Source organism: Trachypithecus francoisi, unplaced genomic scaffold (assembly GCF_009764315.1).
Source record: "Trachypithecus francoisi isolate TF-2019V2 unplaced genomic scaffold, Tfra_2.0 Lachesis_group4, whole genome shotgun sequence".
NCBI lineage: Eukaryota > Metazoa > Chordata > Mammalia > Primates > Cercopithecidae > Trachypithecus > Trachypithecus francoisi.
Genome location: NW_022681469.1, coordinates 35,928,806 through 36,072,984, shown reverse-complemented (window position 1 = coordinate 36,072,984; position 144,179 = coordinate 35,928,806). Strand labels below are relative to the sequence as shown.

At 36.3% G+C, this 144,179-nt stretch overlaps 1 protein-coding gene and 1 long non-coding RNA gene across 3 annotated transcripts; one reads left to right on the top strand and one right to left on the bottom strand.

Annotated features, from left to right (window-relative positions):
* Positions 1-42,381: 42,381 nt before the first annotated feature.
* On the top strand, positions 42,382-110,612 carry LOC117072831. The gene is made up of 3 exons (XR_004432962.1): positions 42,382-42,553; positions 52,127-52,184; positions 110,569-110,612. It is a non-coding gene; the product is annotated as an uncharacterized LOC117072831 (long non-coding RNA).
* Positions 43,940-134,004, bottom strand: SLC13A1 (solute carrier family 13 member 1). Of its 2 annotated transcripts, none has more exons than XM_033193257.1 (15): positions 133,859-134,003; positions 116,080-116,208; positions 106,519-106,655; positions 103,849-104,036; positions 103,206-103,263; positions 103,076-103,124; positions 82,131-82,282; positions 64,062-64,181; positions 59,069-59,167; positions 58,536-58,637; positions 54,990-55,096; positions 52,544-52,653; positions 48,448-48,609; positions 46,839-46,976; positions 43,940-45,056 (listed from the first exon to the last, which is right to left on the bottom strand). In XM_033193257.1, exons 1-15 carry the CDS (start codon positions 133,955-133,957, stop codon positions 44,919-44,921), a joined length of 1,788 nt encoding a protein of 595 aa, XP_033049148.1. In that variant the 5' UTR covers positions 133,958-134,003; the 3' UTR covers positions 43,940-44,918. The 2 variants fall into 2 exon arrangements, with proteins under 2 accessions (XP_033049148.1, XP_033049147.1); XM_033193256.1 differs by having other exon boundaries at positions 44,304-44,561; positions 133,859-134,004.
* Positions 134,005-144,179: the final 10,175 nt, after the last annotated feature.

Below are 144,179 nucleotides of genomic sequence, written 5' to 3'. Positions count from 1 at the left end.
AGAGATTGCACCCAGAAAGTAAGACAAATTTGGTACTCTTCTCGTTAAAAAAACTTTCAGATTTTGAAGAGGGGTTTACAAAATGATCCGCCCATCATTTGCCTGTGCAAATGACCAAGATGCAGTGCCTGTTGCTGCTAAGTTTGAGCTTTGAAGGTTGTTGTTGTTGTTCTTGTTTCTTGAGAATAAAATCTTCCATGTAAGTGGGAAGGCTAGCTCAGGAACTAGAGAAATATTGTGATATATCTGTGTTTCATCATTTCTAGAATGGCAGGAAGTAGAATAAAAGAACTGTTAGGCACTACATAATGTCAATTTATATCATCTAATGACATGTTTATGGATCTAAAACTATATAATCATCACTTTTTGATTGATATATGTCTTGGAAGATTAGCATAAAATAAACTTTGTGCTGTTATTTAAGGACATTCTCTAAGAAGCTCACTCACCATGTTCTAAAACAATTCCATTCTCTAACCATTTTTAAATATTTTTTGGAGACATAGTCTCACTCTGTTGCCCAAGCTGGAGTGCAGTGGTGCAATCTTAGCCAACTGCAACCTTTACCTCCCAGGTTCAAGCGATTCTCCCACCTCAACCTTCCAAGTAGCTGGGATTACAGGTGCTTGCCACCACGCCTGGCTAATCTTTGTATTTTTAGTAGAGATGGGTTTACCATGTAGGCCAGGCTGGTCTCAAACTCCTTACCTCAGGTGATCCACCCGCCTCAGACTCCCAAAGTGCTGGGATCACAGGTGTGAGCCACTGCACCTGGCCCCTTTTCCTATCTTTTATAACTTTATTGTCATTTAAAAAAAAATTAGTGGCACAGGAAATTTAAATGATTTGGACAATGTCTATACACATGAACAGGCTTAGATTTAAATTCAGCCATAGCATCAGGCAATAGTGGTAGTGCTAATATTAGAACTTACATTAATTCTGTATCTACTTGTTATTAGTCTTTTAGAGAAGACAATCGTGCTTCATAAATGTATAGTTGCAACCAGCTTTTATTGTAGTATTTATGTACCAAAGAACTCTTGCCATATACATGTCAGGATAAAGGAGGTTATGCTGTAGTAACACATTATTCATGAATTTCAGTGGTTTAATACAATAAAACTTTATTACATGGTCAAAGAAGCATAGAAGAAGCCCTGCTTCACAGTTGTCAAGGGTCCTGGTTAAGGGAGGAACTGACATCTCAACATGAGATTCAGGGTTTGCTGCAGTATCAGAAAAAGGAGACTGGAGAATTGCAGAGGGTTTTTTGTTTTTGTTTCTGTTTTTCCTAACCTCACTCTGGAAGTGACATGTTATTTTTACTCACGCTTTTGTGATACATGTATCACTTTTTTTTTTTTTTTTTTTTTTTTGAGACGGAGTCTCGCTCTGTCGCCCAAGCTGGAGTGCAGTGGCCGGATCTCAGCTCACTGCAAGCTCCGCCTCCCGGGTTCACGCCATTCTCGTGCCTCAGCCTCCCGAGTAGCTGGGACTACAGGCCCCCGCCACCTCACCCGGCTAGTTTTTTGTACTTTTTAGTAGAGACGGGGTTTCACTGTGTTAGCCAGGATGGTCTGGATCTCCTGACCTTGTGATCCGCCCGCCTCGGCCTCCCAAAGTGCTGGGATTACAGGCTTCAGCCACCGCGCCCGGCCTACATGTATCACTTGTATGGGATCTGAGAGTACAGAAGATGGAAAAGTGTATAAGCCAATTATCTGGATAAAAGAGAATGGAACTGACTACTCAATTCTCTATATAATCCCACTTAGATAAAGATTTGTGCTTATCAATTCATCTTTCTTTACCTTGTTGATACATAATTGAGAAATCATTTTATTACATACTTAAATATAATAATTCCACTAGCTCTGAGAACAAGGAAGACAGACTTGCCCTTGTAACTGATGCCCCCAGCATGAAATATTCTTTAACAGCCACATCTAATTTATGATTCATTAAAAGTCAATGATTTTAGTAATAATCTTTTCAGAATGACTCTAAAATGATTTGCTTTCAATTATTAAGTCTGAGACCTAATGGTGGTGTTTTGTCCTGATTGGTCAATTTCTTCAGTTAGTTTTTGTGGGGATTCTAAATCCCTAAACTATTTTAGTCTTTTATAAAACTTTTCCTTAGATTTTACTTCAAGTTGAAAAATAGTTATACCTACCCAAATAAAGTTTTTTCTTTTTTTCTTTTTTCTTTTTTTTTTTTTTTTGAGATGGAGTCTCGCTCTGTCGCCCAGGCTGGAGTGCAGTGACCAGATCTCAACTTACTGCAAGCTCTGCCTCCCGGGTTTACGCCATTCTCCTGCCTCAGCCTCCCGAGTAACTGGAACTACAGGCGCCCGCCACCTCAACTGGCTAGTTTTTTGTATTTTTTAGTAGAGACTGGGTTTCACTGTGTTAGCCAGGATGGTCTCGATCTCCTGACCTCGTGATCCACCCATCTCGGCCTCCCAAAGTGCTGGGATTACAGGCTTGAGCCACCGCCGGAAGACAGTGTGACGATTCCTCAAGGCTCTAGAACCAGAAATACCATTTGACCCAGCAATCCCGTTACTGGGTATATACCCAAAGGATTATAAATCATTCTACTACAAAGATACATGCACACATATGTTTATTGCACCACTATAGTTCACAATAGCAATGACTTGGAACCAACCAAAATGCCCATCAATGATAGACTGGATAAACAAAATGTAGCACATACACACCATGGAATACTATGGAGCCATAAAAAAGGATGAGTTCATGTTCTTTGCATGGACATGAATGAAGCTGGAAAACCATCATTCTCAGCAAACTAACACAGGAACAGAAAACCAACACAGTATGTTCTCACTTATAAGTGGGAGTTGAATAATGAGATCACCTGGACAGAAGGGGGAACATCACACAGTGGGGTGTGTTGGGGGGTCAGGGGTCTAGGAGAGGTATAGCATTAGGAGAAATACCTAAAGTAGGTGATGGATTGATGGGTGCAGCAAACCACCATGGCCCATGTATACCTATGTAACAAACCTGCATGTTCTGTACATGTATCCCAGAACTTAAAGTATAATTAGAAAAATAAAAAATAAAAAGAAACAAACTGTTGATACACACACAAGGTTTAAATGTGTGTGTATGTTGCTTCTTTTGCTCAACATTATGTATATGTAATTCATATTGCTATAACTGTAATTCATTCACTTATTGCTGTTCTATTATATAAATATACCAGAATTTAATTATCTGTTCTACTTTTGATGGGCTGTTGGGTATTTTCCAGTTTGGGACAAAAAAAAAAAAATAGATTCCTTTCTGTGCTAAGAATTAAGTACTCAGAATTCATTAGCATCTTGAAAAGTAGAAAATGTATTGTTAACTGAAAAAAGTCACCCACCTTTTATAAGCAGAAGAAAGGAAGAAACTATCAATTATCACATAATGGTTGATACAAAGACAATGAAATGTGTTTTTTCAATAGTTTTTCTCTCACAAAGAATATAATCCATCTGTGTCTCAGAATTAATAAAACAAGGGTAATCATGTTGTCCTCTATTCTAGAGCATTGGACCCAGATTAGCAAGGTAATATTGGTAAGCTGCTTTGAGAATCTCAGATGAAGGGCATCAAGTTAGCTAAATAGTGATTACAATATACTCACACACATGCAATGTATACACACATATACTTATGTGTGCATATGTTTATAATGAGTTTTACATGTCCCTGTGTTATCTGGAAATGGGTTTCTCAACATCAACACTATTGACATTTTGGTCTAGACAATTCTTTGTTGTGGTTATTGTCCTGTGAACTGAAGGATGTTTAGCAGCATCCTTGGTCTCTACCCACTAGATGCTAGTGGCGACCCTTCCTCCAGCTGTGACAATAAAAATATCTTTAGACATTGCCAAATATCCCCTAGAGAGAAAAGTTATCCCTATCTAGAACCACTGATTTAGAGGCAAAGACAGCAAGCACCAATTTGAGGAAGTAAAAATATAAGAAAGAAAATTCATTGATTAGGCTAAAAGAAAGCCTTTAAACTGAAAAGAGAAAAAATGATAATTTTTAAAAGTGATAGTTTATTCTCATTAACTGTGTGACCCTGGACAAATGATTTTCACCTCCCAGAGCCTTAATTTCTCATGGGCAAGGTGAAGACAATTAGTTTTAGTACATGTGTTTCATGCAAAGGTGAAATGAGATAATATATACAAAGCACTTTGCAAGTCATTCAGTCCATAATAAGTACCCAATAAAATGGTAGCTCTAAAAGAAAATGAGAAAAGAGACACATCTCCTTGTGTTCTTTCCATTTGTCTGCAACTTGGAGAATATTTGTATGAAGCCCCCAAGTCACCTTCAGACTCAGGAGATAGCACCATGCATGTATTAATGTGTATAGAAATGAAATATAGGAATCACATCTAAGTCCATATGAATGCATTCCTTCCAAACCAATAATTTAGTGAACTTCTCATTTGCTTATAATGCCTATAGTACTAAAAGACCATATTTTAAAACTATAGATATGGGGTTTTCTTTTTCCTTTTTTGAGACCTGTACTCAAGCTATGGTAACCAAGGATTTGAAAACAACACTGACAATAGTTGATGTGGTTTCATTGTGTCCCTACCCAAATCTTACATTGAATTGTAATCCCCATAATCCCCACATGTCTAGGGAGATACCTGATGTGAGGTGATTGGATCATGAGGGTGGTTTTCCCCATGCTGTTCTTGTGATAGTGAGTGAGTTCTCATGAGATCTAATGGTTTATTAGGGGCTCTCCCCGCTTTTCTCTTCACTCCTCTCTCTCCTGCCTCCATGTGAAGAAGGTCCTTGCTTCCCCTTCACCTTTTGCTATGATTGTAAGTTTCCTGAGGCCTCCCCAGCCATGTGGTACTGTGAGTCAATTAAAGCTCTCTCTTTTATAAAATGAAAAAAAAATGATAGTTTAAGAGAGACACTTCTTTTAGACCTTGATAGGCTGACTCAAAAATTTATAATAGAGTATAAAAAAACAAGAATTACAGATAATTTTGAACAAAATCAGAAATTTTTCTTTTGATTAGTTGTTATATTAACACTATAATATTGGTATACAAATAGACAAATAAAACAATGAAATATGATAGAGAACCTAGAGACCCAAATACAAGAAACCCCTAAAATTTGTGAAATCTGGGGCAAATGTGCAAAAGTATGTGGTGGTGCAGGAAAAGCAGGTCTCTGACTACCACTCCTGAGACTTCACCCACCCTTGTTATCTTCTTATTCCCAAGTGTTTCATGCACACATATGTGTGGACACCAGAGCTCTAGCCTATATAGCTAAGCTCTTCACACACACACACACACACACACACTCACTCCAAAACAACCTCCACTTGACCAACCCTCATGCTTAGGAGTATGCCTGTTAGTGGCATTGTCTTCCCTCTTTGGGGGAAACAGATTGTGCAGGTACTGTAAGTAAGCTCAGAGTTATTTGGGTAGGAAATTCTAACATCTGGGGTATCATCAGGTAAGTTTAAAATTGAGGCATGGATTCTGAATGGAAATGTCCCTAGTCTTGCAGTCTCTTTTCACCATACGAAGGGATATGGCAGGAGGAAGGGCTGATTAGACCCTTTGAAGTATGCATCCTAAGCCAGAGGTTCCTCTTCTGGAACCTATGAGTGGAATTGTACAAAATATATGAAAACCCTTTTCTATGACCGAGTCTTTCAAATCAGTGGGGGAAAACCAGAGCATTCAACAAACAGTATTGGTATAATTGATTGTCCGTAAAGAAAAAATAAAATTGTACCTTTTTCTGACAGCTGCACAAAATACATTCAAGCTATATTGAATATTAAAATATTAAAAGCAAAGGTGAAAAGCTTTTTTGAAAAAAATATATATAAGACAATAACTGATCTCAGGAAGCATAATGTGTTAGACTATAGGAAAAAATCAGATACGTCACAAAGACTATCAACACAGATTCATAATTGACATCCTGTGGAGAAATTTATAAGAAGAATCTGTTATTTTGCATGCACTAGGTTATAGTTTAGAACTTAATTCAAAGAGTTTTAAATTTGTTTCGATGAACAATGTGTTCTGTAAGGGGCCATGTCTGCCAAATGACCCCCAAATACCAAGGAGCTGAGAAACCAAAGAACAAGGCAGACAAACCCAGCTTGTTGGCAAAGGGTATTTTACTGGGGGAGAACTTGCAGACAGAGGCGTGGTCTTGGGTGACAGCAAGACAGGTAGACTTTGGCATTGTTACTCCCCAGACTCAGGGCTTACATACCATAGAGAAAGGATATATGTGGTATAAAGACAATTAAAGGCAACCTTCCAGGACAGGCAAGAACACTATGTGGAATGTAGTCTATAACTTGTGCAATAATATCAAAGTTGACATGTTCTTACACTAGGTACAGCAAATAAAGTAAGAACCAGGAGACATTCATGGGACTGGCGCTAATCAAAAATTTACATGGCAGAGAGCATCCAAAATGGAGTCACTGTTGTCACCACAAATGCAACTGTTGTAGCTACGTGATATTGTTTGGATATTTGTTCCCTCCACATCTTACGCTGAAATTTGATTTCCGTGTTCATGATGGGGTCTGGTAAGAGGTGTGTGGGTCATAGGAACAAATCCCTCATGAATGGCTTAGTGTCATCCTAGCATCAGTGAATTTCTCACTCTCAGTTGCCATGAGATCTGGCTGCTGGAAAAAAGCCTGGTGCCTCCTCTTCTCTGTTTCATTATCTCCTGCCATGTGATGCCAGCTCCTCTCTGCCTTCTGCCATGATTAAAAGTTTCCTGAGGCCCTCACCAGAAGGAGATGCTGGTGCCATGCTTCCTGTACAAACTGCAGAAATGCAAGCCAAATGAACCTCTTTTCTTGGTAAATTACCTAGTCTCAGGTATCCCTTTATAGCAATGCAAATGGATGAAGACATTACCCTACTGAGGCAGGATTGACTGCCCCCACCTCTCAAAATTTGGTTCAGATGTCAGTCTCATGCACCAAAAATGTATGTAAAGTTTTATTACTCACTTATTAAAGCTTTCTGAAGAGATCATGTCAGGAACATAAGTGGGTTCGAAAGCCTAAAACCTCAGTCTAATCACAAGAAAAACATCAGCCAAAAACCAATGGAGCGACATTCTACAAAATATCGGATAAACACTCCTGAAAATGGTTAAAGTCATCAGAAACCAGAAAAGTCTGAGAAGCTGTCAACCTAGAGGAGCCTAAGAAGATAGGACAACTAAATGTAATGTGGTCTTCTGGATGAGATCCTGGGACAGACAGAAGACATTAGGTGAAAACTAAGAAAATATGACTGAAGAATGGACTGGAGTTAATAATGTACTAATTTATTTCATAAACTGTAACAAATGACCATACTAATATATTAATGATAGAGAAAATTATGTGGAAAATGTTTGGGAACTCTGGGCTGGGCATGGTGGCTCACACCTGTAATTCCAGGGTTTGGGAGGCCAAGATGGGCAGAACATTTGAGATCAGGAGTTCAAGACCAGCCTGACCACCATGGTAAAACCCTGTCTCTACTAAAAATACAACAACAACAACAACAACAACAACAACAAATAGCCGGATGTGGTGATGCATGCCTGTAGTCCCAGCTACTCGGGAGACTGAGGCAGGAGAATGGCTTGAACCTGGGAGGTGGAGGTTGCAGTGAGCTGAGATTGTGACACTGCATTCTAGCCTGGGTGACAGAGTAAGACTCTGTCTCAAAAAGAAAAAAAGAAGAAGGAAAGAAATATGTGGGAACTCTGTACTATCTTTGCAATTTACATTTTTGCAAAATCTAAAACTATTCTAAAAAATAAAGTTTATTTTAAAAACTTTAACTTTATTAAAACTTTATTTTAGAAAACTAGGACCAATGGGTCCAAGAAAGAGGATGCAATTCACTCACAAGGATTATTCTTATAAGGAAATATGGCATGTGAGAAATATAGTTTTACAAACCAATGGGAAAATACTAAATTTCTCAAATAATATTACTGAGGGAATAGATTTATTCATACTAAAAAAGTAAAAATATATTCCTATTGTCAGTATCTACAAAAATATATTTTAAATTGGTTAAAAACAAATGTGAAAAGCAAAAATTAAACATTTTAAAAGAGATCACAGAGAAAAATTACAATAGTGGAATAGGGAAAGCTTTTCTTAAATAAGAAACACATAGAATAAAACTTAAGGAAATGGGTTAATTTGATGAAATTAATAAGAATTTAAAGTTATTTTAATGAAGGTATGAAGCTAAAACCTTCAATTTGATAAAAAACAAATAAACAAATGCAAAAGACAGTAATTCACCAGAAAGAAATATATGCAACTCAGACAAGTGACAAAGGACTACAAATAAGAATACATAAAGAAATTCTTCAGAGTAGTAAGTAGAAGCCAAACAACTCAATAGAAAAATAAATGGGAAAAATATATGAACAGGCCATTTATGGAAAAAGAAATAAAAAACATTCATTCTTATTAATCATCAGGAAAATGCAAACTTAAACCATGAAGTGATAATTATCCATCCATCAAGTTGCCCCAGATTATAAGAAAAGAATATCAACTGTTGCAAAGAATGAAGGTATATAGAAGTTATCAGGAATTTTTGTGGGAATGGAAATTGCCATAACTACTTTAGAGGGCTACTTGGCCATGTATAGTAAAGTTGTACACATAACACTAGATATCTGCTGTACAGAAATTCTCACACAGGTGCACAAGAAATCACAAATAAGACTTTTCATGGTAGTATCATTTGCAATAAGGAACCACTGGAAATGATTTCAATGTCTATTAGTCAGTTCTAAGGTTTTGAAAGCATCCCCCAAAAAGCATGTGTTGGGAATTTAATCCCCTAAGCAATGGTGTCAGGTGGTGGGGTCTAATTAGAAGTGATTGGGCCACGACAGCTCTGCCCTCGTAAATGGCTTACTGCTATTTTTGTGGGAGTGAGTTTCTTATAAAAAGGTGAATGTGTCTCCCCTTTTGTTCTCTCTCTCACCCTCTTGTCTTCTGCTATGAGATGATTCAGGAAGAAGACCCTTCCTAGATGCCAGGCCCTCAATCTTGGGCTTCCCAGACTTCTGAACCATGAGCTAATAAGTTTCTGTTATAAGTTACCAATCTTAGGTATTCTGTTATAGCAGCACAAAATTAAGTAATAAATTACCCAATTTCAAGTACTCTGTTATAGCAGCACAGAACGGACTAAAACAGTGGGGTAAATGCAAATACCGCATAGCATACTCTTACAAAGACATTTTCTATATTTTTTATATATGAATGAAATACATGTATTTTTCATGATGTATCTTGAATATATAATGTTAAGAGAAATATATGAGTTGGAACAAGTGTATGAACATAAACAAATGACAAGTCAATTTCAAATTATTTTTATCTAGTCATGACAATAGATACTTAAAATTTTTAATTGGCAAAGTTCTTATTAATGTTGTTTGACTAAATATGGAAAAAGCAAAAAAGGTTTATTAGATGATTTTGGATAATATATAACAATCTTTCGCTAACTAAAATTAGTAAAATTTTACTTTTTATGGAAACCTACAAAAGTATGCAATAGATTAGTTTGACAAAAACGGATAAAATGTAGAATTAAACTTTTATTTAATGTCTACCTCATGCTATTTCTTAAATTTATGAAGGTTATATCTTCTGAAAAATTATTTGTCATACAGCATTTTACCTGAAGGCAATGATGCTGTTTTTCCATTTCTGTATCTCCTGTTCTTTGCTCAGTTTCTAAGGCAGAGTAATAATTTCAAAATTACTGAATGAAAGAATAAGTAGTGCATCTCAGTCACTATCATACAAAAGGCCTAACAGCTAGCTGCTCTGCCCTGGTAGCTATCACGTAATGTTCTTGAACATAGTAACATTATTCCAATATTCTGAATTATTTAACTTTTTTGCCAATCAGATAAGTTTTAAAAAATATTCTACAGTTAAACCTTAAGCAACATGAGGGTTAAATGTGCCAATCCTCTGGGTAATCAAACTACATATAACTTTTGATTCCTCTGAAACTTAACCACAAATAGCTGACTGTTGACCAGAAACCTTACCAATAACATAAAGAGTTAATTAACACATATTTTGTATATGTATTACATACTATAGTCTACAATAAAAGTAATGTAGAAAAAAGAAAATGTTATTAAGAAAATAGTAAGAAAGAAAAAATGTATTTTGCATTCATTAAGAGGATGTGTTAATAGATCAGGATAAAGGTCTTCATCCTTCTTGTCTTCATGTTTCATAGCCTGAGGGAGAGGAGGAAGAGAGGGGATTGGTCTTGCTGTCTCAGGGGTAGCAGAGGCAGAAGAACATTCAAGTGTAAGTGGACCTTTGCAGTTCAAACCTCTGTTGTTCTAAGGTAAACTGTACTTGCTTTTAAATACAAACTTCTAAAACATTTTGTTAGAATAACTACCTTTGCTTTCTGTAATTATTTCTACATATTAGATTAATATCTATGATTATAATTAAATATGTGCAATTAAATATAACATAAAACAGTAGTCCTCAATTGCAGGTACTTTTGCCTCTAATGGGACATTTGGCAAGGTCCATAGCGATGTTTGGTTGTCACGACTGAAGGGAGGCTGCTATTGGCATCTAGTGGGTAGAGGTCAGTGCTGCTGCTGCTAAATATCCTGCAATGCCTAGGATAGATTCCTCACACACACAAAAAGACTTATCTGGACTAAAACGTCAATAATGCTAAAATGCCAAATAACCCTGATTTATATTGAAGGGAGAGGAAAAATGAAACATGAACATTCAAAGACTAACTAGCAAGCTAGTTCTTCAAAGTGAGCAAATATATAACATAAATTAGAATTTCCTGAAATAAACTATTTCAGTGCATATTAAAAGCTTGTATGTTTTGTTTATTTGATTTACTTATCTCCCTCAGTAAGAGTTGGTAGCAGTATCCCTGTTCTATTCACTAAACTTCAAAGGAATAGAAGTGGGGTAGAATCCTGCCCGAGGGCAAACACTTATCTATCTAGTGATTAGAAAGATGGAGGTTTTGCCTAAAATAGGTGAAGATTAAAGGCAAGCCCAAGGAGTCTGAGTCAAAAGAGAGTTAAAAGCTGAATTTCTTGTTTCTGTGACCTGTAGATACATTATGGAGCTAAAACATGAAGTGCAAGTGAATAGTTACTGACATTTGGAAATAATTGCCTATAGGAGATGTAAGTTTTTATGAAAACATAATAAGGCCAGATCCTGTCTCCATAGAGTATATGAGAACTGTATACGTAATTTCCCCTCATTTGTCTAAGCAATAGTGAAAAGTAAGCATGCAAAGGCAGTGGATATAGCTTTCATAAATAGCATCGAACAGAGAAGGGAGATTTTTAAAAATGGAAGAATCATTTATAATCTCTTATAGTCAGTGACAAGAGTTTAAGTATATTAAAGGCCAAATAATAAATTACATTTGGCTGACTTTGCATATTTTTCCATAGCCTATGCAAATAATAACTGAAATTATGCTATTCTAATGTGTTGTGGCAATCTTAACTTAATCACAATAATGAGGGCAAGAAGAAAACGCTGAAAACTTGTTTATCACTAACTCTCCTAACACTTAATCTGAACTAAAGCAATTTTTCCACCTTAAACAAATTAGTGAGACAAACAGCAAGCTTGTTTCACTGTAGGAAGAAGTGTAAAATGCTATTTATGATTACTTTGAAATAAAATATCTACATCCAAACTATATCTATATAAATTCCCTAGAACCATACCTGCTACACAATAAGCACTCAATAAGTATGAGCTACTATTTTTATTAAGGCTATGTTCCAATATTGCTTTAAATCTAATAAGTATCTTGTGACTAACCAAGTGAAGAAAGTATAAGTACATTCTTCTCAGTCCGGAAGACTTTATATTGCTGATTGGGAACATCAGGGAAAAAAACTCATTCAATTATGAGAGGAATATATTTTTCTAAAATACCAATACCAGTTACAGCAATTCACAATTTTTATTCTATGTGTCTAGTAAATGTTCTTCAAGCAACCCCTTTTCAGAGTCAAAGAAAGAATAAGTAATCGGAATAGGAACAGAAATATGAATAATAAAAATAAGTGACACATGCTCCTCACCACAAGAACAGATGGGATGACAGGGCTTAGTCATGTTAAGACAAGTGAAAGGAGGCATGTACTAAGTATAGCAAATTTGTTGAACTCTGTATGGAATCCCACAGAAAGCGTAATTCACACAGTTCAAAAGTATTTATTTTTCCAATGATAACATTAGTAACATAAAATAAACATGATAACTATAAAAATAAAACTTCAACATCTTAAAGGACATAAAATGAGACCTGAACAAATGTAGTACAAAAGAAAAATACATATTGAATACAACCACAAATAGTTGGTAGCAATAAATGCTTTGATCACGGTTGATTTTAATGAATAATATACACAACATTTGTAACATACACAAAAACTATAATATACAAGTCACATTGTGTTAAAACTTATTAGATTTTTTTTTCAGTCTCAGAGTATATGGGGGCTGTTTTGAATGATCTTTTTGCCATTAAGCACTAATTTCTTCACATTGTGGTCAGAAGACATTGTCTAAAATCAATTTGTAAGAGAGACAAGGTGGCTGACTAGATACAGTCAGGAAGAGCCTCTCCCAGTGAGAGAGACCAAAATACCGAGTAAACTGACATATTTCCAACAGATCTGTTGAGAGAAAACACTGAAAGTAAATGGAGAGATGATGCAGACACTAGGACTGAAGAGGGAGGTAGCTGGGAACACTGCACGGGGTTACTGAGCACCAGAACTTATCCCTGGCCCTAATCGACTTCTGAGGAAGAGTTGAATAAAATAACCATGGAGGAGCCCACTCTCACTATAAACCACCAGTGTCCTAGCTCCAGGAAACCCCATCACCCTCATGTACATTTGAGCTGACAGGGGGAACGGCCCAGAGAGTTGGCTGAGATTGGAGCCCAAGTAACTTTGTGCAGGGACAGCTACAACAAAACATGGCCATACGTGCCCATGCCTCATTGTTCTTCATCTTCCTCTAACACAGGGGTCCTCAACCACCGGGCTGCAGACTGGTATAGGTCCGTGGCCTGTTAGGAACCAGGCTGCATAGCAGGAGTGGCAGGCAAGCAGCATTACCACCTGAGCTCCACCTCCTGTCAGATAAGTGGTGGCCATGAAACCTATACTTAACTATGCATGTAAGGGTCCTAGGTTGCATGCTTCTTTTTTTTTTTTTTTTTTATTTAAGTTCTAGGGTACATGTGCATAACGTGCAGGTTTGTTACATATGTATACTTGTGCCATGTTGGTGTGCTGCACCCATCAACTCGTCAGCACCCATCAAGTCATCATTTATATCATGTATAACTCCCCAATGCAATCCCTCCCCCCTCCCCCCTCCCCATGATAGGCCCCAGTGTGTGATGTTCCCTTTCCCGAGTCCAAGTTTCCTCATTGTTCAGTTCCCACCTATGAGTGAGAACATGCGGTGTTTGGTTTTCTCTTCTTGTGATAGTTTGCTAAGAATGATGGTTTCCAGCTGCATCCATGTCCCTTGCATGCTTCTTATGAGAATTTAATACTTGTTGATCCGAGGTGGAACAGTTTCATCCCTCCTATCCCCCATCAGTGGAAAAATTGTCTTCCACCAAACTGGTCCCTGGTGCTAGAAACCGGCTGGAGACCATTGCTCTGAAAGGCTCTAACTTTTGTTGACTGCTGGCCCTGGAGAGAGAAGGGCTGTCTTTCCCACAGGACTAGGGTGTGTCTGATCTGTGCTACCCTGCTCACCCCCCACCTCACCCAGGATCCCTGCCTGGTTGCTCCCATATAAGCAGGTACACAGCACATGCAAACTCCATTGCCTTGCTAGCAGGCTTTTGCTGGCAGCCTGGGCGTACCTTGACTACCCCAGCACAGCTGGGGCCTGACCTAGAGGGGCCAGAGAACACAGCCATGGGCCCAGTCCCAGCCCCCAAGGAGTAGAACACACAGTCCAGCAGTACTGAGCTGGATCTGTTGTCAGAATATTGGAGGAAGAGCCCTCACTCTTGCAGCACTGGGAAGAATGAGGCTGAGGTTTGTGGGCTGGCATGGCAGTTGGGCATTCCTCTGTCTGCAAGATCAGTCTGGGAGAGATGTCACCTGCCTGCCAGCTATATCCCCTCTCAGAGGGAGCCCCACAGTCTGGAACACCTAACACCCCAGCAATCTGGGTGAAGAAGGCTTGGGACAAAACTAGCTGATGGGACTAAATTCTGGGAAAATCACTGAAAGAAGACCCAGTTGAGGGACTGCAAGGTGGGTGGCTCCCACAGCTGTCTGCTGGGCAAAAAACCCCAGGCCATGTATGGCAAGGAAGCTGAACAAGAAACAGGAGGAAGTTGAAACCAAATCCAAGAAAAACAAAAACAGTAAAACAATCCAAGAGTTGAAACATGACATAGCCATTTAAAGACAAAAACTAACTGAACTTTAGGAATTGAAAAATTTTATATGGGAATTTCATAATATAATTGGAAGCATTAACAACAGAATAGACCAAGCTGAGGAAAGAATCTAAGAGCTTGAAGACTGCTCCTTTGAATCAACTCAGGTTGACAAAAATAAAGAAAAAGGAATATGAAAAAATTAATGAAACTCTGAGAAATATGGGATTGAGAAAAGAGACCAAACTTGCAATTCACTGGCATTCCTGAGAGAGAAGGAGAAAGAGTAAGCAACTTGGAAACATATTTGAGGATGTAGTCCATAATAATTTTCCCAATCTTGCTAGAGATGTTGACATGGATATTCAAGAAATTTAGAAAACTCCTGCAAGATACTATAAAAGATTACTATTCCCCATGATACAGAGTCATCAGTTTTTCCAAGGTCAATGCAAAATAAAAAATTCTTAAAGGCAGCTAGAGAGAAGTAACAGATCACTTATAAAGGGAACCTCATCAGGCTAATAGCAGACCTATCGGCAGAAACCTTACAAGTAGAAGAGATTTGGGGCTTATTTTCATCATCCTTAAAGAAAAGCCAAGAATTTTGTATCCCACTAGAAGCTTCATAAGCAAAGGAGTAATAAAATCCTTTTCAGATAAGCAAACACTAAGGGAATTCATTATGACTAGACCTGCCTAACTCGAGATTCTTAAGGGAGTGCTAAACATGGAAATGAAAGAATAATAATTGTCAGTACAAAAATACACTTACGTACATAGCCCACAGACACCATAAAGCAACTCACAATTAAGTCCAAATAACAACCAGTTAACAACAGAATGACAGGATAAAAACCTCACATATCAACATTGATTTTGAATGTAAATGAACTAAGCATTCATCTTTTTCTTAATTTTATTTTTATTTTTTATTATACTTTAAGTTCTAGGGTACATGTGAACCATGTGCAGGTTTGTTACATAGGTATACATGTGTCATGTTGGTTTGCTGCACCCATCAACTCGTCATTTGCATTAGGTATTCCTCCTAATCCATAGAGTGGTAGGTTGGATAAGGAAACAAGATCCAATCATCTGCTGTCTTCGAGAAATTCATCTCACATGTAATAACACCTATACGTTCAAAGGGATGGAGAATAATTTATCCTGCAAATGGAAAACAAAAAGGAACAAAAAAATATGATATTCTCATATCAGATAAAACAAGCTTTAGAAAATAAAAATAACTTTAAACCCTTCACATAATGATAAAGGGTTAAATTCAGCAAGAAAACTATGCTAAAAAAATAAATGCACCCAACATTGGAACACCGTAAAACAAGTTCATGTAGACCTATGAAGAGACATAGACAGCCACACAATACTAGAGATATAAACACCCACTGGCAGATCATTGAGGCAAAAAACTAACAAAGATACTCTGGACTTAAACTCAACACTTGATCCATTGGACCTAATAGACATCTACAGAATAGTCCACCCAATAAACACAAAATATACATTCTTCTCATGTGCACATGGAACATACTCTGAGATCAACCACATGCTTGGCCACAAGGCAAATCTTAATAAATTTTTAAAAAAATCAAAATCATACTAACCATACTCTCAGACCAGAGTACAATAAGCATAGAAATCTCAAGATTAATCTCAAATAAGCATAAATCTCTCAAGATTGTTTTGGCTATTCAATGTCTTTTGTGGAATGAATTTTAGGATTGTACTTTTTAAAGTTTCTTTATTTATTTTTTGAGATGGAGTCTTGCTCTGTCACCAGGCTGGAGTACAGTGGCACAGTCTCAGCTCACTGCAACCTCTGCCTCCTGGCTTCAAGCTTTTCTCCTGCCTCAGCCTCCTGAGTAGCTGGGACTATAGGTCTGCACCACCACAGTCAGGAAATTTTTGTATTTTTAGTAGAGACAGGGTTTCACCATGTTGGTCAGGATGGTCTCGATCTCTTGACATTGTGATCCGCCCACTTTGGCTTCTCAAAGTGCTGGGATTATAGGCGTAAGCCACCGTGCCCGGCCTGTATTTTTTATTTCTGTGAAAAATGTCTTTGAAGTTTTGTTAGGAACTGCATTTAATCTGTGGATTTCTTTGGGTACTAGGAACATTTTAAAAATATAAATTCTTCCAATCCATGTACTTGGAATATCTTTCCATTTAATGTATTCATATCTTTAATTTCTTTCATCTGTATCTTATACTTTTTATTGTACAAATCCTTCACCTTCTTAAATTTATTTCTAAATATTTTAATCATGATGCTATTATAAATGAGATCATTTTCTTACTTTCTTTTTCAGATAGTTTGTTAGTATATAAAGCTACAACAATTTGTACATTGATTTTGTATCCTGTAACCTTACTAAATTTGATTATTAGTTCTAACATTTTTTGGTGAAATCTTTAGGGTTTTCTATCTATGAAATTACGTTGTCTGTAAATAGGGATAATTGAACTTATTTTTCTATTTGGATGGATGCCTTCTATTTCTTTCTCTTGCCTGATTGCTCTGGCTAGGACTTCCAGCACCACGTTAAACATAACTGGCAAGAGTGGACATCCTTGTCTTGTTCTTAACCTTAGAGGAAAAACTTTTAGCTTTTCACCATTGAGTATGAAGTTATCTGTGGACTTGTAATTAATGACCTTTATTATGTTGAGATATATTTCTTCTATGTCTATTTTGTTGAGAGTTTTTATTATGAAAAGATATTGAATTTTTTTCAAATGCTTTTTCTGAATCTATTAGGATGATCATATTATTTTTATCCTTCAGTCTATTAATGTGATGTATTCATATATCTGATAAGGGGTAATATTCAAAATATATAAAGAGCTCACTCAATCACAAAAAACAAATAAAAAACAAATAACCCAATTAAAATGGACAAAAAAACCTGCATATTCACTTTTTTCAAAGAAGTCATACAATGACCAACAGATATATAAAAAGGTGCTCAGCATCACTAATCATCATAGGAAGGCAAAGCAAACTACAATGAGATATATTACCTCACACCTGTTAAGATGGCTATTACCAAAAAAAAAAAAAAAAAGAACAAATGTTGAGGATAGAGAAAAGGGAACTCACATACACTGTTGATTGGAATGTAAATTGGTATAGCCATTATGGAAAACAGTATGGAGGTGCCTCAAAAATTAAAACTAGAACCACCTCCTAATTCAGCAATCCTACTAAGTTTATATCCAAAGGAAATGAAATTAGTGTCTCAGAGACACTTGTATCCCCATGTTTGTTACAGCATTATTTACAATATCCAAAGTAGGAAACAACCTAAACTCTACTAATGGATGAATACTATTCAGCCATAAAACTAATGGCAGTTATATCATTTGCAACATATGAATGAACCTGGAATATATTATGCTAAGTAAAATAAGCCGGACACAGAAAGCTAACAACTGGAAGATCTCACTTATATGTGGAATCTAAAAATATATTGAATTCATAACTACTGTGAGTAGAACAATGGTTACCAGAAGCTGGGGGGTGGGGGTGAGGGAAATAGGGAGATGTTTGTCAACTGTCACAAACTTTCAGATGCAAAATGATCAAGTTCTGGTGATCTAGTGTACAGCATGGGCAGTGATGGATGTGTTAATTTGATGGTGGTAATACTCAATGCATACGTATTTAAAACTGTAACATTGTACATCTTGAATATGTATAATCTTTATTTGTCAATTAAACATTAAAAATAAAAAATTAAAGACAGAAATTATCAACAGGATTTTAAAAAGGAGTTGAATCCTCAATCCTTCTCTAACATAAAATCAGTGATCCATGTAGGCAAAAACACATCTTACAAACAATAACAAGATAGTACTATTTTAAAGTGAGTCCTAAAACTAAACACATGTATTATATCTTGTAATTCTAATGAGGTAGGCACTATTATTATGACATCTTAAAGACAGTGCAACTGGGGCTTTAAGAATTAAATTAAATATTGGGCTGAAATTATGCAACCAGAAAATGGCAATATTCAAGCCCTAGTATTTTTAACTCCAGAGCAAGGCTCTTGGCATTTACTTTTGAATTTCCTAATCTTATACTAGACAATACTACTCTAGCAAATAACTTAAATGTAGTATAAGGGCAGATAATATTATATAAAAATCTTTCTACTGTACCCTTTTAAGAAATCTCTCTTCATCTTTCCTTTCCATCCCCAGCCCAAGCTTTCACAATTCCACTCAAACCTTCAAAACAACTTGTTCACAACTTTGTTAGAATCAACTGATCAATAAGCTTTTCATAATCAATTATCTTTATTTCACTCATAAAGTGAAACTGTAGAATAAATCGTCTTCTTTAGAAGACCGCTGTCAATTTTGATTTTCTTTTTCCTTAGAGTGGCTGGAATATTTATTACAATGGTGCATTTTCATGAAGAACTAGAACCCATCAGAACCTTGCTTTTAAGTAATGCTTTGCACGGTTGTTTCAATCAGCCCATGACTAATTCTAACTTTTGAATGAGGGGAAATAGCTGATTTTCCAACTCTCCTGATAATTGCTATACATATTCACAGAAATTTGGAGTAATAATTGGGAGCAAGCACATTAAATCATTTGTTATATATTTTTTTCTAATAGAATAAAAAGAGATTAGAAAATGTCAACAAGTGATTTGTGTAAAGTCTCCTAATTCATAAGCTGACATTTCTTCATGGAAATGAGTTAGAAGTAATGCTGGCAAAGACTACTTTGTTAATTCAGATAATGTCGCTTTGTCTCTTTGGAGGTACTTTATCAGGCTTGACTAAAAATGAACAATGTGAAAATTCCTAGAGAAAATGCGATTATGGTACGATGCATCTTTCAGTTCACATGCTGACATTCCCAGTGTTTTAAAAAGGTACTCCATCAGCCATTTAGATAATAGGAATTAAAAACAGATGGATTGTGAAGAATAAAAATAGGGACAGGAAAATGAGGTTCAATGTCACTCTCACCTGCAGAAAGTGTTGCATTTCTCTTCTTTGCTCATTAAAGTTCAGGTGTAGCTGGGATGTTGTACTGTACCTCTAAGAGTCCATTTATCAGCAGCGCTACCCCTTTGACATTTTCTGTCCCAAACTTTATCTGCATGTTTTTAAACTATAATTTACAGTATGTAATGTGAGACCTTAGAATAATACAAGGAATGAATATTTACAGCTACTCCCACAAAACTCTTGCCATTTCAATAATACAAAACATCTCTGACTCTGAAGAGGTGCTCAAGACATGCCTGACCAATGTGTGTATCCAGAAACACTTTAAGAATCCCACTGGAGAGATTTGTTATAAGATGAAAAATTACAGCTAGATAGGAGGGATAAGTTCTAATGATCTACAGAATTTTAGGATGACTATAATTATAATATATAGTTTTGATTAGCCAACAGGAGAATTTTGAATGTTTCCAACACAAATAAATGATAAATGTTCAAGATGATGGCTATGCTAATTATACCGATATGATCACTACACATTATCACTACACATAATATGTATTGAAACATCACTAAGTACCCAATAAATATATATAATTATTATATATTAATTTAAAAAGAAAATATATTAACTTGTTAAGTGGCCTTAACCCAAAGTATAAATTATGTAGCACATGAAATCCCTCATACAGTTCTGCAAACAATTGCAATAGTAGGAGAATATCAAGTCCTAGCTTTGATGATCAATTTTGTTCCTACTTGAAGTCTAAAGAGAACCCATGAGTCGATTCAGCCTGAAAGGAGGCAGACATCCCTGAATAACCTACCAGATTCCCTAGGGGGGGACTGATTACTCCCCGTGGGTCCCAAATCTGACCACAAGCAATTATGTCCCCATCTGAGATAGAGAACAGAAAAACAAAACCAAAACAAAGGGACACAAGGACACTCTGAGAGCTGTGTTCTTATGTCCCTTTGTTTTGTTTTTGTTTTTCTGTGAATAGAGGTGTCTATTCATCTAGATGAATATGTTTACTATCTAGATCATGATGATGGTAACACATTGCATATGTATGTCCAAACCAAATTGTATACATTTAGTATATGTAGCTTTTTGTATAGCAATTATACCTCAAAACTCTGGAAAAAAAACTAATAAAATAATTTAGGATATAACTATTAGCTAGTTATAATAGTATTGCAGTTGAAGAGAAAATAGGGTATTCTTAAGCATTTTGGAATATTCTCGATTTACTTCATCCTGTATAAGCAGTATATTTTAAACTAGAAATGTAGGTCTGACCATTGTCTTCAGCTTCATATTTGAATTATTCAAATGCCATTCATTATTTCCTTTAGATTTTTTGCGTAGGTGATGAATAAATTTCAAACTCTACAAATTTTAAACTGTACCCATGAAGTAACTCTCTGCACATCCCAATACCATCATAGCGGCTCCTCATCAAGTATTCTCTCATTTAAGAGTTTCATTACACATCAGCAGTTAAAATTGGAGATTTCATAACCATCCTATTAATTCAATTTGTACCGAGGAAAAGAAAAAGAATCACAATTAAATTAAACTCTTTTAGAGACTTTCACTTTTGGCAAGATGAGCATTAGGATTTACTCTTCTGCCTGAAACAACTTAAAATAAGACAATGTGAAAGTGTGGTTTTCAGACATTGAATATCAGGTAATGCTGGACAGTGATTTCTGAAAGAGAGGAAATAAATGAGTTCTGTGATGGCTGCAGCTTATAGCATGGAGAGAGCTTCCAGGTAGCAGCTCATAAGGGGGAACCTTTTATGAAGTTCGGTCTGAAGGAGGATGAGAGCATCCTTGAGCAACTTACCAGTTTCCCCAAAGGCAGGACTGATCACTCCCATTGGGCCCCAACTCTGACCAGAAGCAACTTCTTCCCCATCCTGGTGATCCTGGTGATCATCTTGAGTTGAACTGATGGAGATGGGAGATGGAGGAGGACAAAGTGACTGAAGTTTGCAGGGCAGAGAACCAGAGAGGAAAAAAATACACAGAGAGAGCCCAGAAATCTGCAGAGTCCCCTGCTCCCCTCCTGTCCTCTATTTTGCCGAATACTGATCAACACATGCTAGGGAACTATCTAACAGCAGAAAAACAACCACTTAGAATTTGCAGATGAGACAATTCTAAGGGCTCAGACAAGGCTGGGAATAATTCGTGTTCCCATCAGCCACAGTGAAAAATCTCAAAATTTATGGAAATCAGGCACAATACTCAGAAAGGTATTGCCTCGAGTATTGCCTCATTTTCCTGACTACTGAGTCAGGAAAACATAGCCCGGACTGAAGGTTGTTGTTACGTGTGTGTGTGTGGTGTGTGTGTGTGTGTGTGTTTTAATTTCAGTAGCTTTAGGGGTATAAGTGCTTTTGGTTACAGAATTAAATTGTATAGTGGTGAAGACTGTGATTTAAGTGCAACTTTCACCTGAGTAGTGTACGTTGTACCCAATATGTAGTTTTTTGTCCCTCATCCTCCTCCCACCCTTCCCACTTTTGAGGCTCCAATGTCTTTTATACTACTCTATATGCCTTTGCATACCCATATCTTAGCTCCCACTTATAAGTGAGAATATATGGCATTTGACTTCCCATTCCTGAGTTACTTCATTTAGAATAATGGCCTCCAGCTCTATCCAAGTTACTGAAAAAGACATTATTTCATTATTTTTTATGGCTGAGTAGTATTCCATGGTGTATATATACCACATTTTCTTTATCTCCTCTTTGGTCGATGGGCACTTAGGTTGATTCTATATCTTTGCAATTGTAAATTGTGCTGTGATAAACATGTGTGCAGATGTGCTTTTGAAGTAATGACTTCATTTCCTTTGGATAGATATCCAGTAGTCAGATTGCTAGATCAAATGGTAGACCTACTTTTAGTTCTTTGTGAAATGTCCTATTTTCCATAGAATTTGTACTAATTTACCTTTCTACCAGCAGTGTATAAACCTTCTCTTTTTACCACATTCACACCAAAATCTATTGTTTTTAGACCTTTTAATAATGACCATTCTGGCTGGGATAACATGGTATCTCATTGTGGCTTTAATTTGCATTTACCTGATGATCAGTGATGTTGAGTATTTTTCATATATTTTTTGGCCATTTGTATACCTTCAGGAACTGTCTATTCATGTCATTTGCCTACTTTTCGATGAGATTATTTTTCTTGCTGAATTGTTTGAATTCCTTATAGATCCTGCGTTAGTTGTTTGTTGGATACATAGTTTGCAAATATTTCCTCCCATTCTGTGAGTTGTCTATTTATTCTGTTTATTATTATTATTTGCTAGGTAGAAACTTTTTAGTTTAATTAAGTCCCATTTATTTATATTTGTTTTTGTTGCATTTGCTTTGGGATTTTAATCATAAATTCTTTGTCTAGGCCAATGCCCAGAAGAGCTTTTCCTAGGTTTTCTTCTAGATTTTTTAATGGTTTCAGGTCTTAGATTTAAATCTAATCCATCTTTTTTAAAAATTTAATTTAATTTTTTTTTTTTTTGAGACAGAGTCTCGCTCTGTTGTCCAGGCTAGAGTGTGGTGGCACAATCTCGGATCACTGAAACCTCCACCCCCTGGGTTCAAGCAACTCTCCTGCCTCAGCCTCTCTAGTATCTGGGATTACAGGTGTGTGCTACCACACCCAGCTAATTTTTGTATTTTTAGTAGAGATGGGGTTTTGCCATGGTGACCAGGCTGGTCTCGAATTCCTAACCTCAAGTGATCCACCCACCTCAGCCTCCCAAAGTGATCGGATTACAGGTGTGAGCCACTGCGCGTGGCCTCTTTAATTCATCTTGAGTTTATCTTTGTATATGATGACAGGTAGGAATCTGGTTTCACTTGTTTACATTTGGCTATCTAGTTTTCCCAGCACCATGTATTGGATAGGGTGTCCTTTCCTCAACTTACTTTTTTGCATGCTTTGTCAAGATCAATTAATTAGAAGTATTTAGCTTTATTTCTGGGTTCTCTATTCTGTTCCATTGATCTGTGTATCTATTTTTATATCAGTTCCATGCTGTTTTGGCTGCTATAGCCTTTTAGTACAATTTGAAGTTGGATAGTGTGATGCCTCTGGCTTTGCTCCTTTTGCTTAAGATTGCTTTGGCTATTCGAAGTTGTTTTTACTTTCATATAAAGTTTAGGATTTTTTTCTAATTCTGTAAAAAGTGATCTTGCAATTTTGATAGGAATTGCACTGAATCTGTAGATTGCTTTGGATAGTATGGTCATTTTTTCACAATATTGATTATTCCAATCTTTGAGCATGGGATGTATTTTCATTTGTTGGTGTCATCTATGATTTCTTCCAGCAGTTTTCTGTAGTTCTGCTTGTAGAGATCTTTAACTTGCTCAATTAGCTATATTCCTAGATATTTCATTTTCTTTGTAGCTATTGTAAAAGGGATAAAGTTCTTGAGTTGAATCTCAGCTTGGTCATTTTTGGTGTTTAGCAGTGCTACTAATTTGTGTACATTAATTTTATAACCTGAGACTTTACTGAATTCATTTATCAAATCTGTGAGTCTTTTGGAGGAGTCCTTAGGGTTTTCTAGGTATGCAATCATATTATTGGCAAACAGAGGTAGTTTAACTTCCTCCGTTCCAAGCTGTATGTTCTTTATTTCTTTCTCTTGCCTGCTTGCTTTAGCTAGGACTACTGTACTATGTTGAATAGAAGTGGTAAAAATTGGAATACTTGTTTTGTTCCAGTTCTTAGGAGGAATGCTGTCAACTTTTGCCCATTTAGTGTAATGTTGCCTGTGAGTCAGGGTCTGTCACACATGGCTTTTAGTATTTGGAGGTATGTTCCCTTTATGCCTAATTTGCTGACAGTTTTGGACCTACCAAACTAATCTTTTATTTCTTCTTTAAATAAAAGAAAGAGGTTTAATTGGCTCATAGTTCTGCAGTCTATACAAGCATGACATTGGCATTTGCTTGGCTTCTCAGGAGGCCTCAGGGAGCTTTTACTCATGGCAGGAGGTGAAGGGAGAGCAGGCACATTACATAGCCAAAGCAGGAGCAAGAGAGGGCAAGGGGAGGTACCACACTTAAACGACCAGATCACTGTCTCAAGGACAGAACCAAACCATGAGTGGTCCACACTCATAGCCTAAACACCTTCCATCATGCCATACCTCCAACACTGGGGATTACAACTCAACATGAGATTTGGAGGGGACATTCAAATTATATTACCACCCCAAACTTTCTACCCCTTGGCAAACCTCCTAGGTGGTGTTCAATCATGCAATTCTCTCTCTGATCATGAGATGACATCTGATTTTCCTTTCTTAAAAAAAATTACTATTTTATTCAGGCTTTACGTAATTTTTTTAACTTTTATTTTAGGTTCAGAGTTATACGTGCAGGTTTGTTATATAGTAAATTTGTGTCAGTCATGGGAGTTTGTTGTACAGATTATTTTGTCACCATTAGTGCCCATTAGTTATTTTTTTGAATCCTCTCCCTCCTTCCACCCTCTACTGTCAAGTAGCCCCCAGTATCTATTGTTCTCCTTTTTGTGTCCATGTGTTCTCATCATTTAGCTCTCACTTACAGGACATGTTGTATTTGGTTTTCTGTTCTCATGTTAGTTTGCTGAGGATAATGGCCTCCAGCTGTATTCATGTTCTTGGAAAGGATGTGATCTTGTGCTCTTTTGGGGGGCTGCATAGTATTCCGTGCTGTGTATGTATTGTATTTTCTTTATCTTGTCTCTCATTGCTGGGTATTTAGGTTGATTCCATGTCTTTGCTATTGTGAATAGTGCTGCAATGAACATATGCATGCATGTGTCTTTATGATAAAATGATATATAGTCCTTTGGGTATATACCTAGTAATGACATTGCTGGGTTAAATGATAGTTCTGTTTTTAGCTCTTAGAGTAGAGTTACTGCTTTAAACAATGGTTGAACTAGTTTACACTCTGTCAGTGGTGGATAAGCATCCCCTTTACTCCACAATCTTGCCAGAATCTGTTATTTTTTGACTTTTTATTAATAGCCATTCTGATGGGTGTGAAATGGTATCTCATTTTGGTTTTGTTTTGCATTTCTCTAATTAGTGATATTGAGCTTTTTATCCACATGCTTGTTTGCTGCATGTATGTCTTCTTCTGAAAAATGTATGTTTATGTCTTTTGCCCACTTTTTAATGGGGTTGTTTGCTTTTTGCCTGTAAACTTAGTTTAAGTTCCTTATAGATGCTGGATACTAGACCTTTCTTCAATGTATAGTTTGCAAATATTTTCTCCAATTCTGCAGGTTGTCTCTTTACTCTGTTGATAGTTTCTTTTGCTTGGAGAGACTCTTATGTTTAATTAGATCCCATTTGTCAATTTTTGCTTTTGGCATCTTTGTGATGAAATCATGACTCGTTCCTGTGTCTAGAATGGTATTGCCTAGGTTGTCTTCCATTTTTTTTTATAGTTTTGGGACTTACATTGAAGTCTTCATTCCATCTTCAGTTGATTTTTGAATATGGTGTAAGGAAAGGGTCCAGCTTCAATCTTTTGCATATGGCAAACCTGTTATCCCAGCACCATTTATTAAATGGGGAGTCCTTTCCCCATTGCTTGTTTTTGTCAGCTTTGTTGAAAATCAGATGGTTGTAGGTGTGTGTCATTTCTGGGCTCTCCATTCTGTCCCATTGGTCTATGTGTCTGTTTTTGTACCAGTGCCATGCTGTTTTGGTTACTGTAACCCTGTAGCATAGTTTGAAGTCAAGTAGTATGATACTTCTAGCTTTGTTCTTTTTGCTCAGGTTTGCCTTGGCTATTCAGACTTTTTTTTTTTTTTTTTTTTGGTTCCATATGAATTTCAAGATAGTTTTAACTAGTTCTGCAAAGAATGTCAATGATAGTTTAATAGGAATAGCATTGAATCTAAATTGTTTTGGGCAATATGGTCATTTGAATAGTATTGATTCTTCCTATCTATAAGCATGGAGTATTTTTCCATTTGTTTGTGGTATCTCTGATTTCTTTGAGCATTGTTTTTGTACGTCTCATTGTAAGGATCTTTCACTTCTCTGGTTAGCTGTATTCCTAGGCATTTTATTCTTTTTGTGTCAATTGCGAATGGGATTGCATTGCTGATTTGGCTCTTGGCTTGGCTGTTATTGGTGTATAGAAAGGCTAGTAATTTTTGTTCATTGATTTGGCATCCTGAAACTTTGCTGAAGTTGTTTATCAGCTGAAGGCGTTTGGGGTGAGACTACTGAGTATCTAGATAATCATATCATCTGCAAACAAGTATAGTCTGATTTCCTCTCTTCCTATTTGGATGCCTTTTATTTATTTCTCTTGCCTGATTGCTCTGGCTAGGACTTTGGTAATATGTTAAATAGGAGTGGTGAGAGTGAGCCTCCTTGTCTTTTTTGTTTTTAAGGGAAATTCTTCCAGCTCTTGCCTATTCAATATGATGTTGGCTGTGGGTTTGTCATAGATAGCCCTTATTATTTTGAGGTATGTTCCTTCAATACCCACTTTATTGAGAGTTATAAATATAAAGAAATGTTGAATTTTATTGGAAACATTTTCTGCATCTTTTGAAATAATCATGTGGTTTTTGTTTTTAGTTCTGTTTATGTGATGAATTGCATTTATTGATTTGAATATGTTGAACCAATTTTGCATCCCAGAAATAAAGCCTACTTGATCATAGTGTAGTAGCCTTTCGATGTCCTGATGGATTTGATTTGGTAGTACTTTTTTGAGGATTTTTGCATCTATGTTCGTCAATGATATTGGCCTAAAGTTTTATTTTTTCATTGTCTCTGCCAGATTTTGTTATAAGGATGATGCTGGCCTTGTAGAATGAGTTGGGCATGAATTTCTCCTACTTAATTTTTTGTAATAGTTTCAGGAGGAATGGTACCAGCTCTTCTTTGTACATCTGATATAATTTGGCTATGACTCGGTCTGGTCCTGGGCCTTTTATGGTTAATAGGCGACATGGTAGGTTATATATTACTGATTCAATTTTGGAGCACATTATTGGTCTGTTCTGGGAATCAATTTCTTTCTGGCTCACTCTTGGGAGGCTGTATGTGTACAGGAATTTATCCATTTCTTCTAGATTTTCTAGTTTGTGTGCATATAAGTGTTCATAGTAGTCTCTGATGCTTATTTGTATTTCTGTGAAGTCAGTGGTAATATCCCCCTTGTCATTTCCGATTGTGTTTATTTGAATATTCTCTTTCCTTCTTGATTAGTCTAGCTAGTAGGTTATCTATCTTATTATTATTTTTTTTTCAAAAAGTCAGCTCTTGGATTGGCTGTTCTTTTGAATGGTTTTAGGTGTCTCAGTCTCCGTCAGCTCAGCTCTGATTTTGGTTATTTCTTGTCTTCTGCTAGCTTTGGGGTTGATTTGCTCTTGCTTCTCTAGTTCTTTTACTGTGATGTTAGATTGTTAATTTGAGATTTTTGTAACTTTTTGATATGGGCATTAAGTATTATAAATTTCCCTTTTACTACTGCCATAGCTGTGTCTCAGAGATTCTGGTATGTTGTATCTTTTTCTCATTAGTTTCAAAGGACTTCTTGATTGCTGCCTTAATTTCATTTTTTACCCAAAAGTCATTCAGGAGCAGGTTGTTTGTTCTTTGTAAATGTATGGTTTTGAGAAATTTTCTTCATGTTTCGTTGTATTTTTATTGTGCTGTGGTTCAAGAGAGTGATTGGTATGTTTTTTTTTTTCATTTGGTGAAGATTCTTTTATGTTTGATTTTGTGGTAGATTTTAGATTATGTGCCATGTGGTGATGAGAAGAATGTATATTCTGTTGTTTTGGGGTGGAAAGTTCTGTAGATGTTTATGAGATCTATTTGGTTCAATATTGAGTTCAGGACCTTGTTGATTTGCTGCCTCAATAATATGCATAATACTGTCAGTGGGGTGTTGAATTATTAATAGGATTAATAATAATTCTATTATTATTGTGTGGGATTCTAAGTCTCTTTGAAGGTCTCTATGAACTTGCTTTATAAATCTGTGTGCTATTGTGCTGGGTCAATAAATAGTTAGAACTTCTTGTTGAACTAAACCATTTACTATTATGTAATAAACAAATCTTAAGAGCAAGCATTGAAAGGATTAAACTGTTTCCAAATAACTTGGTACTTTTAGAATAACACTCAAATATATTTATAGGGATAAAATAAATCTAATACTAAATCTAAAATTAGAAATATCTGACCCCTAATTTAAAAAATTACCAAGAAGAAAAAGTAGAAAAAAAGGACTCAAAAATAAAAAATCAAGCAATAGAAACAGAGACAGAAATGGCGCAGGTGACAGAATTACTAGACAAGAACATCAAAACAATTATTAAAATTATATTACATATGTTCAAGAAGGGAAAGTGAAAAGGAAGTTTGCTAAATGCAAACAGTAAAACCCCAAATCAAATTTCTTGAGTTGAAAATATTTGAGGTGAAAAACGCTTAATGGAATTAATAGCAGATTACACATTGCAGAAGAATTAATTATTGAAACTAAAGCTGTAGGAACTGTCCAAAATGAAACACAGAGACAAAATTGACTAGCAAACACACAAACAAACAGAGATTCAGTGTACACTGGAATAATTTCAAATATATGTGTAATTGTAGTTGTCCCTGAAGGAAAGGAGGTGGGGAGGGGACATTTTTAGGAATAGTGGAATAAGGCTTTTCCAAATTTGATTTTTAAAAATTTGTAAATACCTTAAAACTTAAGGAACCCTGAACACATAGAAACACAAATAAAACTACATCAAGATACCTCACAGTTCAATTGCTTAAAATCGGTAATAAGAAGAAAAATCTTAAATGTATCCAGAGAAAAAAAGAAAAACAAAGCAAGGAATGAAAACACATTTCTTATTAGCCAGCATATAAACCAGAAGACTATGAAAGAACATCTTTAAATCTCTAAGGAAAAGCACTGTCAATCTAGAATTTTATGTCCAGTGAAAATATCTTTCAAAAAGGAAGACAAAATGGAGAACTTTTTCAAACTTACAAAAGCTAAAAAATGTGAATTAGATAAGATGGAAATAGAAATAACAAGCCTACTCAACGAGAATAAAGAATGAGGAGAAATAGACAAAACATTTAGATTTTTGATATTTTTGTATTTTAAAATCTTTGTAAAAGATAATTGTATGTTTAAAGAAAAAAACAATAGCAAAGTATCCTGGGGTTTATGATACAAACATAGTATGTGATGATGGGGTAAAATTGTGAGGGAGAAAACGGAGTCTTATAAGACTCTTATACATTGAATTAGTTCATTTTATATTGTTATAAAGGAATACCTGAAATGGGGTAATTTATAATGACAAGAGATTTATTTTGGCTCATGGTTCTGCAGACTGTACAAGAAACTTAGTGCTGTCATCTGCTTCTGGTGAGGTCTCAGGAAGCTTACAATCATGGTGGAAATTGAAGGGGGAGCAGGCATGTCACATGGTAAGAGAGGGAGTAAGAGAGAATGGGGAGGAGGTGCCAGGCTCTTTGTAGAAACCAGCTCTTGCATGAACTAATAGAGCAATAACTCACTCATTGCTGCAGGGAGGGCACCAAGCCATTCATGGGGGATCCACCACCATTACTCAAACACCTCCCATGAGGGTCCATCTCCAGCACTGAGGATCACATTTCAACATGAGATTTGAGGGAAAAAATATCCAACTAGATCATACATGAAGTGATATATTACTTAAATTAAACTGTCATAAGTTAAAGTTGCAGACTGTAAACTCTCAAGCAACTAAAAAAAATTCAGCAAGTAAGTCAACAAACAAAATGAAATAAAATTATTTAAAAAGTCAATTAATCCAAAATAAGGCAGTACAAGAGGAAAATAAAGCCTGGAACAAATAAAACAACTAGCATAATGGTAGGTTTAGATGCAATCATATCAATAATCACATTAAACGTAGATGACCTAAGCACACAAATTAAAAGGTAGAGCCTGGCAGAATTAATTGGAAAATGAGAAAGCAAGACATTTGCCTGTAAGAAACTCACTTAAAAAAACACAAATAGGTTAAAAACAAAAGGATAAAAAGAAAACTCATGCCAAAACTAATTAAAAACTTGAAATAGTTACACTAATATCAGTATATGTATGTGAAGTATGTTAAGTGAAGAATATTAGCAATGAAATGGGAAATTCATTATGAGAATGGCATAAACTTATAAAAAGTACATAGCAAACTTCAATGTTTATACACTGAATAACAGTTTAAAAAATCATAAGTCAAACCTGATAAAAATGCCAGGAGAAGAGAAAAATACTTAATTATAGGCAAAGAGTTCAACACACCTTTCTCAATAATTGACAGAACAAATAGACGGAAAATCAGTAAGGACATAAAATAATTGAACACCACTCTCAACTATTTTGACCAATTGACATTTTACAATATTTCACCACCAATAGCAGAATATGTGTTCTTTTCAATGACACACAGAGTATTTACCAAGATAAACCATATTATTTTATAAGCAAATTTCAATAAAAATCGAAGGATTTAAATTTTATATAGACCTTTCAAGATAAAAGAAGAGAATGCTTCCTAACTCATTCTCTGAGGCCAGCATTACTTTTTTTTTTTTTTTTGAGACGGAGTCTCGCTCTGTCACCCAGGCTGGAGTGCAATGGCCGGATCTCAGCTCACTGCAAGCTCCGCCTCCCGGGTTTACGCTATTCTCCTGCCTCAGCCTCCCGAGTAGCTGGGACTACAGGCGCCCGCTACCTCGCCCGGCTAGTTTTTTTGTATTCTTTTTTTTTTTTTAGTAGAGACGGGGTTTCACCGTGTTAGCCAGGATGGTCTCGATCTCCTGACCTCGTGATCCGCCCGTCTCGGCCTCCCAAAGTGCTGGGATTACAGGCTTGAGCCACCGCGCCCGGCCAGCATTACTTTAATACCAAAAACTGATCAAAAAAAGAAAAACAAGAAAAGAAAGCTGTAGACCCATGTCCCTCCTGAAAATTAATGTAAAAATTCTTCACAAAATGTTAGTAAATAAAACCTAACACTATATAAATTGTATTCATAAAGTATCATGTTCAAAGTTGGTTTAATTCAATATAATTCAGTACAGTAACAAACTGAAAAATAAAGCCGTAAGATCATTTCAAAAGATGCAGAAAAAGCATTTGACAAATACTATCATTCATTTCTGATTAAAAAATAGTCTCAGCTAGCTAGCAATAGAAGAGAGTTGCTTCAATTTTATAGAGTCTTTATGAAAATTTTACTGGTAGCATTCATAATTAATGGTAAAAAGTGTTTTGCTACTAAAATAAAGAAAAAGGCATGGATGTCTTAAGGCAAGAATGAGAAATGAAAGAGTGAGGTTGGAAGGGAAGAAGTATCACTGGCTTTATTCAAAGAAACATCATTGTTTATGTAGAAAAATCCTATGAACTTACAAGAAAGCAACTAGATCTAATAAGAAAGTTTAGCAAGTGTGCAGGATACAAAAGAAATTTATGAAAATGTATTCCTAGATTCCAGCAAAAATCAGAAATCGAAGCTAAAAACAAATACAATTTATAGTCGTATGAAAAGTAAAATACAATAGCACCAAAAATATAAAATATTTTTAAAGATGAGCAAAACTGTATGCTGAAAACTATGTAATGCTGCTCGGCAAAATTAAACACTATCTAAATAGAGAGCTATAGTGTGTTCATGGATCTGGAGACTCAAATGTTTAAGATATCATTTCCATCCCAGTTTTTATTTATTGATTATGACTAGAGTTCATGAACAGACTAGATTCCTGTTCTAGCCTCAAAAATTTTCACTCTAGTATACAGTTTGTTTTAGATTGTCTAAGGTGCTAAAAGCCCACAAACTCTTTCAGGAAGTGTAAGATAAGAAAGGACTCTGGAAGCTAGTCTGAAAGCCCAACATCTTATACATAAAAAGTTTTTGCAGAGCTGGGATCTTTCTTCAAATCAGAAGCAGATGTCATGGCAGCCATATCTGGGTTGATCAGAAGTACTGTTTTCAAAACATCGCTTTCCTTTTTTCCGAAGTTTCTTCCACCAAAATTCTCCCCATTCTCTTTCAGGATGACTTGGAGTTTAAAAATCATTGCATGAAATGTAAGGTTTTAATTTCATTTTCAAGCTTCATTTGAAAATTTATTCATAGGTTATAGAATATGGAGATGTAGAAAGGTGTCTATTTGTGATTTCTTTATGTAGGAGTATTACAAGAGGCCACTATTCTTAGAGACTCTGATAAACAGCATCTGACCCTTCTGAAGAGTCCAAGAATATTTACAGCTTAAAAAAAGAGAGGGAATGTGTCAGGAAAGAAATGTGAGCTAAGTTTTAAAAAAGGGCAGAATGAAGCAATTAGAATAACTAAGTTAGGAATAATGAAAATGCTGGCTATTGTGCATGAATATGAGAGCAAATTGATCTTCTTTGAATAAAGGAGAGGCTACGTGACATTTCCAATATTTTGGTAATATTCAATACGTATTTTTTTTTTACAGAAAAATAACCACAAAGGCATGGAGTCTGACTCAGTGGCTTCACCATAGACTTGCTGCTGAGAGGGGGTTCAAAGGGTAGGTTCAGCTCAGCAGGTGTAAGGAACTACAGCTGCTGGAATAAATCAACAACCTTGCAGACAATGCTCCAGGGAGCTCTGGCAACATGGGGAATTTTGAACTATCTAAAAATCCCTGAAGTGAGAACTAACGACAAGGATGAGTTAATGAAGTGAGAGGCTCAGTCTATACCAACATGCCACATTATTTCAATAAGATATTGAACTTGTGTTTAGTGTTGTGTACAGAGTTTAAATTTTCCTATATTTTCTTTTCATGCTGAATTTTGTAAATGGAGACTCGTTTTTTAAATACACACTATGTTCACTCTTACTTTCAGTGTTCTCTCTCAACCAAGGAGAAATGAATTAGAATTAAATGATCCTCTGGAAATCTCTGCTTAGGTGTTATGAACTAGAGGTAATCTTTCTAACTTAAATAAAATTCACTTATCTGGAGTTTTAAGGAGATTTTGGCTAAACAACCTTCTGAAGAAAGAGTTTTAGCAAGCCTAGTGGATATATAGTCAATTACTTCTGTGTGATTCACTGAGGAATAAGAATATTACAGCATTTGTAAGACTGCTATCTAATATTGAATTTTATTATAGGCAACACTGCTCATGTTTTATGGGTATTAACTTATTTAATCCTCATAACACTATGAAGATATTCTTATACTATTAGTAGCCTATTTTAAGAATGAGGAAAACTGCAACATATAGAGGTCAAATAACGCATCTAAGGGTACACAGGAGGTGAGTGGTGAAGCAGGGATTTGGTCCTGGTAATCAGCCCCCAGATCCTGTATTTATAGGTACCACTATAGACAGAAAATGGTTTTGGTCCCCATTTGAGCTAGGCTATTTTGCTCTGTTCTCTGGCTATATGGTTACTTCTAATATTTTTGCCACGAACGTATTAATATGTTGACTCCTCTGAGTTTAAGATGTAAACTTTAGACTCCCTCTCCCTTTCACTTGGCATGGAGCCTTGCAGTAGAGTAGGGTAGTGGCAATGAGCATCTAGGCACAGATGAGAACAGGAAGCACCTTTCTTCCCAAGACACCTGGGTCCTCAAAGAGGTGCAGAGCCTCCAAAGTCCCAGAGGCCCTTGAAGTGGTGGATCAATAGGGCTTGTGGAAGCAATGAAGACATGTTGATCTCAAGGATGATATGAATTTTATGAGCAAAGAAGCATGAGTAGATCTTGGAATCAGAAGTGGATGATAAAACATGGGAATAATATATTTCAGATAATCTCAGTGGAATTGTACATCTCAGTGGAATCCACCATGGACAACTGCTAATCACAAAACCAGATGCGTCTCACTCACTGGGAGCTTCATACGTAAGGTCTACAGCACTTGGATGAACATTGCAAGGAGAAAAGAGCAAGAGAGGGGACCTAAAAAACAAAAACTAAGTTGAATAAGTTCAGTTATACTGAAATGACTAAATTGACTTTGATTTCATTAGATTAAGTGTTCTGCTACCAACCCAAATTGCAGCTTGAGAGTGAAATTATATGAAGATATGGAAAAAAAGGCAGTTTCATTTTTGGACACTCAAATACAAGGCTGTAAAATTGCTGTATACACTCAAGTTTTAATACACAGGAATATGATCCCCTAACAATGACTTTCCTGTCTATGGTGGGAAGAGATAGGGAAGAATACTGAGTAGGGCAAAATAATCATATTATTCAATATCACAAATTATATAAATGAGGCTCGGAGCTGTTATCTGACTAACTCAATGCTTCACTGCCAATAAATGGTGGAATTGAAACTTGAGTTAATGTCTTCTGAGTTGAAAGCCTGCACTCTTTCAGTGGAACCACATTGATTTCCTTTATATAATGTTGATTACTACCAAAACAACTAAAGAAGGGAAATTTCTGCTCTAAATGTGAAAGAGGAACTACTAAATGAACAACATGTTAATACAGCCAAAAGCTGAGTAGGTTTACAAAGCCCTAAGATTTTCTCATAATCCCAGACTATTAAGTAAGTCAGGTCTTCATTTCATGGTTATTACTTTGGAGATCTTCGAATTCAAGCCAATGTTTTGAGTAATGAAGCCAGCAAGTCTGTTTGGTTTTATCTGGGGCAGGCTGAAGGAAGGATTTGTGGGTCTATGTTGATACAATTCATCAACATCTTGCTTCCATTGCAAATACAGTTAATGAAGATACACAGTTTATGGAGCAATTGCTGCTTGAGACTGAGAAAGCAGCTCACTTCAACTACACCCTGATTCAATTTTCTTTTTTCTTTAGTAATTTTAAGTATGATTGGAGGAGAAAATAGTATCTCATCTAGTTATAACTAGTTTAAAAGAAAACAGGACCTCAAAATTATTTTTGAGCTTTTTTTTTTTTTTTTTTTTTTTTTTTTTTTGTTTGTTACTTTCTGCAATGTAAGAATAAAGAAGAAGAAAATAATGGACCAGAAGAAGGTGAACTGAAAGTCTTCCTGCCTAAAAGCTAAAATGAAGGAAACAATTTAAAAAATATTGTGTACTATATATAGAAGTTGGTGGCATAAGTATTTGAACAGAACCATCATCGAAGAAATAACAAAAACTATCTGTTTCAGAAAAGCAGATGACAATATGTTTTTATCATGGGGTTATTGTATATATCAATCAGCTACAGTTTCTTTTTAAGAACTCTAATGTAAGGATGATAAGACTTGAGCAGGCCTTGGAGAAATTTTTTAAAAAGTAATTGATGTGCTTATGAGTTAGTCCCTGGTATATTTTCTTGAAGAGTGTATATTTCTTAGTCATAATGTAAAGATTGTCTAAAGCTTTTTTATTTTGGAAGACCTAAAAGACAAACTGACAAATAACCATGCTTACAGATATAATACTCTATTTTTATTTTCCTTTCCCAAGAGAATGTGGAGGAGGCACATGAACTAAAAGTCTAGAGATTATAGGTCTCTCCATTTACTTAGGCCTTCTTTAGTTTCTTTCTAAAGTTTTATAATTTTCTTCATAAAGTTTTTGTTCACATTATGTTAAATTTATTATTAGGCATAATAGTACATTTTTAAAAAAATTGCATTTTCTAATAGTTTGTTTCCATTGTATAGAAATGCAATTAATTTCTGTATATTGTATGTAGAAACATCATTAAAATAATAATTTTGATTATCTATATAGAAAATCACATCATATAAAAATGATAGTTTCTTGTTTCCATTTCAGTAAGAATTGTGTATTATTGCTTTCTATTTCTCTGTTTTACTTCATTATCTAGGGTTTCTGGTTAAGTGTTTAATAAAAGCAGTGTTATTGGGCATTTTGGTTTTAATCTTCATCAAAAAGGAAAGCTTTAACCTTAACCCTAATTATAATTATTAATCTTATTTCAGACTGGATACTGGATACTGAACTAGATATTGAACACTATTAAGTTTAATGTCTATTCTAGGTCTTTTGCTGACACTTTATTTTTCTTAAGGAGTTTATTTTATTTTTTAGTTTTTTAACTTTCATTTTAGGTTCGGGGTATATGTGCAGGTTTTTTTTTATATAGGCAAATTGCATGTCATGGGGTTTAGTGTACAGATTATTTTGCCACCCAGGTAATAAGCATAGTGCCTGAATGGTAGATTTCTGATCCTCACACCATTTCCCTCTCACCTTAAGTAGGCCCCTGTGTCTGTTGTTCACTTCTTTATGTCCATATGTACTCAGTGTTTAGCTCCCACTCATAAGTGAGAACATGCAGTACTTGGTTTTCACTTCCTGCATTAGTATGCTTAGAATAATGGGCTCTAGCTCCATCAATGTTGCTGCAAGAGACATGATCCCATTATTTTTAATGGCTGTATAGTATTCCATGGTGTATATGTACCACATTCTCTTTATCCAGTCTACTGTTGATGAGCATTTAGGTTGATTCTATGTCTTTGCTGTTGTGAATGATGCTGCCATGAACATATCTGTGCCTGTGTCTTTATGGTAGAATGATGTATATTTCTTTGGGTGTATACTCAGTAATGGGATTGCTGTGTTGAATGGTAATTCTGCTTTGAGTTCTTTGAGAAATTGCCAGACTGCTTTGCACAATGGCTGAGCTCATTTACATTCCCACCAGCAGTATATAAATGATCCCTTTTCTTTTTTTTTTTTTTTTTTACTGAATGCATTCACTTTATTACAATGAAATTGAAGCCTGTTTTTATCCCCCATAATTCAAAATGTACATCATTTTAAATCTGACAAGGAGGCAATTTATCTCTTTTTTTTCCCACTAATTATAAAAAAATAAATTTCCCTTCAGAACTTCCCAGTATGTTCATCTTGCCAGGGTATGCTAAGATCACACTCTAGGCAGGTTATTTAGCAGTATGCTGACTTTATTTTTTCTAGTTTTCTTTTTTTTTTTTTTTTTTTTTTAATTATACTTTAAGTTCTAGGGTACATGTGCATGACTTTTATATCATGTATAACTCCCCAATGCAATCCCTCCCCCCTCCCCCCCGCCATGATAGGCCCCAGTGTGTGATGTTCCCCTTCCCGAGTCCAAGTGATCTCATTGTTCAGTTCCCACCTATGAGTGAGAACATGCGGTGTTTGGTTTTCTCTTCTTGTGATAGTTTGCTAAGAATGATGGTTTCCAGCTGCATCCATGTCCCTACAAAGGATGCAAACTCATCCTTTTTTATGGCTGCATAGTATTCCATGGTGTATATGTGCCACATTTTCTTAATCCAGTCTGTCACAGATGGACATTTGGGTTGATTCCAAGTCTTTGCTATTGTGAATAGTGCCGCAATAAACATACGTGTGCATGTGTCTTTGTAGTAGAGTAATTTATAATCCTTTGGGTATATACCCAGTAGTGGGATGGCTGGATCATATGGTACATCTAGTTCTAGATCCTTGAGGAATCGCCATACTGTTTTCCATAATGGTTGAACTAGTTTACAATCCCACCAACAGTGTAAAAGTGTTCCTATTTCTCCACATCCCTTTTCTTTACAACCTTGCTAGCATCTGTTATTTATTGACTTTTTAATAAAAGCCATTCTGACTGGTGTTAGATTGTTATCTCATTGTGGTTTTAATTTGCATTTCTCTAATGATTAGTGATGTTGAGCACTTTTTCATATTCTTCTTGGTTTGTCTGTGTTTATGTCTTCTTTTGAGAAGTGTCTGTTCTTGTCCCTTGCCCACTTTTCAATGGGGTTGTTTACTTTTTGTTGTTGATTTAAGTTCCTTATACATGCTGGATATTAGATCATTGTCAGATGCATAGTTCGCAAGTATTTTCTCCCATTCTGTGGGTTGCTGTTCACTCTGTTGGTAGTTTCTTTTGCTGTGCAGAGGTCTTTAGTTGAATTAGGTACCAATTGTCAATTCTTATTTTTGTTGCAATTGCTTTTGGCATCTTCATCATCTTTGCTAGGTCCTATGTCAAGAATGGTATTGCCTAGGTTGTCTCCCAGGGGTTTTATGGTTTTCATAATTACATTTAAGTCTTTAATCCATCTTGAGTTGATTTTTGTATATGGTATAAGGAAGAGCTCCAGTTTCAATCTTCTGCCTATGGCTAATCAGTTATCCCAGCACTGTTTCTTAAATGGGGAGTTATTTCCCCATTGTTTATTTTTGTCAACTTTGTCAAAGATCAGATGGTTGTAGGTGTCCAGCATTATTTATATTCTGTTCCATTGGTCTATGTGTCTGTTTTGTGCCAGTACCATGCTGTTTTGATTACTGTAGCCTTGTAATATAGTTTGCAGTTGGGTAATGTGGTATCTTCAGCTTTGTTCTTTTTGTTTAAGAATACTTTAGCTATTGAGGCTTTTTGGTTCCATATTAATTTTAAATTTTTTTTCTAATTTTAAGTATGGGTGGAGTCACTGGAGAAGCCCAAGAAGCAGCCTCTTTCAGCCCACACTCCTTCTGGCTTCAATTTGAAGAGCTGCTGTCCTATCTGCTGCAGTGCACTGGGGTGCAGGGGCAAGCAGCAAGGGATGACCCCCCTCTCCAAGTTCATTCCTGGGCTTTGGTGGTGCCCACTTCAGCAGCTGGTGCTGTGCTCATGTTTTCTCTGACCCAGTGCTTCAGTGGGCTGCACTCCACCCCCTTCTTAAGGGTAATCTGCACTGAGGGTTAGATCCCCAGGAAAGAGGGGACACCTTCTTCGCACTCCTTAGAGCTGGTGGATCACTGTCCCCAGCTGACCAAGAGAACAGGCTGGGCACCCAGCAATGGCACACGGAGACCATTTCCAAGTCATAAAGCTGAGTCTGGCTGCAAGCCTCACTGACCAGGAGAAATCTTGTCTTCAGCAATTTGCCTCCTGCTCCAGTCCTGCGATGGGAGAGAACCTAATTTCAGTGCCTGCTGCTAGGGCACTCTCCATACTTGCCACTCAATTCTGGACATGGGAGCCCTCTCCTTACTCCAGGGCAAGTTCTCCAATCTCTGACCATAGATGAAAATGCCTGCATGACTGCCACTGCCAGGTCTCCAAGTGATGACTGTCTGTATATGAACCTGGATTAAAAATGGCATCCTTTTCTCAGTCTCAGGTCTTGGAGAATGCCTGCTGCTTTTCCTGATGTCTTTCCCTCTCTTCATCTCTCAGCCTTTTCCCAAGTTAGCTCCAGAAATTGGGAGAAACAGCGTGCTCTCCCTTGGCCTGGGTTGTATAGAACCTTAGTGAAAAGGTGAGTCACAGACGGTGACTGACAGTCCCTCTCACACACCAGGACTTCACTCATTTTTATCAGCCAAATGTCATCATGGGGGTTGCTTGCCCACTTTATCCTACCCAGGGTCTTGGGTGTCCTTTGCTATTTCAGTGAATTCTCATTTTCTTTTCTGAATCAAAGCTCATAGAGTTGATCTTTATGTACTATTTTGCTATTTCCAAATGGCTGAGGCATGCTGAAAGCCTCTAATCCACAGTCTCGGAAAAACTGACTCTCCTATTAATATTTTAAAAATTCTCAGTCACTATATTTTTGATTATGCCTCTTTTATTCTTTTTATCATATATTCCTTGAATTCTGATGAAATATTTGTTACATTTCCCATTCTCAATTTGTTTTTCTTAACCTCGCTCTCAGAGTTCCACCTTTTGTCTCTCTCTGTGCTGTATTCTCATTAATGTGTTGGAATGTGTCTTCCAGTTCACACACTTTATTTTTTGGTTTGCATAATGTGCTATTTAATCTATTATGGTTTTAATTTAAATTAGTATACTTTTCACTGCTAAAATTTCTATCTGATACCTTTTTAGTTCTCTTTGGTTACTTTTCACAGTTTGTTGTTTGTATTTGTTTTGTATTGTTGCTTTAACAAATTCTACAAATATATAGGCTGAAAATAAAACTCATTATTATCTTAAAGTTCTGTAGATTTGAAGTTCAGAACAAGTTTCATGGGACTAAAATTATAGTGTCTTCAGGGCTTCATTTCTTATTGGAGACTCTTAGGTTGAATCTGCTCCCAGGCTCATGAAGGTTGTTGGCAGAATTCAGTCACATGCAACTGTAGGAGTGAGGTCCCTGTCTCCTTGCTGGGTTTCAGCTAGGGGTCATTCTCAACTTCTAGAGGCTTCCTGCACACCCTGGCTTGCAGTCCTTTTATCTTCAAAGCCAGCAGTTGTGGTTTGAGCCTTCTTATGCATCACATCTCTCTGACTTCTCATTGTGTTTCATCTTGCCCATCTGACTCTTCTGTCATCTTCATTTGCTTTTAAGTGCTCATTTGGTCACACTGTGCACACCTGTATAATTTAGGATAATCTCCCTATTTTAATGTTAGCTGATTAGTAACCTTAATCACATCCGTAAAGTCCCTTTACAGCAGTACGTATGTTAGTGTTTGATTGAATAACCACAAGACAGAAATCTTAGGGGTACATTTTTAGAATTCTGTTTACCATATGTATGTTTCCAAACATTATACATCCTCATTTTATATTCTATATTTGATAATTTTAATATCTGTTGCCCTTGTAACTTGGATCTCTTTCTTTTGGTTATCTTGGCTCCTGCACAGTGTGCATTATGTTCTGATATAATTTGTAAGTTTTGATTAAAATCTCACATGAAGTTTAGCCTTAGTAATTTTTTAAGCCCCTGATTGAAAAAGGCCATCCTTCTTTTCTCAGGTACTTGAGAATACTACCAACTCAAAATTATTTTAAAATAGGGTTTCAGATTAAGTCCAACTCTTTCCCCTGCTCTGTTATCTGCCCTGCCCCCAATACACACATTGGTATTGAGACTTTAGGCTTCCTCCACCTAGTGTGTAAACCAAAATATGAAAGTTCTCCTGATATTTTCCTCTATGTGGTGAGATTTTCCCCTAACTCACACTCTCATTAAGAATATAGTCCTTTGGGATTCTAACCCTACATTGGTTTCCATCCACCCTTAACTTGGTTAGACCCTAACTTTGTCTTCTCTGCCTATGAATCCATTAAGAGATCTCTAGGGATCAGCAGTTACCACCTTCAGTTCTTGCTTAAATCTCTGGATTCTTGTTTGTGCTTCATCTTTCTCTTCTGAGGACTTCCATTTTTTCTTGTAGACACAATTGTGTTATCCAGTATTTCTTATTATCTAGCTTCAGAAAGATCCCACCCCGTATCTGTACCACTATACTATCAGTAAGAAACTTCCCTTTATTGCTTTTTTAAAACCCTAGTGTTTTCTTTCCAGACAAATATAGATTCCCGTATTTGGAAAAACCTTTTAATGTCTGCCTCCTTATGTGTTATTTTTACTGTTTACTTCTTGATTAATATGGTCTTGCCTCTATAATGGGGGCCTGGGATTTTGGTATTTGCATTCCCAAAACTTACCTAGTAAGTTTTTACTGAACAATTTGATTCATCTAGAAAGAACATGATTAATACTACCCTGGAGTAATAATTTTAACTATTTCATTTTTTAGATTATGCTAGAATAATAAAACTGACACAGTTTGTTCAGTTTTACTCTAGCATTCCTAATCCAATCCTTCCTCTACTAAATTTTTTAAAAAACATTTCATTTGGTAAAATCCACATACTCAAGCAAAAGTAAAATTCATTAACTAAACCAATAAAATTTTAGAACAGAAATGCCATCACAAAGACTCTTACATTTAGCCATGATAGAGATACAGTAATATATCTAATACTCTTTGACACATAATAATACATGGTACACATGTCAAGATACAATCAACGTGCCATGATATCGTTTTGTCAATATTTGCTAATAATATTCACTAGTACTACTGTCTAAAATTATGTACCTCCCAGGCTGAAAAAAGAAAGCTTTGGACACCATGGTGAAAATATTGCACACATCTGAGAGAAAGGAAGTCTGAACTGTAGAGATGCTGACTTGTACAGCAGCAGTTGAGGTGAGTGAAAGATATACATATGTCAGTGCAGCCTTCCAAGTGCCTGTATGAACAGACAGTAAGTAGGCACTTAGTAGAATTGCTGCTATTATCTAGACAAGATCCAATCCTAAGTAAGATGTTGAAATTCAAAGTGACAAAGATTTCTAGTTAACCTCTAAGTAATGATTAAGATAATGACAAAAACACTATCTACCATAGAGTGGCAGGACAAAGGATTTTTGATCATCTGTTTAGAATTGCCTTCTGGAAACTTTCAAAGACAGTATGCAACTCTCAAAATAAAAGAACTTGACAACTTTAATGTAAATGGAACAAATGTGAAATGGGTCATTTAAGTTATTTTTGATATGTCAAACATAAAGCTGTGGTAAGAGAACTATACCACTCAATTGAACAAATTTTCACTAAGTATTATTTTTCATATACTCAGCTGGCAGCTGTTGGAAGTAATTCATTAAAGTTATCCAAGCTGAAATATTTACATTATTTTATTGAGACCAAAACTTACTCATTATAATTTGAAAAGTCATTTTATTTTTTCATAATAAAAATGCATCCATGATCTGATGCAGTTCAGCAGTGACAAATTGAATGACTAGAAAAAAGCAGAAATGTAATAAATACTACAGATTATAAATACATGTGTAAAATATGATAAAGGAACAAGTGAATAGAATAAACATAGAAGAGTTATACAAAGCAGCAATATTATAATTTAAGCTTTACATGGACAAATTTTTCTTTGAAAAAATGATTGATTTTTTGCATTGGTCCATTAATAAATATAGATACATAATGAACATGGACAATTAATAATGTATATGTTAACAAGAAATATTATTTTAAAAACCCTCTTTACTATATTTAGTTTCAAGAATAAGTTTGTAAATAATCTTATTTGAATAAAAAATGACAAGGTCAGTAACATCTAGAAAGTGCCAATGAAGATTAAAAATAGCAAAGGTTTATTTTTTGCTTTGTCTTTCGTTGTATTTTTAGTGTGAGAATTGCTATGATATAACATCTGCATCTTTTGCTAACTGTGCACATTACTCTGGTTTTGATCATTTTTCCTTTAGGGGAATTTTGGAATGCCAATAGCACTTACTATTGTAAAAATTTATTTATTGATATAGAATATTTGTACATATTTTGGGGGTTTATATGATATTTTGATACCTGTATGCAGTGTGTAATGGTCACATCAGGGTAATTGGAAACTCACTCTTTTTCACATCCTGACTTCTAGAAGACTATTCTTATCCTACTTTTGTTTAAATGTTTAGTTTTTTTCTTTTTGATTTGCTCTTAAATGATTTATTTTTCTCTTTTGTAATATGTCAGCAGTTTTCATTCTTATTCTTTTTTTTCCTTATTTTTTTCCTTTTTTCATTGCACTGTTTACATAATGGAGTTATGTGATTTTTCTATGTCTGTATACACAGTGATAATTCATTTAGATTTCTACATCTCTTTATTTTTAACATATGACATTATGCATTTCTGAACTAAGATAAACACTTAAGCAAAGTTGTTACTCATATACAAAACTGTGTTAATAGTTTTATAGTGTTTAGTTTTTCTTTCTAACAATACTGTATTAATAGTGCAAATCATAGCAAGCCTTATCCATAGCTCTACAAAATGAATTTCTCAGTGTGCCAATATCATAAAAGTATGAATTATATTACTCTAACTGTAGAGTTCAGTAGAAATAAATCTTATCTATAAGTTTTCTGTTATTTAGTATATTCAGCCATAATTTTGGAATTACTGCTTCAATCTCAACTTTCATATTACATGTATATATTAAGAATAATCCAATTGGATTTTTTAAATGAGGAAGTGCACATATCATTTAGATTAAACTTTTCTCTGCATCACCAGATGACCATGGCTTTGATTTCTCAGCAAATTCTCTTGAACAACACTGCAGAAATGATTTATCCAAGTACCGAATTAACTTGTATATCTTATTTTCTATTTTTAGTTTCATGGGAAGTTTCTGAAACAATAAATTGCATTTAAAATGTTACATTGAATTCCAGCTGTAAGATGAAACAAATGCTCTAATCTCTTTAAAGGTCAAGTTATAAATTATTCTTATGATGAAGCAAGTTGCAGATGGTTCATGAGCAAAATCTCAAACGTGGGCTTCTTGATGAAGATGGTCTTTGTTGCACCGCAATAACAAATATTGACTCTGAGTTATAACAGCAGGTTTCGGGTATTCATGGGAATTGCAGCAGTTATACCATAACTGATTTAAATTTGTGTCATTAGTTATTTAGAGCCACATTTTACAGTCAATTATTAATGCCTTCCAGAAACTACCACAAGATAGTCAGAACTTTTGTGCTTATTATGGCATGGTCTCATTACTCATAGCAGGAGCCCACGAAGGGTAAGTGTAGAGGTCAAACATGGGTACAATCCAGGTATATATGCCAAGCATAACCACAGCAACACCAATAATGTTGACACCAAGTCCAGCTTTAACCTTGAACAGGAAAAAGCATAAATGTCAGTGTCCCAAAAGAAAGCCTACAGGAGATTAGAATCCTGTTGTAGGAAGTATATGCTGGATTTACATGCATCCTAAATGATTAGTAAAAATTGCCATTTTTTAAAAATGTACTTTAAGTTCTAGGGTACATGTGCACAACATGCAGGTTTGTTACATATGTATACATGTGCCATGTTGGTGTGTTGCACCCATTAACTCATCATTTCTTAAATCCAGGGGTTCTTCTCCATTCATAGCAAGAGAAAAATCTGTCCCTAACTAAACATCATTGAGTTGAAGACTCTCAGAGAAGTTCCTCTTAGGAATATACCTAAGTAATTCTGATTAGAGGAAAATCGCTTAGAAATCTGCCATTTCATGTTAAATCAGAATTTCAGTTTTGTGGTTTTATATTTCAATGAATAAGATTCAGGACACCATATGACAACTGTATCTTTTATATTTGCTCGACATAATTATTAATTTAACCTTAATATCTTTCTTAGCATTCTCATGGTTTTAGCTCTTATATCATTATTCTACAGTCCATTAAATAATCTCAGACTTGCTTTGTATCGATTAAAATAAAAATTGGCAAACTACTGCCCTTGATTTGTTTTGGTAAATAAAGTTTTATTGGACCACAACTATGCTTATTTGTTTACATATTTTCTTTGCTTTCATGATACAATGGCAGAGTTGAGTAGTTGTGATAGAGATGGCCCCACAGAGCCTCAGATATCATCTGCCCTTTTACAGAAAGAATGTGCTTACTCCTGCATTCTCTGCATTAAAACATGGAACTCTGAAGCAAAAGAGGAATACCGAGCAAGGATGATAACAGATGCCCTCTTCCCTGTCCATGCAAGCCAGCCACTCGTTTATCTCAGAATCCTAGTTTTATCCTTTTTAATACACATACATCAGGCATTACTTATATTGTATTATGCACATTTTCCTTACCAAATGGATATTATGTTATTTTTGTGTACAGGCAGTTCTAGAATGTTTATGTTACAGGGGCTTAGGAACAGCAGTCTGTGTGAAAGAAAGGGAGCTGGGACTTGCCTTGGAACTGTATTTGCATAGGAAGCTCACTGAATTCACTTTGGCTATATTATCGTTTGGGTTGGTTTGGAAATAGGTGATGAAGATGTGGAAACTACTAGAATATTCTCAAGCCAGTTCTTATAAAGTACTGAATATTCTGCCAGTATTTTTGTATTTGGCAAAAATGTGCATGCTTTATCAGTGAAATTCTTCATTATTGTTTGCTTGTGTTTTCACGTTAGGTCCTGGTATTGAAATCAAAACAAGAAAGATACTTTTTCATCAGTCAGGCACTGACCCCATGTCTCATTCAGAGAAAATGTTCGTTGCATAAATGTTTGTGATAGCACACTACAGTGTTGTTTTGGTTGCTGGATTTCTTTAGCCCTGTTTCTTCCTTTTGCCTAGATCAGTTTGGATCCTAGTGTTCACTTGTAAGTTTACGCTGTCGTGTGGAGCATGTTCAGTGCTCTTTTCCTTCTTCCAAAGCATTACTGATGCATTCAACATCTCTCTGTTTGTGACCATAAATTTTAATGGCATGTTCACTTCTGATTGTCAGTCTTGAAAATAATTCTATGATTAGTCATTCACACCCCTTCATAAACAGAACTCAGGCCATGCTTTTCCTGGTAGTTGACTGGTGTTTGAAAGGGAAGATAACTCAAGACATGGCACACACCAAGATGTGTGTTGGTTCTGATAGTATTTTTTCAGCTAACTCACCATGTCAATGACTTTCAGATGACCATATGAAAAGACAATAGCATTGGGTGGATTTGCTACTGGTAGGAGGAATGCAAACGAAGTACACAGAGTAGAAGGTATCAGAATATAAAGAGGGTTCACGTGAATGGCTTCAGCCTGTTGTAAGAGATAAAAAGAGTCTAAGTAAAATTTTGAAGGTAGACAGCAAACATAAAAAAATGAACAAATGTATTGTAATAAGCCTTCCCAGAAGCAGTTTGAAACCTAATGACATAAAATTATATACATCATTACAGTTATAACTTGAAGAATATTTTTAAGAAAATATCTCATCCTCTTGTTGTTTGTATAGTTATGGATGCCTACTTAAACATTATAGTCCAGTTCATTTAGAAAATAAAATATTATTTATTCCAGAAACTAAATAAAAAGAGCAACCATTTATTACTTATCTACTGCTAGGTGCTGTGCTAAATGTTTACATACATGTATATATTCATATATTTACACATAATATAGTTCATATATAATATAATAAATGTCATATATATATATTGAATTTTTACAATGATCTTATGAGATGGTTACTATAACCTCAAATAACATAAAGAAATGGAGGCCCAGAGAGGCTAAAGTTACTTGTCCGAGCATGCAGCTGGTGAACAACAGAGCTCAAGTAGGTTCTCAAGCCCCTGTGGCTCCAGCACTTCTCATTACACTACTAACTTTACTGCCTCTGTGATATATGCAATTCAAGATTTGCTTAGGGATCATCACATAGGAAGGTTGCTACTATTCTTAACACATAATTTTCTAATTGTTCCATGTTGAGAACAATTAGAAAAAACAACAGAAAAAAAATACAAAATGATATTGTACCAATATACACAGCCTACATTTTTTCTACTTTCAATCTGCAGCTTAAGAATACCAACATATGCCCTTTGAGCTTGTGGCGGCACAATAGCAGAAAGACAATCCTTCTTAATTTAAAGTGCTTTCCTTTCACCAAACCCATCCATCCCAATAAGAAAAACATTTTACTTAAAGTTGTTTCTTGTAATTGCTACCTAAATGGAGAAAAGAAGAAAAGACATTCTTTCCCTCTCTCTCTCTCGGCAAACCCATTTACTTTTTAAAAAATTTTCCCTGGGCAGTAGAAAACTGTGTCTAAAGATATTTAAGCCTGAAGCCTGAAGTGTGAGCCTAGTTTCTCATTCATTTGCAAATCACTTATATTAACCACTTCTCAGAAATTTAGGAACAATGTTTGAGAGGCAAAAGTGTCAGTGGTAGAGATCTAAATACTTAAGTTACCAGCAAACACTGAATTGCATGTCTTATATCTGAAATGGATCTCGTCTGACCCTCTCTCTTATTTATAAAGGAAAAAGCTGGACTGAGAAAAAGTAACATCATGCTGCTTGAACATGAAAACTTAAAAACAGTTACCTAGAGTGAAGATCCTCTGAAAACACTAATACAAATAAAGATCACCCTATAAGTTACTTGCAGGAGGCCCATTTAGATAAAAAAAAGATTCCATACCACAGCATGAGAACCAGCATTCCAAAGCAGAACACTGCTCTTAATGAAGAGTAAAAATGGGGATAAATGAGATACTCACCAATGGAGATAATATTGGGAGAAGGAGTGTAATGGTAGCTGGATTGCTGGCTACCTCAGTTAAAGATGTGACCATCAAAGAAGATATCAGAATTATTAGCCACACTGGTAATGAACCCAGAGGAGATAATTTATTTCCTATCCAATTAGATAATCCGGACTCCTAAAAAACAAATTTGCAATATTTGTTATTCATGAATAATTCTTTGTAATCAGACACAATAAAATCCATAAAAATCATTATTTGCTTTGAAAACTCACTTTCTAAAATATAATTTTAATCTCTTATTTTTCTGTGGTTTGATAGGTCTGGGTGGCTTTGGTAGGAAAGAGCTATTGCTTAGTCTTATTTTAACACTATGAACATGGTTTAGGTTTGAAATGTATTCCCACTTTTTTCAATTACATTTTAATTTTATCTAATTTATATATGTGGATATTTTAATAGATCATATAGAGGGCTTTAAGAGAAGAGCAGCCCTTCTGATTTACCTCTCTCTATTCCTAAGTTATATTCTGCAGAGGCAACAACTTTCAACCCTTATTAGCCACTTATAACTAGCTATCTTTAGGTATTCATAGTTACCTTTTAAAATAATATTTTAATTATGATTTTTTGCTTACTTTTAAAATTTAGACATTATTTACTGGCTTTCTAATATGTGATAATTCAGCTCTCTTACACCATCCACCAAACACATATTTTTTGTTTCTTCATTCCTCCACACTCACATATTAACATTTTTGGTTAAATCAATATTTAATGTTTACCACTATGATTAAATAAATATTGTTCATAGCTACACCACTTAGCATACTATCAGTACATTTACTCTACTCTTCCTTCCCCACAAGAAATAACCATCTCATCATTCTGTTTGCTTAGTTTTCCAAGTACCTAGCACTAATTCATCTGAAATTAAAACTAAAAAACTCCCCACAAATAGATAAACATATCAAGTAATTGGTGTCTTTTCATGTTCCCTCATAGCAATATCTATTCTGGAATATTTCCTCCTCCTGCTCCATTTGGCTTAGTTTAAATCTTTGAATGTATTCTTTAAATCCCTTTAAATCTATTCTTTAAATCCCTTTAAATCTATTCAACTGTTGTTGTTCTGGGACCCCTCTTTACTATCATATTATGACTTTCCTTCTCCTCCCCACTTTGTGGGAATCATTTTTAAATCTACTCTTTTGCATTGGGGAAGCACTTCCTTGTATAACTTCCTGAAAATTGGTATAAGAGTCTTTGCATGCCTGAAAATCTTTTGCTTTTCTTTTCCCACTGTTCTTACTGTTTTGCATTTGTAGAAATCTAGGTTCAAAATAATTATAACTCCACACTTTTAAGCCATTACTCCATTTCCTGTGGTTCTACTTGGATTCTTTAGAAGCCTGATCATATTCTACTCTTTGATTCATTATACATAGTGCAGAAAAACTGGCTATACTCAGATTAGCAAGTGTGTTGTTCTGTATTTCTCCCCCACATAGAAGGGAAAATCCTCCTTTTGTGAAATTTCAGTGAGCTATTGAATGTATGAATCTTTATGACAACTAGAAGTGGCATGAGAAATACTCTTAATTATAAGCAGTATATTCTCAGATCAAAAGCTGGCACAGAAATTTCCAGATGTGAATACCAGATATCAGGCGTGGTTTTGGCTTGTATTTTTGTTTATCTGCTTGTTTTTACTTACGACTTTTAGGTAGAAAAAGGTTATCTACCATTTTAGTCACATTGACAAAAATTAACCCTAGAATAGGTATACTTTAAGAATAGGTTTTATCTATGTCTGATTAGGTGTGGAAATGATTGTACTATATATTGTTTCCCCTACCTGTAGGCCACTGAAATCGTATCTTCATCCCCACGGTTCCAAAATTCTACATAAAATGCTTTGGTGTTGGGTACTTAGTAGCTCTCTCAGTGCAGAATCTCAAAGTCTCTAGCTCTAAGAAATGTCTTTTGTTATTTTGTGGAAATGTTCTTCCTTTCTATTTTTTTCTCTTTTTTCTGAAATGCCTATTAGTTGACTGTTGAACATTTTGGATTGATGTTCTAATGTTCTTATCTCTTTGTGAGCCAGTATCTCATTGGCTCAATTTTGCTACAAAGTAAATCTCAATTTTCTATCAGGGAAGACAGAGAACAACAGCAGGACTGGGGAAAGTATCTGGGAGGCCCATAGATTCTTACACACTTTTTAAACCATCCTCCAAATTCAGCTCTGGCTTTTACTCTAGCTTTCAGAGTTATCTGCTGCCTCCAATTCCTGAGGTCTGCCAGGATGCTACAGATAACCAGCATGTTTCTTGTTGGCTCTTTGTTTTGCCAGCCTATATGTTTCATGTTTCACTATTTTTCTATTTGTACAAAGTCAGTTCCTCTCAAATGTCCTCTTTCCATGTTCTAAATATGATCAACATTTCTTGCCTTTTCTTGTCCCTGTCATATAGTCTTTATGGATTGACATATTTTTGTTGTTATTGCAATTTTAGTGGAGATCTGAAATAAAAAATAAATCCTTCGTGTTTAACCTAGGAGAGAAAATTTTAGGAATGTATGAAAATTGAAGAGGAGATATTCACTGATAAGAATTTGAAATTGTCTATCTGCTCATGAGAAAGAAATCATGTTAAAACAAAAACCAAGGGGAATTTAAGAGAAAAGTAATTGCAATGAGGTAAATTCCACAGTAGTTGCTGTTTCACTGTTCTGTTCCCAACTAGAAAGGTTATCTGATTCTGGACACTTGCCAGACTAATTACAATTTAGAATAAAAGTTTTGAAAAATAATTGCCTCCAAATTTTTTACAGTCCAGTTTTTAGGGGCATATTTGTCTACAGCCATACCCTTGAAGCTGATGGCTTCAATCTGGCCACTTAGAGGTAGAGTTATTCTGGTATCCTGTAGACATTTGGCTCTGTATACTGAGATTTTTATAGCAAACTAGACCTCCCTCTCTGGGTTCTCAAATTCTTCTACTGAGAGAACCTTGTGCATCAGACTGAGTCCACACCTTTTCATTTCCTCAGATTTGTATGCTAGGGTCTGGCTGATGCTTTCAAAATCACTTTGAGTGTCTAGGATCCAATCCAGACACATAATTCTGTGCAGAAAAATTCTCAATAAAGTTAGAAGCAAAGGAGTATTTTCCAGTAAGTTACTCCTCTTCTTCAGGAAGAAGAGGAGAGACAGTGATTTGTCTTGAGAAGTATAGAAATTTAACCTCCTGGAAGTCAAAGGGCTGAACATGGAACCTCTCTCACCATTCTGTTCAATTTGATGATTGAAGAAGGAAATGGAAGAGCCATAAGCTTTGAATATTTCAAATAAGTCTATGAAAACCAGAATGAGTGGTTTTTAATTAATCTAGGAGTAATTAATTTTCATGAAATTTTGGGAGAAGACAGTTTTCTTCCAACAACTCTACAAAGACCAGGGTAATTACAAGGGATGAGGGCCTTCTCAAACTGTTGCTTTGTATCAACTGGATAGATAGGTCAAATAAAGTCAACCAACATCTCATGGTGTTTTTATTTCTTCCTAAGATTAGATGTAATATAATGTTAGAAAGGGTTATGTGAATTTTTCTCCAGACTTTATTCAATAAACATTTACTAAGTATCTTTAATGCTAATATTATTTCTTATTCTCTTTTTTATTTAACAGCAAATAGCATCATGATATACTGAAGTCCAAGAGCTACTCAAATTCATCATGAAATAAGGTAAAGGCATAAGCAAACAAAAAGTATATTTCACTAGGAGTCACTTTACATATTTTCATATACATTTTTCCTTACTAATCTTCTAATACTATTTCATGAATTTAAAATTTTAATCTTTTTTTATTATTTCTTTTGACATTCTTGAGCACCATAAAAACTATGTTTTTTGCTTGCAGCCTGTAACATTTCTTGAACTCTGAACTCACCTCATTTGTGTGGTATATTCACGGCATAGCTAGCAAAATTTGCAACATTAAAATGACAGAGTGAAATTGAATATGCCCAAAGATTGAATGTCTCTGTGCTCTTCTTTTGAACAGTCTAGTTAATTGTTAAATATCTTATACACAGAGTATTACCTCACAGCCATCTGCCAGGGCAAACCCTCCACCAACAAGAATGGCTATATCCCAGGGCATGAATGACTGGAATTCTTTCCAGGTAATCAGTGGAGAGTAATCAAAAGCAACTGCAAAACAAAAATCCTACAGTTACACATTGCTTAAAATATTACAAAATGACATTTGCTTCAGCATCCTAAGTAGCCATCTTACAGGAAGTTTGTAATATTCTTAGATTGTTTTTAAAGAGGGGAATTAATCTGGAGTTTGAGTAATTTCCACCTGGACTAGACGGAACATTCTACTATAAAAAAGAAAAAAACTCTATAACTTAGAAAAATCCTTCTGGTAATATTATAGAATATATTTCAATAAATTATAACATTGTCACTTATCATTATACTCATTCATTCACTCACTCATTCATTTATTCATTCCACTAACATCTTTGCCAACTGTGAATAGCACACTGTATTAGACTATAGTATTCTTTGCTATGCAAAATGTCCATAATATTCCATTGGTTCTAAGAGCATCTTGTAGCATTTTAATTATATCCATTAATATTTGAACATTTTATTAGATTTTTAGTCATAAGGAGGATCATGATAGATTCACCAAGATTTCAGTTTAAAGATAATTCAGGATTCAGATTAAATAAAGTATTATTTGTGAGGTCCTTAAAGTGCTTACAAAAGGATTATCGTAAAGATTTCTCTTTATATTTGGCTTCTGATCTCTCCATTGCTTTGTTGATAAATAAGTTCATTTGAGGACATATTCTGCCCATTTAACATGTGTATAATAGGCAGCCTTCTACATGTTAAGATTTTAAGTTTACTAATCAGCTTCTTTCCTATCACCTTCCCCCAATTCCAAACCAAACCCATCCTCACTGATGACTGAAATTTTGTCACCAGGTTTCTTACTTTAAGGTCATATATCTTGTTAAAATGTAAACATCTCCAAAATGTATCTCTTATTTAAAATTTAATGTATTATGTATTATTTGTCATTTTTAAGTCTTGTATGAATGAGTTTAGCAGGGAGAAGAGGTTTTGAAGAATAAGAGGAGAGAGAAAGGTGGGTAGGAGCAAGTCTGTTTCTAAGGGAGGGAATTCAGATGTGGAAACTAGGGAAGCTAAAGCCAAACATGGATTCCTCTGACTTGCCACCACCGGACCTCAGGGCTTTAACTGCAATGGTCAGAGTCCTTGGGGTCTCATAGGAATCAATGCTCCATATTGCATCACCTCCTTAACACACATTGAGATATTCTAATCTCAAGTGAAAAACAAAATACATTTGTTTCTATGCTGTGCTGGTCACGTATGTCCTGGAAATCTGATACATTAGTCATTTATGGATTCTGACAAGAGTCAGGTGGGCCAACACAACTACATAAATCCCAGTTCCATCCCCATAAGAACAAACAAAACCACAAGTCTACTAGTTTATTTCCAGACAATTACAAATTAGTTGTCCCACCTTGACAAGATAGGAATCTGACTACTCAAAACATGCTGTGTTGTAAAGCAAAGACATGGATGAATCCTGTGTTTAAAAAGTGAGTGTGTGTGTGTGTGTGTGTTGAGAGGATGGTATGCTCAGGCAGATGTGCATACTTCTTTGTTCATCTGTTGTAAATATAATGAATGCTGTTGCGGAATACCTTTTCTTTATTTTTATTACTATCATTATTTTTAGAGACCGAGTCTCCCTCTGTTGTCCAGAGCAGTGGCACAACCATAGCTCACTACAGCCTCCAACTCCTGGGCTCAAGTGATCCTCCTGCGTTGGCCTTCAGAGTAGCTAGGACTACAGGTGTATGCCACCACACCTGGCTAATTTTTTAAACTTTTTGATAAAGCTGGGGTCTCACCATGCTGCCGAGGCTTGTTTCAAACTACTGGCCTCAAGTGATCCTCCTGCCTCAGTCTCCCAAAGTGCTGTGATTGCAGGTGTGAGCCACCACACGTGGCCCTTTTATTTCAGCTGTGATCCTAGGATATGGCTGTATGAGGTTGATTTAGCTTTTGTTCCAGAACTACTTTGAGAATGTAAATAATCTTTCTCTTGAAATTCATCACCTTTTTAGGTCCTCTGCATTTATTACCAAGGTATGAAGCAGTGTCTTCCCATTTCTTTTTCCTATGTTTGCCAATAGTAAGATTAATTTTGAAATGGGTTTACCATGGGTCAAATAGTATTGCTTGTAGCAGAGCCCTAGCCATGATACAAAAGGAAATCTACTTCTCACTTCTGCAAAGTAAGATGATCTCTCTTGCAGGTGGAAGACGTGCTGGCTTGAAGACAGCATTGCAGTTTGCAAATAGGGCATGCTAGGCCAGGGGTTGTGCCAGCTTAGACTTTCTTTCTGCTCTAGGTGCCAAGCGAAACCAATGGAATTTTATAATTTTTGCTCTTCTGTTAAATTTATGCAGAATTATAAATGATACTCAACCAATTTCTCCTGTAGGTGTAGTTTTTGTCAATCTCTTAGCTGGAATGAGAAAGAATAGCAGCCCTATAAGTAAAGCAACAGTTGAATCTGTAGCAAAACCAGGGTACCTGTAAAAGGGACAAATACTTATATTAAAAATAGCATCAAGAACTTAAATGAGCTAAAACACCAATTTTGCTAATAACATATCAGTAGTAGGTTATTATCAATATTAGGTGGTGTAGGTTATTTATTCTCGATAATCTGCCCTAAAATATATGGATTCCCAATTAAATGACATAACACTAAAAACAATAATCTCAGACTGTAGTCCTATTGTTCCCATATGTCTCTTCTTATTTTCAATACCACGTATACACATACTGACATACTAGGCCAAAGTAACAAATTTCCCTTTTAGATAAGCTTACAATTTGTTAAACAATTTCTTTTTTTTTTTTTTTTTTTTGAGATGGAGTCTCGCTCTGTCGCCCAAGCTGGAGTGCAGTGGCCGGATCTCAGCTCACTGAAAACTCCGCCTCCCAGGTTCACGCCATTCTCCTGCCTCAGCCTCCCGAGTAGTTGGGACTACAGGCGTCCGTCACCTCGCCCGGCTAGTTTTTTGTATTTTTTAGTAGAGACGGGGTTTCACCGTGTTAGCCAGGATGGTCTCGATCTCCTGACCTCGTGATCCGCCCGTCTCGGCCTCCCAAAGTGCTGGGATTACAGGCTTGAGCCACCGTGCCCGGCCAACAATTTCTTCTTTGAATTATTTAATTTAATTATATTGATCAAGATTTGAAGTTGAAACATTGCTAGAGCAGAGAAAGCCCCAAGTAATTGATTTATAGCATCCTTCTATTAAATTGTGGCAAAGCATGATGTTTCTGTGATCCCCTAAAACTCTTCTATAAATTGTGAAAAGGAATTGATCTGTTTTCTGAGATATCACACCTGCTTCTGTGGTTATAGGCTCTAACTATATCATACAAACGAAAACAACCTACTTAATGCTTTGTACCCCATGAAATTCAATCAAGAATATTAATTGTTGGAGTGGTTTAGCCAATGCTCACAAATGATCACCGTATAAATTAAGACTGATTCAGGAACAGATGGGGTCTTAGAATCACCAGACCGTTGTAACAAATAAGACAGGTTCCCAGAAGTCTCAACAGTAAAGAATTTGGAGACCAGGTATAACTGAAACAGGCATTAGTAATTATAATTTAGTTTTAAAAGTCAGCAATATTAACTAGTGCATTTCTGTAGCCTGAGAAGAAATATGTACCATACTAAAGATTCTTTTACTATCTTGTAACTCAGTAATGTGTACACACTACAGAAGCTTCTCTACTTCTATAATTTACTTGAAAAATCCAAAAAGCCAAACAAATGCTGTATCTTTCTCAATCTAGCAATTTTTAAAGCAGTCTACTTTCTTTAAGTATAGACACATTTTCTTTCATTATTAGTTAAAAATCTACCTTACCATAATTTATCCTACAAACTGGACTGATAATTTTATTATACCTTGTTTCTTTTATTTCAGTATAATTTTTGGTTGAATTTTTGGCAAATTGGGCCAGGCATCATGTAACCAGATTTTGTTTGATATAAAAAGACACATTGAATTCAGTCCAGGTACAAACAGATGGAATGAAAACATTAGGTGGTAGCTATAAATCTTGATATATCATGTTAGCTTTAGAAATTCTTAATGCCTGAAACTCTGCATAACAAATATATCCTACAAAATATATACATTAAATTAAATCAAGGCATAAGTACTGAAATAATTTATTTTCAAAGTACTTTAAAAACTATTCTTATCATATTATAACTTATATTTAGTTTGTCAGGAAAGCAGTTAGTTCGTCTCAGCATTAGAAACTATTAAGCTTATGCAAATTTTATTTGTTTTGGGTTTGTCAATTAGATTTATAGTTTAAAATCCCATCCTCTCTCAAACCTTTGTTCCTTTCCTATTGTTTTCTCTCAGAATTGTAGGTGGCATGAGTGTCTGCTCATAGCCAATACACTGCTTTCCTGCTACAAACAAAACATCTCCTGTTTCCTCCCATAAGAAACAGAAATTAGAAGCTGATTATATTGAATTTCCTATTGGAATTCTGCCTGGGCTTTATTAACTATCATCTGATTTCATTTAATTCTTACACACTGGTGTTTAGATAAAGACTCTCCCTGTCTAGGATGATGGAAGTTGGATTTTAAAAGGGGAAGGCATTATTTTTTATATTGATCTAGATCCTACCACAAAACCACAAAGTACTAATTAAATATTACATAATAATTTGATTTAAATAATTGGATATCTAAACCTCTCAAAAAGAAAAGTTTTATTTCTAAGGGAATCAAACAGTTTATAAAAATGAAGCCGGTCCTTTAAAACATACCACCATATTGCATTGCTGGACTTGTGTGGTCATTAGGAATTTGGATTCAGACTTCGCACCCTTTAGAAACATTGGCAATGCCTATAAAACCAGAAGGTTCTGATTCAAGGAGGGAAGAATTTCTTTATTCTATGTGGGCAAAATACATATGACCTAAACAATTTTGGTTTATACCCCAAAATACAAAAAAAAAAAATTATTTTTTGCTGGGTAATGTGAGATAGGAAGTTCAAGTAAGACATGTGCTGAATTTGGAAATTAGAGTAGTTCAGTGAAAGATTGGGAACACAAATCTCACAACCAAATTATTTATTTTGACATGTAGGATGGTCCTTAATTTAGAAAATTATGCTATACTCTTCCCCCTAACTTTACACGACTCAGCAATTGACTACCGGTGTATAAGACACTGAGATATAAAATTAACTCTGACCTAGCTTCTAGCATCAGCTTTTAAAATCAGTCTTACTATTTCTTCAGAAATTCCTTATCTATGAAATGGAGGCTGGGCTGAACTTATAGTGAACCAGTGCAAAAATGTAAATAAATGAAGAAAAAGACAAGATATTAAACCAAACAAATAGTCCTTCATAGAATTAAAAAACAAAGTGGGTAAAAATCATATAATAAAATTTATATCAGATTATTAAGAGGCATTGAGTGGTACTTATTTCACATAATAACATTAGTATAGCACTTCCTATAGGGAGAAGGCCAGCACTATTCTAAATCCTATAATTATCTCCATCTTACAGATGAAGACACTGAGAATTAAGTGACTTGTCTAAAGTAAGTGGATGAATCAGGAATGGAACCCAAGCAGTGTTGCTCTGAAATCTATGCTCCCTACCACCACAGAACATAGCCTTTCTGCATATTAGATTTCTAATTTTGTAGGGATGGGAATACTTTTGTCTACTGGACTTTGCCTTTTAGTAACAGAGTAAGTAGTATGGTTATGCTTCCTGTGCTCTTATCCTAGATTTCATTCCTTATAATTTTTTTCCTGAAAAGATTAGAATTTAAAATATCTTTTCAAGGGAAAGAAAGAAAAATATCTCATCCAATCTTTCAGAATTACGGGAACCACATAGGAGAGAAGCAGAGTATAAAACAGGAAGGGCTGACAAACATAGCATGCAAAACTTACTCTGAAAAAAGTGCAGACCAACCAGGAACAAATCCAGGATCTCTACTAAACCATAGCAGAGCCATTAGAATGAAGAGGACCAAGGTCACAATTTCTTGATACCTGTGGAAAAATTCCAATGGCATCATTTCTTATTTTCTAAGTCAGGACATTTGTAGAAACTCCTTGCGCTATTGTCAGGAGTGAGCTCAGTAGAACACCAAACACTGTAAGAACTAGATGTGTCAATAATTTGAGAGCATCAGTGCAGTTTGAAAAAGCCCTTACTCTTCTTTGGGGTCTCTCAGCTTCTTTTCATTTTACCTGGCAAATTTTAGTTAGCAGGGTATGTGTTTTATCATGTTGAGTTATAGTCTGTAATCTCCATAGCTTAGCAAATTTGGGGCCCTAATCCAGTGTTATAAATATCTTGCAAGCAATTATGTGCTTGTTTGCTTTTCAACAGCTACTTGTAGTATAAACAGCATTTCTCTTCATTTCTCTCTCCCCCCGCCCCCCACCCCTCTCTGTGTGTGTGTGTGTGTGTGTCTTACCTTATTGGCCCAAGCTTTTGGTATTCTTGCTTAATCACTTCAGCACAAGCTTTTTGTTGGACTGTTTTGGTTTTGCCACATTTGAACATCTCCTTAACACTGCAAAGAATAATTAAGCCCATAAACAAGAAATTCTTTTAATACCACCTCGCTGTAAGGAAGATATTTTTGCAAAACGTCGTCACCTTCATGCAATATGAATCTCCCTGTTAATAACAGATATCTGTGCTTTTCACCTCTACCTCCATCTCCTTTTTTGAATGTCTTCTGTCTTTTCTGTTTTTGCCTGGTTTGCTCACTTTTTCATGTTCTATTTTCATTGCATATTTTCCGTGACATCCTTTACCAATCTCTTCCTTTTTCCAAGTTATTTTGTACCATTGGAATTTTGCCATGTGCTACTTATCTCTAACTGACATTTTATTATGTACTGGATCTTATATATTTAAAATGTATTTATTGTGTATCTTGGTTGTTAATTGTTCCATGCATATAAGTTTTAGCCCACTAGTTAAATTATTTGAGGGCAGGGACAGTGACGTGATCATAGATGTTTTCTTTGGTCTGCTATCTCTGAACACTGCTACCTCTGAACATACAAAGTAAATACTTGACCCATCAATCCAATAGTACCTTTGGCAAATCTATGAGACAGTTGGGGTCAGATCCATCAATTTTCACAAAGTATGCTAAACTTGAGTTTTACACTAGTGCGGAGACTGATCATGGTCAGAGACTAAGCCTAGTCTTAGAAGTAAAATAAACTCACCATAAATACCATTTGACCCAGCAATCCAATTACTTGGTATTTACCCAAAGGAATATAAATCATTCTGTTATAATGATACATGCATGTGTATGTTCACTGCAGCACTATGCACAATAGCAAAGACATGGAATCAACCCAAATGCCTATCAGTGATAGACTGGATAAAGAAAATTGGTACATATACACTATGGAATACTATGCAGCCACAACGAGGAATGAGATCATGTCCTTTGCAGGGACATGGATGGAGCTGGAAGTCATTATCCTCAGTAAACTAACACAGTAACAGAAAACCAAACAGCGCATGTTCTCACTTGTAAGTGGGAGCTGAACAATGAGAACACATGGACCCAGGGAGAAGAACAACACACACTGGGGCCTGTCAGGGGTGTGGAGGGAGGGAGAGCATCAAGATAAATAGGTAATGCATTCGGGGCTTAATATCTAGGTGATGGGTTGATAGATGCAACAAACCATCATGGCACACGTTTGCCTGTATAACAAACCTGCACATCCTGCCCATGTATCAAGGAACTTAGGATAAAATTTAAAAAAGAAATAAAACTCTATTACATTTTTTCTTTAAGTTTCTTTACTCATATGTCCTAATAGCACCCACAACATAATCTTCCTGTTTATTTCCAATAGTAACTGCCACTTTTTATCATTTTCAGCTGCTTGTTTTAGTGATCTCTTTCCTTACTAATTTTCTGTCCTGAAGACCAGTGTCTTCAAAACGGAACAGTTTTTGTGAAATACTGTTTTAGATGTAGATTTTAAAAAAAATTCCTCCAGAGGAAGAACTAAGTGAGAAAATGGCTAGATTCTTATGGATTATCTCTTGGAATGTTTGTGAGTAGCTCAGTTAGTTTACATTTTGTGTGAGTATAGACAGAAAGGACATTTTCTTCTGTAAAATAGCTGGGGTAAGCTTATACATTCATAATCACCCTCGTGCATACACCTCAATGCCTGAATGTGAGTGAATGGATAGTGCTACATTTATGATCAATTAGGAAATAATTGCTTTTTTGCAATCTCAGTTAAATTACTGACTAGTGTCAGTCTCAAACTTTTACCCCTTGTCATGACATAAATACTACTATTGTAAGAAACTAATCTATGGGCCACTTAGAGAGCAGTCTGCAGAAGAGAAAATCATAGTTAAAGAAAGAGATGAGTCTCCTTAGAAACAATTTTCCACCTAGTACGTTGCATATGTAGTTTATCATTTTGGTTGCAGACAATAAATAGTTAAGTCAAAAGACAAATTGGCTTTGCTACAAATGAAGGTTAATGCCTTCACAAAGGAACTGACAAAGCCTATGACAACGCATCAAACTCTCCATTTACATAAGTTCAATGGCACTGACAGATGAGCTCCTCTTCTCAGGTATGTTGGGATCATTTATAATGAGTGAGTTAACTGTGTTAATAGCCAACACACAAATCAGAATGTATGCTAGTCTGCCAGGGGAGTGGCTGATAATTTCCATCTGTCAATCTAAAATCTCTGGAGGTAAACACCTTGGCAGACAGAAAAGGACACTGAAAAATTAGCTGGAGCATGAAGCTGTGCAGTGTCTAACAGATAGTGGACACCAAGGGGACTGTTTAAATATATGACTGATCATGATTTCCGGACTTTACCTAGTGTATGCATTTCATGGGATTTTGTTTTTCCTCATTGAGAGCACATTTCAATATATTTGCCTTTTATGTTCTTAATTTCTCCTTTTTAAGTGGTGTGCCATTTTAAAATAATGACAATGGTTGCATATATATTTTACAAAGTCATTAAATGTAGCAATGAAGAACCTGAGACTCTTTTGACTTGGGATTGCCATCTCCTGTATCCTGCATTGCTACCTGCACAATTGAATAGTCCCCAAAGACTTGGATTTCCTGAAAGGGGCACTTAGTATGCAGCTGGCCTCTGCCCATTGATGCCCACCTGCTGAAGTCAGTGACATTCTACACATTTGCTTCAGCAGGAGGACTGCCACATGCTGCTCCCACAATCTGGATAGAATTATTTTTTTAATCATCAGTACCATCTTCTCACTACTAATAAAACCATGGCAGTTCTAGAGAAAAAGCAGAAAGAGGAATCAAGAGGGGAGAATGTCAGTCCTCATATAACTAGAAATGGAAACCATGGCCACAGGCATGGAACCTCATCTGATTTCAGCATTTTTCTTTTCTTTTCTTTTCTTTCTTTCTTTTTTTTTTTTTTTTAACTTTTGCTCTTGTCACATAGGCTGGAGTGCAATGGTACAATCTTGGTTCACTGCAACCTCCGCCTCCCAGGTTCAAGCAATTCTCCTGCCTCAGCCTCCTGAGTAGCTGGGATTACAGGCCTGCCACCATTCCCAGCTAATTTTTGTATTTTTAGTAGAGAAGGGGTTTCACCATGTTGGCCAGGCTGGTCTCGAACTGCTTACCTCAGGAGATACACCCTACCAGCCTCCCAAAGCATTTCGCTTTTCAAAGGAACTACGCATAGTTGGCTTCAGTCTCTCTGGTTTGATGAATAGCATGCTGTTTTATTCATAGGTCCTTGAAATTATTTAAATAAAACCCCACAAAAATCAATTTGAGTTGTTTTGTTTTTCAGGAAAAAAAATACTCAAGATTTGACATACAGCAACTTCAACTTTCTTTTAGGAGTATTGTTAAACGAGTAGAAATTACAGGCTGCATTTTAGATTTTGCTCTGGAGCCCTTCATAATTTTAAATGCTCATTGTCATCTAAGTCATGTAACTCATTGGTACTTATGAACTACCAGCTTTGATCCCAGCCAAGATAATATTTTGAAGTTGTCTTTGAATGCATATATTTGACATTTTAGTGGCATCGGTCGGTCTCCATTGGTCAACATTTTTTTTTTTTTTTAACTTTGACATCTACGTGCTCAATTTAGGCCCAGATGTATTAGAATTATAGCCTTGGAAGGGATCTTACTGATTTTCTGGGTAAATTCTATCATCTTACAATTGAAGACACTGAGACTGAGAATGGGTCTGGACTTGTAATGATCCCTTATCTGACCTCTGAGAAGCCACAATTTTATTCCTGCTCTAGTAATTCCTAAAGCAATATTCTTTCCACAGAGAACATCCTCAGATCTTTATTGTACTTGGTATATTGAAAAGGATGTCAATTTTGGTGCTAGCGTGATGCAGGAAGCCCTACTTGTCACAGTGTAAGTAGCTTGATAACCCAAGGAAATCCCCACATTAAACTAAGTGGAGGGGCAAGCCTTAAAATTCCTTTTTAACAAGTTGGACATCAGATTGAGTTATTTATGCCCTTCAATGTCTTATCATCTTAGGACCCAAAGGGCACCTAGATGATTTGTTTTCTAATCTTTATTTATTTATTTAAGACAGAGTCTCACTCTGTCACCCAGGCTGGAATACAGTGGCACGATCTCCACTCACTACAATCTCTGCCACCCGGGTTCAAGTGATTCTCCTGCCTCAGCCTCCTGAGTAGCTGGGACTACAGGTGCCTGACACCACACCTGGCTATTTTTTGTATTTTTTTAGTAGAGATGGGGTTTCACCATGTTGACCAGGATGGTTTGGATATCCTGACCACGTGATCCAACCGCCTTGGGCTCCCAAAGTGCTGGGATTACAGGTGTGAGCCACTGTGCCTGGCCCTAATCTTTATTTTTATTTATTTTATTTTTTGAGACAATTCTCTGTCGCCAAGGCTGTAGGGCAGTGGTGTGATCTCAACCCACTGCAACTTTCGCCTGGCAAGCTCAAGCAATCCTTCCACCTAGCCTCTTGAGTAGCTGGGACAAGAGGCGCACACCACCATGCCTGGATGGTCCTTTTAGGGGGGAGGTTTTTGTTGTTGTTTTTGTTTTGGGGGGGTTTTTGTTTGTTTTTGGTAGAGACAGGGTTTTGCCATATTGTCCAGGCTGGTTTTGAACTCAGAGAGGACTGCACAAGCAATCTTCCCACCTTGGCCTTTCAAAGTGCTGGGATTATAGGCATGAGTCACTGCATCTGGCCCCTTTCTAATCTTTAATTAACTCTTCCACAGTCAGTATTATTTAAATGAGATTCAAGCTTATCCTTAAAATATGTATTTGCGTGTATTAATTTTGTAGCCTGCATGGCATAGGGGAAAGAGCATCAGATAAGAAGCTAAGAACTAGGAACCTAGACACCTTTTTTTAGCCTATTACCATGAAATATTTACTTACTTGAATCCTAGGAAAAGCCACTGAAGCCAGATCCAGGATAAGAGTAGAATGATAAGAGCAGCCGGGAAGGAAAATGTAAACCATGATCCAAAGTTGAGGCAACGACAGTCAGGATAGCGTCTGTGTGAAAACATGGAGACGTATTCAGGGAAGGAGAGACAGGTGGAATCATTTCAGATTGTAACAGGAAAGCAGCAGTCCACCTCTTTCCTGTGTTGCTGTCCAAGAAGGAAGTCCTGGAATATACTCATCATTAAGTAGAGTACTTTTACCCCTTGTCTCCTGTCTTGATTCTGTAACTGCATAATTATCGCTGCATCCCATAAAAGCAAGAGTGGATGTGTTTTGATTTTTGTTCTCTACATTTCATCTTGAAGGAAGTGCTTGTGGAAAAAACCCAGAGCAGTGCTTGGTACTCATTAAATGCACAAGAACTAGGTGTTCATGAGGTGTGTGCATTTTGTTGTCACTACTCAAATCATCAGTATATGAACAAGGAAAGACACATAAGCAGAATTGGGAAAGGGTGAAAATTAATGGGACTGAATGTCTGTTCCCATTTCACTTTGGTGACTAGAATTCTTGGCCCTATGAAGGAACTCTGATCCAGCCCAAGTCATCTCCCAAGGCTGTTTTCCCCTCTGTTTCTTCTACCTCAAAGCACAGCAACCATCGAACCAGGTATATGGTAGCTCTTTCTTCCTAGAACCAGGTGGTGCTTTGGGGCCCAGTCAAATGGAATAACTCTGAGCCAGATAAAAATAATTAAAAGTTCTGAATAAATCAACAACTTTTCTTTTTATCTTACCTAGTTATTTTTCAACTTTTAAACTCACATAATAACAACAACAACAAAAGGTGAGACACTAGCACAGTTTCTTTGGTAACCTCACATTCATTGTTCTAAAATGTCTCATACCAAATAAATTCTTATATAGTCATCTATTTTATCACTATGGAGAAACAATAGGAAATTTGAGAAACAGTTGTCTTTACTTTTTTTCTAAAAGCAGTAACACAGAGATAAATTTGAAAATCTGAAAAACAAAGATATACAGAAGTAATGAAAACATTGTTAGCATATTTTAATATTCTTGAAGTCATAAAATACGTAGAACTTTATAGAAATAAAGATTTGCATTTTTTTCTATTTGAATCACACTTTGTCTTTTGTCATTTAAAAATCATGTAAGTAATAAAATATTTCATGTTATATCTATGTAGCAAATTTATACACTTTAGAGTGTTTCTTTTTCTACTTTAAGATGGTTCTTAATAATAATGGGTCCTCAAAACTCTAGATTTCTAAGGTTTTCTATAATTTTCTTTGAGCTTATGAAAAATTACTAATCTCCCTAGGCCCTACAATTATCTTTAGCAACTTGAGGATAATTTTTATCTACCTTGAAGAGATCCAAATATTAGCTTACATATTTATGCAATTAGAAAGTGACAAATGATAATTAAAGATGTTAGAAAATCGGCAGTGTCGTGAATGAAAAAATGCTTTATCACATCCATGAGGCTCTATTGAAAACTGTTTGTTTTTGAAAAATGTTTGTTATCTCCAATTGGAAAATAAAGTAACGGGGGAAAAGCTGATTTCCCATTAACATTAGACTTGGATTACAGGATGACCTATGTTAGTCTGTATACAACCTAATGACACTTAGGAATGCTGCTTGGATTAGGTTTAGACCCATGTCCTCAAGCCTAATTTCACTTTTCACCATCTGTGGCTCATATCTTGAAATCAGTATGCAGAGTTCTCTCTACCCACTGGAGAGAATCCTGCAAAATGTATTTGACTGAAGACAGGCTTTTCAGAATTTTTGCCTGAAGGAATAGTTTCTTTAGAAAAATGAAAGCCTGAAAAAGTTAAACTTTGTTGTTTTGTTTAGTTTAATAGTATGGAAGTATATAAACAACCACATGGGACTATGCCTCTTTAATCATAACCTTTACCCTTATATCAAGAGTGAATATTTTGAGCAAATAAAGAAATATATGGCATACTCTAAGGATTTTCTTTTGCTGTGATGTTCCTTTTCCCACTTTTTCTTATATCCTACAAATGAAGAGACTTCAAACACGCATCTAAAGCAAATACAGATTTCTTCTGTCATGAACTATGCTAAGAGATTTAATTCTGATGAAATCCTTTTCTTTTACCTAACACTGTTTGGTGTCTACCAAGTGCCAGGTGCTCTCCAAGTTACTGGGGACATAGTGGTGAATGAGATTGACCTGGTGCGGGCTCTCATGAAGTTTATGTTCAAGTAGGGAACACAGGCAATAAACAGGTAAACATATAACAAAATAGGAAATAAAACAGAATGATGTAATAAAATGTGATTAGGGGAAGGGGGAAATTTTATATAACGTCATCAGAGAAGGTAACGTTTTAGATGAGACCTAAATAGCAAGAAGGAGCCAGTCATGTGAATAACTAGGAAACAGCATTCCAGACAGAGGAAATAGCAATTACAAAGTCCTTGAGTTAGGAATGAGTTTGTTGCACTTGTGAAAGGACAGGAGACCACCGTGGCTGTGGGTAGTGAGTTAAGGTGAGTGTGACATGAAAGAAATAGTCAATAGGGATCAGATCATATATAACCTTGTAGCCAGTCTGAAAGAATTTGGATTTTATTACAAATGCAATAAGGACTAATTGGAACATAGTAAGTTAGTAACGTGACATGATCTACTTAGTAACTGACCTAAAACAGATTGGCTCCTGGATGCATTCTCAGGATTGAAGGCAACAAGAGTGGAAACAGTGTGTGATGTTCAGGATGTGGTAGGCAGAGTTCCAAGATATGACCCAAATTCCTGCCTCCTAGTATACATGCCTTGTACAATCTCCTCTTCTGTGTGGGTAGAATCTGGGAATATGATGAGATATCACTCCTGTGATTAGGTTGCTTAGTGAAAAGAGTGAAGGGATTTTCCTTAGGTAATCAGAGTCCCTATCAGTTGATAGAATTAATCAAAAGCACGAACTACCCTGGGTAGGCCTAACTTAATCAGGTGAGCCCTTAAAAGAGAGTTTCCTGCTGGCCTGAAGAAGCAAATGTCCTGTTGTCAGAGGACGGGGCCCTGTAGCAAGGGCCTGAGGGCAGCCTTTAGAAGCTGAGAGTGACCCCATGCCAACAACCAGCAAGAAAATGGACACCTCAGTAATTAAACTGCAAGGAACCAAATTCTCCTGACAACCTCAATGAGCTTGGAGAAATACCCTGAGCCTCTATCTAGGTTACAGGCCCAATTGCCACCCTGCTGTCAGCCTGGTAAGATTCTGAGCAAGAGCCCAGCTAACCTTTGCCTGGAGTCTTTTTAAAACAAATTCTTAAAATTTTAAATTCTTGTGGGTACATAGTTGGTGTATATATGTATGGGGTACATGAGATGTTTTGATAAAGGCATTCAATTTGTAATAATCATACCATGGAAATGGGATTATCCATCCCCTCAAACACTTATCCTTTATGTTACAAACAATCCAATTATACTCTTTTAGTTATTTTTAAATATACAGTTAAATTATTAACTATAGTCACCCTGTTGTCCTATCAAATACTAGGTGTTATTCATTCTTTCTGTTAATTTTGTACCCATTAACCATCTCCACCTTTCCGCCCACACCCTATTATCCTTCCGAGTCTTGGGTCACCATTCTTCTACTGTCTATCACCATTAGTTCATTTGTTTTGATTTTAGATCCCACAAATAAGTGAGAACATGTAATGTCTTTCTGTGCCTGGTTTATTTCACTTAACATACTGACTTCCAGTTCCATTTATGTTGTTGCAAATGACAGGATCTCATTCTTTTTTATGGCTAAACAGTATTCCATTGTGTATATGTACCACATTTTCTTTATCCATCTGTTGATGGGCACTTAGGTTGCATCCAAATCATGGCTATTATTAATACACACAGTATTGCAACAAACATGGGAGTGCAGATATATCTTCCAAATACTGATTTTCTCTCTTTTAGGTATATACCCTGCAGTGGGATTGCTGAATCACATGGTGGATTTATTTTCGTTTTTGAGGAACTTCTGAACTGCTTTCCATACTGGTTGTGCTAATAATTTACATTTCTACCAACAGTGTATGAGGGTTCCCTTTTCTCTACATCCCCATCAGCATTTGTTATTGCCTGTCTTTTGGATAAAAGCCATTTTATCTGGGGTGAGATGATATCTCATTGTAGTTTTGATTTACATTTCTCTGATGATCAACGATGTTGAATGCATTTTCATATGCCTGTTTGCCATTCGTATGTCTTCTTTTGAGAAATATTCAAATATTTTGCCCATTTTTAATTGTATTATTATATTTTTTCATATAGAGTTGTTTGAACTCCTTATATATTCTGGTTATTAATAATTTGTTGGATGGAAAACGTGCAAATATTTTTCTCATTCTGTGGATTATCTATTCATGTTGTTGATTGTTTCCTTTGCTGTGCAGAAGCTTATTAACTTGATGTGATGCTATTTGTCCATTTTTGCTTTGGTTGCCTGGACTCGTGGGGTATTATTCAAGAAATTTTTGCCCAGACCCATGTAGTAGAGAGTTTAACCAATGTTTTCTTGTAGTAGTTTCATAGTTTGAGGTCTTAGGCTTAAGTGTTTAATTTATTTTGATTTCATTTTTGTTTATGGCAAGAAATAAGGGTCTAGTTTTATTCTTCTGCATATGGATATCCAGAGTTCCCAGCACCATTTATGGAAAAGACTGCTTTTTCCCCAGTGTATGTTCTTGGCACCTTTATCAAAAATGAGTTCACTGAAGGTGTATGGATTTGTTTCTGGGTTCTCTATTCTGTTCCATTGGTCTATGTGTCTGTTTTTATGCAAGTACCATGCTGTCTTGATTACTATAGCTCTGCGGTATAATTAGAAGTCATGTAATGTGATTCTTACAGTTTTGATCTTTTTGCTAAAGATAGCTTTGGCTATTCTGGTTCTTTTGTGGTTCCATATAAATTTTAGATTATTTTTCTATTTCCATGTAGAATGTCATTGACATTTTCATAGGGATTGCCTTGAATCTGTAGATTGCTTTGGGTAGTATGAACCTTTTAATTCTTATGCATGAACATGGAATATCTTTCCATTTTTTTGGTGTCCTATTCAATTTCTTTCATCCCTGTTTTATAGTTTTTATTACAGAGATCTATCACTTCTTTCATTAAGTTAATTCTTAGGTACTTAGTTTTATTTGTGGCTGTCGTAAATGGAATTACTTTTTAAAATTTCTTTTTTTTTTTTTTTTTTTTGAGACGGAGTCTCGCTCTGTCGCCCAAGCTGGAGTGCAGTGGCCTGATCTCAGCTCACTACAAGCTCCGCCTCCCGGGTTCACGCCATTCTCGTGCCTCAGCCTTCCAAGTAGCTGGGACTACAGGCGCCCGCCACCTCGCCCGGCTAGTTTTTTGTACTTTTTAGTAGAGACGGGGTTTCACTGTGTTAGCCAGGATGGTCTCGATCTCCTGACCTTGTGATCCGCCCGCCTCGGCCTCCCAAAGTGCTGGGATTACAGGCTTGAGCCACCGCGCCCGGCCTAAAATTTCTTTTTCTGATTATTCACTGTTGGCATATACAAATGCTACTGATTTTTGTTGGTTGATTTTATATCCTGCAACTTTACTGAATTTGTTTATCAGTTCTAATAGTTTTTTGGTGGAGTCTTTAAGTTTTTTCCAAATATAAGATCATATCATCTGCAAACAAGGATACTTTGACTTTTTCCTTTCCAATTTGGGCTCCTTTTTAACTTTCTCTTCTCTGATTGCTCTAGCTAGAACTTCCAGTACTATGTTGAATAACAGTGTTGAAAGTGGGCATCATTTTCATGCTGCAGATCTTGAGGTTTTTTTACCCATTCAGTATAATACTAGCTGTGGGTCTGTCATCTGTCGTATACAGCTTCTTCTTCTTTTTTTTTTTTTTTCTTCTAATGTTAAGGTATTTTCTTTCTTTACAAATTTTTTGAGGGTTTTATTGTGAAGGGATGTTGAATTTTATGAAATGCTTTTTCAGCATAAATTAAAATGATTATATAGTTTTTGTCCTTCATTTTGTTGTTATGATGTATTATTACATTGATTTATTTGCATATGTTGACACATCTTTGCATCCCAGGGATAAATGCCATTTGGTCATGATGAATGATCTTTGTAATGTATTTGTTGAATTCAGTTTGTTAGTATTTTATTGAGGATTTTTGCAACAATATTCATATGGGATATTTCTCTGCAATATCCTTTTATATGTGTCTTTGTCTGGTTTTGGTACCAAGGTAATATTGGACTCGTAGCATTTGAAATTATTCCCTCCTGTATTTTTGGAATAGTTTGAGTAGGATTGATATTATTTCTTCTTCAAATATTTGGAAGAATTCAGCAGTGAAGTCATTGGGTCCCAGGCTTTTCTTTACTGGAAGAATTTTATTATGGCTTCAATCTCATTACTTGCTATTAGTTTGTTCAGGTTTCGGATTTCCTCATGGTTCAATCTTGATAGATTGTACATGTCTAGGAATTTGTCCATTTCTTCTAGGTTTTCTAATTTATTGGCATAGAGCTGCTCATAGTTGCTACTTATGATCCTTTGAATTTCTGCAGTATCAGCTACAATTACTCGTTTTTCATCTCTGATTTTACATATTTGGATCTTTTCTCTTGCTTTCTTAGTTTGGCTAAAGATTTGCCAATTTTGTTTAACTTTTTTAAAAATCACAACTCTTCGTTTTTATTGATTTTTGGTATTGTTTTCTTTATTTCAATTTAACTTAATTCTACTCTGATCTTTTCTTCTACTGACTTTGGGTTTGGTTTGCTCTTGCTTTTCTCGTTCTTTAAGATGCATCATTAGGTTATTTGAAGTTTTTCTTTATTTTTTTAATGCAGGCACTTAGAGCTATAAACTTCCCTCTTGGTACTGTTTTTTGCTGTATTCCATAGATTTTGATATATTGTGTTTCCATTAACATTTGTTTCAAAAAATTTTTCAATTTCCTTCTGAATTTCTTTATTGACCCACTGGTCATTCAGGAGCATATTGTTTACTTTCCACATGCTTTTATAGTTTCCAAAATTCCTCTTGAATTTGATTATTAGTTTTATTCTATTGTGGTTAGAGAAGATGTTTGCTATTATTTAAATTTTTTGAATGTTTTAAGACTTCTTTTGTGACCTAACATATGGTCTATCCTTGAGAATGGTCCATGTGCTGTGGGAAAGAATGTGTATACTGTAGTCATTTGATGAAATGTTCTGTAAATATCTGTTAGATCCATTTGGCCTATAGTGCAGATTAAGTCCAATGTTTCTTTGTTGATTTCCTGTTTGGAAGCTCCATCTAATGCTGAAGGTGGGGTGTTGAAGTCTTTAGCTATTATTGTATTGAGATCTCTCTCTCTCTCTCTCTCTCTCTCTCTCTGGCTCTAATAATATCTGCTTTATATATGTGGGAGCTCTCATGTTGGTTGCATATATATTTACAACTATTATATCCTCTTGCTGGATTGACCCCTTTATCACTATATAGTGACTCTTATACTTTTTGTCATGAAATCTATTTTGCCTGATATAGGTATAGTGACTTCTGCTCCTTTTTGGTTTCCATTGGCATGGAATATCTTTTTCTATCTCTTTATTTTCAGTTAACCTTTGTCTTTATTTGGTAAGTGTGTTTCTTGTAGGCAACTGTCCAATAGATCTTGTTTTTTATCCATGTAACCACTCTATGTCTTTGGATTGGAGAGTTTAATCCATTTATATTCAATGTTACTATTGATTAGTAAGGACTTACTCTTGCCATTTTGTTATTTGTTTTCTAGTTGTCTTGTGGTCTTTTCTTTTATCTCTGCTTCATTCACTAAAAGGAAGCTTTTAGTCAAGGTGAGTTTCTCTAGTGATATGGTTTAGTTTCTTGCTTTTTATTTTTTATGTATACAGTGAGGCTTGATGTTCTAATGTACTATGGCTCAGCTAGCACTCAAACCACAAGACATAGTCCTTCCCACTCTCCCTCCCCTTTCCAAAGGCAGTGAAAGCTCACCTTGTGTCCACTGCCACCACAGATCCATGGGGAGCATTGCCAAACTACCACTGATGGTCCCTTAAGGTCCAAGGGCTCTTCAGTCAGCTTGTGTGAATACTGCCTGGCCTGGGACTCACCTTTCAGGGCAGTAGGCTCCTCCTCCTTCCCAGGACAGGTCCATAAATGCCATCCAAGAAGCAAGTCAAGGAATCAGAGACCTTAAGAACCTGCTTGGTGCTCCACCCCTGTGGCCAAGCTGGTACCTAAAGTGCAAGTCAAAGTCCCCTTTATTTTTCCCTCTGCTTTTGTCAAGCAGCAGGAGTCTCACCCCATAGCCCTCACAGGTAAGAATGCACTGATTCTCACCTGAAGCCAGCATCTCTTAGAGTCTCACCCAAAGCCCTTGATGTAGTATTTGAGTCTTGCTGCTGGTTTTTCAGGGGCCAAGAGCTTTTTTTTTTTTTTTTAGATAAAGTCTCACTCTGTTGCCCAAGCTGCAGTGCAGTAGCGTGATCTCGGCTCACCACAACCTCTGCCTCCCAAGTTCAAGTGATTCTCCTGCCTCAGCCTCCCGAGTAGCTGGGACTACAGACCTGTGCCACCATGACCGGCTAATTTTTGTATTTTTAGTAGAGGTGGGGTTTCACTATGTTGGCCAGCCTGGTCTCGAGCTCCTGACCTCGTGATCCACACACCTTGGCCTCCCACAGTGCTGGGATCACAGGCGTGAACCACCACGGCTGGCTGACGAAGAGCTCTTTAGTTAACAGGTGATGCATCCTCCCAGGACTGGGTCTTTTCCTTCAAGACAACAGATTTCATTCTGGCCCAGTGTGTCTAGAAATGTCATCCCAAAACTAGGGCTTGGAAAGGGGGCCAGTGCCCTAACTTGTTGTGACTGAGCTGGTATACAAGATGCAAGACAAAGTCCTCTCCACTCTTCCCTCTCCTCTCTTCTCCTGTCCTGGAGCAGTAGGAAGGAGTCTTTTTTTTGGAGCTGCAATCTGTGCAACCAGGAGTTAGTGAAGAGATGATGTCAGGACTCCCTTAGCTGCCCTGTAGACTATATTCCCCCAACACAAGTCCTCTGGCTCTAGGCCCAGTTCAGCACTAGGAGATGCCTAGGAGTTGTAGTTTTTGTGGCCTAGACTTCCTTTCAGGTTTATTTTTGGCCCCAGAACACTTTAGCCCGCAGTGGTGAGGGTTGTGGGAAGTCAAGTTCCAACTGCTGGGATGGGCACTTCTTCTCTGGCTAGGGCTGGTTTAAATACTCCCTCAGTATGTGGGCATCTGCTGAGTTTGGTCCAGTTTTTCTTTCTGCTATGACAGGGCAGCACTGATTTCAATGCCTCACAATTGCTTTCTCCCACCTCTCCCCATAGCACAAGAATGTTCCCTGCAACATGCTGCCACTGCCAGGGAATGAGGGAGGGGCAGAATCTGTGATTTTAGACTGTTTTCTCTACCTCTTCAGTGCCTCTTTCAATGATATGAAATTAAAAAGAGCTACTGTGAGTGCTCACCTGATTTTTGGTCCTTATGAAGGAGCTTTTCTGGGTGTAGATAGATGTTAAATTGGTGTCCTTGCATGGGGTACTATCCACGGAGCCTTCTATTCCACCATCTTGCTCTGCCCCTTTCTGCCTGAACTGTTGACCCACAAAAATAATGAGATAATAAATGTGTGCTGTTTTAAGCCACTAAGTTGATTGCCATTTGTAAGGTAGCAGTAGAAGAGGAATACACAGGGAAACCTATTAGAAGACAAAGAAAGTTCCTCGGAAGTAGGGTAGAGTGGAGTAGATTTTAGTTTACATGTGAAGATAAACAGAAGGCAATAGATTTTATATATACTTGGAATAAAACATAGGAAATAGAGAAAAGATGTCATTATGTTGAAATGGTGAAGTCTGAGGGGAGGTCGGGTTGGCAGGGGGGCAGGGGAGAGGTGGCAGATCATGCATGCTGGAGGTGGCAGATCAAGCATGCTGTTTTGGGATGTGATGATTTGATATGTCCCTCAGTTCTCGAAGTGGTCATGTTGGAATGCAGCTGGATAAATAAGTCTGAAATTCAGAGCAGAGGGCAGGGATAGAGTTATAAAAATGGTAGTTATCAGCACATAGGTAGTATTACAAACAGAAATGAGTCTGATAATCTGAGGAGTAATGGAGATTTAGAAGCGAAGTGCTTCTCTTGGGGCACTGTTAGTTTGAGAGGTTAGGTAGAAAGTAGGAATGAGCAGATGAGCTAAGCACTTTTAATGTTATCAAAAATCCTGTGAAGAAAGCATTACATTTTTATTTTACACAGGAAGAAACTGAGTCTTAGGGGGCTAAGTGGATTGCTCAAAGTCAGATTGTGTAATCAAACTGTATTTTTAACCCAGGAGGAGTTTAAAACACAACCTCTGTCCATTAAACCACCATATCCTCAATTTTAGCCCCCAGGTAAAAAGAAAAAATGCCATATATATTACAAAACCTTCACAAGCTGGAGTACAAGCTTTATGTTTTTGTGGCATTTTAAAGCAACTGTAGAAATGATGCCCCATAACACGGAGATGTGCTTTGACCTAAAGCACATTTATGCATCAAGGTTGACTCTTAGGAAGAGTCATTGTCACTGCATGTAACTTATATGTTATATGCAACTTATGCCCCCCTGAAAAACAAATAACTTTAATACCCAGGAAATACCCAGAACATAGCTTCAAAAGAATGAATGTAGTCTTGGAAATTTATAACCTTGGAACAGATTTTGGGCATTAAGTGTCACAGTATGCTAGTATCCACACCAACTATAGACCTTTTAACTCAAGTCAGTTTTGATTATCTCTGAGATAAAGCTACCTTTCCATTTTGTATGTGTGTACTTCCAGAGGATTTTCTTCAAAATATTAAATATTTATCATTCATGATCCAGGCTGAGATTTTTAACAGCAATGGCAAAAGTAGAGCAGTAGCAATAACAACAGCTAACATTATTGACAAGTTACTATGTGCCAGACCCTCTGCTAGAGCCACATATGTATTATGGCATTTAATTATTTCAATAATGTTGTAAGTTCTAATATCATCCCTATTTTACAGAAAAGGAAACTGATAGTCACAGAAGTTAAGCTAATATATGGCGGGCTTGAAATCTGGATTGAGGACTAAGTTCAAACTCTGCCATGTTAAAATTTCTTCCATAGTATTTACCGGAGGAATTATTACTGAGAAGTATATATTGCTCATTTCTGCAGGAAAAAATCATAGTAATCTTTGAAAGTGGTTATTGCTAGGTAGTTGTTCCTCATATGTGAGGGGGAGTGGTTCTAGCAACCCTCACAGTTACCACAATCCAGATATACTCAACTCCTGAAGTCAGTATAATCCCCATGTATATATATGAAAAGTTGACCCTCTGTGTCCACGGGTTCCACAGCCCTCAAATACTGTATTTTTGATCTGTGTTTGGTTGCAGATGTGGAACCTGTGGATATGGAGGGCCAACAGCATTTTTTGAAACAAATCTTCATATGAGCAAACCCATGCAGTTCAAACCTGTGTTGTTCAAGGGTCAACCATAGTAAGTTTATATTCTTACTCTATAATTAGTGATGTAAAACACAGTTAGCAACAGTGACTGTGTTGATCATTGATAATACAGCTTTCATCCAACATGCTTTCCCTACCCATAGATTTCACAGCTGATATCTATAAACTAAAAAATATAATTTGGTAGTCAGCAAGGTGTGAATATTTTTTGTGATAATCTTCCATTCTTTAGTAGATCTTTTGTGTGCATGTTTAACCAATAGCTGTTGTATTTATTTGATGAGATTGATGTATCAAAACCACTCTACCATGGAAGTAGTAATAGTCTCTAATAATATTTCCCTTCATAGGTTTGTTTTGATACTAAAAGATTATTCAGTTATTTAGATGATTCCCAAGAATAATTAGTACTTCATTATGTCCTAATACAGTTCATCTCTACTGATGTTTATTGATCACTGATATGGTTTGGATGTTTTTTCGCTTTAAATCTCATGTTAAATTTATGATTAACGTTGAAAGTGGGACCTAGTGAGAGGTGTTTGGGCCATGTGGGCAGATCCCTCATGAATGGCTTGGTGCCCTCCCTGTGGTAGAGTTCACAGGAACTCTGCTTATTAAAAAGAGTCTGGGGTCTCTCCCCTGTGTCTCTTGCTTTCTTGCCATATGATTCCCTTTTGTCTTTGCTATGACTGGAAGCTCCCTGAGGACCTCAACAGAAGCTGAGCAGATGTTGGTGTCATGCTTGTGCAGCCTGAAGAACCATTAGCCAAATTACACCTCTTTTCTTTATAAATTACCCAGTCTCAGGTGTTCCTTTATAGTAGCACAAAACAGACTAATGAAATTAACTACTTGTATCCTTTATGGGCTAATAGAAGAATAGGACAATGATTCGTTTAGCCATTACAACTTGTAATTTTCAAGGGTGATGGTGTAATCCTCAGTGTGCATGTGTGAATAAGACAAGCTCATGGAAGAGTAAACATAGATTATGATTTTTAAAAGGGATGAAAATGGTGGTTAAGAAATAACAGAACAGAGGGCCAAATGGTAGTGAATCCACAAAAGTAGAGACAGATGTTGACAGAGTTGGCTGATGTGGGGTCCCCCAGTTCCCTCTGCTTCCTTTCTGAGTCCTGACTGAAAATTAGAGTGCCTTGACCTCTGTGTGACTCAGCCATCTGCAGGTTATTTCCCCCAGCAGGCTTGAACCCAAACTGGGGACTTGAACATTCCCAGGCACTAATAAATGTATCTAGGTTTACTAAAAAGAAATTGGCCCTGGCCCCAAGCCAAATTCCTTAAACTCTACACTCTGATCCCCTTGAAGTGGGTGCACCCAGGTGGAACATTCCTTTTCTCTCATTGTTCCTCTAGAGGATTGCACTCTGTAAGTTCCCCTAATATATGCTTTGTACCAATCACCCTGGTATTTCCTTCTTCTTTCTTTGAAATCTCAATTAGCCCCATCTCAGGACTGTTTGGGCATTCCCTTGTGGAAGTTTCCCAGCTGTGGCTTTTGAGGCAACTCCAGCAAAGAGTTCAATGGAACAAAATGGCTGATTTTTCAAGAACCAGAGTAGGAAGTAATAGCTTAATTACAAGATAGTGTTTATTGACAGTAGTGTTAGAAAATGTTTGTTGATGACTGGAAGAATGTGTCAGTGGAACAAAGGGGGATAAGAATCAGGTAGAGAGCATTAAGCAAACAGGATTTTCTTTATGGAAGAGCCAATGAAAACCTAATGAATTTGTATAATTACACAAGAGGTGGTAGAACAAAGACTATTTCCAGAACACCCTGTTGCAAGGATTTATTAAAGCTAATGGTGAATTAATCATAGGGGAGTGTAGGAATTTAAGAATTTAGGTGCCACAGCTACTACTAGATTCTGAGAATCAGAATGTCAGAAATATTTCATACTTTATAAATATCAGCCATCATCCTACATGCCTGTCTTCTACTACTGTACAAGCCCTGACTCATCCTCCATTTTGAAAATGGCCTTCTGGCTTTCAAAATACCATATGCTTCTGATACTTCTCCTACCTCGATTAACTTTGCTAATCCTCTTCCTTGTCAATATTTCCTAAGAGTCTATCCATGTCTCAATTATTTTAACATTTTTTCCTACATGACCATTTTCCTGCTCAAAAAATTACTATTTGCCTATATAGAGAGACACTCAAATTTATAATGAACTCAAATGATGCATTTGCAAATGATTGCTGAAAATCACTTTGTGGATAGGTTCTCAGCAGGCATTTCAATGTGTCCAAATTCAAATTAATTAATTTCTCCAGTGAACCTGCACCTTCCCATGTCTTCTCAAGAAGTTCATGGCATCACTATCTATCTGACCTTATGGACAAAAGTCCCCAGAGTTGCCCTAACCCCTTCTTACACTTAAATTCTCATATCTAGTTACTTCCAACCTTCTGACTTTGCAGTGTCTTGAGTCCAAATCCTCCTGTCACTTCACAACTAGCCTAGTTCTGCCTTTCATCATTTGTTGGCACTTTGATCACAGACTCCTAATTGGTTTCCTGTCTCCAGACTTCTATAGTGGCAATCTAATACTGCTATTCTAAACTATGCAAAACATGCACAGACTATTTCACTCCTCCCTAAAAAACAAAACAAAACAAAACAAAACAATTACAGACTTTTTGGTACTTTGATTTAATGAATTATCTTCATTCATTTTCTCCATAAATGTGGTGTTTGCTTCTTTTAAGATTATTCAAAGTCATATGGACACATTTTCTGTAGTAACCAAAGCATGTGGGACATAGCTACAGCCCTCTTTTAGGACATACCTTCTGTGATGTTTCTAGGAAGGTAACTTTTAAGGAGGCAGCCTTAAGGGTCTGGCTGGCTTTGGTTTTGGTCTTCAATCTGCTAAACTGAACCTCAACTTTCTCAACTCTAGTAGTAACAATAACCACCATTTTATTTATTTATTTATTTTCAAACAGGGTCTCACTCTGTAACCTGGGCTGGAGTGCAGTGGTGCAATCTCAGTTTATTGCATCCTTTGCCTCCTGGGCTCAAGCCATCCTTCCACCTAAGCCTCCCGAGTAGCTAGTACTACAAGTGTGCACAACCATACCAGCTAATTTTTGTATTTTTGTAAATACAGGGTTTTGCTATGTTGCCCAGGCTCATCTTGAACTCCTGAAATTAAGCCATCTACCCACCTTGGCCTCCCAAAGTGCTGGGGTTACAGGTGTGAGCCACCACACCTGGCCAACCAACATTTATTCAGCCCATGCTTTGTCCTAGGCACTAAGTGCTAATTAATTTTTGCAAAACTCAAAACAATCCTCTAAGAGAGAGATCATATTATTTTCCTCATTTGTTTGGAAAAGCAACAGGCTTTAAGAGTTTAATAACTGTCCAAAGTCACCTAGCTGGTAAGTGAAAGAGTTGAGGTTTGAACACAGATGTTTTAACTCCCGAGTGTAGGCTTTTAATCACTGACTATATACCACCTCTATAGCAAGGATATCCAGGATATAAGTACACTATAATGCATGTAAATTATCTAGCAAGGACTCAATACATCTCTCTATCTTCTCACCTATAGGTCAAGAAAAAAATACTTCTACATTTTTACATTTTAATTTTTTTCTCATATTTATGTTTTGTCTAGACAATCGGATGAAATATTCTTCCTGGCAGGTTTTATTTCTTGCATTGTACAAAATAAATCAAAACTGTGCGTTGCACATTGCCAATTCTCAAGAAATGCTTATTAATTGAATGAATGAATGAAGGTCTGTTTTTATGTGTATTGAATAACTTTTAGCTTTCTCAGAATTCATTGTTTTTGTTTGCTTTATGTAAAAAGGAACACAAAATACATTTTAAATATTATTATATATACATTATATATAAAGAGATTGAAACATTATATATAAAGAGATGGAAACATTATGTATATCAAAAGAATAGAAATATAAGGCTTCAAAATACGTTATATAATTTCTTCCTCCAAAAGTTTATTTGTAAGATGGCACCTTTCTGTAAATGTCAATGGTATGAAGCCATTAACTCTGAGGTTTCATGCATCCTTTGGAGCTGGCAAGGCTCCAAAATGAAATTGTTCAAAAGGATCATTGGTATTACTCTAAACGTTTACAAGTAGTATCAGGAGGAAAAGGTGGCATTATGTATTTTAAGCTTCTATAATATTTTCCATTGAAATTTAATGCAGTCCATTTTATTATTGCTTTGAAATGCTACCGTGTTTTGTAGGGCCAACATTTAAGCAAAATTTTAATAAATACCTAATTTGTTTAATACTATCAATTATATTTTTTTCACATAAGGTTATTTTCCCTTCTATTCTGGTATTTTGTATCATAAAAGAATTCTTTGAATTTTTCCCAGTTTGCATAAAATTTCTAATATAAAGACAACCTTTTGAAGACAAACAACATTATGTTTCAAGGTATATTTTAAGCATTCTCTAAATTTAAAGGACTTTTTGGCCGAATCCCCATGATTAGGAGAAGTAGAAGATTAGAAAACTAGTGAAAATAGTCACTAAAACCTTTTGCTGAAAGTGCTATAATGCTCTTAATCTGTCATTACAAATGGATTAGTGCATTCAATAAATCAAGGGAAAAGTTAAACAAAATTTGGTTGATATACTCTGGAAGATCACAAAGACCAAAACAACCTCAATATTAATTACATTGACTGTATCAACTGCTTTCATGGGAATGATGGAAACCAGCAGTTCTCTAATATCAACAAAAATAAAGCATAAGAATTTGGTCTAGATATTAGAAAAAGAAATTCACAGAGGGGAACTAAGATGTAGAACCTCTTCCCTTGGAGAATTCATGACAAAGGATATAAGTCATTTAAAAAACGATGTCAGGTGTATTTCCTATCTTGAATTAGGGGATACGTTGGATAAGTCTTCACTGGTACTGTGAATTTCAGAAGCCTCTCATTTATAAACCAAAAGCCTTTTAAAGTTTTCTAAATCAGTAGTTGGAGTGTACATGATGGATGTGTATTCATAGAAACGATACTCTTGGAGGTCTGTTTAATATTGATCCTAAACTCCTATACCAGTGTTCTTTGAACACAAATACCCATTCTTTCTAGAATGGAGATTGACATTTTTTGAGTCTTGGATTTCTTAGCGAATCTATGCATGCACAACACTTTGCAAATAATTTCAGAAAATTCATAGAGTCTATGAATCTACTTCGCAGAGTGTGGTTCTCCTGCCTCTGAACTCTAATTTTTCTGTGAACTCAAATCCTGTTCCTAGGCTTTCTCAATCCTGTCTATCTTCTTGAAATTCTGGGTATTATCTGTTCTTTTAGTAGAACCAGTCCGAGTGCTTATATGACACCATGGACTTTCATGCTATTGTTTCAATGATACTTACATAGAGCAAAATATTTTTACATAGTTTACTTTATGCAATTATCACAATAACCCTATGAACTATGATGATTTTACATATGAAAAAAGTAAGTCTTGGGAGAATCATGGACCTTTTTGTTGTTGTTAAATTCACAATGTGGCCAGGTGCAGTGGCTCATGCCTGTAATCCCAGCACTTTGGGAGGCAAGGCAGGTGGATCACTTGAGATCAGGAGTTTGAGACCAGCCTGGTCAACATGACAAAACCCCATGTCTACTAAAAATACAAAAATTAGCTGGGTATTATGGTGCATGCCTGTAATCCCAGCTACTCAGGAGGCTGAGGCATGATAATCACTTGGCGAAAGTTGCAGTGAGCTGAGATTGCACCAAATGTCCTCCAGTCTGGGCGACAGAGTGAGACTCTGTCTCAACAAAACAAATAAGTAAGTAAAATAATTCACAGTGTAAATACCTGCAAATTGAGGATTTTTTAACCCAAGTATTCTACCTGTTGAATCCACAGATTCCCATTTTCTGCAGTGGATTGTCATCACAGTTCCAAACATGTTAAGAGTCACATATCTGTTTGTAGAATACTTTATTACTGACATTTATTGTAATTGTTCAATCTTTCAAATCTTTTCTGAATTCCAAAGTCAAGCCCCCCATAATTAATACCTCTGTTCACCATTCATTATTTAAGTTCACATGTTGATCCCCAAACCCTACATAAATTGTCCAAAGAAAATAATTCCTTTCCATTTTAGTTAACTATCATATGTGGTATTACTTTCAATGAAAAATGTTTTTCCTGTTTGTTTAGAGTGGTCAGCCAAGAGTTATCTCCTCTGAGCTGACCTGGGAAATCTGTTGGCACAAGTTAACTCAATATTCCTAAATACTTAACTCTTAGTACAAAGGAAGGTCTGTAGACCTATAGATGTCCTGAAGGGAAACAAAGGAGAGTTAACATAACATCTCTGTACTTGGATTCTCTGAATCCCAGGTAAGAATAATTTTTACAATTTGTGTGCTGCCCATATGTTAAATCACCAATCCAATAAGGTTACTTACGTATTGAAATACTCAGCAAAGATCAAGTTGGTGGAGGTACCAGTGATTGTTGTCAGTCCACCAATAGTAGAAGAGTAGGCAATGCACAAACACATAAGTTTACATATCATGTGGCCCTTCTTTGTTCGATATTTGGTTCCCATGCCTGAGTTCTGTTCAACAACAACAAAAAAGTACCATGAGAACTGCTCTATATTTGTTATGGACTGAATGTTTCTGTCCCACCACCCCCACCAATTCATATGTTGAAACCCTAACTCCTGATGCGATAGTATTTGGCAATGAGGCATTTGGAAGATACTGACCCTTCCTTTGAGGATGTGGCCCTGGTCTGATGAGATTATGTCCTTATAAGAGGACACATCAGAGAGCTTGATTCCTCTCTCTCTCTCTCTGTTTCTGCTATGGAGAAAGTCACAAGAAGGTGACTGTCTGTAATGCCAGGAGAGAGTCCTCACCAGACACTGACCCTGCCAGACCCTGATCCAGTCTTCAGAACTGTGAGAAATAAATTTTTATGGTTTAAGCCACTTAGTTTGTGGTATTTTGTTATGGTGATGTGAGCTGACTAATACAGCATTTATCTTTCCATCAATGGAGATGTAGCAATAACAGTATTTAAGCTGAAACCACTGAAATATTTTAAAAATCCAATTTCATTCATTTCTTCATCCTTCTTTCTTGTCCCTTACTCAACTCTTCCCCCATGTCTTCCCTTCTCACCACTACTCCCAAAGCTTTTCTGTTGATACTGGTGGTACATACTTAATAAGTCCCTAAACTTCTTTTGGAAAGGTTTCCCCACCAATGCACCTTAATGGATGATTCCCAGGGGATATCACTCCTGAAATTGAATGTTTTCAATACCATATACCTCAGCATTGAGAGATAAGTCAGTGTCCTCTTTGCTCCCCACTGTCTTTTCCAGAACATTAATCCTCCACTCACACAAAAAATAAATCCTTTTTTTTTTAAGAATCATGTAACTTGGATATCTCTTTCCCTCCCCATTCCTTTGACCATTATATTTTGATCTCCTGGTCACCCACTGCTGTCATTTAAGATAACATTTGCACTCAGCACATAATCATCTTCCTTACTCCAAATCTTGTCAGCGACTGAATAATGACTACACTATGCTCGTGAATAGCCCTTTAAATATCCTGGCCCCACACATTTTTTATCTTACTTCCAGCAATTTTCAGTTCTCCACCTCAGTCACCCCACCCCCGTAGTTACACCTTGAACAATGGTACATCCTGAAATGGTTTCACTTGGGGAATCACTAGACCAAATGTAAGTGTTTTAGTTACGAGATGACTTTCTAGGGTGCAAGCCAAAAACAACTTCATTCTTTCTCTCACCCATGACCCTGTAAACACACTTTGTTGGTTTGATTCTTCCTCTTCCTGTGGTGAAATTCAAAGAAGAAACAATAACTTTTCAAGGTCATTTCATTTAATGAATAGTTTTTCAGTTATGTTTAGTCAGAAGAATAGCTTCATTTCAGTAGTTAAAATAAACAGTGCCCTATTTAGTAAGAAAAATTTCACATTTTAAACTTAAGCATTCTCTTGTCCCCTAGATCAGGCCTGCTTGAAAGCCCATAACTGGAAGGAGGTTTGTGAGTTTGACTTTCTCTTTCTCTCCTAGTTCCAATTCTTCTCACCACTTGCTACACTCAGTTTCTAAATCTTCAACATTTGGAATGTCAGGAGAAGAACAGGATCAGGAGAGGAGTGGTAAGGATTAGGAGAGGTCTTATTTGACTGTTTATTAATTTAAAAATGGCATTAGTACTTTCCAGGCGTGGTGAATGTTTGAAATTACTCCCTCTGGTGGGCAATTTTATGGGATTTTATGAGACTCCTATTATCCAAATAAGAACATCAGATTGTTGTCCTTTCTATGTAGGTTACACACATCTTCTGCCTGGTGGCGTATGACACACTCATGGTGTCTGCATGTGATAGTCTACCTGGTCTTTTTATATTGAGATCAACTATGCTGTCAAAAACCCCTCCTGGAGGAAGTCATCTTTCAAATGATCCCAAATGACAGTCCTCCCACATGTTTCTTTCATATGGTCCAAGGGAAAGAGTCACCTCTGTCCTGTTGTCAGTGACAGTGCAACTGAAACTTGATTAGGTAAGGAAATTCAGTCATGACATTTTACCTTCTAATTTTTCAAGAATGTGCCAAACACTAATCCACTGACCTTTTCTAAGTCTAGAGTGGAAGATAATAAGTTCTCCAAGTAGTAGTTTCTTAACATCTATCACACCTTGGTAAGTAGGAGACTCTTCCCTTCTTTCAACTCTTCCCTTCTTTCAACTGTGATGGTACAAGTGGCAGGGGGCAGGGCATTAGGGAAATACTCCAACTTTCTCAGCCTTCTCATTTTAACACTAAGTTTAAGAGTCTAAAACTGTTTTTTGGTCACCTCACTTGCAAGTCCTGTGGAAATGAAATGCAAAAATACTTAAGGTGTGTGGTTGATATTATATTTACTCAGGGGTAGAAAGAGTATCATTTAACCATCCTAGTTATCAATAAATTGGCATAGTTATTACAGTTTCTTCTTCCAACTTTGCTGCTGAATTAATTCTATCTCTACAGTCCTTCAACTGCACTGGCAAATCTAAGTCAATGAAGTATATAGTTATGGCCAGTTATGGTCCTCTCCTTTCTTTACTTCCATCTTTATTCAGTTGAGATTCCATGGTACATCATTTCAATAAATTGTCTTAACAAAACTCCGAACTCTCTTTCTTGTCTTTTGTTGAATGATAGTTCTTTATGAAAATTCCAACTGATTTATAAACCCAACCATTCTCTCTCTCCATGTCATGTCTGCTTCTGAGTAGCCAGCTACTGTTGCTAAAAATTACATGCACAGTAAAGCAGATGGGATCATTCATGATCACAAACATCCAATGCTGTAATGATGTTGCTCCTCTACCCTAGCGTGTTTGCATAACCAAATTACTCTACCTGTTTCCACAAGGAAATATAAAACCTTCTTTATTATCTTTATATGTCCCTCTTAATGCTCCTTCTCAGTCTTTGCAAGTAGCTTTGCCTCCTACTTCCCAGAGAAAATATAAACCAGCATACAATAGTATCACGGTGAAATGTAGAAACCTACTTGCATTTGCCCCATCTTCTTGTTCTCTACATAATTAATAGAGTCAATGTTTCTCCTCCAACTTCTTGTTTCTGAACTACAGTCTCTCAGGTTTTCTCAGAAACCTTCCACTACAGACTATTGGAATTTTCATCAACATTTAATTATTTTTGAGCCATCTTTACAGAAGAAAAGCAAGAAAGACTTCTTAACCCTCCACTCAAACTATTGTCCTACCTCATCTCCATTTTCACAGCCAAACCTATTGAAAGAGTTGTTTACATTCACTGACTCCATTTTCTTAAACACTTCCATCTAGCTTGTCTCCTCATTCCACCCACAATGCACTTCCTGTGATTATCAGTAATTTCCTCAGGGCTACTTTCAATAGGAACCTTTCAATCTCAACTTTGTAGTTACCTCTGCAAGCATCTAAAAGAATTTATCTCTTCTTTTTACTGAAAAAACTCTGCTTTGAGTTTCTGTGATATCTCACTCTTTGGGTTTTTCTATCTCTGCCTGTTTTTCTGTCTCCCTTGCCAGGTTTTTTTTTTTTTTTTTTTTTTTTTTTTTTTTTTTTTTTTTTTTTTTTGCCTTCTATCCTTCCTTAAAACTGGAAATTCTTTAAACTGTCACAGGCCCTTGTCTCTCCTCACTCTAATGATTCTCCTTTAAAAATATCTTATTTTTTATTGATTTAATGACTATTTTTATGCCAGATCACTAAACTTCTGTCTTCAGCCAGGGTCCTCCATCTAGACCCATGTATCCAATTGCCTGTTCAACATAATTTGAGGGCCAGACACAGTGGCTCATGCCTAGAATCTCAGCACTTTGGGAGGCCGAGGCAGGTGGATCAGTTGAAGTCAGGGAGTTCTAGACCAGCCTGGTCAACATGGTGAAACCCTGTCTCTACTAAAAATACAAAAATTAGCCATGTGTGGTTGCGGGCACCTATAATCCCAGCTACTTGGGAGACTGAGGAAGGAGAATTTCTTGAACCTGGGAGGCGGAGGTTGCAGTGAGCTGAGATTGCACCACTGCACTCCACACTCCAGACTGAGCAATAGAGCAAGACCTGTCTCAAAACAAAACAAAACTCTCTCTCTGTGTATATATATATATATTTGAATATATATATATATATGTGTGTGTGTGTGTGTGTGTGTGTATAGAGAGAGAGAGAATGTCTGCAATAAAACTCCAATCTGAAAATGTTCAGGACCAAGCCTTTTACTTCTTTTGTCAAACCTAGTTCATCAGGATCACTTATATAAACTAATGTCATCACCATCACCATCATAACAAATACTTATAGCATCCTTAGCATGTAATAAGCACTGGTCCAAGTTAAAATCAATTAAATGTTTTAATTCATTTAAGTCTTACAATATAATGAGGTGGGTACTATTATAACGTCATTTTGTAAATAAAAGACATAGAGAAGTTAAGTGAATTGTTCGAGGTCCCAGAGCCTGAAAATGACAGACTTGGGTTTTGAAACCATGTAGTCTTGCTTTAGAGCTCATACTCTCAGCCACTTTGGTATAATATATTGCTTGTCTTCCTTGAAGCCATTATCTTCCTCATCCCATCAAATTCTGTCAATTATATCTACTGAAATATGCCTGGACTCTGTTCAATATTCTCCATCTCCACTGTTTTCACCCTGGTCTCAGTCAACATTATCTCCGGCCTAGGTTAATAAAATAATGTGTTTATGGATCTTCTTGCATCAATTCTTGCTTATTACAGACTCATTCTACAGACTTCAGCCTTTAAATAAAAATATAAATGTAGTTAAGGAATATGCAATCACTTATTATCTTTTGTCTTCTTGTGTTTGCATATTTCTTAAATACATTTGTACTTTTTTTTAGGCTGCTGTGTATAGGAAAGGTCTGAAATAGGCAAGCATTGATGCAAGGACAACCATAAAGGGATTATTACAGTAACTCAGACCACATTTTCTTTATCCATTCATCATCTATCGAGGGACACTTAAGTTGTTCCCCTAACTTGGCTATTGTGAATAATGCTGCAACGAATATGGGGAAGCAGATATATCTTTGACATACTGATTTCATTTTGGGGGTACATATATCCAGAAGGGAGATTGCTGGATAACATGGTACTTCTTTTGTTTTTCTAATTTTTTGAGGAATCTCTATATTGTTTTCCATAATGGTTGCACCAATTTACATTGCTGCTAACAGTGTACAAGCGTTCTCTCTTCTCCAGGATGAACAGAAGAAATGCCATCTTCCATACAGATGAGCATGCTATTTGAGACATTATTAAAATATATTTTTGAAAAGTCATGATAAGGAAAAAATTACTACTCACTGAAAGTCATCATAGATATGAAAATGGCATTTAGCATGGCAGGGTCAGGTGCATTGGATTGTAATTTACCTTTCAGTTTCTAATTAACTTTAAGGTCAACCCATAAAGGACTCTATGCTTCACCCAAAATAAACTAATTTAGAAACGTCTCCCTTTCCCTTATAATTTATACATGGAAATCATTTGTATTTTCCATATGATAAAAAATTCCATTGACATTTGACACAAAATAAGTGGTATGTAAATAAGATAGGGAAATAAGTTTAAAAATTCTTATGAATCATACAAAGTGACAATTGAAATTTGGAGCTTAACATTAAATATTTTACTATAGGAAAGACTTCAAACACAAACCAGAAAGTGATGCATAATTTGAATATTATTAAATTGATAATAAGAATGGAAACTTAAAATATGCAATGTTTATATGATTTCTCTTTACCACCTTAAAACTTTCGAAAATATAAATAAAGAAAAAATTGGATTTCATATAAAAGCTTAACTGTAAATATATGCATATATATAGAATTATTAAAAGACATTGGAAGATATAAAACAAAAAAATCGAAACAGAAACAGATTAATGTTTGCCATGCTTTATGTCTTATGAATTAACTATACATTTTTTATTAATAAGGACCTTTAAAATATACATTATTGTTACTGCACATGAGCTAATGTTTATGCAAATATCATCGACAATTTATAAAGGCATTAAAATTCAGGGTAAAAATTCTACAGTAAATGCTAATACTAATATATCATAATACAAATCAAAGGTTAAGAGGAAGAGTTTTTGGAGTGGAATGGTGAATGCACCCTACTTTTTATCTACCCAGTAAACATGAGCTCCATGCATTCAAATTTATCGTTATTTTTACCGAGTGCTTGTGTTCACTGGGCTGAATTCGTAGAAGAGACGATACGAAAGTAAAGGGTGAAGCATGAGGACCAGAGGGACAGTAGTACAGGGCACTGAGCTAAAAAATAGGGCTCTTAGGAAAGCCTGAAATGAGTCACTAATCGAGCCAACTAGTGGTACAGAAATTATACAAAGGGGGCAGATATCACAGATATCACAGCAGATTAATCTTTAGTCTTCTGCCCAGATCGTACTTTCACCCTGTGGCCACAGGACATTGTCACAGGTATATTGTGAATGGAAAAGTACTTGTGTTGTAATATATAAGGAGATTTATGTGATATGAAAAGTACAAAGTTATGTAAAATTTTAAAGCAAAAATATTTCTACATACATACATGTGCCTGAAATGAAACATATATATATATATATGTGTGTGTGTGTGTGTGTGTGTGACTGAAATGAAATATATCAGAATACCAACAACAGTTATTTCTTGATCATGCGATTAGGGGTATCCTCCATCTTCTTGATACTTTTTGTAACTTTTATAGCCAGAAATAAGTTTTTTTTTGAGACGGAGTCTCGCTCTGTCGCCCAGGCTGGAGTGCAGTGGCCGGATCTCAGCTCACTGCAAGCTCCGCCTCCCGGGTTCACGCCATTCTCCTGCCTCAGCCTCCGGAGTAGCTGGGACTACAGGCGCCCGCCACCGCGCCCGGCTAGTTTTTTGTATTTTTTTAGTAGAGACGGGGTTTCACCGTGTTAGCCAGGATGGTCTCGATCTCCTGACCTCGTGATCCGCCCGTCTCGGCCTCCCAAAGTGCTGGGATTACAGGCTTGAGCCACCGCGCCCGGCCAAGTTTTTTTTTTTTTTAACATGTAAAGGAATGATAGACTATTAGGGCAGACAGGTAGTTAGAGATTATCTGGTATAAAGACCTAATATTTCAGAAGAGCAAAATGAGTCTCAAGTGTGACCCAGCTAATTAGCGCAGACTTGAAAGCAGAATCCATGTCTGTGAGTTCCCTCTCAGTGAATTTCCCCTGTACCAACTTGCCTTCCAGAATACTTACGTGAATTTTTAAAACTACATTTGATTTCTATTTCATACTGCTTTTACCACAATGGTAACCTATTGTGTTTTTGTTCAATCCCTTCTGTCTACCATACATGTGGAGTATGCCCTCCACATCTTCTTCCAAGTAACTGAAAAATTTTCTACGAGGACATGACAAAATGCAGAATCCAATGACATCATCACAATGGACCTGTCAGAACAGAAATCCTGCAGGTCCAGAGGTAACTCACTATTGCCACCTGGTGGCAGCAATTGCAGATTTCTTTCACAGCTTCCTTCACTGAATATGTATACTTTGTATCATCTTCCAACTATGGCTCTGTCATAACATTGCTTATAGTACAGAATTCAATTTTCAATATGTTGCCTAGAGCTCTATTAACAGGTAGAAATATGATATACGTGACTTTCCCTGCCCCTTCTCTAAGTTAGAATATGTCTTTTCCCTCTTCACTTGCTTATTTTTTTTAAGTACATGCTACTGAATCAGTCCCAAATATTCCCTGGTTGCTTAAACATTCTCTTGGAACAATCAAGTGATAGGATACCTAATTCACATCAATATTCTACCAATTTTATTGTTTGGGTGACATCTCTTTCAGGGCCTCCCTTCCTGTCGTAAACCTAGTCATTTTTTCTCTAGAACTGCAAAGAGCTACACTTAAGTCTACCCTCTTATTTCATCAAAAGTCTGACTGGATATTGACTCTAAATTGGAAATAAATGTTACTTGGAATTTTGAAGGCAGTTTTTCTGCTGTCTCTGAGTAGTGTTGCTAGGGTGAAGTATTCAGCCATTCATATTTTTGATCCTTTGTAAGGAATTAGTGTTTCTTCCTTTTTGAGAGCTTTTAGGATCATCTTATAGTATTCTGAAATCTCAAAGATTTTAAAACAGATTTGCCCTGTGTGGGTCTGCTTCATTCATTTTGATGACATTTAGTGAGTCCTTTAATCATAAAACTTGTACTCTTCCATTGTAGAAACTTTCTTGAATTTTTTATATACTTTTCTCTTTTTTCCCATTCTTTTTTGGAAACTCCTCTTATTTCCTGTTTATTCTGTTTCTTCCTATTGTGTCTACTGAATTTTCCATTTATACTTTTATATCTCTATATTTTATATTTATACTTTATATTTACATGTTTTATATTTTTGCCTTCTTGATTGTCTTTTATAGAATACTATTTGTATTTCATAAATATGAGTAATTTATTTGTTTACCTCTCTGATTATATTAATGATATTTTCTTTTTTGTAGCTTCTTCTTCTTGCATAGTCTCTGTTTCCTGCAGATTGCTCTTTTTTCTTTGTTTATTTGGCAATCTCTCTTTCACAATTGAGGCTTCATCAGATATCCAGGAATTTTTGGTTGTCTGCTCACATTTCAGCAGTGAATATCTGTGTAGAAGCTCTGCACTCGTGTTTTGGGATTTGTTGTTGCCTGTAAGCTTCACTGTAATGTCATCTGACTGGGCTTTTTTTTTGAGAAAATTCTAAGGTCAATGTTTTCATCTCTCTTACTCTGATTGTATTCTCCAAGGAAGCATCATCTGGCCTTCTGCCTGCTGACACTTGAAAGGCATAGACCTGGCTCCTGGACCAGTGTGGTAGAAGGCCAGGTCCTCCATGTTTAGCTTATAAGCTATCACTCACTACCCCTGTTTTCCTTGTGACACTCTCCCCTAGCCCAGAACGGGATCTGGTTCTCCTTATCCTGTTTTACCATGTCTTAAGATTATATTTCTGTTTGGTGGATTAGAAGCTGTTGCATCCATGTGGATTTGGGGATGAAAGTGGAAGATTTAACTGCTTCACAAGCAATTTTTTTCTTCCTCCTGCTTTTCAACATTTTAAAAAATGTTGAAGCCTGCTGCTATGGAAATTGAATTGTTTATTGGCTTTTCTCATTACCGATTTAGGATTCAGCTTCCATGGGATTACTGGGGATAACAGGGTTATTTTCCACTCAACCTTTTACTTTCCAGCTTCCAAAATGATTTTGCTGTCATGTCTTCTCTTGATGTTTATATAATTTTGATTATATTTGAAAGTCTATTTGTTCTTGTTTTAATGAAGACTCAGAACAGTGGTAACAAATGGCCCTATTTAACCTGCCATCTTAATGGAAGACACAATATTTATCTGTTTACATTTAAAAAATAAAGAAATAAATATTTACTAATAATTAATGCCCACTTTTGACTTTGGTGCTTTTGTGGTCCCTATGTTGGTAGATGATGTAACTAAAAAGGGAACAGAAGACTGGAAGTTCCATAGTGCACAGAGGAATTGAGACAGTGGGAACCTGTCCTTTTTGTCTGCATATTGAGTTTAAAGGTCCTCAGTTAAGTGAATAACAGATTATGTTATTTAATTAAACCAGCCTTCCTATAGTATTCTAATGGTTTAAAATGTCTGTAAGATTATTTCTGTAAAGAAATACTGAATGAAAGTACTAGATAAGTGAATAGCAAGAAAATGTAGGAGAGGATCTTCCCCTTACAGCTGGTATGAACTCTTCATGAAGATCTGGTGAAAATATAATCAGTAATAATCTGAAGAATTCAGAGGAGTTAGTAAAATTGAAGTTATCAATAAGACTCTTTGAAATAGAATTTATATCCACCATAGTTAATAAAGAACTATTACATATTGTGAATTTGGGTATGCTTATAAAGCAATAAACATTTATTGTGTCTGTGATGAATAAAGAAATGTTTAAAATGTAGCATTAAGGACATAAGTCCTCTTTATAAATAAACTCTATTTTCAGAAATGTTAAAAGTCATGATTAAATCCAGTATTTACTTACAAAATTTTATTGTCCTAAATGTTAACTATTTAGAAGCTTCCTTTGTACTTTCTTAGGAAAAAGCATGTGTGTGTGTTTGTGTGTGTGTGCCACTGAGAGAAACCTTGCTCTTTCTAGTTGTAAAAATGACTGAAACAAAATATAATAACATAGCATATTTGTCTATCCAGCAGCGTGACAAATCAAATTCCCTGCTAAATGAGATGCTATTTAAAATATTTAAAACAGTCTTTTAAAGTGCAACAATAATTTTAAAGCTGGATTTAAAATAAGATTTCAGTTTATCATGTTGCAAGGAAAGCTTGGTATAAAAGTAATTGCCCCAGGTCAAATGCATGTGGGGAATCATATAAGAAAACACATATAAAGCTGGTATCCTTTGCAGAAGTAGAAAGAAAATATCATGCTGACTTAAGGGAAAACAATATGCCCTAAAAATTCCTAACCATAAGCATTTTTCCTAAAGCATTAATTTATGTTACGTGTGTGTTAAAGAGAAATAGCAATATAATTGAAAACTCTTAGAAGCAGCTGCAACATAGGACTTAAAGAATTTCCATAGTAACTAAAAAAAATTTCACTGTTTAAAAGTACTGAATATGCAAGAAAATAATTAAACAAAGTGAGAACCAGCAATAAATAAATAAATAAAAACTAAGTCAAAGAAAGAGGCTCACAAGGACTTCAGAGCTGTTAGACACAGACACAAAATATAATTAAATTTACATATGATTAATAAAATTAGAGAAGGAATTGAAAATATGAAAAAGATTATAATAGTTATAGGCAAATCTTAAAACAAGACAAATAGAATTTACATAATTAAATAACAATTTAAATGCTCAGTAAATAGGTCAAAATAGACATAGCTAAAGAGAAAATTAATTAGCTGGAAGATAAGTCAGAAGTTACCATTCATAATAAAGTTCAGCAAAACACATAAAAGAAAAACAGATGTTAGCTAAGAAGCTTAGAAAACACAGTGAGAGCCGGGCGCAGTGGCTCACGCCTGTAATCCCAGCACTTTGGGAGGCCGAGGTGGGTGGATCACGAGGTCAGGAGATTGAGACCATCCTGGCTACACAGGTGAAACCCCGTCTCTACTAAAAATATAAAAAAATTAGCCGGGCGTAGTGGCGGGCGCCTGTAGTCCCAGCTACTCGGGAGGCTGAGGCGGGAGAATGGAGTGAACCCAGGAGGCGGAGCTTGCAGTGAGCCGACACCGCGCCACTGCACTCCAGCCTGGGTGACAGAGCAAGATTCCGTCTCGAAAGAAAGAAAGAAAGAACGAACGAACGAACGAACGAAAGAAAGGAGGGAAGGAGGGAAGGAGGGAAGGCGGGAAGAAAGAAAGGAAGGAAGGAAGGAAGGAAGGAAGGAAGGAAGGAAGGAAGGAAAGAAAGAAAACACAGTGAGAAAGTGCAGCATGTTTAATTGGAGACTCAGAGGGAGAGAATACAGAGAACTAGGATGAGGCAATTGAATATTGAAAAATAACACCTGATAATTTGCAAGAATTGTTGGAAAAGATCAATACACAGATTCAGGAGAAATATGCACTCAAGTATAGCAAAGTAAAATTCTATCACACACACACACACACACACACATACACACACATCACTAAAGCAACCAAAGAGAAAAGATTGCCTACAAAGGAATAATAATTTGACTGGTAGTTAGCTGACTTTTAAATAGAAAAAAAGAAGGTCAAAATGCAGTAGAAATATATAAGTGTATTTCAATGTGCAAAATAAAAAATAACCTGTCTAGCACACTATAAGTATAAAAACATGATTCGAGAATTATAGACATCTTTCTATCAAACAAAAACTGTGTATTTAACACCAAAATCACTCTGTGAAGTACATTCAAATAGTATATTCAGGAAGAAGGAACATGACCCCATATAGGGGGTCTGAGACGCAAAATACAATGGTGAACAAAGATATTAATAAATATGCACGTAACTCTACAGAGCACTGATTTTAAAACATAATACAATTATGTAATTTAATGGAGGAATAATAGACTAGAACTAAAAAATTGGAAAATAGTAGCATGTAAATAGAAAACGATGGTCTAAGTTAAAATATCCTAGGGTCTTTACACCGTTCAGGAGAAAAAAAATGGATTATCTTTAAATTTTTATATATTAAGTAGACATGATACTAATGACTAAATGATGTCCTTCAATATTCATATGTTGAAGCTCTAACACTCAAAGTGACTCTGTTTGGAAAAGGGCCTTTACAGAGGTAATTCAGTTTAAACAAAGAAGGGTGCCTAACCTGATAGGGCTGAAGTCCTTATAAAAAGAGCAAAAGGGACCAGAAATATCTCTTTCTACTGCATGTGCACAGAGAAAACATCATGTGAGAGTACAATGAGAGGATGGTCTTGTACAAGCCAGAAAGAGAGGTCTCACTAGAAACCAACCCAGATAACACCTTGATCTTGTATTGTACTTGGCTTGCCTCCAAAACTGGGAGAAAATACAACAGATTTGTATTGTTTAAGACACAGTTCTGTAGTATTTTGCTATGGCAACCCTTGCTGCCTAATAATACAGTAAAATGATTAGGACAACTAAAACAGACACAAAGTGTAGAATAAACCACCCATACAAGTGTGTGTGTAGCATGGAATAAAAAAAGAAAATAACTGCATAGGAACGCAGGATGGAAAGATGGAAAGAATATTTGGAAAAAATAAAAAGCTGGCAGTAGAAATTACTCTAAATATACAATGTCACAAATAATTTAAATGGATAAAACATGTCAGGTAGAGGTAAAATTTTTCAAACATAATAAAAGAGATACACCTAAAACATAAGGACACAGAAATACTGAAAGTGAAAGCATAGAGGAAACGCCAGGTAAATACTAGCCTTATAAAAGCTGGTAGTGTCATGCCAGTAATTCCAGCACTTTGGGAGGTTGAGGTGGGCGAATCATGAGGTCAGGAGTTCGACACCAGCCTGGCCAACATAGTGAAACCCCATCTCTACTAAGAATACAAAAAATTAACTGGGCATAGTGGCGGGTGCCTGTAATCCCAGCTACTCGGTAGACTGAGGCAGGAGAATTGCTTGAACCCAGGAGGTGGAGGTTGCAGTGAGCTGAGATCGTGCCAGTGCACTCCAGCCTGCATGGTAGAGTGAGAGTCAGTCTCGGAAGGGAAGGGAAGGGGAGGGGAGGGAAGGGGAGGGGAGGGGAGGGGAGGGGAGGGGAGGGGAAGGGAAGGGAAGGGAAGGGAAGGGAAGGGAAGCTGGTAGTCTTGTATTATCAGCAGACAAATAAGCTAATAAACTCAAAGACCAAAAAATTAAGATAGATGAAGAAATGCACAAAATGATAAAATGTTAATCAATAACACACACAGAAACATTCTAAATGGGTTCGCAATAACATAATCTAACAATACAGAGGAACCAAAACTGACAGACGTATCAGAAGAAATAGAATATCCACATGATAGAGGGAGAGTTTAACAAAACAGTCTCATCAATTACTGAATAAAAAGAGAAAAAACTTGGTCAGGGCACAGAGATTTGAGAAGCACAACTAGCAACTTGATCTTACAGAGTTTTGGGAAACATTGAACCTAATTAGTTAAAAATGTACAATTTATTTTAAGCACAGTGAAAAATATTTATTATAGCTGATCATGTGCTACTTCAAAAAGCTACTTCAACAAGTTTTGGAAAACTGTTAAATAGACCACAGTTTTTGACCCCAGAAAAATTGTTAGAAAAATTTTAAAAGTAGTTAAAAATCTAATTTATTTTAAATTTCAAAACACATTTCTAAGCATCTTTTGAGTAAAAAAAAGCTAGCATAATGGAAATCAGAAAACACAAAACAGAAAAATATGGTAAACAGCTAAAGTAATAGTAGCAAATTCATATCCTTAAATCCTTACTTTGGAAGAGAGGAAAATTCTAATAAGGTAAAGGTCAAATTTTAAAAATTAGCAAAAGAGCAAGAGCATAAATACACAAATAAAGTAGACAGAACAAAGTAATAAAGAAAGAAAACAATAATAATGTGAAATATACATTAAATAGAGAGGGTGAAAAGAGTCAGAAGTTGGTTCTTTGACAAGACTTGTAAGACTAATAAAATAGACATAGTTTGGAAAGATTATTTGAAAAATGTTTTAAAAGCACAACGAAAATGTTAGAAATAAAGACATATAACTATAAATACTGTAGAAATTAAATAGATGTAAGAAAATATTATAAACAACCACACACCAGTAAATTTAACATGGAACACACAAATTTCTTTTTAAAAATGCAACTGTTTGACATTGAAATAGAAAATCTGAATACTCTCAAATCCAGGAGAGTAACAGAATAATTTTTAAGTACATATGCCTTCCACTTTCTCCTTTCCTTGAGCAGCTAGCTGGGGTACAGAATGGACGGAGGGAGATGGGGGACCCATCTTGAATTACAAGATTCCAGTGCTGGAAATGGCAGAGAAGAGATAGAAAGAGTCAGGGGCATGGTGACAAAGGAGTCACCATACCAGCCTATTTCTATCTTGTTGAAATTGTTGCTATTTTTGGTCTTCGCTATGGTGACCAATCCATACCTTAACTAGTGCAGGTGATAAAACAAAAGAAAACAAGAGAATGATTAACACAAAATTTTGGACTATAGCTAACTCGACAAGGGAGTGGGGGTGACTGTGTAAGGAAAAGAGATAGAATCAGAGAAAGGCTCATGTAGATTTTAGAAATCATCGTGTTCTAGTTTTTAAGCTGGGATGTGGTATACATCATCTTATTCATTTTATTATTCTTTAAAATGTTTAGTCATGTTTTATAAATGCATATATGCATGAAATGTTTCATAATCAAAATACAGAAAAATCAATTTGGAGACAAAATAAACATATTTCTTTTTGTAGAAAATACCACTAGAAGATGCATAGGAGAACACTGTTGAGTGTTTCAAGAAACAAAATATAGTGTTCAAACAAGTTATGTAGTACGGGGGACTTATTGTAGAGTTAAAGTACAGATATTGCCAATATGGCTGAGCAATGCTATTTGCTAGATAATATTTCAATAACATAAAATGTGAAGAACTAAGTTTTTGTATTTCATAAAATAAAGATATACAGGAGAAACGATATTGTCAAAAGTCAATAGTTTCTTTAATAGAAAAATGTTTTGTGAGAACACAACTAAGAATGGCCATCAATGGAGATAGCACTATGATTCTAATAAAGATTGAAATCTGGAGTGAGGTCACGTTCACAGATTGTTGCTGTGATTCCTAAAGGGTGTGTGATAATCTCCCTCCCTCTCTTTGCTTACCTCTTGTATAAACATTCTATATAAACCACTGCATGAATAAAAGGAGACACCTAAGTTGGGTCAGGTGAGGGTTGAGCAGGACTAATTACTGCCTTTGCCATCCAATTTCTCCCAGCTTAGGAAAATGGAAGAATAATGAAGGAGAGCCAATTTTTGTTTGTTATGTGATCTAAGCTAAAATACCTTTTTCATATCTGATCTATGAGCCAGATATTCCAGAATTAACATCTCCTTATTTGGCAGAACTAATGCCCGTAGTTTCTAATATTATGAACCATGTTTATTACTGTACTTACAAGACTCCTTTGAATTTTTGGAGAACATTAAAAAGTGTTGTCTTGTACAACTGGATTTTCAACCATAAGGATTTTCACCCCCAAACTAAACAATACCTAATTAAAAGCAAGATGCAATTTGTTCAAGGATACTTTTTCTTTGAACTTTTCCCTTTGAGGAATTCCAAGTTAAATTAAACTAATGAAAAATAATTATCTCAGATTTTTCATTAAAAGTGTAATGATTTTCCAGTCTCTTTCATTTGTAGATGCCTGGAGGTTTAGAAATTGAGCTGATGTAAAACTCTGGGGTGTCTCTTTGAATGATACTAATGCTTGCAGGGGAGGGAAAGAACTAGGAACTTTATTCCTCCTTTGGTATCTACAAATGGATTTTTGGATACCTAGAACTCATTTCTCATGGAAATTTTATGCATGGTGGTTGGTTTACCAGTTACCCCAATGGAACCTGACAAATATATTCCCTCAGGTACTGTCAGTGTAATTTTAGGGTACTCCTTTCTTCTCCCAGTATCTTTTTTTCTCACAAATATTTCAGCTACTTTTAGGGGATACTGTGGGATTTATTGGCTTGGTAACTATTCACCACTTTATTTTGGGCAAATAGAGAGCTCAGTTAGTATATGGGCCGTGACCTATCATGAGAAGAGAACTTCGTAAAAGTTAAGTCATGGGACAAATCTCTTTTTTAGATATGCAGCATAGGAATGTGACTCTTCGATACAAATACTTTAAAATAAGGTCCTGGACTACTAAATATCCATCATCTTCAACACTAACATCTAGTCTTTATCACCACCAGCAAAATTATCATCATTATTACCTGTATGAGAACTTTGCAGTTCTATTAACAAGAATTTTAGAGTTGATAAATTTTAGTTACAAACCACTTTTTTGTCTTTCTACCCAAAATGAAAGCAATCTGATCCATAGTGTTGACTTTAAATGTTTATCAGTTTGTTTCTTTGCTTGGTGTAGTTTATTTTTTTTAAAGCAGCCAAAAATTTAATTTAATGGTTATGTTGTCCATAGTAACTTCTCTGAATTTTCCCTGATGGTTAACTAGACACTGGACACTTAGTGTAGTTTATATACAACATGAGTTATTTTACTCTAATTGTAATCATTTGATAAAAATATTAATGAATTTATTTATTTAATAAGCAAATATTTACTATTTACTCCAGAGCACACTATTCAAGATATTTGTGATATGTACTAGACGGACAAAAATCTCTGCCCCGTGAACCTTGCATTTTAGTGGAGAAAGAAGACAATGAACAAATAAATAAAAATTAAGCAAATTACATATTCTGTAGGAAGGTGATATATGCTTTGGATAAAGTAGGGTAGAGTCATGAGGATTAGGAGGAAGGATATGGGATATGGTGGCTGCAATGAAATAGGGAGTTTAGGGTAGGTCTTTTTGAAAAGTTGACATTGAGCAAATGTTAAATGTATATTTCTTAACTAATATTACCGCCATTGCTAAGTACACAATTTATTTGGGGGCATTATTTTTTTTTCTACTTATTAAGAGCTTTCTACTTACTACACACTAAATTTTATATGGATCAATGTATGTTATTGCCTTTGGGGGGAAATATTATAGTTCTAAAAATTGAAGTAAGCTTATTGATCAGCTTAGATTAATTTAATTGTATTAGTAAAGAGATTTTAATTAAAATTTTAAAATCTTTAGTTTTGTACTAAATAAATGGAGCTTCAAATGAATAAAATTGTAGTAATTTCATTAGAAATAAATTTTATTTATTTTATTGCAGGAACATAGCAAAATTATGCAGATTACAAAAAAACCAAGCCTTTTATTTTCTTTCTCTTCCCTTTTATCACTTTATTTTAAGTTTGGGGGATACATGTGCAAGTATGTTATATAGGTAAACTCGTGTCATGAGTGTTAGGCAGTGTTAAGAGGGAAATTCATAACACTAAATGCCTACGTCAAAAAGTTAGAAAGACCTCCAGTTAACAACCTAACATCACAACTGAAAAAATTAGAGAAGGAAGAACAAATCAATTCCAAAGCCAGCAAAAGACAAGAAATAATCAAAATCAGAGCTGAACTGAAGGAAATTTATCTTCTCTGAAATTTAATTTATACCACTCTCCCCCAAAAGGGAGTAATATTTGTATTTTTTTTTTTGACTTGTAGGTCAAATTCAAGGTCAAACCTCACAGGATTTATTTTAATTCAATAGAATATCCCACCTACTTCAAGAAGAAAGCATAAGATCAATAGATTATGAGTATAAATATTTTTCCATTTTATGGCTAGATGAAGTAGATATACATTCTTCCACATAATCAGTGTTAAATTATATAAGGTAAATCTATCAAAGAAGAGCTACAGTTTATTATAATTGCCACACAAACTATATATACATTTATTCCTGAAAATATACCTATAATTGTTAAAAATCAAAACATATCGTAAATGTACAATATATAAAATAATGCTCTCATGCACATCTTATAAAGAATACTTTAGTGCAGCAATAAACTATTCCTGTTTTTCTATAAAGCTAAATTTTTGTGCATTGCATTCCAGAAAGACCTTAGAATCAACATTCTAAAGCCTCGCTTTCCTCTCCTAAACTCAGATATTAATCTTTATTGCCAAAAATGCATCTCCGTTATCTTACTTTTCTCCATTGAAAGGTTATTCCTACCTCTGAGTTCTACATTCTAATCAATGGCATCACAATCTATCACTCCCTAGTTTAGAGCAGTGGAGGCATCTCCTACATTTTTCTCCCTCATCCCCAATGTCTAATTAATAAAAAAGCTCAGTTGCTCAGTTAATCAAAAAGCTCACCACTGACTTTCAGGTTGTCCCAAGGGCAGAACGTACCATGTTTCTCCGCAGCTTTAAGGTTTTGTGTTTTCCATAAAATCAACTCTAAACTCCTTTGTATTTGATGAAGAGATATTTATAACCTGTGCAAAGCCATACCATAATTTTATTCCCCACAACAGCTCATCTCTAGCATCTGCATTGTAGAGGTTTCCTGAAAAAACCCCGTTCTTTACTTAGTTGGGTCTTTGAATTAGTTGTACTCTCTGATTAGAAAGCATCTTCTTTTTACTCTTTTACTTTCACTCATTCATTAATTGATAAAGATAACTACTTATTGAATACCTCCTTTGTGTCAGGCAATGGGAATGTGCCAGTTTAAAGTGCTGACAAGGTAGACACGTTCCTGCATTCATGAGTTCGCACTCTTCTGCTTGCACATGCTCTCATCTTTCCAGACTCAGATGTCTTCACATTAAACTTCCTACCTGCAATACTCCCAGATGGAACTGGTTGCTCCTGTCTAGAAGTGTTGGCTTCTGTGTATGCCTTTGGTGTGGCATTTATGTCAGATTTATTTATTTATTTATTTATTTATTTATTTATTTTTGAGACGGAGTCTCGCTCTGTCGCCCAGGCTGGAGTGCAGTGGCTTGATCTCAGCTCACTGCAAGCTCCTCCTCCCGGGTTTACGCCATTCTCTTGCCTCAGCCTCCCGAGTAGCTGGGACTACAGGCGCCCACTACCTCGCCCGGTTAGTTTTTGTTTTTGTATTTTTTAGTAGAGATGGGGTTTCACCGTGTTAGCCAGGATGGTCTCGATCTCCTGACCTCGTGATCCACCCGTCTCGACCTCCCAAAGTGCTGGGATTACAGGCTTGAGTCACTGCGCCCGGCCCAGATTTATTTTTATAAGTCCATCTTCTCCACTAGATTCTGAGCTGCTTATAATAAGGAGCTTACAATGCCTGGAACAGTATCTGGATAGCAAATCAATTTGAAGGGTTTTGACTTTAGGCCTTATGATAGAAAATTAGGTTTCCAAAGATGACCACAAGAAAGTTACTGAGTGCATGTATATTCTTTCTGTTTAGGTGTGCCAATTTTCACAATAGTTTTTAAAGCCCATTTCTAATGTATTATTCTATGGCATACCTGGCATACTGTTAATTTTTCATGTTTTAAAGGAATTACTTCTATCTCTAAAGATAGTATCTTTGTAAATATATACGCAATTCCCATCTTAAAAAACCCATAATATATTTTGTAGCTAATGGCTTAAAATGTATCTTTGTATTCATTTTCTCTTTACATAGAAATTGCTCTTTCTTAGAAGATTTCTGTAATTAACAAGAGGGTTTTCTTTTTCCTGTTGAGCTACATGTTAATGCATTCCATGGCCAGAATGAAGAAATATATGTCCCACTTTCCTATTCCTAATGCCGTAGTTACTATAGGACTATTTCTATGCAGGATTTATTTTTCAGATCTTGAGGTATATTGCTCCCGGTGCAATCTAATATAGTATTTTTATATTGATTTATTCTGGGGAAATGAATTCTATGGGATAGTTTACAAAGATCTCCTTCCCTCTTTTAATATCTAGAATGGCTACAACTCCTCCACCTGTATGTGACAGAAGCAACTCATGAATTCTTCACTGAATTTTTTAGTGTCAATGGAAGCACTAAAGATAACGACTTGTAATTACATGAATAGGAGTTGCTCCAAGTTCATAACCTGGAAGAAATGATGACGATACTCCTAATGAAAATCAGGGTATTAGGCCAGCAAGATTTCAATAAGAAAAAGATAAAAAAAAAAAAAGCCCTACCTATCGGGTACTATGCTTATTACCTGGGTGAGGAAATAATCGATATCTCAACCCCCCAAAACACACAATTCACCTATACAACAAACCTGCACATGTACCCCTGTAACTAAAATAAAAGTTAAAAAAAAAGAAAATGAAGCAATATTCTGAGACTGGAATTATATTTCTTTAAACTACCTTGGCTAACTGCCATTATCCTGATTCTGATAAAAAGAGAAAATAATGATACTAATTTTCAGAGCCTAAAATGGTTCCTATCCGGATGTTGATTTCTGTCTGTTCATGAAAGCTTATCAGACCATTACACCATGCTACTACTTAGTCAAGCAAAATAATTTATAGAGAAGGAAGCAAGTGACAGGTTTTAAAATGCATATGTATCTAACTACAGCTCTAATATAATTTTGTATATAATTACTTAGAAAGAATCAAATTTATGTACCTTTTCCAACTCCACCTTGCTTGAAATTTTCCCTGTATCATTATTGCGTCTGAAAAATAAATTGATCCAGTTATAATTTTATTAAAATATAATTTGGAAAAATCCTAATCAAAATGTCAACATTCCTTACCCTGGAACTGGTTTTGTTTTCTCTTTTCTCTCATTTGTTTCATGTCCATTAACACTTTCTGCAAAACATTAAATAAAAGAAAAACAATGTAAATAAGGGGTTATCATTGGGTTTGCCTGTATGTGGATGCAAAGATGGAAGCATTAGTAGAAATTGAAAATAAAAAATTCACTGTGTACTAACATCACATTCATCTTAAAGTATTTTATAAATACAAATATCCTCCCAACACTTTTTCACTGCATCAGTTTGTCAGAGCCAGAAATAATCACAGTGAAATTTGATGCTGTATCCAAACAGAATGTAAGAATTAAAGATTCCCGGTATTATGCAGGAAAGCCATTTCAGGACAGGAAAGAGTAACCTGGAGGTCTACTGATAAAGACATGAGAGAGTGTTCCATCAGTCTGGCTGAGGGATAGAAAAGGCATTCTTCTTTTTGCAAGCAAATAGAAATGTAACAATTTAGGTAAAATATTTAAAGAAAACTATTTTTGTAGATACTGAGAACTATAGAGGGAGGAAGTTAAATTCACATCATGCATGTATGGACAGTTAATTCAAAATACAACTTAGAATTCTTGAGTTTATGTCTATTGCTCTAATGACTAGACCCCAGACTGGCCATATCAACATGCGATACCATCAATTTCTAGTCCATGGTTGGTAGATCCGTTGAAGTAAGTCATCTGAGTGGTCTCGACCTCTGCTTCAGCATTGATGATCTGCTGTGCTACAGCCTCTGCAATGGGCATCACCATGGCAGCAGTCGAGGTGTTGCTGAGCCACATAGACAAAAAGGCAGTGCTGCTCATGAACCCCAGCGTCAGCCTGAAACAAGAGAGCCGTTAGTGTGGATCTGTGCTCTTAGCTTAACTAGCACCGTATTATTTAACTGGAAGATGTTTAAGATGTGGTTTGTGAGTTGGGAAATTAAGTCTTTCAAAAACATGGAAGGTTAAGATTCTGCCCAGATGATGAACTTGGAGTACAGTGACAGCCAGGTAGAAATCAAAGCTGCACATGGAAAAGTGGAGTTCTTAAGAGATTTGTCTCCCAGGGAACCATGCAAATCTTCTCTTCAGAAACAGAAAAATGATTAAACCTAAACAAACTGCAAGTTGGTTATGTGACATAACAGCTTACAGTATTACACCAATATCTGAATGCTCTTCAGAGCTGACCACTTATCTTCAAATGCTAGTAAGATGAAAATGCAATCAACTTTTGAATTTAAGGTCGCTTATTTTTTCTTTTATCTTTTAGCCATAACTCTCGTTTCTTATAGGGGTGTCAGGGAGGTATAAGGACAAAGAAAGATTAATATTTATAAAGCCTCTTTTTACTTGTTCACTATACTGCTTTAATATAAGGTGGGTGGAGAAAATAGTTAAAGTCATTTGCTAAAATGAGGTTTCTGAATTTTCTGTATATTCTATAATATATGCTCTCCTGAATCTGATATCCTTTCCTATTGTCAAGATCTGGGCACATACATTGTCTTCTTTTACAAAAAGAGTAGTTATTCTCCTTAAAAATAATATACCTAAGACTACAAAATTTTAAGCCATATCTATAAACTTTCAAAGTCACACTTGGGGAAAAAACTCTCTCTTTTGAGTAGGCGGGCCTAGAAAATCATTCGGAAGCACACCTTTCTATATAGAGCAATTTGTGAAATAATCTGACACCCTTTTAAAACAGATGTACAAGAACAATGCCACACTGTAAGTTTCAGACTCAGATAAGGTGAACATTTGCAATGCATACAACAAAATCAAAGAAAATGTATTAGGAATCTGCTTACACAAGAAATGGTTCTTGTAAAAAAAAAAAGAAAATTAAGAACTTTTAACTTCTTAAGGCATTATCAAGACAAGAAATCTTCATATAAAAAATACTGGGATCAGCTAAAGCTTCTGGATGGTGAAAATGCCTTAAATTGAAAAGCCGCTTAGTGACATAATGGTCAGAACTTCTGCCCCACTGTGAAGTGCATTACACATCATCCTCTGGAACAGTGAGCAGAGCGTCAGGAAAAAGAGATACATTTCTATAGCACCCTAAAAGGCATGGAGCCCCATTTCATTATAAGAGTGAGATGATGTCGTTTTGTTTTTGTTTTCGTTTGTTTGTTTGTTTTGAGACAGAGTCTTGCTCTGTTGCCCAGGCTGGAGTGCAATGGTGCAATCTTGGCTCACTGCAACCTCTGCCTCCCAGGTAGAAGCAATTCTCCTGCCTCAGCTTCCCGAGTAGCTGGGATTACAGGTGCCTGCCACCACACCTGGCTAATTTTTGTATTTTTAGTAGAGACGGGGTTTCACCATGCTGACCAGGCTGAACTTGAATTCCCCACCTCAGGCGATCCACCCACCTCGGCCTCCCAAAGTGCTGGGATTACAGGCATGAGCACCGCACCCAGCCAACATGATGTCTTAAACACTATGTGTTATACAGTTTTTAAGTCAAAAAAAATTGAAAATTTGTCTCATCTGAGTCATTGATTTTTTTTGTATTTAGCAAAACCATTTGCACCATAAATGAAAACACAGATGTGGCTATGCCCTAGAATGAATTATGCAATATAAGTCAATACAATATTCTGATTTTCAAAGAAAGATGAGAAGGGAAGAAACACCTAAGGCTTTAATGCAAAATGCCACTATGCAAATGATTATGACAACGGGAATTTTCTTTAGCTTACATTCATGTTCTTAGCAAGAGGTGAAATAAAACCAAAATAGTCAATTAATTTTATCAGTCAAATGAGTGATTTCATATTCTATAGATGAAATGTCTTAATTGATTGTTTCACTTTGCAACAGTTGGTTTAAAAAGAAAAATATTCACCTTGGAATTTTTCTTCACACATTTGTATTTTGTCAGTAATGTCTTTGTCTTTGGTTTGTAACATCCTCCCTGATGATAAAGGATGCTCTTGAACTAGTTCTGAATATGTAATCAGCCAAATAAACGAGATAGGAGGAAAATCTACTCTGAAGTCTATCAATCTTATCTGTTGAGGTTCAAAGCTTCTCTCAGCTTTGACTTCTATGATGCATAAAAGGTGAGAAAGTTGTGTGCACGTATTCCAACCACCCTGTAATTAGAACCGCAGTGAAAGTTGTTTTTTTCCCTCCTACAACTCGAGTACACTTTATATCACTTTCATATTTGCAGAGGAAGAAAAATGTCGTAAGTCTGACTGCGATAGAAAGAATTTCCTAGGCGTGAATTACTTATTTGGTTATTTGCTATGCACAAAAATGGTTTGTTCATCAGGTAAACTGGAAGCGGTAAATGCAGTACTTACCATGCAGGATTTACACCAACTATCATCACCATTTTCAGAGCAATTCTCTTGTGTAAATTCCATTTTTCTATGGATGTTGCTAAACAGATAACTCCAATTAGCAGTAGGTGAAAATCCTTGAAATAGGCAGATGCCACCTGAAATAACAGTTAAACCCATGATTATTTACTTTGGTGGGGAAAAATAACATTGCACAAGAAAGACATTATTATGCTGCTGTTAACTTTGACCTTCAACCGCATAATCTTTCTATTTTGAGAAAAATGTAGACGTGTTTGAATACAAATTTAGACATATTCTGTATTCTTACTCAGAAATGGTGTTAAGGAAAAGTGCACAGAAAAAAGAGTACTCAGGTTTATTAAATAGCTGAGTAACATCAGGTAAGTGCCTTCTATGAGTCACATCAAGCAAGTGCTTTTCTATTGGGGCTAATTTGTTTATGTATCTGTAGTGGAATGGCAATGACTGTGATTTGGGAAAGTTTTCAATCAAACTCCAATTTGCTACTGTCTTCATCATGACCCATTATGCTGTAACTGCAGTCACGCCTTTATATATTGAATTATTTTACTTTCAAAATTACTTTTTATAAGGCCAGGCATGGTGGCTGACACCTGTAATCCCAGCACTTTGGGAGGCCGAAGCAGGTGGATCACTTGACATCAGGAGTTCGAGGCCAGCCTGGGCAACATGGTGAAACCCTATCTCTACTAAAAATACAAAATATTAGCCAGACATGATGGTGCATGCCTGCAATCCCAGCTACTTTGGAGACTGAGACAGAAGAATTGCTTGAACCCAGGAGGGAGAGGTGCAATGAGCCGACATCGTGCCATTGCACTCTAGCCTGGGTGACGGAGTGAGACTTCATCTCAAAAAAAAAAAAAATTATTCAACAAATACCCTCAAATGAAACTCAACATTTTAAGCCATTTTCAGTCAACACCATTCAGAGATTAGTAAAGAACCTAGAACTTTAAGCAACCATTTGCAGCAGTACTTCTTAAAGAATACTCTGAAATACGTTAGGTACATATTTTTTTTTTTTTAAAGCGTTGTGCAATTGATTAAATTGAGAAAACAGAATTTTGAAATACCAGAATTTTCTCTCCTATAGGCCTTTGCAAAAACCTTTAAACAACAGTGTATAATGATATTTTTAAACAGGGGGATAGCATATCCTGCATATTTTTCAGATTTATTTAATTATTAAAAACATTTTTACTTAATTTTTAGGTGGAGCACTTCATGGGACTGGTATTCAAGAGAACTTTAAGAAACACTTGGCTAAACTGAATCACAAGGCTGTGCTGAAAAGAGGATTGTTAAGAGTAAATACCCCTCTAAAAAAATCAAACAATAGCTAACAGAAGGAATGGAAGGTTTGGAATAAAACCATTCTAATGTTGGCCGGGCGAGGTGGCTCAAGCCTGTAATCCCAGCACTTTGGGAGGCCAAGACGGGCGGATCACGAGGTCAGGAGATCGAGACCATCCTGGCTAACACGGTGAAACCCCGTCTGTACTAAAAAATACAAAAAACTAGCCGGGCGAGGTGGCGGGCGCCTGTAGTCCCAGCTACTCTGGAGGCTAAGGCAGGAGAATGGCGTAAACCCGGGAGGCGGAGCTTGCAGTGAGCTGAGATCCGGCCACTGCACTCCAGCCTGGGCGACAGAGCCAGACTCCGTCTCCAAAAAAACAAAACCGTTCTAATGTTACAAAATAACAAAAAGGAAAATCAATTCTTATGATAATTTTGCTGTATTAAATTATAGCTGCATTTTTAACATAACTTGCTAAGCTTGGCTTAGTTTCAATAAAAAGCAAAAATTGATAATTGCCCTTGAAATTAAAAGTAGGCAAGTGGACAACTTTTATATTGTATAAAATGTTCATTTATGATGTTTTTCAAGGTTTATATCTATCTCTTTACATTTTGTAGTGATTGGATAATAGAAAATAATTATATCAATTTCCTTACTATTTCATTTATTACTCACTGAAAAATTATCTGTATGCACCAAAAATATTATAGGAACAGAGAATACATTAATAAATGCTTCATATATTTTTCCCTCCTTGCACCTCTTCAATTCTCAAATATCAGGCCTTTCTAAATAAGTCCTGTTATTTTTCTGTATCATAGAACTCTGTTTGGTTTTTTCATAGTATATGCATTACGTAAATACTGTTTGTCTATGTGCTTATTGTTTTCTGTATTATACCATAAAGTCCCATGAGGACCAGGACTCTGTTTTGATAGCCAAATTGTAGGTGTTTGTGGGAAATTCAGATGGACATGAACAGTTGGACATATCAGTGTGAAACTCAGAAGACTTACCTGTGTGGAAATAAAGATCTTGGTGTAGTCAACATTCATTTAACAAATATTCATTGAGTGCCCCCATGTATGTGTTAGCAAAACAGGACTCTGTTTTGCTAACCATCACGTATTTTGCACCTAGCATAATGCTGGTACACAGTAGGAGAGCTTGGTAAATAGCACTGAAAGAATCAGGGAGGGAGGGACAATGAATAAGCTATGGTCTGTGAGCTCTTAAATCCCAATTTTCTATACACTGTCCTCTATCTCCTAGGCTCCTAACTCTTTCAACTCTTACTCTAGGTGTAAGTATTTCAGTGTATTAATTTACCAGTGCCTCCAGAGTCAGGAAGTTGTTTTTTTTTTTTTTTCCTCGCTGGTTCTATACCTGCCTCTGAATTTTTTTTTTTTTTTTCTGACTTTGAAAATCCAGTTATCTCGTTCCTCCAAAATACTGGTATTCTACAGGGTTCTGTCTATAATCTTTATAGTCTTCTTGCTTTATCCATCCAATGACTGAATTTGAAGGATTCAACTTTATACATGGGGGCACTCAATGAATATTTGTTAAATGAATGTGGACTACACCAAGATCTTTATTTCCACACAGGTACGTCTTCTGAGTTTCACACTGATATGTCCAACTGTTCATGTCCATCTGAATTTCCCACAAACACCTACAATTCAACGTACGTCTTCTCACTCCCCATCCTTCAAACACATTCTCCCTTTGTGGTTAATGTAAATGTTGCCCAAGACAGAGACCTAAAGGTCAGCCATGATTCCTTTTTCACTTCCAATATAAGTCTTATTATTCCTAGGTCCTTCATATCTTTAAAATTTGTCCCTTTTTCTCTGTTTATACATGACAACCTTTATTAAGCTCCTCACTATTTCTCACTTGGCTGCTGTATGATCGATCTTTTTTGATCCACTCCATACCATTGTCGTAGCCCCTTTTCTAAATTGTAAATCTGGTCACATAATTGTCCTTCTTATACTTCTTCAGTATAGTTTTTAAGACCTTCCCATAGTTTTAAAGACCAAATCCAATATTTTCAACGTGTCATGAAAGACCCTTCATCATCTGGTCCCATTTCACCTCTCCAATTTAGTTTTTTGCCACTCCACCCTACTTCTTCCTATGTATTTAGTTCCTCAAACACAGAAGTGCTTTAACACTTGCTTGCAATTTAACCTGGAATGACCCTCTCCCCTTGTCTTGGATACTTCTAATCTTCCTTCATGGAAGATGTCAATTCTTCTAAGATATCTTCCCTAGGAACCTAAAGTGGATTAGATAATATCTCCCTTTTTATAGTACTTCTTAATTTATATATTGATAATTTCTTCATTTATTTATCCCCTTTATTACACTAGATGTATTTTGAAGGCCAGATGTATCTTATTAATAATTGTATTTATGGACTTAGCACATGCCTGGCACAAATGGGCACTCAATAGATGTTAAATTTAATAAGTCCCTAGACTCAAGGAGCTTACAAGCTATTAGATGAGAAAAAACAAGTTAACAAAAAGTGCAATAAAGTATTATAGATGCTTGAATGAAACCTCTCCAAAATATAATTCAGATTTTAAAAGTAAGTGGGGTGATCATTTTTTTCCTAGAGGGATTGGGAAAATCTTACAGGACCTGATCCTCGAGTTTATTATTGAAAAATGAATAAATATTTAAGTTTTCGTTTTCCCTTATCTCTTTTGCAGTTTGGCTCATGGAAATAAGCCCTATTGACTGCTGTGGTCTGAATGTTGGTGTCCACCACCCAAATTCATATGTTGGCACCTAAAAGGAACCAAACATGTTCACTCCAACCTCATGAATGGAATTGGTGCTTTTATAAAAGGGGCCTGAGAGAGCTCCCTTGCCCCTTCCATCATGTGAGGATGCAGCAGCAACATGCAACAGAGAGCAAGCAGAGAGCAGCAGAGAGGATGCAGCAGAGAGCAAGCGCTTACCATACACCCCATCTGCCAGTGCCATGATATTGGACTTCCCAGCCTCCAGAACTGTGAGCAATAAATATCTGTTGTTCATTTACCCAGCTTAATGTATTTTGTTATAGCAATCTGAATGGGCTAAGATACCCTATTCACCAATACTCTGAGAATGAAATGAAAGAATAAATGCAGAATGACTTAAAAATATAAATAAACACACAGAAGCAAGCCATTATTAGTAAATGATTAGACACAGAAAGAAGTCCAGGACTCTGAGACATTCTTGTTGTTACTGATTTGGGTTATATGAGGAGTAAGCATATTGTAGAGGGCCAAGCAATAAATGTTCTAGACTTTGTCGGCCATATGCTCTTCACTGTAATTATTCAACTCTGTCATGGCACAAAATAGCCAAAGGCAGTATGTCAATGAATGACTATGGATTTGTTCTAATAAAAAGTTTATTTTAAAAATTAGGCAGCAGGCTGATTTGGCCTTCAGGCCCACAGTTTGCCAGTTTTCTCAATAGACCATGCAAACAAACTATAGCCTGCAGTCCAAATAAAATTAGTTAAACTTCAGAAAAATATTTCACATTCTCTGTTTTCATTGTAGTACCTATTCTATGGTTTTCGTCAGAGTCAGAATATTTGAGAAGAAACATTAGCTACAGGCAGATGTGTTTGTTATGGCCTACTTGTCCAGGAGGTAATAGAAGAAGGTGCTGTTGGTTTGTAAATTACACTGATTAATATAACTAGTCTCAAGGAAAAATTGATATGTCAAATAAAATTTCTAATAATATTTGATATCTATTTGCAAGATAAACATATTTCTGTCTCAGAATAGGATTTCATCAAAAAACACGGACTTTTGCAATCAGAGTACTTGAGTTCTCTCTTAGTTATGTAATTTACTGGTTCAGCAACCTTTCTACAAATCAATAAATAGTTCTAAAAGTTAAATATTACCTCACACCAACTTTGTGAATTAAATGAGATAATATTTTTTAAAAGGTGCTTTGTTAATTATTAGGTTGTTTTGCTAAATCCAATAGTCAATATCTAGTTTTCACATTAACTGACTTATCAGCAGATTTGACACACATAGTCATTGCCTCATCTTCAAAACACTTGCTTCACTTGGATTCCAGGCTTACACACTCTCCTGATTCTCCTCCTACCTCAATAACCTTTTCTTCGTAGTCTCTTTGGCTAGTGCTTTCTCTTCTCATTTACCTCTTACTCTTGTAGCTATGCAGAGGTCAGTTCTTTTTCCTCTTTGCTTTTCTATCTTCATTCACTCCCCGAGTGATCTCATCGAGTCTTAGGGCTTTAAATACCATCTATATTTCGATGAATCTCAGATTTATATCTACAGATTAGCTCTCTCCCATGAACTCTGGACTCTTTTGTATTCAACTGCCTACTCAACATCTTCACTTGAATATTTCAAACTTATCTGTCCAGCACTGAACTCTAGGTATCAGCCCCTCTCCTAGAGTAAGACTGCAGTTCCCATCATCTTCCCATTTCAGTTGATAGCAATTCCATTTTCCCAATTGGCAGATAAGCTGTGAGGCATCTTTGACACTTTTCTTCCAACCATATGCCATATTTAATCAATCCGGAAAGTTTGCTGATTTTATCTTCACATTTTATCAACAATACATTCGATATCTCTATTACTGCCCTTGGTCTGAATTACCATGGTCTCTCACCTACTGCAATAACCTACTATCTGTCTCTTTCTTTCTGTCTTGTTTCTCAACACAGCAGCCCAAATTATCCTTTTTAAAATCAAAGTTAAGTTGATCATGTAACTTTTGTGCTCAAAACTCTTCAGAGGATCCCATTTTATTCAATGTTAAAATCTTGCAATGGCCTAGTTTGACCCTGCCTGGTCCATTGCCTCATTACATTACTTACCTGACCTAATCTATCATTCTCCTCTTTAGTTACTCTCTTCCAATTACACTGCAGATGTACCTGCAATAAGGTCTTTGCACTGGATATTACCTCTTCTGCAATAGTCATTCTCCAAATATTCAAATGGCTAACTCCTTCATTTCCTGTCTTTGTTCAAGTATCACTATCTCAAGGAGGTCTAACCTGACCACCTTATTTAAAACTACCAGTCTCTCTGATCCCCATTATCCTGCAGCATTTTTTTTTCCACAGCACAAAATTACCTTTCTAGCTCACTAGACTGTATAATATTTCTATTTATCAGATACATTGTTCATTGCCTCCTTTCCTCTAGAAAGATAGGAAATATTTTGCCTGTTTTTATTCATTGGTATGTTCCCAAATCCCTGGAAGGGTACTACCAGGTGAATATCTATTGAATCACTGAAAAATACATGACTATATATATATATATATATATATGTACATGTGTATTTTCACATTCATATATGTAAAATTTATATATAAATATTTTTGATGACAATAATATTAATGCTTGTTTTGAAATATCAAATTGAACATACTCTACATACTTTAGCATTTCAGGTTTAGTTCAACAAATATGAAGAAAGTTTAACATTTGTTGATATTCTTCAAATACAGTAATGGGCTCAGCAAGATACCAGTATTTAGAATTGGCTTAATAAATAGGTAAAGTGATAACTATCATGGCCAAAGAGAGAGGTGTTTAGGGCTCTAAACTTAGATGAAGGCATTAATGACATGGGGTCCTAGATGCTGCAGTGGCCTGGAATTATAGTTTAAAACTCTCAAAACAAACTTTAACTGTGAATATTAAATCTCATAAGAATGCTTGATACTTAGTTTGTATCATTGTTTAACATACATTATTTAATTTGATCGTGACAACAATGGGTTGTGTAGCATTATCATATTCTACTTACAGATGATAAAAAAGAGTTATTAAAGGACATGATCAGGGTCCTCCAAGTAATCGGCAATAAATGTCAAATTCTAAGCTCAGGCCTTTTGACTAAATCTCTAGCTGATTCATAATAGACTGTAGCTTTGGTCAGCTAACTTATTAGGAAAAGGTAAGTTACTCTGTTGGGAAAAAGGATCGCAATTCTGAAGAACAGTTTTCTCCACTAAAAGTTCTGAGGACTATGATTTGCTGCAAGTTCCAGTTAAACTTACAAGGTGAAGAGAATCACATAAAGTTTAAAACAAACTTAGGCTGAAATGCCATAGGTAAGACGATAGGCTAATTTACCTTTGCAACACTCAAAATATTTCTAGAATCATCTATTCACTTTTGTGAATGTATAAATAATACCATTGGCTAACATATATGGAGTACTTACTATGTAATGAAATTTACATTTATTAACTCATTTAATTCTTAAGTCTCATTGACAAACTAGAGTTAGTTTCAGGAAGAAAAAAGAAGATGGTGGTGTTGATGGAGTTGGAAATGGCAGATTTGAGGATGGGAGTTGAGGTCTGGAAACCACTAAGACTCAAGGTGGGAAGAAATAAGGAGGAAACGATATTAGTTTTCAAATTCAAGCAACACTGTCATGCAAAAAAGTGAGGTTTGTTTATGAAATTCTACATGTTAGAAATAAGTTTAATGAGTCTGTTACTGAGTTTCAGATGTGGGCTCAATAAAGCTGAGTTATTTATGAGTTAAAATTATTCAAAAATAATGTGTATCTCCTTGAGGGACATTAGAGGCCCATAATCCAGAAAGCCTTTAAACACTTTCTGAATGATCTCATCTGTAAGAGATATTGGATGGGATCCCTGTTCTGGGGGAGAAGTGACCAAGAAGAATTCCCTTTCAAGTCTAAGATTCTATGACTGTTAAATTAGTCTGGGGATAAAGGACTGTTGGGCAGGTGTCTGCAGTCTGAGTGATGCGAAACTACCATTGGTACCTAAAATTTCACTGCCTTTAGTCAGGCCCTTACACACCAGAAAGAGGCAGACATATATATCCTTGGCAGCTCCTACAAAGCCAGCCCTTCCCAGGTACTCTTTCCTCCTGCTTCCCTCTAATGTTTGTATGTCTCTTCCTGTAACAGCTTGTTACAGAAATGCCCCATGAGTCCAGTGAATCTCACTTCTACTTCAACCTCTTTTTAACAGTCAATTTAGTCAGTTTTATTGTTATTAAACCATAAGAGACAAATGTATAACTCTTAAACATACCTATCTCTGGACACAGAACCATCCAAGCCCATAGGACAGGGGTTAAAAATTTGACATCCTAGTTTTAACAACTTATCAACCCCTTCTTTTTTTAATTCCCGATATTAAAAGCCATAGAGCATGTTGAAGCATTTAAGATGCTTAATAGATTATAGCTCTGAGATTCCTTGGGGCAGCAGAATGTCAGCCTAGAGGCAAAAGGAACTGAAGTGTAGCCCTGGCCACTCTCCCAAATCAATGGCCATTAGATAGAAAAGACTCAAAATTATGTGGGAGGGGAAAACCCAGTTAGAAAAGAGGAGCGGAGAGGATAAAAAGTACAAAAAGATCGACTGGGGCTCCAAAATCAGGAAGAAGGACATGAAAATAAAGAAGGGAACTATTCCTTTCACAGGAAGAAATGTAATCAAGGGTTAGTTAAAAAGAAAATGAAAAGACAGGTGAGCTGCAAGAGAGCAATGTTAGACCCAGGCAGAAGATAGAAGTCCAAAGGTGATAAACTGCACTGACTGGCATCTCCAACTTAACATCTCTCTTGAGACTGTTTCAGCTGTGGTTTAGATAGTTGTTTTCTGGGTGGCTGGAGACTGTTTTCAATGCATTTGGAAAACCAAATCCACTTTCTTCAGATGGGTACTCTTAGATTGTGTAGAACCAATAAACATCTCTTAGCATGAATAAACTCCTGGAGCTATACATGAAAATTAGTTTGGCTTTATCTTTGGAAATGGCAGGTTTCTGGAAATGAAAACAGGGAAACTTTTTCTTCATTAAAAACAAAATTGTTTTTCCAACACCATGAGGCTGAATTCTGCTGAATATAAAAAACTTATGAAGGATGTCAACAAATTTTCCTGTTTTTGAGAGGGAGGCACCAGGCATAGATGTCAGTGAGAGAAGAGGGGATATACATTTCTCCTACTGACATGTATGAATCAAGAAGTTGCAGCTTGTGTTTGTTCTTTGAAGGTGGGCACACATGCAGAATGCCAGAGAGGAGAAATAGTTGGAAGTTTGGGGGACTTACATGGAACCTTACCAACGGGATGATTTCTCCCTTCAAAAATAACTTTTCTCAATGGAAATCTCAGTACAAAACAGAGAATCAACTTATGACTTTGGCAAGAGGACTTACCTTCTTAGAAGGCATGATCCCCAACATGGGGAACATTAAACTAGGTAGCAAAGCTGTTACCGACAGAGGCAATGCTTCTGTAAGCCAAAATATGGCGACCACAAAGAGTATGTAGGCACATTCTGTTTCCTGGTAAGAACAAATGCAAAGCAAAAGGTGATATCATGAGACTGGAGAAGTCAACATTCAAACACAAACATGTTTGCTTAAAGTAAGAAGATCCGAAGACCTCTGCATCTTTGAGTTGCCCCCAAATATTCATTTCTTAGAAGTTCTAAGAAGCAAAATTTAATAAACATAAAAAACTAAAGACAGAAAAAAATCCCCATTCATTACATTTATTTCACATTTCCCTCAAAATAGACAACATCATCTAGTCCATCTTCTTGCTCAGATTAGTGTATATAGATGTTTGTACTCACCTTCATTTGGCCTGTAAAATGCACTCCCCCATACTTCTGGAGTACAGAAATAGCCAAGTTACAGCCTTTCCCCTGGGGGCAGGACACCTACCTTTTAACTGCATTCCTTGGTGTCTGGTTGAGTGGGACCCAAGCACTCCTGCCTTCCTCTCCTTCTAACTAAAAGGAGAAAACCAACCTAGGAGTAACCTTTGCAGTACTGTGTCTCAGAGAAAAAACATAAGTTGTGTGGCATGGATGAGCCTGAATACAAGGTGCTAGCTGGTTCTGTTCACCATATACACCCCCTGCCATAAGTGTTGAACATCCATGTCAACATGGGTCTTTGGGTGGAGAGTCACAGTCCACTCAGATGGCACAACTTTGGCGACAGAATTAAAAGCAAAATTTCAAGAATTGCATTATTACCTGGCCCAGACTACTTCCGTATTTTAAGTAGCTCAGTCCTGACTTAAATCAACCAAAAGTCAGTGACTTGTAGTTGTTTATTGAAAACAATTGAAGAATCCTCATTTTGCATTCAAATCCACCTTCACTCTAACTATAATGTCTTATCGCAGTACCTCCTGACATCAATTTTCTATATCCAAAGAATCTTCTTTACACACTTTGTTGATATTTGAGTTCTGATCCTTGCTCCTCATAATGCATCCCTTTCTCTGAACTCTAATTCATAGTGTTCAGTCAGTGGGTATACCAGCAAGCCCCCAGATCCTTTACATGCTAGTTTCTGCCTACCTGTGCTCATATTCTAGATCCTTTGACCGTGTTTGATCATTTGGCTAAAGCAGTCGCAAGCTGATGGCCAAGTCTAGCAAGACAATTCTTTGTATTTGATTCACAATGTTATAAGTCTTTGTGCTTAATTTGAGTTAGGATTTACAAATAAGCAGGTTTAATGTTAAAAATAAAGTCTGATTTCCTTCTCTTAACAAACTGAGATATTTGGTAACATTGGGATCATATTCTTCCATGGCAACAGTTCTCCAGGGTCACCTTTAGAGACTGACTTGTATTTTTTCAGTTCTATACAGTACTACTATATTAATTCACTCATTCTCTTACATCCTCAGCTTTTGTCAGCATTTTAGTAAAATATCTGGTAGGAAAAAGGTTGCCTATTTGCTCTGCCTTTCAAATATTGCTTTGTCATTCAAGAATCAACACTTAGATTGCACATTTGGACTTCTCCCCTCTGCCCCTCTGTGGTCGATGAACCAGCAGTGTCAGCATAATCTGGGCACTTGTGAGGAATGCATGACATCAAGCCCTTCCCCAGACACACTGAATCAATCAGCATTTTCAAGTTCATAAGGTTATTCTTATCTAGGCTAAAGTTTGAGAAGTATTGGACTATACCCTTTTCCAGACCTTCCCTTTCATCTTTCAATCTGGTTCCAGAAACTTGCTTCCAGGTAGTTTCCTTTTGCCTAAGCTGAATCCCTGAATGTATAACCCATTTGGAAAACTTGTCCACCTTTTGATTTGCAGTTCAAATTTATGTCTCATCATGGAGTTTACCTGAACACATTTGTACATTTTGTATTTTTTCATAGGAGTCCCCGTGGATTATAATTGCAGCTAGCTAAAGCACCATATCTGCATTGTCTTTGATAGCTGCCTTCCCAGAATTTGTGGAAATTGTCACCTTTTTTCACATCTGAAGAAAACCAAAGGTCTGGAAAAGGAGGAAGACAGAGTTACTCCCCTGAGTGCTCTTTTTTTAAATCCTTTTTTTTAAATTGATGTGTAAAATTGTATGTACTGTATTTATCATGTACAACATGATGCTTTGAAGTATCTATGCATAGTGGAATGACTAAGTCTAGCTAATTAATATGTGCATTCCCTCACATCATTATTATCTTTGCGCTGAAAACACTTTATATCCACTCTTTTTAGCATTTTTCAAAAATACAAAATGTTATTAACTACAGTCACCATATTGTATAATAAATCTTTCAAGCTTATTCCTGCTCTTTTGACCAGTATCTCCTCAACCCCGACACCTGATCTCCCCAGACCCTGGAAACCACAAGTTCACGCTCCACTTCTATGAGATCAACTTTTTTAGATTCCACATGAGTGAGATCACATGCTATTTGTCTTTCTGTTCCTGGCTTATTTCACTTAACATATCCTTCAGGTTCATCCATGTTATAACAAATGACAGGATATTTTTCATTTTATGGTTGAATAGTTCCATCCTCTCTCTCTCTCTGTGTGTGTTTGTGTTTTTTTTTGTGTGTGTGTGTGTATATATATACATATCATATTTTCTTTATCCATTCATCTGTTGATGAACACTTAGGTTGATTCCATATCTTGGCTATTGTGACTAATGCAGCAGTAAACATGGGAGTGCAGATATCACCTCGATATACATTTGGATATGTATCCATTAATGACATTGCTGGATCATACAGTAGTTCTATTTTTAATTTTTGGAGGGAATGCCATATTGTTTTTCATAATGGCTGTACTAAGTTACATTTCTGCAAACAGTGTTCACATCCTGGCCAACACTTGTTATAATAGCCATTCTAACAAGGGTGAGATAATGTCTCACTGTGGTTTTCGTTTGTATTTCTCAGAAGAGTGAGGTTGAGCAATTTTTCATGTACCTGTTGGCCATTTGTATGTCTTCTTTTGAAAAGTCCATTCAAAATTTTTTGGTCATTTTTCAATTGGGTTATTGCTTTCTTGCTATTGAGTTGTTTGAATTCCTTATATATTTTTGATATTAATCTCTTATCAGATGAATAGTTTGCAAATATTTTATCCTAATCTCTAGGTTGTCTTTTCACGCTTGATTTTGTCTGTAGTGAAGAAGTTTTATTAGTATAATGTAATCTCATTTGTCTATTTTTGCTTTTGTTGCCTGTGCTTTTGAGGTCATATCCAAAAAATCATTGTCTAGGCCAATGTCATGGAGCTATTCCCCTGTTTTGTATTCCAGTAGTTTCATAGGTTTTGGTCTTACATTTAGTTATTTAATTCATTTTGAGTTGATTTTTGCGTATAGTGAGAAATATGGGTCTGATTTCATTCTTCTGCATGTGGATATTTAGTTTTACTAACACCATTTATTGAAGAGACCCTCCTTTTCCCACTGTGTGTTCTTGGCACCTTTGCTGAAAATCAGTTGGCTGTAAATGTACAGATTTATTTCTGATTTCTCTATGGTTTAATTGGTCCACATGTCTGTTTTTATACCACTGTCATGCTCTTTTGGTTCCTATAGCTTTGCAGTATATTTTGAAGTCAGGTAGTGTGATGCCCCTCAGCTTTGTTCTTTTTGTTCAAGATTGCTTTAACTATTTGGGGTCTTTTGTTTCAATACAAATTTTAGGATTGTTTGAGTGCTCTTTAATGGGCAGGGTAGCCATCTGCTCCAATTTTCTCAGGACAGTGTTGTTGTAAAGTTTCCTTTCTCATTAGTATTTCCTTTTATTTTCAAAATTGTCCCTCTTTGGCTGATAAATTAAACAAGCATCCTATTGGGTTCATCCCAGGAATGCTTCCTTCCTACATTTCCTTTTCTCTATTGTGTGATTTTTTTCTTGGTCATGCTTGGGGTTGTGAAAGAATGCAGGAAAGCATTCTTTCCCTTTAAAGTCCTTAGGCATTAAATAGCAGAAGGTCAATTCAAACATAATACCAAGTATTTTCTTTAAAAACTATCCTATTAAAGTATATAGGGTTATTTGTTCACTTTAAAATCAAAGATCTGTGAATAATCTTGCTAAGAAGAAGAAAAGTACAAGAGATAGAAAAAAGAACAACCATTTTCTTCTTTTCTGTTATTCACATCTATTCACACACTCACACAAAGAATATGAGGGTGAGTCATTTTTGGTGGACAAGTTCTTCTGATGAAGAAGAAAACTACTTAGAAGTTGTGGAACTGTGTTGCAACTAAAAAGAGATCCTAGATATTTGATTTTAGGACCGGCTTTGAGGCAGAAAATAAAGTAGCTTCATTTCGTCACTAGAAATTCATAGAGTGACCCATTATTTCAAGCTATATTATCTTTGTCTCTTGTAAATTTCTTCCAAATTTTGTCTCTTTCCTCTTTCTCTTCACCTTCTTAACAGACCTCCTACTCCTAAGAAACAAAACCACCACAAATTGTGTACCACCATCACCCACAATCATTACCACTACTACCTCCTCAAGAGAACAACGGTCAAACAGCAATGAAAGAAGACCAGTTGTCAATTAAGAGTATGAGTTAATCCTTCCTCCCCCACAACCTACCCCCAACTCTGCTGGAAGTTACTGATACATCTGATATCTTTATTAAAACTTACTCTGCAACCATAACAAGTAAACATTTTAATCACATTTTGTTCTGAAGTATTTTAGTATTATCAATTCTTAAACTGAATGATAGCAACAAAGATAATGTGTACTTTTATCTTGTTTATTTATCATGAAGGACGTGACTATAATGATTTACAGTTATGACTACCACTGACCTTACAATTTTTTTAAAAAAATCATGATTCCTTCTCAAAATAAAGAGAAAAGAGGGAAAAAAAAAGTCAGAGGACTTCCTCAAAAATACTACTTTTCTGCTTAAAAATCTCTGTACTTCTTATCACTTCCAACAGTTAACATCAGGAAGTTCAGCAAACAAGCCACACCTAGCCAGACAGTGGCAGTTGTGTAGAAACCAGGTGGAATTCCATTAGATCATATGAAATGTCATGTCACATAATGCTGGATACCTGCTCTGTGTGTATACACTGCACCTCTTTGGCTCCTTTATAGCAGCTCCATCTTTCCTAGTATAAGATTTCCTCACACTACCAGAGACATGAAGTTATTATAGTATGGACAGTTCCTGATCCCTTACATTAAAAAATATATGTATTAGAAGTTTTTTGGCATGTATTCTTTAAAAGCATTTTCAAAATTATAAAATATTTAGAACATAGTAAAAATATACAACAAACGTATTTGTACAGCTTATCATATTTAACGAATGTTGACACTTTGCCACATTTGCTTAAATTATTTTTAAACAAATAAAACATTCCATATTCAGTTAAAGACTGATGTTAAAGTTGAAGACCACTCCCTCATTTCCTTCTCCTCCACCATTCCCAAAGTTAACCACTGTCTAGAATGTGGTTTGTATCCTTTCCATTTATGTTTTTGTGATTATACTACATGCAGACATTTATACATTAATAACACATGGTTTTAAAATTAAATAAGGTTTACTCTGTATGTCACTTTGCAACTTGCTTTTTTCACTCAATATTTTATGTACTTCAAATACATTCATGTTGATACATGTAGATCTATTGTTACTTCTTCTTAAACAGATATAGTCTTCCTTTTTATGAATATTTTACCATTTATTTTTCTGTTTTTCTGTTGATGTTTGTTTGGATTTTTCCCCAATTTTTTACTATTTTAAGGCTATGGACATCTTTGTACCTATCTCCACATGCATGTCTATGGAAAATAGATTGTCTTAGCTAGTGGAGAAAACTAGCATCAGAACTTCAAATGGGAAGGACTCCATTTGAACTTTACTAGATATTGCCCATTTGCTATCTAACATGGTTAGGCTTTGCATCCCCACATGAATCTCATCTTGAATTGTAATCTCCATAATACACACGTGTCAAGGGAGAAACCAGGTGGAGGTAATTGAATCATGGGCATAGTTTCCCCCATGCTGTCCTCAGAATAGTGAGTGAGTTCTCATGAGATCTGATGGTTTTATAAAGGGCCCTTCCCCTTTAATTTGGCACTTCTCCTTCCTGTTGCCTTGTGAAGAAGGTGCCTCACTTCCCCTTCCACCATTATTGTAAGTTTCCTGAGGCCTCCCAGCCATGCTGAGTCAATTAAACCTCATTCCTTTATAAATTACCCAGTTCTTTATAGCAGTATAAAAATGAACTAAGAAGCTATCCGAGATGGTCATACTAGTTTATATTAACACCAACAATGTTCAGAAGTTCCATTTCACCATCCTTGGTATATTGGATTAATTTACTCATTTGACAATCTGATGGTATGAAAAGTTCTTCTTATTTAATTTGCATGTTCTTGAATACCAGTGAAGTATTTTCACAGTTATTGAACATAATTGTTTCTCTTCTGCAAATTCTATATTTATAGTTCTTTTTCACTTTTCTGTTGGGTTATTTATTTCTTTTATCTCATGAATTTGTGAAGTTATTTTTAGATTCTTAATATTATTCTCTATAAACTATATATTTGTAAACATTTTTTCTTAATCTCTGGCTTGTCTATGAAATTTGCTTTATTGTATTTTTAATTGACAGGAGGATTTTAATTTTAATGCAGTGATTTTTAAACTCTTTTCTGTTGTTTCATGTTTTTACCATATATTATAAGAAAATCTTTCTATATTATATATTTCCATATTTTTTCTAAGATTAAATTCTTTTCAAGTGTAGAGCTTTAATTTTTTTGTATAGGAATCTAACACATTTTTTTCTCAAAATGAATAGCCAAAGTGCCATGCTTTTTAAATTGAATGAGCTCATCTTTTGCCTAGTAATTCATGTTGCTACATATTTTCTATGCTGAAGTTCTCAAATGCAGACACACAAGCTTCTGGTCTCATTATTTTGTCCTCTCCCTCTCCCACTGCTGCCTTCTAAAAATCAGTTCTTGCAGAATTACGCTGTTTTAACATTTCTAACTTTTCAATAAGGTTTACAATCTGTATGACAACTCCTTCATCTTATATGTTTTTCAAATTGCCTTAAAAGTGTTAGATTTTCACTCTTTCTTTTGAATTTTAAAATTACTATCTCAAGTTGTAAAAATTTTGTTCAAATTTTCATTCAAATTACACAGAATCTATGGAGTAAGACATAGCTTCAAGTATTTTTATCTATGAACTTCTCTATTCTTTCAGGTGTCTATTAAATTTCTTCTATAATACTTTGTAGATTTCTCCAGAAAAGTCTGTTATATATTTATTAGATGTTTTCATTATTGTTGAAATGAAAAATTTATCTAATTATTATCCTTTTTTTTTTTTTTTTTTTTTTTTTTTTTTGAGACGGAGTCTTGCTCTGCCGCCCAGGCTGGAGTGCAGTGGCCGGCTCTCAGCTCACTGCAAGCTCCGCCTCCCGGGTTCACGCCATTCTCCTGTCTCAGCCTCCCGAGTAGCTGGGACTACAGGCGCCCGCCTCGTCGCCCGGCTAGTTTTTTGTATTTTTTAGTAGAGACGGGGTTTCACCGTATTAGCCAGGATGGTCTCGATCTCCTGACCTCGTGATCCGCCCGTCTCGGCCTCCCAAAGTGCTGGGATTACAGGCTTGAGCCACCGCGCCCGGCCAATTTGGAGATTTTTTTTCTTCTCGATTTGGAAGCTTTAAAAAAAATCACATTATTTTTAATCTGAAATCTCATTCATGATGTGCCTAAATATAGACTAATATCTAATTAAGTTGTTTGTACTTACAAATGTATTTGAGAGCTCATCTTTTTAAAAAAAATCTGGAGAATTCAGTAATTATTACTTTGAATATGACTTCTTTTCTAGTCTTTCATTTTCAGTAATGTCTTTTATATATACGTTGGGGCTCTGAAATCATTCTCCAAATGATTCTCTCACTTAAAAATATCCTTTTATATTCTATCTGATATTTTTGGTAAATTCCTAATATTCTTTCTGAGTTCACTGAATATATCTTCAAGGATACCCAGTTTAAAGTTTATTTCATCTTGTAGTATACTATAAGAGAGATACCTTGATTATAAGATTAATGATAGCCATAAGGCTTATTCAGGCATCTTGCTGATAACTACATGTCACTTACCAGTATGTTACATAGTATGGTTGACACTAAGTGTCGCTTAGCGATGTGATGCAACCTAGCTTGGGGATTTCCAACCTTGGCCTGGGAATTTCCAGGAGACAAGGCTACCTCGGATGCAACTTTCATAAACAAAAAAGGCTTACTCTTTCAAGAATTGTTTAAACTCCCTTTATGAAAGAAATGTCTGGTAACTCACCTGGGCTGAATACAAGCCTAAGTAAAGGGGAAGTGTCCTTTAAATTCTGAGACTGGTCACTGGATGGAGGCCCTCCTGGTCAGTCAGTCATCTGACTGCATCTGGCCCATGCCACTGGCCCGCTCTTCATCTTCATCTTGGAAAAGTCAGAATAAGTTGTTGAGCATTAGAATAAGCTGTCTAAGACTCATATTTGACATTAACCAAATGAAAAAGGAGAAGCTGTTGAGAATAAGCTGTTGAGCATTAGAGTGTCTAAGACTCATCTTTGACATGAATCAAATGAAAAAGGAGAAGTTGCCCCTGGGGAAGCTGGTTAACTAGGACCACCCAGGTGCCTCAAACATGACACATCTATTGAGGGTTTTGTTTGTTTTTTAAATCTCAGTGTCAAAATTCCAGGATATCTAACTAGATTTATTTTATACTCTCCTGTTCTTGCTTTATATTTTGAAAAATAATTTGTTTCTCTTTTTTTGGGGTTTTTCCTTTTCTAACTTGTTGATTTCCGTATTATTTTCATTTCTTCTGAGCAGATTTTGTCAGTCTTTCTCTAGTGTCTTATTGTATTTTGAAATTTTATTTACAAATTTATTCTGAGTGGTAGCTTTATTCTTGTGTTTTCTTTTTCTGCACTCGTTGTTTCTCATCTAGCACTTTTACAGTTTCTTCCAGTCAGTTCCTAGTTCCTGGTTCATATGTGTCTTATCTTGACACCCTAGAGTTCTTTTCTTGCCAGCATAGCATGGATGCAGTCATCTAGCTGTTTTGGTAGTATGGATGATGTCTTGGCTGGGAAGCTGGGCAGTGTTTGCTTCCTGTGAGCCACCACAGCCAGCGGTCAATCCAGCTCTTTCTGTCTTTCACAGGCTTGAGAAAACCATTTTCCAGCCCTTAGTTTCTGGCATTTAACCGGGCTCTGGCCCCTGAATGGCATGGGAGTGCTTTCAACCACGGGTTTCCACCTTCATGCCACTTGTTTGCTCTTCCTTCTCATCCTGATCTACAGAGATCTTTATTTGCTTTGTGTTTCCAATGGAGAAAGAGCTTGGGAAGAGAGGATCCTAATTGTCTAAAACCTCTTCTAGACTGTTGATCATAGACTTTATATATAGAAAAACTTATTTAAGATGTGAAAATATTTGCTAAGTAGACAGATAAATCTGTTCTCTGACTTATGACTACAGTATGGGCAAGTAATACTCATGAATGCTTATCATGTGTCAGATACAACACTTGGCACTCCACGTGACATTTTATTTAACCCCCGCCAGGATTCTTTAGGGTACATAGTGTAATTCCATGCTGAACTAAGGTTCAATGATCACATTGCTAGCGTGTGGTAGAGTTGAGACTTGTCCACATGTAAACTCTATTATAGTATATATTTTTAAAATTTACTACCCTGTTCCCAACATTTAAAGCAGTACTTGGCATACAGTATATGGTCAGTAATATTTCTGAGTGAGTAAGGTTCTTCTTTCTGTTCTTTCTAATATTGTTTGTATTTATATATCTTATAAAACACTAAATCTGTATCTTAGGCATAAAGTTCCTTAGCATAGAAACTTCTTTCTCTTTGACTTGTTCCCTTTTCTCTGTTCTCCCCTCCTTTCCTGGAACTGGATATTTTGCCTCCTGCCCCAGTGGGTGAATGTGTTTACAGTTTTCCTGCAGCCATCATCTCTCTTGCCAACAAATAGCATTGGAACTAAAATGTCTACCTGCATAGGTGAATTCCTCTATTACAGACATTCCCACTTACCCAGCCCCCAGTTAACAATATCATAGTCATATCTTGTCTTAACCACCTCAAGTGCACAGCTAGGGTATTTGCTGAAGGGGTGAAAAAGGCAAAGAAAGCTATGACTAGGCAATTTAGATAATGACTTTTTCCTCCTCACAAAGTTCTGACTGTCAAGTTATCTTAGAAAATGTGGCTGATTATATTTAAAAATCACCATGGTTCTCTTTTAAATTATAGCCCCACATGGAATTAGAATATAAGTTGGCTTTAAAATATAGTTTTTTCATCTCTTCTGCTTCTTTAAATGACATACTGACTGATATTAGGGAGTAATTTGGCTGATGAATTAGTATGTATGTAGGTACGATCTCTTCTCAGCACAGCGTGAGAAAAGCAGAGCCAATCACAGACCTCAATCACTGCAATTGATTTTCTAAAGAGAACACAAAGCAATTAAAAAAGGAGAAAAATCATGCATTCTAAATCTCCGTGCTACAAGAAAAACACCATTATATTTGACAGAGCCTGTGAAGGGCTTTGTATGGTTCTTGGTATTCCTACCCCTGCTGCAGCAGTGATAAAAAGACTCAATTTATATTAATTGCAAAGTTTAAAGTGCTTCAAAATATCTTCATTTTGGAAGATGGAGAGTAAAAATAAGCTCAACTACAAAGTCAAGGAGGAATAACTAGCTTTCTTTTCTTTTCTTTTTGTTTGTTTGTTTTTAGCCAAAATGGATAGCAGAGAAAACCAATTGATGGCCCGCTATACCAGTTATTGGGAAATTTTTAGTTCCTCCTTTCCACTCAACCTCCACACCTAACCAGCACCTGAGATGCATTATTTTCATACTCTTTACACAGTGGAACTGGAAAAAGATACAGAAATAATCACTTCTCCAACCTGACTATACATTTGGATATGATCAAAATGCAATTCATGAACTACCTGCTCCAGAATCACCTGGGGAGTTTGTTCAACGTGCAGCATCCTACACATCACATTAAGAGTTTGTGACTTTACACAAGTATCTCAGGTGAATCTGGGGAAACTTATCCAGAGACAACATTTGGAACTTTTTAAAAAGAGTCTTGCTCATTTTATAAATAAGAAAATGAGCCAAGGGTAGCATGTCTGAGTCACTTGGGGAATGTTTCAGAATATGCTATGTTAATCAGGACAGGATAAGCTATACTGTGGCAAAAGTTCCAAAATCTCAGCAGTCTAAAACAACCAATTATTTCTTACTCATACTATTTGTCCATCATGGGTATAGGTTACTACGTGATCCAGGCTGAGAGAGGCATCACCTCAACATGTGCTTTCGTGATTGCAAATGCATGAACAATGATGTAAGGCAATCTGAGCACAGCTTTTAAAGATCTGATATAAATATCATTAAATAAGCAATGACATCATGGGCTTGGAAGTCAGACACATTTGTATTTAAATCCTCTTGCTCCTTTGTGGACTGTGTGACTTTGAGCACATTTCTTGACCTCTCCAAGTTTCTGTTCTTCTGTAAAATGGGGATGGTATTGACTATTTCTAATTGTCGCTATGAGGCTCACAGTGGGCATCCACATTTATTATTGTTACCAAACAAGGTATAAAACATATTATGGGAGGAAGAAATAGCTTTGTGGAAGGGACAGTCTCTGGTTACACCTACATTCTTCTTGTTCTGTCCTTGCATCATTATTTTCACTCTATTGAAGTTCCTTCCTTTCATCAACCTCTTTCTCCTGCATTCTCTCTTTCCTACCAGGTCCAAAGCCTTACATCCTTCTGCCATGCAAGATCATCCATTCACTCAACACAGTTATTAACTATCTACTATGTGACAGGCACTGGGTTTGGTGCTGGAGGAGACAGAAATTTAAACACTATACTCCATGTTCCTGAGGTATTTACAGTCTGGAAGGAGAGACAAAGATAAAGCAAAATGGAAGACACACTGTAATGGGGGCCAATGTATCCATGATGCAATGAGAGCATCGAGGATGATCTTCCATTTACATCACAGCCTGAGCCTTCCTTCCCAGGAAGGACAAGGCAGGAGGAGAGGGCATTCTAGGAGGAGGATATAGCATATGTGAAGGCAGAGAGACAAGAATAATCACAGGCATTCTAGAAACTGCAAATAGTGAAGTATTGTTAAAGAGGAAAATGCAAATGTGGGAGATAGATATTGGGGGCTGTGCGGTGGAGGTTTTTAGGACAAATAAATGAAAAGTCATAAATATCCATCAGCATACCAATCTTTTGTTTAGGTATTTTTCCATTATAGGCAAAAGGGAACCATTGAAGAATTTTGATTTTTCACAATAGGACTGAGTTGGCATTTAAAAAATAGTACTCTGGCCAGAGACTGTAGGAGAACGTGTGTAAAACACAAATGGTCTATGGAATAAAGAGATAAAGACAGCTTCAAGGAAAGCAGTACCAACAGGAAAGGAAAGAGAGAAGATGAGATTGAGAGGGGAGATTTAGGAGGATTTAGATTAAGGAGATGCAACACCGTATTAGTGATGGGGGCTTGTGGATATTTGAAGTGTCTGAGATGACACACAGCTTTCAAGCTTGTGAATGGAGTGAAGGGTAGTGGCGTTCTCTGACATAAAGAAAACAGAAGGAGCAGCAGGTTGTGGGGAAGTGGGACTGCATGTGGTTAGGGGAACAGAGGGGCTGGAGGATGATGAATCCTTAGTGGTTTATCCACTTTTTAATTACACCTTCATAACACAAATGATTTCTTTAAATTATTTGGCATGTGTTTACATACAACCTTCTTTTGCCATTAATGTTTGTCATACTATACAATGACTTTCCAGCAATTCTGCAAGCTACTTAAAGACAAAAACATTTTAAACTTCTGCTTATATCACACAGTTCATCTGGCACAACACTTTGGGCTGGGAAAGTTCTTGTAAAATATTTGTGAAATAAAAATATATTATCAAAATTGGATTTTCTGATTTTGTTGAGCTACTACATTGCTATTAGCATGATTTCTATTTTTTTCTTGTTCTCAATCATTTCTTCACTCTTTGGTGTCCAAAATATTCACTTACTTGGACTTTATAGAATTTTCTTTTTTATCTTAAATCCCTACAATATTTTTTTGTTGTTGTTGTTGAGAGGGAGTCTCACTCTGTTGCCCGGGCTGGAGTGCAGTGGCCAGATCTCAGCTCACTGCAAGCTCCGCCTCCCGAGTTTACACCATTCTCCTGCCTCAGCTTCCCGAGTAGCTGGGACTACAGGCGCCCGCCACCTCGCCCGGCTAGTTTTTTGTATTTTTTTTAGTAGAGACGGGGTTTCACAGTGTTAGCCAGGATGGTCTCGATCTCCTGACCTCGTGATCCGCCCGTCTCGGCCTCCCAAAGTGCTGGGATTACAGGCTTGAGCCACCACGCCCGGCCTATTTATTATTATTTCTATTCTCACTTTGAAAGTCATGATGCTTCAAGTGAATATATTGTGACTTTCAAAGTTTGAATATAAAATATTTTCTAGAGAAATCCAAAATATTTTCTGAAGAAAGAATTAAAATTTGATATTGTTTTTACAACCCATCAACTAAGAAATGCTGCTCAGTACGTGTGTGGTTGTTTCCTTGTCTACTGATCTTAAAAAGGGGTCCTGATTAATGAGTAAACTAGATGGAGTAGGTGTACCTGGAAGAATTGCACTCTACAAATATGATATATTGTTGTTTGATTTTTCTCTCTTCTAACAAACCTGGTCTTCTTTTTGTTTCATGAATAAAAATACAAAGAAAATCCAATAACTGGAAAAATAAGTAAGGAAATAGTATTGACTGCTGAAAAGAGTAAAAATTAACGAAATAGTCAAAAAAGAACAAAGTTCCACAGAGAATATTACTGAAATTATGCCAGGTATACTAGACCAGTTTTACCAAGATTTTAATATTTAAAGAAATTTCTCTCCAAAATGAGAAAAACTCAGTGTGATTATTTCATTCAAATAAAAAGCAATTACACTCCAGACTTGTTTACTGATCATTAACTACTAATTGGGTAAGGACTGAGATTACCATTATGTTTAGGAGACAAAAAGAATTTCTGATGCTCAGTGTAAATCAATAAGAAAATGGAATTTCATTAGCAAAGTGAGATTCACACCAATGTACTAGGAATATATTTATTATGACCATGGAAGCTATAAAGGCACAGATACTAAGTTGTGATTAACATCATTGGCTCTAGAGTCAGACAGAAGTTGGTTGGAAAAATCTACGTAACCAGATTTTTGCAAACTGCTTACCTGTTTTTGTCTCTATTTCTAATTTGGACCCAAGTATGGAGAAAAGGGGCACTATATCCTGACAAGCTGATTGACCAGCTTAAATAACTGGGGCTCTGGGACACCCAGCAAGTGACATCCTTTATAGCTTCAGTTCTCATAAACCTGTCTTCAGTGGTTAGAATCACTGCAACTTTCTACCTTAATGACATTGTGTACCATGATGTCAATTGAGGAAATAGTTAAAACATAACTCATCCATTTGGCCTGTCTAAAGCATTTTCATGAACATCAATGCCTGTATTGTTGATAAATGATTAACAAGCCATGAGAGAGTAAATCTTCAAAAAATATACAAAAGACTAAAACAAAATCACTTTTAAAGCATGAATTCTGAGTTCTGACAGAACCCAAGCTCAAATTTACTTTCTGGAGCATGTAGGTGGCCTTTGGTGAGTTACATGTCTCTGAGCATCAATTCCCTCAAATGTAAAATGAGAAGCACATTTGTACTTGTTTATTGGTTTGTGATGGAGGTTACATTAGATAATTTGGGGAAAGTAGTTGGCAGAATGCCTGAAATAGACTCTGCAAATCAGTCTATTCTCCTTCCCTGTTAATAATACATTGAAAAACCAGTTAGGGTCTTTCTTCATTTGTGACACTGTTTTGACTTTAGATGGAATTAAGACAGAAGTTAAGGCCAGTCTCTTGAACAACTCAATAACCAGTAGGAAAATGAAGGAGAGAAATTAGTCAATAATTCATTGTTTGTTGGCTCTATATCCTGTAGATTTATTGTGGTTTTGAAAGAGAAGCTTGGATTTTTGTTTCTGTTGAATGTTTTAGTTAATCTAATATTGTGTCTTTAGAAGCATAGGCTTCTCCAGTTTGGTAACCTAAAAGTTAACAGTAAATTGGCTTGCATTTATGTTAAAGTAAATGTCTGCTTAAATTTTATACCTTCCAAAGGCCTACATTCTTTACCAAAAAAATTTCCTTTCATTGTAAGCAACAGTTAAAATAATAGTCTTTCAGTTTAATTAGCAGTTTATTGAATGACTAAATATATGTTTAAAGTGGCCAACAAATAAAATCATGTTATTGTACTAGGAATAAATCCTCCATTACCATTAATTGAGTTTTAACAAATGAGTTGATTAGGAGGAAAGGAAAGAGGAACCTAGCTCACCAGATGCAACTTGGTGCCAGACACCTGGTTCCTGCATGGACCTAATGTTCTTTCGTCATAGCACCTTGGAAAAAATAACCAGTGGCTGCATTTCTTAAAAATAACATACTTCCCAGTTAATGAATCATGTACTGAAATGATTGCTTTTGATTTATTTACTTATTTTGTTTTTCAAAGAGTTTATATTCATTTCTCTGAAAATTATAGTGGATAATGAAATTGTCATGCATTTATACGTCAAAAGATCAGCACAGATGATACATAGTCATGACCTAAATTTGTCTTGACTAGTTTAATTTCCTACTTTCTCTGTCATAAGTAAGAACCTATGCTGAGACTAACTCAAAAATATTAAAATACAGCAGAGCTCCAGGTATGAACCAGGATATGGTCATGACAGGATTCAGCCAAATCTAGAGGACTCATGGGACCAGGAGAGTTGCAAAGTGAAAATCATAATGTCATAAGTCCTTGGCAGGGAAGTGGGGTGAGAATTCAGAATAGAGCCCTATTTCTGTGCTGGAATTTGTCATCTGACGGGACTGCCAGAGATTCATATAGGAGACCTCACAAGTAGCCGGGGGTGGGAGTAGCAAGGTGGGAAGGAAAGGGTTAGTCACACAGAATTTGAAAAACAAAACCAACAAAGCCAAAAACAGCTGACTAGGTCTTTTAGTTATTATTATTATTTACAAATTCTGTACGAATTTGAGGGCTTAGAAGAACTTTGGACCAAAAGGGGTGGGGAGTTTTTCCCTTCCTACCTTGTAGCTCTGTGAGACCTCAGCACAAGGAGAGACCCAGCCAAGAATGCTGCAGCTGGAAGATTGCACCTGGTGGGAGACAATCCACAGATGCCGCAGCAGGGGCCAGTCCCTTCTCCAGCTTTGCAGGTAAAGGAGGCCTTGACAGTGTCCAAAAGGACTTTATTAGCTCACATGAATTCCCTTCAGAGGTTGCAAGATCACTGGCAAAGATTTCTAACCGAGGCTGGAGGGACCACCATATTATAGTTAATATGATTCTATTATAACCCAGACTGGTGTAACCTTGATGAGTACTTGTTAGAGGAGAGCATCAGCAGAGTTCTTTCCCACTAAGAGGAGGGACTGTGTATAATGGAGTGCTGGGAATTGCTCCACCTGTGGAGTCAACACACCCAGGGAGACTGGTGCTGCACACTTACTGTGTGTCAGGCACTGCTCCAAGTGTTGGATGAGCGTTTCTTCATTTCATTCTCACAACAAGCCTGCTTCTGTCCCCATCGTTCATATGAGAAAACAGAAGCACAGAGACATTAAGTAGCATGCCCAGGTGACACAGTTTGTAAGTGGTAAATCTGGGACCTGAAGCAGAGAATTTGGCTCCAAAGCCTGTCCTCTTACTACCAAGTGACATTTGTGCCTGGCACTGAGAAAGTGCTTGTTAAATGTTTGCTGATTCAAATCATTTTCCCAAAAAATTAAACATGTTTGAGCTTATTGTTCTGGACTTAATACCCTGACTACTCTTAAAAAGCAAACAGAAAAATGCTTACAAATACACCACAATGAAATAAAACCTGAAATTATCAGAACATGGTACAATGCTTTATTAGATTTTCTGATTGACCAAGGGAAATTACTCTATGCTTTCAATGTCTTCTTTTCCCACAAGGAAACTAAATTTCCAGGAAGTTCTGTGACCAACCCACAGAGCTGACAAGTAAATTAGTCTGTGCTGGACCTAGGATTTCCCTTGTTCTTCCACCTCTGTCCCCAGCAATTGCTTTGCTGCCTATTCTCAGGGGAAGGGATTGCACTAGCTCTGCATGCTCCCTGGAGAATGACAACTTGAACTGCAAAATCTCAAAGGTTGTGCTTCTTTTGTTCTTCCTCTCATCTAGTTGATAGGCAGAGAACAATTCTGGTTGAATACGCTATTTAATTATGTTTAATCATACTAAGAATCAACCAATGTTAATTATTAAAAAGGGAGAAAATGGACGAAACATCATGTACAACCATCCTGACTTTAGGCATGAAGTGTCAACACTCATTCAGCTCTGAGCCAGGCAGTTAAACAGCAAACAGTTTTAATAAAGGACAATTAAATAAGTCAGGAAATCCACCAGTCTGTTCTCCAGTTTCACTCACCTTGGTGTGGAGGACGATGGGCAGAGGCAGTAAAACCAACACAGTGAGAACCACGAGGAGAAATCGGCGATAAACCATAATGTAACTGAAGAATTTCATTGTCCTGAGCAGGTGTCTTCAATAGTGTCCTCCTCCAAATAAAGCAGATGTTAAATAACCAACTTGGGTTAATATTCTTCCAGCCCATCACCTTCACTCACTGCCCTAGACCGACCAATACAAGTTAAAATTAAATCTGATTTTTTACTGTTTTACTATCACAATTAACACGAAGAGATAAACCCAAGAGTTTTCATGAGAAATCAAAGACCATTTGCTCCTCTGGTTTTTCAAGGAAACCCTGCTTTCTTTGATCACATTCACTGAAATATGGACTGGACAAGCCTAGGAGAAGGCAAAACCATGAAGCTGGTCATTTGTTCACAATAAGGCGCCTCCACCCCTTTTGATGTCCTCTGACTTCCAGACTCCCTAACTGGAGTAGTTACCACATTGTCATGGTGCCGTGAGTGAGTCTCCACAGGCAGCCTCCATGGCCCTTTCTAAGGAAGTATGTTTTTAGTGTATACATTGAAATAACGACTAATTTGGAATTTCAGTATATGGTAGTGAAAGGGAAACTTTTTTTAGAGATGGATTTTTAAGGGACTTCTTGGACAATGTATTGCAAAGGCCTTCTACAAAATTTATAGCAAATGTCCCTTTTGTTTAGAAGCGAAGTTCTGTGTATTTCTTGGACCCTATTGTCTCTTTCGATAGGAAACAAAAATAAAGTGTTTTATATAAACCCTCTATTTTAAGACCTTTGAAGGCTTGACTTGATACTGTTGTGCTGATACAGACTACATAATTATCAGAGAATCTGTATAGAGATGAGTGATTAGGGACATTCAAGTGGTGTGTGTGTGTGTGTGTGTGTGTGTGTGTGGTGTCTGCACATGAGCACGTGGGAAGATGGAGACTCTTCCAACAGTAATATGGAGGATGTATTTTGAAAATCCTCAGGGATAAGGACCATGGTTTGTTTCACATTGTGTTGTAAATTCATGGTCCAGTAAACCTCAAGTTAGCAACTACTACTTAACTTTAGATATAAACGAAACACATTCCCAGCCCTACTAGAATTTATAGTCAATTTCTCTTGACGTAGATAGCCTTACTCTTATGTAATCTATAGTTAGCTTTTAGGTCTTATTTCTAATTTCATACTAATATAACTCTGCATTCTCTTTCCATCAAGAAAAACAATTCTCTCACCAGTAGTCACCATATTAATGTAAATGAGAAAGCATTTTTTACTGTAAAAAATTTAAATTTCTAAACATCTATTATGGATAATTATTCAGGAAAATCAGAATAGTAAACAGAAAAAAAAGTTTCCAAACCAGAAAGTCTTATTATATCTTGAATTTCTTAGATGAAAGGATAATTACAAATGATATTAGTAATAAATGGTGAGTGATAATAGGTAACAATAGTATATAGTGTTAAAATTAATTTATGAACTGATTTACTCAAACCGGTTGTAGTACTTATTTTTTTCCATTAACACCCTGTACAGTTCTATAGTTCATTGCATGCTTTTTTTTAAACTACTTTTTGAAGAAACCATTTTTGCTCTCAGATTTCCTTCAGCTACCTGGTGAGATGATTTGAGTCTCGCTTTTTCATTTTAGAGGATTTTACTTTGTGAGATGACACCGAAAAACGAAAAGGCATTTGTGTGACATTTAAAGGAAATGAGAGCCTATGTATAGGGAACTGGAACCAGACAGAGGCTAAGGGAAAAGCACTTGACATTTGTCAGTCCCTCCTTTCTGTACCCTTTCTCTCTTCAGGTCCTCATTTCTCACCAGAGGAAGGCTCCAGGACCCTGTTCTTATGGTCTGGGCTCCAGCCAGCTGAATCTTCTATGGGTATTCATTATTACAAAATGGCCTCACCTTCTCCTTACCTTCAGCCAACCTCTTATTCCTCAGTGGTTTTCTCTTCACTGTCACTGAGAGAAAAAATCTAATAAAATAATTTGCACTAAACATGAATGACTGATGTGAGCTGAAGGTCTCTGCAAGAGTCACTGGGGAATGAAACTCTAAGGGAGACTTCGGGGTCCCTTGGATACATATCTTAAGGTACCCTTCAAATCACATCACGCTTTAACTAGTTCCATGCCTAGAACAAATTAGTCACAGTTGTGAAATTTCACCTCTTCTTTGTACAGAAAATCATAAATCTTACATCATAATTGTGTTATGTTTTATCTAAACTGAATCATACCATTACATAATCATGAATCAGTTCATTTAAAACATGATTTTTACAAAAACATGTTTTTCTCCCAACATTCATTTGTTCTTAAGCTTCGACTAGCCCTTTATTAAAAAACATGTTTACCAAAAAAATCACAAATATTGTTCATTCATTCATTGTTATAGTTACATCCTATGTCCCAGAGAGTTTACATTTAGTACCTCATTTAATCTTCAAAACTTGATACAAGTTATATATATGTATTGTTATTATTATTTATATTTTATAGATTTGAAAACTAACATTCAAAGAGGTAAAGTAAAATATCCCAGGCACTAAATGGTAAAACCATTCATTTGAATCCAGTTCTTTCTGGCACCTAAGGCAATGCTTCTTGTACTACGTTTGAGGTCTACCATCATGAATAATCATTTGGCATTTAGCACTAAATCTTCAAGTCTAGAATTTGTATGGAGATACCTGGTTTGGTTAGTTTAGGGACTATGGTTCTGGGGTTTGCCATTGAGCCTTCTGGATGGTCGTAAATTGTGAAACTCAGGTTCAAGCACAGAGGAAATGAAGGGTTTCTTATTGGTAGTAAAGAATTTAGATTGTCCAAGATGCTTGAGTTGTCTAACCAACTGAGGGGAGTGGAAACTAGTTTTTATCCAGTTGTCTCATGTGCTTCTCTCAGGTCTACCTTCTGGTTATCTCTTTCTTAGGCTTATGTTTATAATGTTAACTCCCAAATTTGTGTTCTTCAAGCCTTTCCTTCTTCCAAGAATATGGTTTTCATCTCTGTTTTAAATGCTACCCATTGTTGAAGTTTGACCTTGTAGATTCATCTCAAAACCATCCTAACAATCCCAGTCCTTGCCCAAATCCCCGATCCTTGACTTTCCATACACACACCCAGGGTGGTCCTTGAGCCAACTGTATTCAAATAATATCAGGTGCTTGACAAAAATGCAGATTCTCTGCGCTTTTGGATCTAAATGTGACTTTGAAACCTTCATGTTTTGTTGGCACCCTGTGTAATTTTTAATGCACAGTAAAGTTTGAAAATCATGGATAATATCTGTAAGACACATTGTGGCCTATGAGTAGACTGATGTTATTTGCTATTTTAATAATGCATGTAAATCTTACATCTTCTGTCAGATTTTTAATTATTTGACTACAAGGAAGTACAGACTACTTCCTTTGCATCACTTATATCCCTAGTAAAGTGTTGGGTACAAGTAAATACTCAAAGAATACTTTCTCTAAACTTACCTATGAGTATAGATACATGGAAACCAATTAGCTTCCTTGTTTATATAGTATGCTTTACTCAAGCAGTTTGTCAGTAGAGTATGTAGGTTTGCAATGAGATATGGCTTTTCAATGGAAAATATTTGCCCCCTTGCAAATATACCCATACATATAAAGACTTAGATGAAAAAGTATACATACTCAGTATACATTTTTACTATGCTGGTGAAAACAGCCAGGTGCATTTGTATATAAAAAGACAGTGCATTTGCTTCAATTATGTGTTTCTATTTTCACTCTTAGGGTTTTTAGAGTTCAAAGTGCATGCCAGGTTTATTCAATTGCTATTGTTGAGATCATTGGTCAAAAAAATGTAAGCCAGATTTTCTCCCAACATTCATTTGTTCTTCAGCTTTGACTAGCCCTTAATGCAAAAACTCACTCACAGTGTACCCTTAATTATATACTCTGGTTACCTTCATAAATTGCATAACTTACAAGCACTGTGCTGTGAAGGGTATACTCTGAGTATATGAGCTGAATCCTCAAACATTTTAGATACTGTTAAAACTAAGATGATCTTTTTTCCTGAGTAGCATCCTGTAGTCATTTACATTAGCACTTTTTAGAGTTTCATTTCTTTTTCTGCTCACCTCTCTATTCCGTAAGATGATGAGTCTTCTTGATAAAAGAAAAACATGTAGATTATGTATATAGTAAAATTTCCAGGCTGATGTCAATTGACTGTATCAGTTTTTACTTTCATTTCCTAATATAAAGGATAAAATAATTAGCTGGGGTAGAATAATCTACCCTAGAGACTGTATATTTATACACAAGTCCCTAAAAACTTAAATTAACATCATTTATTATTAACCAAAATTTCAATAATTATTCTTCCAGTGTAATGAAATAAATGACTGACTGAATAGATGAAGATTGAACTGTGTCCTACAAGGTGAAGACCTGAATGCTCATGAGATGAAAAGGAAAGCAAATTCCTAAACAGGAAGACCTCCTTCTAGCAATAACAGCACCTGCCAGAATATGTCAGCTCTGACGCCAAGACACCACTGACCACAACCTCCATCAGGGTGGGGAGGAATAATTTTCTCTTGGCCAAGCCTTACCACATTTTAATCTTGGGTTCTCTGGGAGGTGAAAGAGGAAAATTCAGGGAGCTGAGAACGTAGAGAAGGGAAGAGAAAGGACATTTCAGGACACTTAATATACTCTTAGAAAAGGGAAGTTGAGGCCGGGCGCGGTGGCTCAAGCCTGTAATCCTAGCACTTTGGGAGGCCAAGACGGACGGATCACGAGGTCAGGAGATCGAGACCATCCTGGCTAACACGGTGAAACCCCGTCTCTACTAAAAATACAAAAACTAGCCGGGCGAGGTGGCGGGCGCCTGTAGTCCCAGCTACTTGGGAGGCTGAGGCAGGAGAATGGCATAAACCCGGGAGGCGGAGTTTGCAGTGAGCTGAGATCCGGCCACTGCACTCCAGCCTGGGCGACAGAGTGAGACTCCGCCTCAAAAAAAAAAAAGAAAAGAAAACGGAAGTTGAGTAAAACTACTCTCAAATGTCTAGAACACTGTTTGCTCCACTCCTCTTCCTGCTTGTGTCCCCCTCCCCTGCACAGCCACCTGGTGTCACAGTCATGTCTTGACACAGGCAACTGTATTGTAATCCTTGTGAAAATGTTTAACGTATTCAGAGATGAATCCAGGACCCCTGGATATGGCATTTATTACGTCAGCACTTGGGTGATGACTGCTGTGATTCTAGGACTCTTAGAAATGGAAATCCATAGAAATGGATCATGGAGAAATACCCTATAATCCCAGCTGATCCAAGTGTCCACTCCTCCTGTCAAGTCAGAAGGCTTCCATGGAACTCAGACTAGCCAGCAGAAACTGCTTTTGAGTATAGCTAGAAAAAAACAAGTTTAAAGAAATTAATGAAAGAAATGTTTTCCCCTGGTCATCTCCGTTCTGCTACAAATTCACTGTTGCTTATGGCCAAATGTGTTCATTTTTCTCTTTCAGAAAAAAAAAAAAAAACCCTGATATTTCTCCTGCCATTTTCACCACCAAAAATATTGCCTCTTTGGAACATCTCCCGTCCCTGATAACAATGAAGAGATAAAGTGTTAACATAATTCTTATGGTGAACTTATTTTAAGTGTAATAAATGACATTGACATAATCCAGCTTCCTGTCAGGCTGACCCATCTTTGGACATTTTTTTTACCTAAGCATAGACTAGCTGACAACATGTTATTTTTTTTTTTTTTTTTTGAGATGGAGTCTCGCTCTGTCACCCAAGCTGGAGTGCACTGGCCAGATCTCAGCTCACTGCAAGCTCCGCCTCCCGGTTTCACGCCATTCTCCTGCCTCAGCCTCCTGAGTAGCTGGGACTACAAGCGCCCGCCACCTCGCCCGGCTAGTATTTTGTATTTTTTAGTAGAGACGGGGTTTCACCATGTTAGCCAGGATGGTCTCGATCTCCTGACCTTGTGATCCGCCCGCCTCGGCCCCCCAAAGTGCTGGGATTACAGGCTTGAGCCACCCGACAACATGTTATTAACATGAATATAGGAAGTTAGCCAGGCTGCCCTCTCACAGTAATTTTCTGTTGGCATAGCTACAGCATTCACTGTTCTTCACCACTTGTCTTCTTTTATTGTATGTAGTTGGTGGCTTTTGGTTCAAACTGGTTGCTTATGAAGAAAATTCAGTATTTAAAGAAAATGTTTGCCTTACAACCTCACGAAGAAACACACCAACATTTATTCTGACGAGTCCTTTATACTTACATTTTTATCCATTTTCCTTATCATTGATTCTAAAAGATACATTTTTTCAGAACAATATTTTCTTCTCAACTTTTATCATTGTACATTAAACCACATTAATTGGCAGATAGGCCATGAGGACAGAGCTTGATTTATACTGTTGTCCCAGATAAACAAATGATAGTAGTGAGTAGTTTGATCTCCAGGAGGTTTTAAAAGAAATGAGGTTAATAAAATGGACCCAAATACAGATTTTTCTAGTGAGTGAATTGATATGAATAAAATACTGTGCCTCCACAAGGGAAAGACAGCCTATTCGCAGCAAATAACTCCAAATGACTTAGTAGAGCATAAGACAAATGCAATTGGAGGCAATTAATTGTGAATGCTCTGTTATTTTGCATAACAATCTCCATTTTCATAGTCCCTAAAATAATTACAAGTTCTCATGGCAAGAGTCTTGGCCTCGTGTGACTTTCTGAAAACCGCAGTAACTTTGGTTTGGAAAATTGATCTAGGCCTCCATGTAATATCCATGTCAAAGAGCCCATTTTTTCTCAATACCTTTACTGATGGATGACTCATTTCTCCTCATTTCATATTTAAATACCTCCTTTCCTCTCTGTTAGACTTACTTTCCATCTGCCATTGAGACAAAATGTGTCTTCTTGTAGCTTCATCTACTGTTTTAATTCTGCTTCTTGGGACCATGAGAGGGAGAACTTGAACTTCTCTTCCATGTGTCTTTATATACTTGAAGTCCTCTCATTTCCGTTTGCTTCAACTATTCCTCGTGTCTCAAATTTTAAATCTCTTCACTATCCTGAGCACTCATCTCTCTGACTCTGGCTGAATTCCTGAGTTGAATGTTCTATTTCAGATTCTGTTTGGCAGCAAAAAGCAGGAGTAGACTGACACCTCCTTGGTTCTGGACATAATTCTCATAGCAATGCAGGCAAAATTGCATGAGTTTTTTTACATTGCAGAAACATATTGAGCTTATCATCCAATAAACATTCAAAAATATTTTTTATGTATTAAAGCTAAGTAATCTCTACATTGTCATAATGATAAATATGGCACATTTTTCTTGTTTTCATCTTGTTAGGTTTGTACATATGCTTTGAATTGCCATGACTTATTTATCACATGTATGCTATGCACATATTTAGTAATAGTGTCCTCTACATTTTAATCTAAAATCATTGATATTATACTCAACAGATTCCCTTCTTCAAGTATGTTCTTTCAAGTTGAAATTCTTTTACTAGAAAGCTTTTGGGTACTACTATTAACTTGTGTGAACCCAGAAAAGTCTGATACAGGTCTCAGTTAATTTAGAAAGTTTATTTTGCCAAGGTTGAGGATGTGCCTGTGACACAGCCTCAGGAAGTCCTGATGATATGTACCCAAGGTGGTCAACGCACAGCTTGGTTTTATGCATTTTAGGGAGACATGGGACATCAATCAATATATGTAAGAAGGACATTGGTTCAATCTGGAAAGGCTGGACAACTTGAAGCAAAGGCAGGAAGACGCTAAGCAGGGACAGAGCTTCCAGGTCACAGATAGGTGAGACACAAACTATCACATTCTTTTGAGTTTCTGACTACCCTTTCCAAAGGAGGCAATCAGATATGCATCTATCTCAGTAGAGGCATCAAACAGAGGGATGACTTGGAATAGAATGGGAGGCAGGTTTGCCCTAAGCAATTTCCAGCTTCAGTTCTCCTTAGTGATTTTAGGGGCCCAAGATATTTTCCTTTCACACTTGAGTCTACAGAATTGTCTCCTTTCAGTAGTCCATTCTAGAATCTGCCCCAAGATTGACATCTAACTCACTGATATAGAGTTAATAGTAATAACGCTTATGTTGTTGACTGTCAAGATGCTATTTACCCATCTCTTGTCTTGGAGCACAAAACCACATTTCCAATAAAATAAACCTTCTAGAAGTTTGGGTTATTTGGCTAATTATACAAAGCCTTCTATTCCTTGACTAGCATAAATACTAAAAAGGACGTAAACAGTTTTTTAAGGCATAAATTACTTTCAGCTTCACCAACCAATTCCTCCTCTATACTTTGAAATATGCATTTGTCTGAGTAAGAAGAATTAGCAATTATTCTTACTGTATCATTGATTTCTCCAAAGAAAGATTATCCTTCAAAAATTTATTCAAAAATTAGAACTATATTTTCCAGAAAGGAAATGACATCAGAACAAAACATGGGTGAATGCATGTATGATTTCATAATCAGACACTCAGCAAAACACATATGGAGTTAGTGTGACCATAGTAGTATTGGAAACTACTAATATATTTCCTCCCAATCACTCTTCTTCCTCCTGTAGTAATGTTATGTCTTGGGCAGACTCAGCAACAGCCTTCCAGGGGTCTCACTAGAGGCTGCTGAGAAAAGAAGGAGTGTGGATTTGGAAGGACTAAGGCTGAGACAATGAATTAATTTCAGACTCTTTGAGAAAAAAGAGGTCTTATAAAGACCTAAGAAAGAAAAAATCAAATGATGAATGGCTAGCATTCTGTATCTATCATATTATTGATTTCCAACAACAATCTCATGTTTATAGATGAGGCTTCAAAAGATTAAGTACCTTGCTTGAGTTCACTCACTCAAAGTCCAGATTCAGGTCTATTTGACTCCAAAGCTCGTGTTCCTCTTCCTCTAACTCTACTATTTCTGGCTTCATATATGCACCATAATTTGTTGCCAACTAATGAGGAAGACACAGAGCACAAGACTCCAGAATTGAGGATATTTAAAGTCAGAGGGGTTAGAGAGACTTCCAAGAAGCTTGTCTTGTTGGATATTTCTGGTCAGAATGTGAGAGAGAGGGTACAGACACTGAAAGGAGGGAGCTATGTGGAGCTACTGCTCCCTAGATGATTGTACTAGAGTCAAGCAGCTGTCCTGACCAGTGGGTAATCTGTTGTTGGATCAGGAACGGAGTCTAGGGCACAAATGCATTAATTTAGAAAACTTGGCAGAGAAGGAGGTAGAGGGCAGTTTAGTGGCCATGGAAGGGCCTGGTAGTGATCTCAAGGACCAGGACATCAGTTTCATCACTAGGGTGGCAAACTGTGCTAGTTTACCCAGGACTGTGAATTTTCTGGGACACCGGACTTTCGGTGTTAAAATTAGGAAAGTCCTAGGCAAACTGGAATATATGATCACCTGGTCATAGTACCAAGAAGGTACCCAACCCCATCAATCAGAGATGTGGACATTACATTGGCTGTTTCCTCTCGCTCACACCCCTCCCTCCTTCCATCCTTAAGGGCTCTCGATTTTACTTGCCTTTGAATGTCTGTCATCTCCTTCATCCCCATGACTACTGTTTTGTTCAGGTTCTCATCATCTCTTACTATTTCCAGGGTCTCCTAACTGGTCTCTGTATCCATTCCTGACAACTTCCACAATGCTGGATGCTCCACAATGCCACCAGAGGGCTCTTCTCAAAAGAAACAGAATGCATCACTCCTGTTCAGACATATCAAGAGCTCTCCACTTGGGAAAGGAGAGAGTCCACTCTTCCTACATAATTTAAAAGACCCTACAGACTCTAATGCCAGACTATATCATCAGCCTCTTTCCCTACACCAGCCTGCATCACACTTTATGCTTGTCTATAAAGCACACCCTACCCAAGAAAAAGCAAACCAATCCTAAACAAAACATGTGCTCTTACACTTCCAAGCCTCTGTCTTCTGCCTGAGACGTTCTTCCAAGCTTTGTCCATGTATGAAATTCCTATTCATCCTTCAAAATATTTTGCAATATCTAGAAATAAATACTAATGAAAATGTCTTTGGGGAAAGTCTTCTCTGTGGCTGGAAAGAATATGTTGATAAACTGCTTGGAGTGGGAAGTGACTTCCAAAAGGCCATGCTGTGTAACAGTTGAATAAGACTTTATGTCAGATAGTAAAATCCCTTATCTTGAAAATGTTAACTTAAAAATCACACAATTTATAAATTCAGAAAGGAGACTTTATTTCT

Excerpts from the sequence above, each read along its gene's own strand:
- SLC13A1 (XM_033193256.1), bottom strand. The coding sequence starts at position 133,957 with ATGAAATTCTTCAGTTACATTATGGTTTATCGCCGATTTCTCCTCGTG. Across the intron at positions 55,097-58,535 it reads TGGTCTGCACTTTTTTCAGA|GTACCCTGGTTTTGCTACAG; the intron begins GTAAGTTTTGCA and ends TCCCTTTTACAG. Across the intron at positions 46,977-48,447 it reads TCCCAATATTATCTCCATTG|GCTGAAGCCATTCACGTGAA; the intron begins GTGAGTATCTCA and ends CTCTTACAACAG.